At 41.1% G+C, this 141,329-nt stretch overlaps 8 protein-coding genes, 1 long non-coding RNA gene and 3 other non-coding genes across 22 annotated transcripts; 3 read left to right on the forward strand and 9 right to left on the reverse strand.

The window, feature by feature from the left end:
• Nucleotides 1-15,473: 15,473 nt before the first annotated feature.
• Nucleotides 15,474-39,245, reverse strand: LOC122887719 (hexokinase-2-like). 4 transcript variants are annotated; one of them, XM_044221181.1, is made up of 12 exons: nt 38,883-39,245; nt 38,309-38,371; nt 33,143-33,259; nt 26,301-26,463; nt 25,221-25,369; nt 23,965-24,084; nt 22,881-22,976; nt 21,079-21,178; nt 19,580-19,763; nt 18,441-18,596; nt 17,124-17,363; nt 15,474-15,864 (listed from the first exon to the last, which is right to left on the reverse strand). In XM_044221181.1, exons 3-12 carry the CDS (start codon nt 33,257-33,259, stop codon nt 15,666-15,668), a joined length of 1,524 nt encoding a protein of 507 aa, XP_044077116.1. In that variant the 5' UTR covers nt 38,309-38,371; nt 38,883-39,245; the 3' UTR covers nt 15,474-15,665. The 4 variants fall into 4 exon arrangements, with proteins under 4 accessions (XP_044077116.1, XP_044077117.1, XP_044077115.1 ...); XM_044221182.1 differs by having other exon boundaries at nt 17,124-17,357; nt 38,883-39,242; XM_044221180.1 differs by lacking the exon at nt 38,309-38,371.
• A 2,562-nt stretch (nt 39,246-41,807) lies between these two features.
• On the reverse strand, nt 41,808-70,768 carry uimc1 (ubiquitin interaction motif containing 1). Of its 8 annotated transcripts, XM_044221187.1 has the most exons (25): nt 70,625-70,670; nt 70,238-70,324; nt 69,964-70,141; nt 69,679-69,809; nt 69,136-69,220; nt 68,586-68,704; nt 66,598-66,778; nt 66,244-66,395; nt 64,132-64,860; nt 63,350-63,404; nt 63,152-63,258; nt 62,071-62,192; nt 60,324-60,519; nt 59,699-59,803; nt 57,848-57,906; nt 53,973-54,145; nt 53,067-53,134; nt 52,662-52,767; nt 49,845-50,162; nt 48,431-48,512; nt 48,249-48,351; nt 48,011-48,062; nt 47,193-47,226; nt 45,671-45,709; nt 41,808-45,409 (listed from the first exon to the last, which is right to left on the reverse strand). In XM_044221187.1, exons 4-25 carry the CDS (start codon nt 69,787-69,789, stop codon nt 45,226-45,228), a joined length of 3,180 nt encoding a protein of 1,059 aa, XP_044077122.1. In that variant the 5' UTR covers nt 69,790-69,809; nt 69,964-70,141; nt 70,238-70,324; nt 70,625-70,670; the 3' UTR covers nt 41,808-45,225. The 8 variants fall into 8 exon arrangements, 7 of the variants coding, with proteins under 7 accessions (XP_044077122.1, XP_044077120.1, XP_044077119.1 ...); XM_044221185.1 differs by lacking the exon at nt 69,964-70,141 and having other exon boundaries at nt 70,247-70,324; nt 70,625-70,766; XM_044221184.1 differs by lacking the exon at nt 69,964-70,141 and having other exon boundaries at nt 70,625-70,766.
• A 212-nt stretch (nt 70,769-70,980) lies between these two features.
• On the reverse strand, nt 70,981-71,052 carry trnad-guc. The gene has a single exon. It is a non-coding gene; the product is annotated as a tRNA-Asp (tRNA).
• Nucleotides 71,053-71,531: 479 nt separating this feature from the next.
• LOC122887722 (histone H3-like) lies at nt 71,532-73,412 on the forward strand. The gene is made up of 2 exons (XM_044221191.1): nt 71,532-71,926; nt 73,045-73,412. Exons 1-2 carry the CDS (start codon nt 71,583-71,585, stop codon nt 73,355-73,357), a joined length of 657 nt encoding a protein of 218 aa, XP_044077126.1. The 5' UTR covers nt 71,532-71,582; the 3' UTR covers nt 73,358-73,412.
• Nucleotides 73,413-77,543: 4,131 nt separating this feature from the next.
• Nucleotides 77,544-77,991, forward strand: LOC122887723 (histone H2B 3-like). Its single transcript, XM_044221192.1, has one exon. It carries the CDS (start codon nt 77,583-77,585, stop codon nt 77,949-77,951), a length of 369 nt encoding a protein of 122 aa, XP_044077127.1. The 5' UTR covers nt 77,544-77,582; the 3' UTR covers nt 77,952-77,991.
• A 653-nt stretch (nt 77,992-78,644) lies between these two features.
• trnad-guc lies at nt 78,645-78,716 on the reverse strand. The gene has a single exon. It is a non-coding gene; the product is annotated as a tRNA-Asp (tRNA).
• A 1,865-nt stretch (nt 78,717-80,581) lies between these two features.
• trnad-guc lies at nt 80,582-80,653 on the reverse strand. The gene has a single exon. It is a non-coding gene; the product is annotated as a tRNA-Asp (tRNA).
• Nucleotides 80,654-81,139: 486 nt separating this feature from the next.
• On the reverse strand, nt 81,140-82,135 carry LOC122887724 (histone H2B 1/2-like). Its single transcript, XM_044221193.1, has one exon. The coding sequence runs from the start codon at nt 82,084-82,086 to the stop codon at nt 81,715-81,717; it is 372 nt and encodes a 123-aa protein (XP_044077128.1). The 5' UTR covers nt 82,087-82,135; the 3' UTR covers nt 81,140-81,714.
• Nucleotides 82,136-83,106: 971 nt separating this feature from the next.
• LOC122887725 (histone H4) lies at nt 83,107-85,678 on the reverse strand. Its single transcript, XM_044221194.1, has one exon. The coding sequence runs from the start codon at nt 85,638-85,640 to the stop codon at nt 85,329-85,331; it is 312 nt and encodes a 103-aa protein (XP_044077129.1). The 5' UTR covers nt 85,641-85,678; the 3' UTR covers nt 83,107-85,328.
• Nucleotides 85,679-91,547: 5,869 nt separating this feature from the next.
• Nucleotides 91,548-92,962, reverse strand: LOC122887727. Its single transcript, XR_006380601.1, has 3 exons — nt 92,825-92,962; nt 92,437-92,645; nt 91,548-92,356 (listed from the first exon to the last, which is right to left on the reverse strand). It is a non-coding gene; the product is annotated as an uncharacterized LOC122887727 (long non-coding RNA).
• Nucleotides 92,963-112,838: 19,876 nt separating this feature from the next.
• On the reverse strand, nt 112,839-123,376 carry cdx1b (caudal type homeobox 1 b). The gene is made up of 3 exons (XM_044221195.1): nt 122,543-123,376; nt 114,334-114,482; nt 112,839-113,885 (listed from the first exon to the last, which is right to left on the reverse strand). Exons 1-3 carry the CDS (start codon nt 123,027-123,029, stop codon nt 113,628-113,630), a joined length of 894 nt encoding a protein of 297 aa, XP_044077130.1. The 5' UTR covers nt 123,030-123,376; the 3' UTR covers nt 112,839-113,627.
• Nucleotides 123,377-130,832: 7,456 nt separating this feature from the next.
• taf9 (TAF9 RNA polymerase II, TATA box binding protein (TBP)-associated factor) lies at nt 130,833-140,298 on the forward strand. Its single transcript, XM_044221200.1, has 7 exons — nt 130,833-130,976; nt 133,622-133,703; nt 135,913-136,049; nt 137,215-137,349; nt 137,446-137,527; nt 139,445-139,558; nt 139,982-140,298. The coding sequence occupies exons 1-7, from the start codon at nt 130,941-130,943 to the stop codon at nt 140,137-140,139; spliced, it is 744 nt and encodes a 247-aa protein (XP_044077135.1). The 5' UTR covers nt 130,833-130,940; the 3' UTR covers nt 140,140-140,298.
• The last annotated feature ends 1,031 nt before the right edge of the window (nt 140,299-141,329 follow it).

Genomic DNA, 141,329 nt, shown 5'->3' on the forward strand with positions numbered 1-141,329 from the left:
CCTTTCAAAAATACTCAGTTTAGACTGACATAACCAGCAAATACTCACATGTGAGAAGCTGTAACCAGAGGATTTTTGCCATTTTTGCTTTAAAAAAAATGATTAATTGATTGTCAAAACTGTTCTGTCCACCAACTGATCGATTAATAGTTTGAGCTCCGGCTATTTGTAGGAAAAACAACACAAAAAAGTAAGATAGATTCACTATTTAGCTCACATTTGACAGCTGGAACTAGTGAATTTGGGGGCAGTTTTGCTTGAAAAAATGATTAGCTGATTATCAAAACTGTAGAAGATTTATTGTCTGTTCATCTACTAATTGATTAATCCATGGAGCTCTAGTAAAAGGCTGTTGTGAAGAGATGTGGGGTTGTCAATTTGCCCTTTTGAGAGAATTTTTGGAAAAACAGCCCCATTGATGAAAATTTTACATTATTTTGGAAGCAAGTACTGTTTGGCATGCTAGGACTCGTCTCAACTGTACATCACTAATCTTTTAATTTAGGCCTAATTGGTTAAATTTCATATTCATAAATGCGAATTTACAGGTAAAAGAAACAAACTTCTTGGTTTTCACAATGGAGTTCAAACAGCACACTGGCTTGATCCCACTTTTCTATAAACAGAAAGGCTATAAAACTATTGATACTTGTTGTTTGTTTCAAATTTTATTTGAATAGAGTTGCGAAGTGGGAGGAGCTGCTGCTTCCACAAGTGGAAGACGGCCCTAAATACTACGATACCCATGAGCCTCAGCCACTGTTGCTATGGAGAAGAATCCAGTCCGTTCAAAACACTTAGTTGCAGCTAAAGTTGACCCCAAAATTAAAAGTGAATTGATTTAAAGGTCGAGTGTGGAACATTTAGGAGCAGCTGTCGGAAGAAATGGAATATAATATTCATAAGTGTGTTTTCGTCAGTGTTTAATCACCTGAAAATAAGAATCGCTGTGTTTTCATTACCTTTAGAATAAGCCGTTTATATCTACAGAGGGAGCGGGTCCCCTTCCACGGAGGCCGCCATGTTGCACCGCCATCTTTCTACAGTAGCCCAGAACGGACAAACCAAACACTGGCTCTAGAGAGGGCCGTTTGCGTTTTTCTCGAGTTTCGTGGCCACCGTAGTTTCTCCTACACGTTTGGAAGGGGAGGGCGAGGCGAGCGGTTGCAAACTACAGTTTCACCGCTAGAGGCCACTAAATCCTCAAAGCTGGACCTTTAAGCTGCAGATTGTAAAATTTTCTCAACAGCGTAATCTGTAGCTTCCACCCACCGGTAGCTGCACATGTGACAGAATTTTAAGCTCGGTGATTGGACGTTTCTTGCTGAAATGCACCTTGGGAGTCGTAGTTAACTTCTCCCCCCAAAATTTTATGTATACAAGAGTGTGCCTTCTACTTTTTTAAATCAAAGAACGCAGTTGATTTGACCGGGAGAGTTGGGTTTCCATCCACCTGTTTTTATGTGCATTTTAAATTTTTGCCTAAAAAAACCCAGAAACACCGAAAATTCGAACAAATCTCGAAATGTCGCTTTAACGCTTGGCTGAGGTGGAAGTTGACAAAATGCGACAAAGTGCAACAGAAACAGACTTAGTGAATAAATGATGACGTACATGAAGCAGGTGACTTAAAGCGAAGAGCTTTAACGATGAGGAGGCTGTAACCTTCCTCACATGAACACATGAAACCAACAGAAACGTCATGTTTCCCACGTGGTTTCCCATCGTCTGAGCTTCCACTGCAGCTCTTTTAATGACGTCATCTCGCCGCGTCCTCTTCTTCTGCGACGGTTTAATGGCAGCAGTAGTGGACGGAAATGTGCATTTATTCACATTTTCTTTTGCCAATTTTCTCGAAGTTCAGTTAAAATTTGCGTTACATTTGGATGGAAACCGAGCTACTGTCTATTGTAGAGGGAGTTGGATATAAAAATACAAAAAAATAAATAAATAAATGGAGATATATTTAGCATGCAACAAGAGACAGATAAACAACTGACGCAGGGATTAGAACTCGGAAAATGTATTTATTTTTCATTTCACTGTAATTACTGAATGATTGAAGCGAATGAAAAACATGCAATTTCCTTTTTAGTATTAACTACGACAAAAATGATTACTTACGAAACTGTAGGAAATCACGCAGAATCATATGGCAAAAAGCCGGCGGCAAACAAAGAAAATGGCTTTTTATAATTTACATTGAGAAATCAAAATAGTTCCTCAAAGCAAAGTCTGGAGGAGACAGACAGGGCTGAATATTTGGAAGCATATTGACGACGAAAGATTTGAGAGAGCACAAAAACAAATTCCAGCGCTGCTCAGTCTGCAAGTCAACCTTTGAGACCTCGCAGACACCAGATGGCGACAAAGGGCAGCACTTGGTTATCTTAAAAATCAAAATGCGTTGACTCTACATGACTAAAATCATGTTCAATTATAAGAGTCAAATTAATTATTATAGTGGCCATGTTAGCTTTGTGTTAACTTCTGTTTCTAGTGTGATTTTCTGAACCAGATGTAGGGTTTTATTATTTCTTCATCTTTCCTCTTTTATGAATGATTTGAATAGAGAAAATTATTAGAACCATTATAAGAAAAAGACGAGATAGAGCTTTATTTATCCAGAGGGAAATCGTTGTGCGGCAGTTGCAGTACGAAGTAGGAAAGAATGCAAATGTAAAATATCAATATAGTAGATATCCAAAATCTAAAATAGGTTACGGATCATAAGTTGCTCGTACCTCAAGTTGCTTCTTGCTGAGTTGCATGTAGATATGTATAAACATTTACTGTCACTTCTGAGCCTGATTTGGGGTGGTTGGGTTTACTGTGATCTGATCCGACTCCATGTGGGATTCAAAAAACTAATGGTTCAAACAAATACCACTACTAATAATAATACAATTATTATGGGCTGTGGCTACATTTAGGCTGTGACGGCATTTTCAGAATTGGCGTGGCGCAAATCTGACATACCGGTATTAGTAAACGAGGTGACGGTAAGTGGGTCGCCAGAATTTGCCTGAACTTCAACCTACAGTGCAGATCCACACTCCCATTATAATTTAAATTGAAGGCTAAAAGCTAAGGCATTTAGGCATAAAATATGTAAATCACATGTTCTAAATAGTTATATGGTCGCCAATTGCTCCTTAAAGAGGAGCAATATATTCAAAAGTGAAGCAAAATCTGACTGCAATATAATTGACCAGTCTGCCATCTGCTGCATAATCTATTATTATTATTATTATTATTATCATTATTATCATTATCATTATCTGAATGTTCAGGAAGAGGCTTGTGTGTCCAAAGGAAGCACATTTAGTCTGCACAGCTTGGGTTAAAAATACTGTAGACACACATATCAGCCTGTAATGGTAGCATCCAAACACTAGGTCTAAAAATATGCAGACTCTTTTTTAGCTGCCATATATATATATATATATATATATATATATATATATATATATATACACAGTGGTGTGAAAAAGTGTTCGCTCGCTTCCTGATTTCTTATTTTTTAGCATGTTTGTCACACTTAAATGTTTCAGATCATCAAACTAATTTAATTAGTCAAAGATAACACAAATAAACACAAAATGCAGTTTTTAAATGAAGGTTGTTATTATTAAGGGAAAACCAGATCCAAACCTACATGGCCCTGTGTGAAAAAGTGATTGCCCCCTAAACCTAATAACTGGTTGCTCCACCCTTAGCAGCAACAACTGCAATCAAGCGTTTGCGATAACTTGCAGTGAGTCTTTTACAGCGCTGTGGAGGAGTTTTGGCCCACTCATCTTTGCAGAATTGTTGTAATTCAGCCACATTGGAGGGTTTTCGAGCATGAACTGCCTTTTTAAGGTCATGCCACAGCATCTCAATAGGATTCAGGTCAGGACTTTGACTAGGCCGCTCCAAAGTCTTCATTTTGTTCTTCTTCAGCCATTCAGAGGTGGACTTGCTGGTGTGTTTTGGATCATTGTCCTGCTGCAGAACCCAAGTTCGCTTCAGCTTGAGGTCACGAACAGACGGCCGGACGTTCTCCTTCAGGAGTTTTTGGTAGACAGCAGAAGTCATGGTTCCATTAATCACAGCAAGTCTTCCAGGTCCTGAAGCAGCAAAACAGACCCAGACCATCACACTACCACCACCATATTTTACTGTCGGTATGATGTTCTTTTTCTGAAATGCGGCGTTACTTTTACGCCAGATGTAACGGGACACACACCTTCCAAAAAGTTCAACTTTTGTCTCGTCAGTCCACAGAGTGTTTTCCCAAAAGTCTTGGGGATCATCAAGATGTTTTCTGGCAAAGATGAGACGAGCCTTGATGTTCTTTTTGCTCAGCAGTGGTTTTCGTCTTGGAGCTCTGCCATGCAGGCCATTTTTGTCCAGTCTCTTTCTTATGGTGGAGTCCTGAACACTGACCTTAACTGAGGCAAGTGAGGCCTGCAGTTCTTTGGATGTTGTTGTGGGGTCTTTTGTGACCTCTTGGATGAGTCGGCGCTGCGCTCTTGGGGTAATTTTGGACGGCCGGCCACTCCTGGGAAGGTTCACCACTGTTCCATGTTTTCAGCATTTGTGGATAATGGCTCTCACTGTGGTTCGCTGGAGTCCCAAAGCTTTAAAAATGGCTTTATAACCTTTTCCAGACTGATAGATCTCAATTACTTTCTTTTCCATTTGTTCCTGAATTTCTTTGGATCTCGGCATGATGTCCAGCTTTTGAAGATCTCTTGGTCTACTTCACTTTGTCAGGCAGGTCCTATTTAAGTGAGAACAGGTGTGGCTGAAATCAGACCTGGGTGTGGCTAGAGAAATTGAACTCAGGTGTGATAAACCACAGTTAAGTTATGTTTCAACAGGTGGGGCAATCACTTTTTCACACAGGGCCATGTAGGTTTGGATTTCGTTTTCCCTTAATAATAACAACCTTAATTTAAAAACTGCATTTTGTGTTTACTTGTGTTATCTTTGACTAATATTTAAATGAGTTTGATGATCTGAAACATTTAAGAGTGACAAACATGCAAAAAAATAAGAAATCAGGAAGCGGGCAAACACTTTCACACCACTGTATATATATATTTACTTTATTTGATCCAATATGTTGTGTATTGTTGCTAACCATTACATTACGTCCAATACAGCCAATATTAATAGCTACTGACCAGCTAAAGTATCACTGGGCTATTATTGTTAAAAAACATTTTACACATCAGTGGATTGAACATAAAGCAAAAACAACACATTTATATTTTTGAAAATGTCATGCTAACGTTGCTAAGGTTAGCATGATTTAGTTTACTAAATACTTAAACAACAACATTTTACCAATTCAGGTGGACCATATTATATCTAACATATTACATTATATACATGGTTATATAACAATTATAATTTTGTCTTGTATGAGACTTACCGTTCTTTCCAAGTCACCAGAAAAAGAAAAAATGGCGGCTCAACTGTAGGTGCAAAAATCTGGAAAAGACTTGGATGTCATCACGTCAGACGCATGATACTAAGAAAAAACAAATTGATGCGCTTTCACTGCAATAAGGAGAACAGGTTTAGGGAACAAAGTGTAATTCCAAGTTGATATAATCCACAAAAGTTGACTGCCAGCACTTGAGCAGAAAGCTGAATGAGACTTTACTTTAACTACTACTTAAATACGGGTTTTACAGCGCACCCATTCTGGCTCTTTTAAATGTATATTATTATATATGAAATTATTGGATAGTTAAACTGATGCATCAATGTTAGAGCAGCATTTATAGCTGCTCGAGGTGGAGCTAGTTTTAACTACTTTATATACAGTTAGCTAGTTTTAACTGCTTTATATACAGTTAGCTAGTTTTAACTACTTTATATACAGTTAGCTAGTTTTAACTACTTTATATACAGTTAGCTAGTTTTAACTGCTTTATATACAGTTAGCTAGTTTTAACTACTTTATATACAGTTAGCTAGTTTTAACTGCTTTATATACAGTTAGCTAGTTTTAACTGCTTTATACACAGTTAGCTAGTTTTAATTATATACAGTTAGCTAGTTTTAACTACTTTATATACAGTTAGCTAGTTTTAACTGCTTTATATACATTTAGCTAGTTTTAACTACTTTATATACAGTTAGCTAGTTTTAACTACCTCATATACAGTTAGCTAGTTTTAACTGCTTTATATACAGTTAGCTAGTTTTAATTATATACAGTTAGCTAGTTTTAACTGCTTTATATACAGTTAGCTAGTTTTAACTACTTTATATACAGTTAGCTAGTTTTAACTGCTTTATATACAGTTAGCTAGTTTTAACTACTTTATATACAGTTAGCTAGTTTTAACTACCTCATATACAGTTAGCTAGTTTTAACTGCTTTATACACAGTTAGCTAGTTTTAATTATATACAGTTAGCTAGTTTTAACTGCTTTATATACAGTTAGCTAGTTTTAACTATATACAGTTGGCTGGTTTTAACTGCTTTATATACAGTTAGCTGGTTTTAACTACTTTATATACACAGTTAGCTAGTTTTAACTACTTTATATACAGTTAGCTAGTTTTAACTGCTTTATATACAGTTAGCTAGTTTTAACTACTTTATATACAGTTAGCTAGTTTTAACTGCTTTATATACAGTTAGCTAGTTTTAACTGCTTTATACACAGTTAGCTAGTTTTAATTATATACAGTTAGCTAGTTTTAACTACTTTATATACAGTTAGCTAGTTTTAACTGCTTTATATACATTTAGCTAGTTTTAACTACTTTATATACAGTTAGCTAGTTTTAACTACCTCATATACAGTTAGCTAGTTTTAACTGCTTTATATACAGTTAGCTAGTTTTAATTATATACAGTTAGCTAGTTTTAACTGCTTTATATACAGTTAGCTAGTTTTAACTACTTTATATACAGTTAGCTAGTTTTAACTACCTCATATACAGTTAGCTAGTTTTAACTGCTTTATACACAGTTAGCTAGTTTTAATTATATACAGTTAGCTAGTTTTAACTGCTTTATATACAGTTAGCTAGTTTTAACTATATACAGTTGGCTGGTTTTAACTGCTTTATATACAGTTAGCTGGTTTTAACTACTTTATATACACAGTTAGCTAGTTTTAACTACTTTATAAACAGTTAGGTAGTTTTAACTGCTTTATATACAGTTAGCTAGTTTTAACTACTTTATAAACAGTTAGCTAGTTTTAACTGCTTTATATACAGTTAGCTAGTTTTAACTACTTTATAGACAGCTAGTTTTAACTATATACAGTTAGCTAGTTTTAACTACTTTATAGACAGTTAGCTAGTTTTAACTATATACAGTTAGCTAGTTTTAACTACTTTATAAACAGTTAGCTAGTTTTAACTGCTTTATATACAGTTAGCTAGTTTTAACTACTTTATATACAGTTAGCTAGTTTTAACTATATACAGTTAGCTAGTTTTAACTGCTTAATATACAGTTAGCTAGTTTTAACTACTTTATATACAGTTAGCTAGTTTTAACTGCTTTATATACAGTTAGCTAGTTTTAACTACTTTATATACAGTTAGCTAGTTTTAACTGCTTTATATACAGTTAGCTAGTTTTAACTGCTTTATACACAGTTAGCTAGTTTTAATTATATACAGTTAGCTAGTTTTAACTACTTTATATACAGTTAGCTAGTTTTAACTGCTTTATATACATTTAGCTAGTTTTAACTACTTTATATACAGTTAGCTAGTTTTAACTACCTCATATACAGTTAGCTAGTTTTAACTGCTTTATATACAGTTAGCTAGTTTTAACTACTTTATATACAGTTAGCTAGTTTTAACTGCTTTATATACATTTAGCTAGTTTTAACTACTTTATATACAGTTAGCTAGTTTTAACTACCTCATATACAGTTAGCTAGTTTTAACTGCTTTATACACAGTTAGCTAGTTTTAATTATATACAGTTAGCTAGTTTTAACTACTTTATATACAGTTAGCTAGTTTTAACTACTTTATATACAGTTAGCTAGTTTTAACTGCTTTATATACAGTTAGCTAGTTTTAACTGCTTTATATACATTTAGCTAGTTTTAACTACTTTATATACAGTTAGCTAGTTTTAACTACCTCATATACAGTTAGCTAGTTTTAACTGCTTTATACACAGTTAGCTAGTTTTAATTATATACAGTTAGCTAGTTTTAACTGCTTTATATACAGTTAGCTAGTTTTAACTATATACAGTTGGCTGGTTTTAACTGCTTTATATACAGTTAGCTGGTTTTAACTACTTTATATACACAGTTAGCTAGTTTTAACTACTTTATAAACAGTTAGGTAGTTTTAACTGCTTTATATACAGTTAGCTAGTTTTAACTACTTTATAAACAGTTAGCTAGTTTTAACTGCTTTATATACAGTTAGCTAGTTTTAACTACTTTATAGACAGCTAGTTTTAACTATATACAGTTAGCTAGTTTTAACTACTTTATAGACAGTTAGCTAGTTTTAACTATATACAGTTAGCTAGTTTTAACTACTTTATAAACAGTTAGCTAGTTTTAACTGCTTTATATACAGTTAGCTAGTTTTAACTACTTTATATACAGTTAGTTTTAACTGCTTTATATACAATTAGCTAGTTTAACTACTTTATTCACCCAACCTAGGGGTCGGACCCCTCCGAAGGGTCACCAGATAAATCTGAGGGGTCGTGAGATGATTAATGTGAGAGGAGAGAAGAAAAAACTAAGTTCTGATACACAAATCTGGTTTCAGCTTTTTTCTTAAGTACTGTATAAGTAGAGATACCGCTCTGTAAATATACTCTGTTACAAGTAATAGTCCTATTCAAGATTTCACTTAAGTAAAAGTACAAAAGTATTAACAGCAAAATGTACTCAAAGTATTAATGTAAAAGTACTTGTTGGGCAGAACGGTCCCTTTCAGAGAGTTATATTATTATATATCAAATTATTGGAATATTATTGCTGATGCTTTAACACATAAGCAGCATTTTAATGTTACAGCTGGTGGAGGTGGGGCTCATTTGAACTACTCCATTATACTGCTGTTCAATTAATAGCACAGTATCATATTTTATAAATTGATCACATGATTTGTTCGTAACATTGTAATCTGTAAAGTAACTAGTAACCAAAGCTGTCAGATAAATGTGGTGAAGTAAAAAGTACAATATTTCCCTCTGAAATGTTTACTCAAATAAAGTAAAAGTACCTCAAAATTGTACTTAAGTACAGTACTTGAGTTAATGTACTTTCCATGTGTTTCCTCCCTAAAGTCTGTCTTGTTTTGAGACAGACTTTAATAAACATTTAAATATATATATATTTATATGTATATGATCAGTGTACACACACAAACTGTTAAACCAAGGCTTCATGATGCAAATATTGAGATGAAATGTGAGTACAGCCTCTCAGGGCGGGTCGCTGACGTCATTAACAGCTCTGTTGGCTGATTTTGTAGAGAAACGTGATCACACACATAGCCTGGAGCACATACAAGCTGCTGTTACCAGCTGTGTCCAGTAGGAGGGGGAAGCACGTGTCTGTTTAAACTTCCACAAAGCTAAATTGAACCTCCTCCTCCTCCCCCCCATGAGGCTCAAGCATGACATTCATGTAGAGGCAGGCCTCAACTAAAACCCTCTCTGATCAGGCTTTGTGCGGATCCAGTCTCACGTACTCTCTGCTCATCTTTGTTTCACAGATCGAGCTTTGTTTTGATTTTGTGAAATCAGCGGAGAGAGAGGTGGAAGAAGTACTCAAGTAAAAGTAGAAATACCATAGCCTAAAAATACTATGTTACAAGTAAAATTCCTGAATTAGAAATGTCACAGAAGTATTATCAGCAAACTGTCCTTAAAGCATCAAAAGTAAGAGTCCTCGTTATGCAGAACGGCCCCTTTCAGAGCGTTTATCACCAACAAATACAAGTAAGAGCACGTTAATGTTGTAGTTTGTCGAAGTGGAGCCGATCGTAGATACTTGGTGTACATCTGGGGAGGTTAGTAGTTCAGTACTGCATCATATGTGTTGTTTTTTTAATGTAAAAAGTAACTTTAAGTGTTTAAATAAATGTAGTGGAGTAAAAAGTCCAATATCTCCCTCTGAAATCTAGTGGAGTGGAAGTATAAAGCAGCACAGAATGGAAATATTTAAAGTACAAGTTTGTCAGAATTGTACTTAAGTATAATACTTGATGAGTAGTAGAAGTATTCAGATCCTTTACTTGTGAGTATTATCAGCAACATGTACTTAGAAAAGTAAAATGCTTCCTGTCAGTGTTTTATTATATCTGATGTTTCTGGATTCATATTCCTGCTGCATTCATGTGTGTGCATTTTACTGCATTTTACTGCTGCAGATGTTTCAGGCTGAGCTCATTTTAACTGCTTTATATACTGTTGGGTAGTTTAACCTGCAGCAATGCATCATGGTCTATAAGATCATCACGTGTCTGCAGCGTCGCCGTCCTGCGAGAACCACGTATCAGAGAAACAGCCTGTTTTCAGCTCTGTGACGATGCGTTCTCCAGCTGATCCGAGGGGGGGTTAAAGAGTTTATTCAGCTTCAGGAGGATGAAGAGTTTCCTCAGCACGTGAAGGAAACTCTTCATCCTTCAGCTCGTCACAAACACCTGGAGATACGGGGTTTCCACTGGACAGGAAGGGGATGAAAAATTATAATCTGCAAAGTAAACTGTAATTAAAGCGGATTACGGTAAATTTGTACTTAAGCACAGTACTTGAGTAAATGTACTTATTACATTCCACCACTGTTGATTTTCCTACTAAAATCTCTGTAAACTGTCCTCTGACTGTCCAGATTGTATTTATACCCCGCTCCCCTCCTTTTTTATCTTTAATAAACAGAATTAAATTCATTACATTCAACAAACAATGCAATTAAATAGTTAAAAAATACTTCATAAACCTGATCCCCACCGCTAACCAGTTCTACCTGCCACATCTTGTGTACACAGCTGCTGTCATAAGACGGCGGTGGAAGAAATACTTAGATCTTTTACTTGTGCAACAGCGGGAATATCACACTGGAAAAACACTGGTACAAGGAAAAGTCCTGCATTCAAAATTATACTTGAGTAAAAGTACAGAAGTATCACCAGCAACATGTACTTAAAGTATCAAAGGTAAAAGTACTCACTGTGCAAAAGGGTTAAATTATGGAGCCCCAAAGGTCCCAAAAGATAAGTTATATATTAAGAGATAGAAAATATGTTTTCTGGACTTGCAGGGAAATTTACACTTAATCATTATATATATTAGTACGTGATGACCTCACATAAATCCCTGCACAACTGCAACTTGAACTCACCTGTTTGGGCATGCCAGGCCTTTTTTATTCATAATAATACATCATATTTAATAAGTTAATGTATTCATTTGCAGCAAACACAAACATCTCACACGTCGTCAGCACCTTCATCATTCATTCTTTTAAACGCCGCATCACATGGTTTGTGTGCCGAGAAGTGACGCGTTAACAAATACTACGCTGCAGCTCTGACCGCAGCGCTTCAGTTTGGAGGTGAACAGCTGGAGTGGCTCTTGACTTTCAAGCCCAAATCACCACCGTGTGGCAGGAGCAGGCTGCAGCAGCACAGGCTTCACTGCTGGCTGGGTGGCTGTCAAACAAAGGAGCACCTTCAGCGGAAGACTCATCCCCCCACAATGCACCACAGAGCGCCACAGGAAGTCACTCCTGCCTGTGGCCATCAGACTCTTTAACTCCTCCCTCTAAGTGTCAGTCTGTATGACCCGAAGTCACTAAACTGGACATTGATCATTAATATCTCTGCAATGCTTGAATAATTGTGCAATATCCGTGTAATACTCATGTGCAATATTTAGTTTTTCCTATTTATTGATATTGATATTATATACCTCTATTACTGCTGTGCAATATCTTAATAATCTCAATAAGCTACACTTAACTCGACAGTACATGCACCACTGCTTATTACTTATTTTATTACATTGTATTATTATACTGTATTATCATCATCATCAGCAGGTAAACCCACTTGGTACTTCACACTTATTTTATTTTATACTTATACCCACCTGGTACTTAATTCATTTTCTGACCTGTTTTATAGTTTTATAGTGTTTTATAGTGTTTGCTAGTACTTTCTCCTGTGTGCACTGACGTAAAGGCGAGCTGCTGTAACAAAGAGTTTCCCTTCGGGGATCAATAAAGTATTTCTGATTCTGATGATATTTTCACCCAGAAATAAAATAAATAAGCACCAATAGGAATAATCAGGCGCTGTTAAACACTTGTAAAATGTCAGCGTGTGATTAAAAAGGTGCTTTTCATTTTTCAAGTCAAGTCAGACGTTATTAACACGAAGAGCCGAAGCAAGCTGCTGTTCCACTGTAATGTCTTCTTATCAGAATCAGAAACACTTTATTGATCCCCGAGGGGAAACTCTTTTCTACAGCTGCTCACTGTCACGTCAGCACACAGGAAGAGAAGCACTGAGCAAATCAGAATATAATACACTATAGAGGGTATCTCGGTACCCTTTACTGCAGTAAAAGTACTAACACACACTGTAAAAACGTCCTGCATTGAAAATGTAACTGCAGTGAAAGTGTGCGAGTGTGATCAGGAAAAAGCCCTTAAAGTATTAAAGCAGTGCAGCGTCCCTGTGGCTGCTGTGCTGTTATATATTCTATCATCAGGTTATTATTCCTCGTGCATTAATGTAAAGCAGGATGTTGCTGCTGCAGCTGGTGGAGCTGGAGCTCATGTTGAACCGGTTTGTATCGGACTGCAGCTGATGATGCTTTTCATTCTGGATCCATCTGCCGATTCTTTTCTCCGTCGATCGATCCGTCGATCGGTTTGGAAAACTGGTGAAAACGGTGAGAAACGCCGTCACGACGACCCAGAGCCCAAAGCGACGCCTTCACCGTGTCGTCGCGTCCGACCGACAATCCGAAGCTCGACGTTATTAACAAACATCACAGTTATTACAGTCGTTCAGAGGAAAAGCAGCAGATCTGCACATCTGAGGAGCTGCAGCCAGGAAGGGATTTACAGGAGAAACGATGAAAACAGTTGCAAAATTCATTTTCAGTCAATCGATTAACTGATTATTCGACTAATCGTTTCAGCCCTACTTGTATAAACTGTTGGGGAGTTTAATTTATGACAAAACATATTTTATAAGTTTGTTTGTTTTGGGTGCAAAAATCTTAATTTGTAAAGTAAAGCTAGAAGAAATCTAGTAATGTGTACTACAGCACAGTACTTGAGTAAATGTACTTCGTTACTTTCCACCGCTGGTTTCTGAAAAGCTGAAACATGTCCCCGAGGGGTTCATATTCGAAGAGTACACCAGCCCTTTGTCATTTTAACAACCTCTACAGCGCCCACAAGGCTTTTACGTCTTAAAACGATGAGATATTGATATTTTACAGGCAGAAAATCCTCATTTATCTGAAAACACGAAGCAAAACCCTCAGTAAGTGATGGAAGAGGGGCTCTGAGCCTGAGAACGCTGCCTGCACGTGCATTGCAGAAGGAGAAACGTCACGAAAATTAATTTTCTTAACTTTGGTTACTTTTTGTTCTGACTGACAAATCATTTGTTGGTCACGCCTTCAGCTAAAAGCTCGACTGCACGGAGCAAATGCAGCCGACAGAAAAAGCTGCTTCCTCTTCCCTCGAAAGAGAAGACGATTGCAGCAATAAAGCCAAGCTCTGATTGGCCTGTTCGGAAGGCACCTTTCTTTCTTTAAAAAAAAGGTGCATATTCATCCAAAGAGTGCACAAATTAAGTTTCCAGTTACCCTCAAATCCATAATTATGTAAATAGAATATTTACTTCCTGTATAAAACTGTATTTTCCGTGTTTTTAATGCCTCTATTAAACTATTTGTTTAACTCTGAGTGTGAAAATGTGCGTTTTGGTTTGTCTTAACGAATCGGTTGGCAAAAGTTTTACGACGTATGATATCTATCTGATGTCTGTGCTTTCCAAAAGCACGTAAACTTATTTTATTCCCGCTTCATGTTGTGAAATCTGCTCGTTCTGGTTCTTGAACTCAGCCGCATTATCGCTCTGCGTGAGTGTCAGAGGAAACTAAAACCGGTGACAGCATTTCTGTGATAGCTCGTCAGATCTATTTAAAAAATGTAATAAGAGGGAATCGTAGAAAAGGTTTCAGTCGCAGTCGTCTGGACGCTGTTTTCAGAATCAAGACGTTTCGGCTCCCATCCGGAAGTCATTCTCAATTGTGAAAATGGTCTGAGAACTCAGAAATTTAAGCTACTCTGTGTTACATAAGCCCCGCCCTCAGGGAGGAGTCTACCTGAGTATCTGTTGATTAGCTAGTTTCACCTGAAACTGAGCTAATAGTTTCCATGATGGCCCAGTAATCAGTAATCAGGCCTATTGTTTTCTGGCTGCACCTCCCTCATCACTGTTAAGTGCCTGATTAGCATGTGATTGGCTTGACCAAGGTGATAATACACTCTGATAGACTTTGGGCAGATTGAATCTCAGACCACCATTTCTGTTCAAAGAGGGGTTTTCTTTTTTCACAAAAATGTCTTCTTTGACTCCTCTTTCAAACCAACTCTTCTCTCTACTTCTCTCAACTATTAGCTCAGTTTCAGGTGAAACTAGCTATCAAGAGATACTCAGGTAGACTCCTCCCTGAGGGCGGGGCTTATGTAACACAGAGTAGCTTAAATTTCCCGTCCCATTTTTTCACAATTGAGAATGACTTCCGGATGGGAGCCGAAACGTCTTGATTCTGAAAACAGCGTCCAGACGACTACGACTGAAACCTTTTCTATGATAGATCACTCCTGGACGAATGAGGGACGACACCGTCTTAATAAGAGGGAATCGCATAAACAACGAGGACACCGGACGGCGTTCGCCCTCAGTGATAAATGGGAAATATGGATAATTCATGAATGATACAGATATGATAATAAAAATGTAATTTAAGAAAAATCTAATTACCTCAATTTTAATGTTTGTAATTATTTGACAATTTCTCTCTTAGTTTTTCAGGAGAATTGATCATTTTTCTTTTCTAGCAAATCATTTCGTCGAACCTTTACTCATGTGAGGAGACTCCGTGCTGCGTTTCCCCCGTGGTCGGCCATTTTCATTGGCTTGAAGGCGCCCTGGAGAGTTTTCTTGTAAACAAACAAAAGTTACGTTGACGTTCTAACAAACGTGTCCATTTTCTTGCACATAAAACATTTACAAAGCTGATTTTTTTAAGTATTTTAAATCCTGCTTTGTTTACATCCATGTTTGCTGGCTTACAGTCTTCTTCTTCTCTGCCTTTGCTGGCACATCGCTGCGTTTCCTGGCGTGTCGCTGCCACCTGTGGATCAGTGGAACAGCGCGAGCACGAGATAAACAAGACGGGGAAAGAAAAACTGCTCCACAGCGCTGCTAGAGGTCAGAAACTCCACAGGGAAGCTTTAATGTTTGTAAATGCAAGAACATGACGGAGCTTGTAACAGAAAGCAACAGAAGTGCGGCTCACTGTTCTGCAGGAGCAAAATTCACATCAAATTTAACTGAATAACAAAAATACAGCACGCTTTAAAAACAGTGCAGTCTCGTGTGTCAGTGTGCATCCTCTCTACTCTTGTTTATCTTCCTCCTCCTCTTCGTCGCCCTCACCGTCGCTGTCCTCTAACAGGCGGGACTGAAGAGCCAGCCGCTGCGCCACAGCCGTTACCATGGCAGCGCCCTTCCCGCTGCCGTCCTCCGAGACGAGGAAGGTGACGTCACACTCGGGAGCGAGGAGGCGCACCGTCTCCTGGAGCTCCTTGCTGAAACTATGGAGGGGAGGGGGGGGGGACGAGGAGGGGGAAGAGATGAGAGACAAGAGATGAAGAAAAACGAAAATAATCTCTTCCCTCTCATTATCATGAGAAAATTGTTTTAGATTAGATTAAACTTATTGCTAAATTAATTAAACTGTAATTAATCATCTCAGAGCAGTACTGAGGCATATAGTGGCAACGCACTGTAAATAAACAGTTTACAGTGTGAACATGTGCAGCAGTTACAGTTACAAATGCAACATCTGTCGTTTAACACATGAAAAGGAAATAACACTGGGGGACAGGGACGCGACGGGACCTTTAAACAGTAATTCACGGTATTTTCTCAACGCGCCGTTCTTCTCACAAAGGCAGGAAGTGCGGTAATGTGTCAACACCCAAATGCGTCGCCTCCCGCCTGTTCACACAGACGGATAAATCTAATTTCACATCTCCCTAAAACAAACACGAAACAGCTGTTTCAGGACTCGACGATAGTTTGGGCTTTGTAGCAAAATGTCTTTTTATAGTTTCTCTGCCTGCGTCACTGACTACAGGAGAGTTTGCCAACCAAACTCAATGCAGTTTTCAGTAGATATTAGATAACTGTCTCTATTTTAAGATTAAAATGTCTTTTTTTTTTACTGTCTATTGTGTTAAAGAATGTTGGCGTTTAGCGGTCAGCTGTCCAATATCAGAAGATGGTTTAAAAGCAGCTCCAAACTGTATCGCCAGAACGACGCCGCTCCACTTCTCAAATCAAATCGAACTTTTGAACGAATGATGGGAAAATTACATCAAAGGGTCGAGACGTAGAGCAAAAACTGCATTTAAATATCTTGGTGTGACGGTTTGTCGTTGTTCAGAGTTCACATCTTAAACTTGCAACACTTTATTTTAATTGACATTTAATTAATGGCTTATAACACAGTATAATGTAGGTGTAAGCAGATATAAAGTGTTTATTGAAGCCGTTGGCATCAACTTTATCCCCTGTGAAGCAGCCACAACTGGATGCTGGTGTATAAACAGATGATGAATGACAATATAGCACAGCAGTAATTACATAAAATACGACTTCTGAGAAGATGTTAGAATTGCTGAAGATACTGTACGTTAATAAACACTTAAAATGTCCTTATAAATGCTTATAAGGACATTTTAATGTGTTTTAAACACTTTAAAACTCGTATAAACTGGCTTTTACATTTTTCTTGACAGCGTTTCATTCTCATGGCTTTCCTTTCGTCTCCACTCATACTCCTCCTTACTTGGGGTGTTTTCTGTAGACCGTCCCGTCCACCCCCACGGTGGTCTTCAGATGGTCCAGCCCGCGGTTGACACGGATACGGTTGGCGATGGTTGCCAGGGCAGCGGCGCAGAGACGGGCGGAGCGTGAGGAGACGGCGCTGCAGACCAGACGCACCACACGAGAGTCGACTTCGTCCCATTTCAAACCCAACAGCGTCAGAATATTCTGGGCGTTTTCCAGACCGCTGTCCTGCCTGAGACTCAGAAAACATGGAGGAACGAACAAACAAAATGGTCAAATGATAGAAAGCAAATAAGTTAAATAAACAAGTGCTCATCTTACTGTGATAATCGTCATGGCGACTGATATAACTGATATAACGATGTGATGTCAGAGCGCAAGTTGTCCGAGCGGCCAAAACGTGTATTAAAACAACGTGGAGTGGGGACTCACCTGGTTAGTTACGCAGTCCGTTTATAATACTTCCCCGCAGAGTAACGCGACCCGCAGCAGGTCGGAGCTTTTCTGTTGTTTCGTGAACACGTCGAGGTGTTTTGCAGGAGTTTTTCAAGCGAATCAAAGTAACCAAAAGACGTCAGGGCACCGATCACGTGGGTTAACTGTGACAGGACGCGTGATTTGGTTGCAGCTCCTGATTACACGGCAAAATAGCTCGGGTTTATCAGTGAAGTGTATGAGCTACGCGCACGAGGCGTATGCGCTCGCCTCCCGTGTGAAATGGCCGCGTCCTTGCTGCTCTGCATTATTAGAAACTACTGTATGACGAACTGGTCGCGAGGCGCCTCCTTGCAGTTTTCATGCATGACTTCAGCGTTGTTGCCTGCGGAGTTGCTGTGGCTGCTCTGACAAACAGCATGATGGTGCTCAAGTGTTGTAGCGTAAATGCTGTTAATAACTTTTAGATATAAATGATCCTGGCCATTCAAATTAACGCAAACCCCCACGGATGTCGCGTAGCTCTTAGTATGACGTCATTTTATAGACCGACTTCCTCTCAGCAGCCCCCCGGCTCTGACGGACCTCCAGCGATCCCTGACTCGGAGACTTATAATGTGACAGTGTTGAGTTTGCACTGACAGCGACAAATTAACACGACAAACAAACTGAACAAAAATAAAAGGCCCGGTTCTTTCTTCAAGTGAGGTAAAGAAAGGCTTAAAAAATGTTTTTAGAACCAAGATAAATGTTTTAAAACAGCTCAGTTTCCCTTTAAAGAAAGCGTCGGATTGGAGAGTTCACGACTCCAAACCGCAGTATCGATGCCTCCCGACGAAAGGTGGACGATTGATTTAAGAAGCCTCCATCGGACACTCACTCCTCAATCTCAGAGATGAACTTGGTCTCGAATTTGCCCGGAGTCAGCAGCGCCTCCGAGGCCTGTCCCTTAAACAGCAGCTCGTCCTCCGTCAGCCTCACCAGCAGCAGCCGAACGATTTCTCCCAAATACATGCCGCTGATCATCTTCTCAAAGCTACAGGAGGAAACGGGACAGAGAAGAGACAAAAAATATCCATCATCTAAAAGATGGGTGAGGACCACGTGAAAACAGATCTAATAAAAAAAAAGGATAAATCAGTCTGTTTTGCATATAAAAAGCAGCTCTTTTGCGTTTTCTCTTGATTTTCCGTGACTGGAAGCGTTTTCTGAGCTGTCCTCATCACAAGACGCCACAGATTGTGTTGAAACATACAATCTGGGAGACATTTTGTATAAATCAATCTGCTCTTTGTATCCACGCTAGCGCCATGTCTCCAGGGACAGTCCGCTCACCACTTTGGTCCAGACTGAAATATCTCAACAACTATTAAATAGTTTGCACATGAAACGTGCTTCATCGTTCGTGCTCCCCTCAGGACGAACTGTAATAACTCTGCTGATCGCTTTGTTCCCACATTTCCATCAGCCTCAGCTGTACTTTCTCTTTAGCGCTAATTAGCTAGCATGCTAATATAACCCACCCAAAATTTGGTGTTTGTATTGTGTGATCAAGTGTTTGTCATCATAACAGGACATTTAATATATCCATCCAATGCTAACATCAGGATAACAAAGTCTTGAGTTTCCTGTTTCACCTCAGAATCAGACACAAATGTTAGCATTTAGCTCAAAGCGCCGCTGTGTCTAAGCACAGACTCACAGAGCTGCTAGCACGGCTGCAGACTCTTAGCCTAAAAAAAAATAAAATAAAAAAATGCTTGGTGTCTTTCCGAGAAAATCTGTAAAAAGTGAAACTGATAAGCATTAGTCATATTATTTCCAAAGGCACAACAACCACTGAAATTTGTATTCTGGTGTTTACGTTTCATGTCTGAAATCCTCACATTTGAGAAGCTGAGAACATTTGGCATCTGCTCATCTACAGATGACTTAAATGGTCGATGTATTATTAAAACCGTTGGGTGGACTAATCGTTTCAGCACTAAAAACATTGTCTAAAATGATCCTCATACTTACGTGTGGACGCCGGGGTTGATGGACGTCTTGTCCACCACCACGTCGAACTCCGTCAGGATGTCTTTCAGGGAGCCGTCGTCCCCGAAGCCGCCCCACTCGGTGTTGATGCACATCCGCCCCTCTCTGCCCTCCACGCGCTTCACGTTCGTCATCTCCTCCATGTAGCAGGCGTTGGTTCCCGTACCTACAGAGGAAGAGAAGCACGATGATTGTTTGTTTTGTTTTGGTACCATCTAGGCCCGGGGTCCGATTTGAACACAAAGAAGGTTATCTGAGCACGTGGCAGCTCCTGATATTTCTGCTTGTAATAACACTGGAATGCTGCGTTCATGTAAAAACTAAATCTTGCAGTTTAGTCAAAGAAAGAACAGATTAAAAAAAACAATCTGCTCTTTTTAGCAACGCGGTGTGACTCTAGCGATGGCCAGTCGTGGAAGAAAATGTACAAATAACACTGAAAATACTCCACTGCAAGTAAAAGTCCTGCATTCAAAAGCTTAATAAGTAAAAGTATGTGAGTATTATCAGCAAACTGTCCTTAAAGCATCAAAAGTAAGAGTCCTCATTATGCAGAACGGCCCCTTTCAGAGCGTTTATCACCAACAAATACAAGTAAGAGCACTTTAATGTTGTAGTTTGTCGAAGTGGAGCCGATCGTAGATACTTGGTGTACATCTGGGGAGGTTAGTAGTTCAGTACTGCATCATATGTGTTGTTTTTTTAATGTAAAAAGTAACTTTAAGTGTTTAAATAAATGTAGTGGAGTAAAAAGTCCAATATCTCCCTCTGAAATCTAGTGGAGTGGAAGTATAAAGCAGCACAGAATGGAAATATTTAAAGTACAAGTATGTCAGAATTGTACTTAAGTATAATACTTGATGAGTAGTAGAAGTATTCAGATCCTTTACTTGTGAGTATTATCAGCAACATGTACTTAGAAAAGTAAAATGCTTCCTGTCAGTGTTTTATTATATCTGATGTTTCTGGATTCATATTCCTGCTGCATTCATGTGTGTGTTGCATTTTACTGCTGCAGATGTTTCAGGCTGAGCTCATTTTAACTGCTTTATATACTGCTGGGTAGTTTAACCTGCAGCAATGCATCATGGTCTATGAGATCATCACGTGTCTGCAGCGTCGCCGTCCTGCGAGAACCACGTATCTCTAAAAAGTCGACTTTTCATGAGACAAACAGCCTGTTTTCCAGTTAGCTCCTCCTTTACAACATTAAAGTGATGAATAACGCATCACGTGATCCTGAAACGGGCCATTCTACATAACGAGCGCTTTAACTTCAGGTACTTTAAGTATATTTTGAAGCTGACTCTGAATGTTTGTAAGAGAGTATTTTTACACTGGGGTAAAAGATCTGAGTACTTCTTCCATGTGCACGTAAAATAAAATCACAGATCTTTTCCTTAAATCCAGAGAAACCCTAATGGGCAGAGGCCGCTCCGTGTCCTGAAGTTGTTTATTTATTTATTAAAACGCGTGGTTACCGATGATCATGCCGATCTCACAGCTCTGGTCCTTGTAGCCGCAGCTCATCATCGTGCCCACCGTGTCGTTCACCATGGCAACTGAGCCTATATCATAGTCCTGCAGAGAGAGGGAGTGATAGAGAGGTGTGTTTACGTCCTTCCTATTTATAATCTGTATACCAAACAACCTGCCTACACTCACACACACACACACACACACACATTGTCTGAGTCTGAGCTGCTTCTGACAGACAGCAAAGAAACAAGAGACGCGGAAAAACCTGCACAAACAGCATCTAATCAGCTTCATGTGCATCCAGAAATACCAAAACCGTCCCAAAACGTATGAAAAAGATAAATAACCACTGAGATCTTTACAGCACGCACGAATACTCGGGTTATTTCGTCTTCTTTCTTCGTGTATTATATGAATGTATTTCATACTGAGGTTCATCAGGCACACGGGGACAAATCCAGCAGAGAACGGCAGTGGTGGAAGAAGTTTAAGTAGCAATACTACAATGTAAAAATACTCCATTATAAGTAAAAGCATTCAAAGTGTTACTTAAAACAGCTATTTTTAACACTGTATTAAATGAAAACATGAACAATGTGACGGTGTGTCTCTGCTGCTGAACCTGCAGCTTCACGGAGCTTCACAGTGACTTTCAGCTCGCTGTTCGTCTGCTGCTGTTCTGGTTTCCTCTCAGCTCTCAGAACGTTGTTTCCAGAGAAGAAGAAGCTGTAAAAAGCGGCTGAACGCTACCTGCTCGGCAGCAGCCAGACGCAGTCAGAGTCCAGCTGCTGAACGTAGCGGAGCATCTAGCAGCTAAAGAGCCAGATGTTTCCCTCAGCAGCTGCTGGAGACCAAACACAGAGATGACGGAGAGAAGACCGGACCGACGTCCATCAGGAGACAAAGACACGCCTCCTGACGAAGCGTCATGTGACTCTGACACGCCTCCTGACGAAGCGTCACGTGACTCTGACACGCCTCCTGACGAAGCGTCACGTGACTCTGACACGCCTCCTGACGGAGCGTCACGTCGCTGCTGGAGGCGGAAATAAGCTGCTGCTTGTTCACAAGTATCGACTTAAAAAGGTGATGATATGTCAGTGTTGTGTTCACAACTTCTTTTCCGCCAAGCGGCCAAAAAGAAACCCCAGGTATTGCAGGTTTAAGTAAAAGTATTGTCAGCAAAGTCGTACTTGCTGCAAACTTTACTGATCGTGTGAACTCATAAGCTATCTTATTGGATTGTTATCACAGCGTAGGCAGCGTTTTAATGTTGTGGCTTGGTCAAGGTTGAGCTGATTTTAACTGCTTTATATACTGTTTTATATTTGGTATCAGTGTCTCTGCCTGGACGTGTACAATCCACACCCGGACCCTGATTTAGAGGTGCATTCTGGGAAACAAAAGCAGGTTGGACTGCAATGTTTGGGTTTATTGCATTCTCCTCACAATGCCAAATGACCACTGGATGGATCCCCACAAACAAACTCCCAAGATTTTAATCTGTTTCTTACAAAGAACGTGACTAGAGCTGCAGCGAATTTTCACAAATCGACTAATCTACTGATTATTTTCTTGATTAATGGAAGAAAAATACCCGTTAAGAGACCAAAACCCGAAGACATTCGGTTTTAAAACGATATAAAAACAGAGAAAAGCATCAAATCCTCACTTTTGAGAAGCTAGAACCAGGCGGTGTTTGGCGTATGTTCAGTAAATGTTCAAATCAATCGAATCATGACATTTCATTCCATCATATTGCTTAACATCAATCCCCATATGAGCCTCGGCGTTTCAGACTGACCCCTCTCCGGTGAATGGCCTCTTTCAGTAACTTCACCACGTCTTTTCCCTCCACCCCGGAGCAGTTGAAGCCTTTGGTCCAGCGGATCAGGATGCTCTGTGTGGAGAGAAAATTCAATAAATCGAATCCTAAATCTTTCTGCGAGGTTTGCTCGTACGAGCGTTTCAAGTCATCAAACTCTCTCGTTGCAAATCGTTGGTTTCAGTCCGATGAATGCCGCGTGTTCGCGAGGAGGCGAGCGTTTGTGACCCTTAAAAAAAAACAAAAAACGGCCACGTACGTACGGCTTCCTGTTCTGCTCCGTTTGTGGGAAAGTTTCGTTCACAAAAAAACAGTTACCGGAGTTTAAAAAGAAGAATTTCACAAGTCCTGCTGTCAGAAATCAGCAGACAGAAGGGTAACAAGTTCAGCGATGTTAATAGTCGTATTAAAAGACCGGAAATATGATTTAATACAGCTGCCAGTGACGTGACGTCGGAGCAGAGCTGCACTGTGACTGAAATAAAAGAGGTGGCCTAACAGTTTGGCACGAAGCTAGACGCTAACAAACGTCTTTCTGCAGCAAACGAGAGAGGCAGCTCCGGTGAATATGATGAAATACGCCAAAGAAAATCATTAGATGTTAAAAAAAAATAACTCTCAGTAAACTGGCTGCCACGATGACGATGATTCATTTTGCATTACGTCTGTTTTGTCACGCTTAAGCTCCAAATTCATTTAGATGAAGGCATTGTAAGTACAAGCGCGCGTCCCCCCTGTGTATCTGTCCTCGACTCGTACGACGGGTCCGCACCAGTCGGACATTTCGTTCGTACCTAAACCGGCGAATACAACAAATTCTCTTAGATCTCTCGTACGTGCCGCTTAACAACGAATCGGTTCTTGCACGAGGAACATCAGGTGTGCATTTTAAGGGCTGGGTGTCCTGACACGAGCTGCAGACAGGCGCCGATTCACAAAGATCCCGAGAGGACGTACTCTGTCCCATCACGGACACATTTCTTGTGCGACAAAGACAAACAGTTTTAAATCTGGACTGAAATATTTGAATGTGTGTGTGTGTGTGTGTGTGTGTGTGTGAGACCTTGTCGATTTCTTTCTGTTCGCAGGGGAAGGAGAAGGTGAAGCCCAGAGGAAGAGTTTGTCCCTTCAGATCCTGAGAGACGAGGAAATCACTGAGACAGGCCGCGATGTGGTCGAACAGCTGGACACAGGGAAAGACTTTTTAACTATCGTGTCATTTTGAACATCTCAAAAGATATATAGATAGTAAGACGGCGTCGTCCCTCGTTCGTCCAGGAGTGATCTATCGTAGAAAAGGTTTCAGTCGTAGTCATCTGGACACTGTTTTCAGAATCGAGACGTTTCGGCTCCCATCCGGAAGTCATTCTCAATTGTTAAATAATGGGACGGGAACTGGAAATTTAAGCTACTCTGTGTTGCTTAAGCCCCGCCCTCAGGAAGGAGTCTACCTGAGTGTCTGTTGATTAGCTAGTTTCACCTGAAACTGACCTAATAGTTTCCATGATGGCCCAGTAATCAGGCCTGTTGTTTTCTGGCTGCACCTCCCTCATCACTGTTAAGTACCTGATTAGCATGTGATTGGCTTGACCACGGTGTTAACACACTGTGGTAAACTTTGGGCAGATTGAATCTCAGACCACCATTTCTGTTCAAAGAGGGGTTTTCTTTTTCCACAAAAATGGCCTCTTTGACTCCTCTTTCAAACCAACTCTTCTCTCTACTGAGAATCTCCACCTCGCTGTCATCAAATGTGCGGCTTGTAGCTTTTAGACGCAAACGCACGGCGCTCTGCAATCCCGAGTTAGCGTGTCGTCTGTGCTGATAAAGTCTTTTGTGAAGCGGCTGTTTAGTCTCACCTGTGTACCGTTCTTTGCGGTTTTCCTCACTGCACTGAATGGAGTAAACTACATTACTCTGTTTCTGTGTGGGCATCTTGTCCTTAGGGTGAACGAGTTTCTGTCTTAAAGTGTTGCCTGGTTTAAAGAAAACAGGAACATCGTGCTGTCTAAAGATACTTGGTAGTTTTTCAGACAGTCCAGATACATAAGGGATGGAGACACCGTTCCTTCTTGGTTCAGTTACACTTTTGTCCTGTTTTATAGATAGTAAGGATGTCCTGAAAACTTTTTTAAAAAATCAGCTTTGCGAATGTTTTATGAAGGAAGGAAATACCAAAAACATTTGACGGAGCTCAGCGATACATTCGGTGGGTTTTGTTGAGTAACGCTGAGTTTTGTCTGTTTGCTCCGCGGGGCACCTTTCAGTTACGCATTTAATAAAACAGTGCAGACTATCATCAGTTTAATTTTGCGTCACCTGCTCTCCAGTCCCCAGCATCATCTCCTTTGGGATGGCACAGATCTGACTGTCCATCTTCAGCACTTTCTGCTCCTCCTCCACCACGCGGACGTGAAGCACGCGGAAGTTCGTTCCACCGAGATCCAACGCCAGGAAGTCGCCTTTCTCTGCCGGGAGGAACAGGTTGATCAGCGGCGTCAAAAGTTAAGTATCTGCTTTTCTCTGCACTAATGCATCGATAAACAGTTGAATCAATCTAGCAAATTGTGATAAAACTGGTTATTGTGGCGGTTAAAAGATAGAAATATTGTGTAAAACTCTGCTTAAAATGATTTTTAGTCTCCTTTGAAGGTGCCTGATCATTTCAAATTGATAATGTTGTTTTAGTCTTTGTGCTTTACTCTCTAATCTTTGACTGACGTTCAATTCGAGCGTCTTTTTTAGGAGAATATTACTGTAAATAAAAACATGGATTACAATTTTTTTTTTTAACGCCCCCCCAAAAAACAACGTTGGCTGGATCTTTTACAGCCCTGAGTAGTGTCTGCAGGCATTCCTCTCAGGCTGCATGCAGCCCCAACAACCTTCATCACTGTGGGCTGTATGTAGCCTGAGAGGGGAAACCCAGGGCAAAACTAGTCTGATCCTACTCCCCACCCCCCCACCCCCCAACATTTCACTTTTTGTGTGTCTTTCTGGGATTTTTATTTCACTTATAGCAGATTTGTTCCAAAGAAGATACCGTTAGCCTCTCATTCTGAGAGAAAAGGAGTTAAAAAGTAGTAGCCTGCTTGATTTTATACTTTTAAGGCAGAAATGAAAGTGATGCAGCTCACGTATGGGGACTCTAATCCCTTCCAGTTGGCTCGGCGGTCGGACCCTCTTGGAATAAACAACTTTGCTTGATTTATATTAAAGACAAACAGCAAGTTTGTACTATGAATGTTTTCTTCAAACAACAACAAAAAAAGAGGTGTCTCTAAGCCCCAAGCATGCTGGGAAGTCTCCCATCTTTAAAAACTTAATTTAAAGAGTTTAGTGAACTCAAAAGAACTTCAAGGGGAACTCATGTTGCCCATCTGGCTAACTGAAACATACCCGTCCCGTCCGGTGTGGCCCTGACGAAGGTGGGCAGCATCTTGACGGGCGCCTTGTGATGAGTGTGTTTCCCCAAACCTCGAACCAGATCCTTCCTCAGCCGAGCAGAAACCACCTGCAGCTTCTCCAGAGACAGATGGAAACACTTCAGGTACTCCTGCACCTGCAGACAGACATACGCAAAAAAACAATACATGTGTAATAATAATAATAATAATAATAATAATGATACAAAATGTACTTAAAATTAACCATTTGTTTCTGTATGTTTCGGCAACACGTTTATGTACTTAGGTTTCACGATGGCAATAAAACAAAGTGAACTTAAACCAAATCAAAAATCAAATAGAGACAGTTTAAAGCAGCCTTATTATTTCTAAAATGTTAAAGTTTGCTTCGTTTGTCTGTTTAAAAACTTTTTGTTTTATGTGATTTGATTAGTTTATTTCTAACTTATTTTCTTTAAACACCACACTGTGCTGTACATACACAGTATACACTACATTTAAATACACACTGATAAAAAGGTACAGTCGGCAGATAAATAATAATACTGTTGTGTTTTTGTTGCCTATTAACCACATAAATGACTTGATCCATGAGAAAAAAACAAAAAGTGAATAATAATAGTGATAAATAATAAGCTTTGTTCATGCGGCACAAAGTTACACATGGTTGAACCAGGATTAAAACATTTCAGGAGGCAACGAGGCGAATGAAATCAGACGGTTAAAAATAATACAAATATAAAAAGTGAACAGATTTCACATCATTTATCCACAAGATGGCAGCGTTTCCTCAAAATCTGCAGCATCAATCTGCAGGTGGGAGTTCAGGGGGAACAGACTTCAGCATAACACATAATCATGAAACTATGCTGCACGTCAGGTCACACCCGCCCCGTGCAAAAGAGGTTTCCAATAAACCTGAACGAACTGTTACGGGACGTCGTACTTACACAATACAGCTCATGGCCTTCTAGGAATCTGTGGCCACTTACACAACAAACCTGATCTCATCTCAGCACGAGGAGTCCTGCTAAACGGTGCTGAGAGTTTCCTCTTAACGTCTGTTAAGAGTCACTCTTAATAAAAAAAAAAGAAAGAAAGACACCTCTTGATTGATAGATTGCGTGCTTGGCAGGACTGTGTCAGCGAATGTGAAATAAAATAAACACACAGGAGCGCGAGGAACAGAATTACTAACTAGACGCTGAAGAAAACTTAAAAACAGGACGATTCTCGGGGAAGTTCTGAAGCGTCTCTTTTCTGTGATTTCTAAGAGGATTTGTGGAGGTTTATTCGCGACGGACATCAGAGATACTGATATCCTCGGGAAGTGTAAGTCGCACTGAATGATATCAGTATGTGTTTCGTGTCTGTGAGTTCAGATTTGACTGACTGACTGACTGAATGGGGCTTTTCAGCAAAAACATTCAGGCAAATCCTGCTGCTGTACATTCAGCCCTCCTCTGACATTGCCAGTCTGGCTAAATTAGACAAAATATAAATAGATATTAAGGAGTTTTATTCACAGATTCTACAAATGATGCGTCTGGTTTTATATTTTTGATATATTAATCCCTGTAACTCAGTTTTAAATTCACCTGGTGGTCTGTCGAAGATGCCAACCACTCAGTTTTACATTTCACTGCGGTCTATGGCCAACAGAAATACTAATAAGAAGACGTGTGTGTGTCTTAAGACCTGTAGCGTTTACGCTTCTGTGTTTCTGCTAAAGGAAATGTTTCAGAGGCGTATTCTGCAGGAAGAGGCCTGGCTGCTACAACATGTTACGATCCTCTGGAGATGGCAACAACAATTCACATTTCTCCTTCTGTTTCCCGCTTCCTTAAAAAGCTGGGAAAAAAAAGCTGCACTGGGCAGCTGTAACGTACCAAACTGCATCTATATTTCTACATTTACACGTAGTCCTCTACACAGGTGTGACCACACCTACATTGCAAAGCACTTTCTGTAGCCAAAACTGTTTATGTTCCTGTTTATGTACAAATGAAAACTGAGGTTCAGAGAGAGTTTTAACTTTCCGGAAATTACTGGAAGTGAACACAGACATCAGTCAGCAAAACATTACAAAAACACTCATTTTAAATAAAGTGTACTGCGTCCTAAATGACCGCACTCATCCCCAACATCCAGGAACACGAGCTGCTGTTTTAAAACAAAAACCCTGTAAAAGCATCTTGTACACGACGCCTATAATGCTAACAGACTGAGGCTAAAGCTAACGGGTCCCAGCTGAAAAGTCAGCATCCTCACCAGTTTACAAGACACGTAGAAGAAATAAAGCATGCATTGTTCTTGTATTGCAGGGTATAGCTGGTTAGTCCTATTGTTATCGTACAGTATTATTAAAATAATAATGGAATTAAAATGTTAATTTTCAACCCTTTTTGGATGCTAACTACAGAGATACACACTCGCACAACTCGCAACTCGGAGGTTAGAGTTATGCTTTAATGTTTGCATTTTCAAAGACTTTGTTTCAATTTCGTAACGGAAAAGGCTTTGAGGACGAGCACGAGCCGACGCGTTCGGCAAACTTAAACTCGGGTAACGAGTTTGGCTTCGAAGATGCTGGAGCGTAACTTCCCCGAGCTAAATGAGTCGCTAACGTTAGCCTAAACTCTGATAGCATCAGACTCTGCACACCGAAGGTCAAACCTGCACACTTGGCATGAAGTGTGGATACAAAACCAAGCGGCAACCTCCTGCCAAATAAACACGTTTACATCCTGGTACAAAAAAACGGTGTTGGTCTCTATAATTTCCGCGTCCATGACAGCTGTTTTATACAGGTGGGTGCCGTCACAGGTGGCTGGTTTCATCCACCAGGCTTCATTCGTTCTTCAGAAACCTATGGGTGACGTCACGAAGACTACATCATTTTATAGTCTGTGACACAAACGCACACCACTCCTCTCTTCTTCTTCTTCTGCAGTAATTTTCCAGAGGCGTGTTTGTTCAGGCCTCGTCTCGCTCTTTCTGTCATTTAATGTCCTCTTTTTCTTTCTGTCTTTTGTCTCTACACGCTCGTTCCTGCTTTTACTTCAGCGGAGGCGTTGCAGACTTCATTCCTCCATCGTGACTCTGATGGTCCGGGACTGTTAAAGGCGTTATATTGGCTTGAGCCAGCCTGCAGACACAGTAACTCACTGTGCAAATGTGGACAGTAACAGTACAACATATTTCACAACAAAGATTATAGAAAAGTCCAAACTATATATACAGACCCCTTTTGTTGGGAACCACTGGACTAAACTAGCTAACTGTATATGTCGTTCAAAACTTCAAATTGCATGCAACGCATACGGCAAAGTCCAATTTTGCAGGCTGGACTAACATTGAGCAGCGACGGCGTGTCACTTTACGTGCGAATGTCGTAGAGAAAGAAACGTCAGGCGATGTAGTTTAAACAGCGACCAAGTCTGCGTAGGGGGGCAAACAAACACGGGACTTTCACCCAGGAGACCATCGCGTCCCGTGAGAAAGCAAAAGTCAACGTTGAATTATTTAAACTTTTAACGTTACAACGTTACGTTTTGTTGCCTAAGCCTAACCAAACCTGACGCCTCGCTGGTGACGTCATGACCGTTCGAGGTGATGTGTGGCATTTGGATGCATCTCCCCATCAGGCTAACCTCTTCACCATCTACACCATGCTGTTGCATGCTGACCTAACCACCCCGCTGTTATTATCGTCAGACCCCAGGATGTTTTATGAGTCTGCGGTGGCCGGTGCTGTCCTGTATGCTGTTGCATGCTGGGGCAGCAGGCTGAGGGTAGCAGGCTGAGGGCAGCAGGCTGAGGGTAGCGGACGCCAGCAGACTCAACAAACTGATCCGTAAGGCCGGTGACATTGTGGGGGTGGAGCTGGACTCTCTGGCGGTGGTGTCAAAGAGGAGGATGCTGGGTAAACTACACGCCATCTTGGACAGCGTCTCCCACCCGCTCCATGACGTGCTGGTCAAGCAAAGGAGCACCTTCAGCGGAAGACTCATCCCCCCACAATGCACCACAGAGCGCCACAGGAAGTCCTTCCTGCCTGTGGCCATCAGACTCTTTAACTCCTCCCTCTAAGTGTCAGTCTGTATGACCCGAAGTCACTAAACTGGACATTGATCATTAACATCTCTGCCATACTTGAATAATTGTGCAATATTCTGTGTTTAATACTCCTGGGCAATATTTAGTTTTCCCATGTTAGTTTTTCCTATTTATTGATATTGATATTATATACCTCCATTATTACTGTGCAATATCTTAATAATCTCAATAAGCTACACTTAACTCGACAGTACATGCACCACTGCTTATTACTTATTTTATTACATTGTATTATTATACTGTATTATCATCATCATCAACCGGTAAACCCACTTGGTGCTTCACACTTATTTTATTTTATACTTATACCCACCTGGTACTTGGACCTGTTTTCTGACCTGTTTTATAGTGTTTAATAGTGCATCATATTGTTTGCTAGTACTTTCTCCTGTGTGCACTGACGTAAAGGCGAGCTGCTGTAACAAAGAGTTTCCTTACGGGGATCAATAAAGTATTTCTGATTCTGATTCTGATCTGATCTGCTCTCCACAGAAGTTAAAGGGAAGGATTGGCGTATGCACTGCACGCAGTTTGAAAGTCGTGATATTTGTACGCAGATTGAAGAGAACGGGCTGAGCAGCTACAACAGTAAAATGCTACTCTAACATTGATTAGCATTAACGATCTATTACATAACATATAATAATTTGCCAGTCAAGGCCACTTTTACTGCATGAGTACTTTTACTTTTGATACTTTAAGACACCTTGCTGATAATACTTTTGTTTAGGATTTAAAATGCAGAGTATGTTTGCATTGTTGCAGTGGTACTTTTGCTTAAGTAAAGATCTGAATACTTCTTCCACCGCTGCTCGCGTGGCTGCGAACCTTCGGTCTCGGTGTAGGTGATAACAGTGATTAAGTGGGTGACCAACAGAAGGAACTTCAGCCGAAATGGTCGATCGTGACGTAAGAACTGGTGTCATCGTGGGTGTCTTATCAGAGTCTCACCCAAAAATTCAAAACATTTTTGAATTTCAGAGAAATGAACAAGACTTCTTGAAAATGTCGCAGCATCACGGCCGACTAAGAAACATTTGCAGGAGGTTTTCTGGGAATAAAGAGGAGTGTCGGGTGTGACCTTTCCTGCATCTGTCCCTGAAAACTTCTACTATTGTAAAATTAAGGAAATAAAGTCATGTCACTTAACGTCACCTAATACAAATGAAAATGAATGTATGAATCCTCCCAGCAACAGGCTGTTTCCTCCCACAGTGTGTGACACGACTTAAATCACACAGACGGAAAGTAATGACTGTTTTTACACCGTCACGGTGATACAGTCAGTTCTCCACATGGTGACAAAAAGTTGCTGTGCTCTTTTGTCGGCAACAAATCCTAATTTTTGCGTTTCCTTCCACTCAGTTTGAGCGAAATCATGTCTTTATATGTGGTTGTGTATAAAGACTGTATGCCATTTGTACTGTACTTGTAACCGTTGGTCAGAGGTATTCAGATCTTTTACTTAAGTAAAAGTTGCAGTACCTGAGGGTAAAATTACTCCACTACGAGTACAAGTCTTGCATTCAAAATGTTACTTAAGTAAAAACACAGAAGTGCTAGCAGCAAAATGTATTTAAAGTATCAAGTAAAAGTACTAATTAGGCAGCAGAATGACCCGTCAGTGTGACTTTATTTTATTGTATTATTATGTATGCAGCATTTTATGTTGTATCTGATCAAATTAAGCTAATTTTAACTACTTTTTAGGCTGTTTGGTAGTTTAATCTATGACAATTAATCTATGATTAAACGCGGGGCATGCGATTCTAATCCAACACGCGTCTTTTTGACAGATTCAGCGAATATCTCCTCTCGGTCCGCTAGCTGTGCGTTCAGTGCGAGCGCTGAAACAGCCTCCGGTGTTTGTACGCAGCCCCGGCTCTGTAAACGGGAAACACACAAAGATGCTCGGACCGAGCCACGCAGCGCTATTCCAGCCATGATTTATGTGTCCGGTGACGTTAAAACGACTTTCTAGTTTGCCAAGATGTGCTGCTGCTGTTGTGATGTTAGCTACAGCAGCAGGAGAGTTGTGAGCGTCGCTGTCTGGAGCTGCTGTGCTCGCTCTGGGAAACCGCCTCGTCCTCTCTGGCTGTTAGCTTCGCAGCAGCAACTGTAGCGACAGTCTGCTAACCCACAACCTAGCTAAGCAAACCTACAACCAAGCTAAGATAACCTACAATCTAGCTAAGCTAACCCACAACCTAGCTAAGATAACCCACAACCAAGCTAAGCTAACCCACAACCAAGCTAAGCTAACCCACAACCAAGCTAAGCTAACCCACAACCTAGCTAACGTTAGTTACATTACTTGCTGTGTCGTTGTTCACTCTGTATAATCGTATTTGTCGTGGTGTTGGACTTCTCCACCTTTGATCTATAATGCATCAAACTGAGAATATTTTTGGCGCATGTCCAGTTTAAAAACTCACATATCAAAGTGCAAAATGTGTGATTCTGACCGACTTTCTTCAGAGCTAACATCTTTCTTTAATGAAGTATTTACACGTTTAGCATTCTGGGATAAAAAGGCGCCCTGTCTCGTATGACACATGTCCTGCACCAGCTGAGGAAGGAACCATCAAACCCAGACCAGCACATGGTCACGGCGAGTTTCCTGCGGCTCGGTCAATACTGACTGTGGCTCGTCTGCACTGGTGGTTGGCAGACAACAACGACAGTAAATGTATTTCCTGCTAAGGTGACACGTACCTTACTGAGCGTGTCCGGAGGGATGCCGTCCACGTCCAGGGTCGAGGCGTCTCCGCTCATTTTGGCCATCTTGGAAATCTGTGTGCCGTTCTCGCCTTTCGCCTCTGCGCTGCTCATCTGCACAGAGAAGGTCAAAGGGTCACAAAACATATTGTCTGATCTCTACAGGTATAGAGCCACGCAGATAGTTTCAGATCTCCTGCCACCACCCTAATACTGCAGGTGAAGTAATCCTGTTTGTGGTGCTTGCAGGGTTAAATAATTACATTTGGACGAGACTAAGGCTTTGTTCAGACTGCAGGCAAATCAGATCTTTAAGACAGACTGTCTGCGCTGTTTTTTGCAAGTGATCAGATCCGATTTGTGTGTCCAGACATCACCAAGCTATCTGCATGGGTTGCTGTGGTAACGACGTAGGGGTCAGTACCTCACGTGCGCTAGCGACGCAGCTTTGCAGCATGAAAAATGTACAGAAGCCGCCCCAAACTGCCAGCAGACAACTTATTTCAGCGTCTGTCCACGGGCCGTTGTTCTCTGTGTTGTTTGAAATCCGATTTGAGCGTCCAGAGAGCTAAATGCTAATGTCGGCATGCTAACATGCTCACAATGACAATGCTAACATGCTGATGTTTAGCAGGTATAATGTTTACCATGTTAGGTTAGCTTATTAGCTTGCTAACATTTGCTAATTAGCACTAAATGCAAAGTAAATTAGAGGCTGATGGGAATTAGTTTTTTAGTATCAGCATTTGGTTATAAACCGAAGAATTGGGCAAAAAAAAAAAACTTTTGACCCTGATGGTGGCGCCAGAAGAAAAGTCAGAGGATCACAAATGTTATCATGATTCGTCTTATTTTTCATTAAACCACCCAGTAGTTTTTGAGAAATGTCATTAAAAACCACAAATGTCAACCTCATGGTGATGCTAGATAAAAAAGGGAGGATCACCAAAGTCAGTAGGATTCATCGACCATGAATGTCTGAACCAAATGTGTGGTGAGCTGCTAATGCTGAGCTGCTAATGCTGAGCTGCTAATGTCGAGCTGCTAATGCTGAGCTGCTAATGCTGAGCTGCTAATGCTGAGCTGCTAATGTCGAGCTGCTAATGTCGAGCTGCTAATGCTGAGCTGCTAATGCTGAGCTGCTAATGTCGAGCTGCTAATGCTGAGCTGCTAATGCTGAGCTGCTAACGTCGAGCTGCTAATGTCGAGCGTATAAACAGATGAGAGTTAAAAGTTTCACTTTAAAAATTGGAACTTGATATTGGGGTTTTCTGTTTATCTTCTAAAATTATCTGGTATCCGCTTCTGCGCTTAACTGCTTGCAAAAGTTGTCTTTTTAACAAATATATTATGTTAGCATTCAACAGTTAGCCAACAGTCTGAGCACGGACATGCTATCAAAACCTCACGGGGAGGTGTAACTTAGCTGCTAAATGTTAGCCAACTGACTTGAGAGAAAGAAGGAACCAGTATTAAATAAAATAAACAGCTACATGCTAATTAAGTCATAACAGAGGCATTCAGAAGGTCAATTAGTAGCTAACTAGCTAAGATAGCTGTAAGCTAGTATGGCTAATTTGAACTTTGAAGCTCTAGGCTCAGTCGCTATCCTTGATATAACTTTCTAGACATTAGAGAAATAAGTTTCTCTATCTGTAATTTGCTGAGGTTAAGCTAAATATGTTCTATTTTTATCTGCCAAAACACTAAAATGTCATTAAAAAACTGAATGCTGTTATTCCACAGACCTTTGTGTGTGTTTTTTTTTTTTTTTGTCCCCAAAAAGATATTAAGCATTCAGATGGACTTTCCTCCTTAAAAAAAGTCCTTCTGGCAATCCAACACACTAAACCTATAAAACGCTATAATGACGAGATATTCACAGCAATAAAGTGCTCAAGTTCCTGAGGAAGTACAATCTGATGACTCTTTATAGATGCTGTAGTTGTGGTTTAAAACGATGCTCAAATATTTGTTATGCTTCGCCAGCTGTGTTTGGACTCACCTTTACTCAACATTGGTTTTGGAGCCTGAACCCTCGTTGAGCTTTAACAGACTAACAAACATTATGTCACCTGTAATTGAGCCACAATGGTGGTCGGTTCACCGCTCTGGTCCAGACTGAAATATCTCAAGAAATATTTGATGGGTTGCCATGAAATTTGGTGCAGATATTCATTTTCCACAGAGGAGGAATCCTGATGACTTTGGTGATTGTGTGACTTTTCCTCTAGCGCCATCTGCAGGTCAAAATGTTAACTATCCAGTGAAATAGCTCAGCACCTACCGGATGGATCGGCTCAAAATTTGGTACAAACATTGATGGTTCAAAGGCGACGTATCCTACCGACTTAGGTGATCCTCTGGCTTTTCGTCTAGCGCCACCAGCAGGTTGGTTACAAATTTAAATGTCTCTGCAACTATTGGATGGTTTGCCACGAACTTTGGTTCAGACATTCATGTTCGAGACAAGATGAATTATAATAACTTTCACTTTCATCTCAGAGCTTCTCACATCTGGATTTTGGCGGTTGGACAGTACGAGGACACTGTTTAGTGGTCTTTGACAGAATGAATCAAACTGAAACTGTTAAAAGTGAGGAGGACAAAAATAGGACTTTGAAAAGTCTCCAGTGGAAAGTACACCCTTGAGACCACCTGACTAGATTTCTTTGTATTTGTAAATTCAAGCCTTCCTTTCGGATGTTTTTAGATGCATCGAAAATGCAGTTTAAAATGTGGATTGTTTGAAAACTCAGCTGAGATGGTGCATTCCTGTGCAATCATATTTCCTAATCAGTTCACTTTGAATGCACTGTTATGCAGATAAATGTCAAGGTTTAAAAAGTAAAGAAATCGACAAGGAACCTTCTTGTCCGAGATCATGTGGTTTTACAGTAAGACGTGCGGATTTACCGTCCACAAACAGGAAGGCCCAGTGACACACAAAAAGGGAACAAGCCCTTATTTCACTTCCACGTACTGTCCATCATCACACTGGTCCAAAGACTCCGCAATATATCTGACAAATACAAACCAAAGTAAACTTTACTGGTTAGTACATCCAACCAGTGTGCCGGCAAAACCCACCAGTGAGGCTTGAAAGGAGGAGGGAGCTGTAAGCAGAGCACATCGTCATGTGAGGTTGTCTTTTAAAGGAAGTTTCTACGTTGTCGTTCGTAAGTGTCGTTCCATTTGTCTGAAAAACTGAAGTGAACTTGAACTCGGTGAGATCGACCTTCGGAGGGCTGAGGGAGCGGGTCAGCGACCATGGGGAAGTGACCCCCAACGCACTGCCGTTACGCATTTGCTGCAAGAATACATCCATGGTTAAGCGGCAGTAATGTACATATAACTCCTGTTGCCTATTAGCAGGTAGTTTATTAAGAAAATCTCATTGACAGCTTGATATTTTACTGAAAAATGTCTGCAGTTAATATTTACTTGGATCTGTAAACGCATGGAAAAATGGCTGTTTTGCAAGACATCATAAACCCGTAACAATAACAGTTATAATCGTGACACTGATCACAAAGAGAAATGTATAAATCAGAAACAGATGCAGCTGATTACAAAGCCGCCTACATACTGCGTACACATCCCGGTGGTTTGTTTATGCAGTAAAGCGCTAAGCCAACAACTGGCGGTCGATCCGTGATAGTTTGGGCTGAAAGTGTAGAAGGGAGGTGCGCTCCATTTAAATCCCCCGCCCGCTGTCCCAGACGTCTGCTGTCACGCGATACCGAGGGCCGAGGGGGGAATGAACCGCCATTGAACTCCTGAACTCGACCCGATCGGTGCAGGATTAGTTGAGTAAAGTGTCTGAATACAGCAAGTGTAAGCGGAGACACAGGTTGGCTCATTTCTAATTTATCGTTTCGAACAGAAACACAATTCATCCCAATTATTTCTGCCCACACAACTATTATTATCGTGTTGGATAATATATCTAAATTCTGGCCAGTAGAAAACTTCCTCTAACTTTAAAGCTCCGCTAATTCATTTGTGGATCAAATGACTTTGAGGTTTTGCCCGTCGCCAGCTCCGCAGCTCAGCTTCACGCGGCGTTTTCGCTTCTTTCAGCCAGTTGTTTTGGTTTTACCAAAACGTTTACGAGCTCCGACGTGAACGTAGCGGAGCATCTAGCAGCTAAAGAGCCAGACGTTTCCCTCGGCAGCTGCTGGAGACCAAATTTCAGGAGTTGCATTCTCCGCAGTTGATCTTTCATTCGGATCAGATCAATAATCGAAGCTTATAAACGTAAAGTTTTCGGACCAGGACCTTCGGTGTTTGGACCAAGTGACTGATGAAGAACAACGCGTGTCAGATTTAGTAGCTACAGCTGTTATTTCAGTGTGTCAGATAAATATTTAAATCGACATTTAGGTAAATACAAGCGTCGGATCGGAGCAGATATAAACTGAATCCTTGAGTTTAAGTTATTTGTAACTTTAGTCACTTGCAAATGTTAAAAGCTGAAACGAATCAGGTGCATTTACTCAAGTGCTGTCATTTTGAGGTACTTTAGACTTTCTGCTTGCTCTCTGCTTCGACTTTAGTTACTTTACAGATTTTACACACCGCGTGCGATCGGTTCATAAAACATGATGCATCGTTATAGATTAAAGTAACCAACAGTGTATGAAATATTTAGAGTTAGTTCCACCTCGTCCTCGTGCAACTACAACGTTAAAGAACCGCTTAATACATCAATAATAATGATCAGTTTAATAACATCGACAGTCTGTTGAAAATACTTGAATACTTAAGTGAGTAAAATTGTGAATGCAGGACTTTAACTTGGAGCATTTTTCTAGAATGGGGTTTCACCGAAATACATAATTTACATACTTCTTCCACCGTCGCTCAGGTGATTAAAACAGGTTGTGACACCTGTGAGCTCAGGGGAAGATCCAGGTGATGGCAACACGCCCATCAAGACTTTGTTGTGTTTTTTGGGTGGAGTGCCTCTTTAAGATCATATTACAGGAAAAACCTGTAGGCTCTTTAACTCCACCTGTCGAAGCTGAATCCAGCCAATGGGGCGATTCCTGCCTCAGAGTTGATATGATATACAAAAGTGCACTCATCACACAGGTATCGGTCTACGTCAGGAGGACGAGGCCGCCCCTGTCAGCATGAATGAAAACCTGTAACACTCACTTTCCTTCCAGCTGGAAACAGGTTTATTTACAGGAGGTTGTATCTGAGCGCCGTCAGTCACACCTGAGCAGGGACACAAGGTAAAACACGTTTAGCTTTGGCTCATTTCAGCTGCTGTCCAGGTCTAAGTTTAAAGTTTATCCACAGTCTTCAACCCGGAGCCGAGCTTTCCTCTGGGCTCCCACAGGAGGCGTTTCTCACAAACTGGGCCCGTTTTTTAAAAAAGGTTGAAGAGAAATGACCCCGGTTCATGAGCTGACAGAATACAGCAACAACATTACTGGCTGAAGCCACAACCATAACACAGCTCAAGGTTTCAAATCTGAGGTCCAGGGGCCCCCTCTGGGGTCCCTTTTAAAAAAGCAAGCAGGAGGTCTGTGGGTGAAATAAAGGAGCTGCTGTTCCACAAGAAACTTTAGTTCTCTTTAAAACCTAAATCCTCTCAGGACAGGACACACACACACAATCGTCCACAGTGGCTTTATGAGCTTTCATGGAAAATACTGGGACCCACTTCATGAGCCGGATCACACAGCTGGTCTACACATATAACAAGTGAAGTAAAGTAACTCACCTTCGCGTCCTGCCGCTCTGACTGACAGGAGACAACTTCCTCAATGAAGAGGGAAGGATGTGCGAGCTCAGTTTATACTCTGTTTACACCCACCACATCTGAAGACAGCAGGGTTAATGTCACATCATGAGGGGGACGCGCTGTGCGTGCGTTTTTCAAGGCGCGGAGGATGTCGGGTGCGGAGTTTACGCGCGGCAGCCGCACCCGACGTCCTCGAAACAGCTGTTTCCACGGAACAAACCGACACCAACGACCACAGCCGAGCTTCGACCGAGAGGACACCGTGCTGTGGTGGTGATTAAGCCCGAAGGAAGCCGGAGGAGAGCTCGCTTAGCTTGCAGCGGCAGGTGCCTCCCTGCGCCTCCCTGCGCGTAATGGCGCCCGAGGAGCGCGGAGTTCTGTTCTGGGATCAGTTCACCCCAAAATACCCCCCCCCCCTTAAATTAGTGCTCTTTAAAATCCATTCATATGGCGTACAAGTACTGTACTACACATTTTCTACTTCTACTGCACAGCTCAGAGGGAAATATTGGACTTTTTACTTCACTGCAAATATCTGACAGCTTCAGTTACTTTACAAATTAAAGTTTTTGCACACACAAAACAAACAAACATATGAAGAGTTTAGAAAATGTTTTGTTATAAATTAAACTACCCAACAGTTTACACAAGTACAGCTGAAACTATTAGTCGATTAATCAAATAAACAGAAAATTAATTGGCAAATATTTTGATAATGTTTCATGTTCACGTAAAACCATTTCCAGCTTCTCAGATGTGCAGATTTTGCTTTGAATGACTTTAATAACTGTTAACCTTTTGTCGAGCTGGATCCAGGATGAGGTGACATACAACGTGACTTAGGTTAACTCAGGTGTGCACACGCAGTTGTTTAGGAACCAATAGCCAATATTATCTTCACACACACACACACACACACACACACACACACACACACACACACACACAGGTGTAGCTGGGTGAAGAATAGCCTTATTTGGAGAGACAGTGAATCTCGTAGGTCTAGGACAGGATTAAATACTCCCTGCCAGGAAGTATCGTTGAGACGTGGTTTTCCACTGTGATCTACTCTTGTCTCCTGGTAGCTTCATTAAAACAGACATCCTGTGAGACATCCTGACTTTCCTGAATCCTCCTTCATCAACAGAGTCGGCCAGCTCACAAGGATTTCCTTCACACTGACTTTTACTTTTAATGCTTTAAGTACATTCTCCTGATTATGCTTACATACTTTTACTGAAGTAACATTTAACTCGTATTTTCCCTGTGTGGTATTAGTACTTTTACTCAAAGGTCGAGTGTGGAACATTTAGGAGCAGCTGTCGGCAGAAATGGAATATAATATTTATAAGTGTGTTTTCGTCAGTGTTTAATCACCTGAAAATAAGAGTCGTTGTGTTTTCGTTACCTTAGAATAAGCCGTTTATATCTACAGAGGGAGCGGGTCCCCTTCCACGGAGGCCGCCATGTTGCACCGCCATGTTTCTACAGTAGCCCAGAACGGACAAACCAAACACCGGCTCTAGATAGGGCCGTTTTTCTTGAGTTTCGCGGCCACCGTAGCTTCTCCTACACGCTTGGAAGGGGAGGGCGAGGCGAGCGGTTGCAAACTGCAGATGCCACTAAATCCTCAACGCTGGACCTTTAAGTAAAGGATCTGAATACTTCCACCACCGCTGTCTGTTAGAGCATCACACTACCACCACCATAAAGTCTCGATGATCCCCAAGACTTTTGGGAAAACACTCTGTGGACTGACGAGACAAAAGTTGAACTTTTTGGAAGGTGTGTGTCCCGTTACATCTGGCGTAAAAGTAACGCCGCATTTCAGAAAAAGAACATCATACCGACAGTAAAATATGGTGGTGGTAGTGTGATGGTCTGGGTCTGTTTTGCTGCTTCAGGACCTGGAAGACTTGCTGTGATAAATGGAAACATGAACTCTGCTGTCTACCAAAAACTCCTGAAGGACAATGTCCGGCCGTCTGTTCGTGACCTCGAGCTGAAGCGAACTTGGGTTCTGCAGCAGGACAATGATCCAAAACACACCAGCAAGTCCACCTCTGAATGGCTGAAGAAGAACAAAATGAAGACTTTGGAGTGGCCTAGTCAAAGTCCTGACCTGAATCCTATTGAGATGCTGTGGCATGACCTTAAAAAGGCAGTTCATGCTCGAAAACCCTCCAATGTGGCTGAATTACAACAATTCTGCAAAGATGAGTGGGCCAAAACTCCTCCACAGCGCTGTGAAAGACTCACTGCAAGTTATCGCAAACGCTTGATTGCAGTTGTTGCTGCTAAGGGTGGAGCAACCAGTTATTAGGTTTAGGGGGCGATCACTTCTTCACACAGGGCCATGTAGGTTTGGATCTGGTTTTCCCTTAATAATAACAACCTTCATTTAAAAACTGCATTTTGTGTTTACTTGTGTTATCTTGTTTGATGATCTGAAACATTTAAGTGCGACAAACATGCAAAAAAATAAGAAATCAGGAAGCAGGAACACTTTTTCACACCGCTGTATGTGTGGGTGTCCACATACTTTTGGCCACATGGTGTAGGAAGCTCATCCCTTCATTTGAACTTGACTTTAACAGTGTTTTCTCCTAAACTTTGGCTCGGTTGATGCAACTGAACATTGTGACAGTTGAGTCTTACAACAGTGTGCGTGTTGCTGCATAGCTTCAAAGCCTCACAGGAAACACAAACCTCAGGCCGGCCGTTTGAAAGTGAAATGTAACCACGGCGGCTTGTCGCGCTGATAAGAAGGACTGGACAAACACTGTATCTGTCCATCGCTGAGACACTGTGAGAAAAAAAGATCTTCAAGGACAAAATAAGATAAAACTGAAGCACAAAAGTAGCACCTCCTGTATCTCTTTCATCAATGAACCGACATGTGTGTTCAGTGCATTACACGGTGAGTTTACTTCGGACAACTTGCAAAATTAAATCTCAAGTGCTGATACAGTAGTCGAGGCCGATGCTCCGAGCATATACAGTCAAAGACAAAAAGAAATAAAATGGGGGAAATAAAGAACAAATATATTGCATCTTCATCAACTCTGCACCTCCCACAGTTAAAATGGTCCACAGTGAAGAGAGAGCACGAAAACAAACGGACAAAATGATTTTACAGGACAGCGACGGGCATTTTTTTAGCTTGCATTAGTGTAAATTTCATCGTCGCGCATTGAGACTGATTCCCAAAAAACACGTTAAGGTTACGCTGACTTTCAGTGGGACGAAACTGAACAATGACGCCCAAACCGGGCAGTTTATGATCTTAAAGGGGGAAATTTCAGGCTTTAAACGCATTGCACTTCCTTCCACGTACTGTATGAACAAGTCGTAGTAAGAAGACGCGACGCGGTGCCCAAGAGGTACTGAGGGATCTTTAGGAAACGGGTTTGATTCCCATTTAAGTGCCGACAAACCAGGAAACATGACGAAAAGGATGAAAACTGAGGCTGTATCCATTTTAAGCATTTTGAACTTTCTCTGATCCAATACTAATACTGCCATGTTAGCATGCTAACAAGGCTACAGTTAACATGTTAAGGTGTGCTAAGATCTGACATGTTAGCATGCTAACAAGGCTACAGTTAACATGTTAAGGTGTGTTAAGATCTGACACGTTGCATGTTAGCATGCTAACAAGGCTACAGCTAACATGTTAAGGTGTGTTAAGATCTGACGTGTTGCATGTTAGCATGCTAACAAGGCTACAGCTAACATGTTAAGGTGTGTTAAGATCTGACACGTTGCATGTTAGCATGCTAACAAGGCTACAGTTAACATGTTAAGGTGTGTTAAGATCTGACGTGTTGCATGTTAGCATGCTAACAAGGCTACAGCTAACATGTTAAGGTGTGTTAAGATCTGACGTGTTGCATGTTAGCATGCTAACAAGGCTACAGTTAACATGTTAAGGTGTATTAAGATCTGATGCATTGCATGTTAGCATGCTAACAAGGCTACAGCTAACATGTTAAAGTGTGTTAAGATCTGACGTGTTGCATGTTAGCATGCTAACAAGGCTACAGTTAACATGTTAAGGTGTATTAAGATCTGATGCGTTGCATGTTAGCATGCTAACAAGGCTACAGCTAACATGTTAAGGTGTGTTAAGATCTGACGTGTTGCATGTTAGCATGCTAACAAGGCTACAGCTAACATGTTAAGGTGTGTTAAGATCTGACACGTTGCATGTTAGCATGCTAACAAGGCTACAGCTAACATGTTAAGGTGTGTTAAGATCTGACACGTTGCATGTTAGCATGCTAACAAGGCTACAGTTAACATGTTAAGGTGTGTTAAGATCTGACACGTTGCATGTTAGCATGCTAACAAGGCTACAGCTAACATGTTAAGGTGTGTTAAGATCTGACACGTTGCATGTTAGCATGCTAACAAGGCTACAGTTAACATGTTAAGGTGTGTTAAGATCTGACGTGTTGCATGTTAGCATGCTAACAAGGCTACAGCTAACATGTTAAGGTGTGTTAAGATCTGACGTGTTGCATGTTAGCATGCTAACAAGGCTACAGTTAACATGTTAAGGTGTATTAAGATCTGATGCATTGCATGTTAGCATGCTAACAAGGCTACAGCTAACATGTTAAGGTGTGTTAAGATCTGACGTGTTGCATGTTAGCATGCTAACAAGGCTACAGCTAACATGTTAAGGTGTGTTAAGATCTGACGTGTTGCATGTTAGCATGCTAACAAGGCTACAGCTAACATGTTAAGGTGTGTTAAGATCTGACACGTTGCATGTTAGCATGCTAACAAGGCTACAGTTAACATGTTAAGGTTTGTTAAGATCTGACATGTTGCATGTTAGCATGCTAACATTTAGCTAGCCTGATAATTAGATCAGCCATTTTTTGTTCACTTAATTATTCAGTCTGATTATTTCTATAAACTGACTTTCAACCTGTACAGCTTCATCCATCTCATCCACACTGAGCTGAAACGATTAGTCGATCAGTCGATTAGTCAATTGACAGAACATTAGCTGACAATCAATTAATCATTTATCACTTCCACAGGTTCCAGCTTCTCAAATGTGAGAATTTTCCACTTCTTCTTCTTCGTGATACACGACTGTTAAATGAACATCTTTGGGTTAAAGTCACTTACGGCTCTAGGAAGTTATAACTTTCACTGTTTTCTGACATTTTAGAGACATATCAATTAATTGATTAATCGAGAAAAGCAGGTAAATAATGAAAATAATCGTCAGTTGAAGCAAAGGAAGATGACATCAGCATTCTTAATCAATCTACGAAGCTCTAATTGGCTGTTTTCCCATCAATTAACACAACACTGGACCTATTTGAATCACGGTAACACTTAGCTTGTAGTATCTGCATTAGCTTAGCGTTAGCTAAAATGCTAACATCAGCAAAAGTTGGCATGCGAACATGTGTACAGTTAGCATGGTACATTTCCAATTTTGTGTTGTTTGTACAGCGTTTCAGCGTAGCTTGTTGATGTTTAACATTTAACAGTTTAGCACATTTACATGCTAGCGTGAGCATGCTTCGTGTTAGCAATTCTCACATGCTCACAGTTAGCAAGTCAGCGTGCTAATATTTGGCATGTCAGCAATGTTGTGTTAGCATTAATTACTTAATTAAAGTACAGATGAGGCTGAATTCAGTCATTAGCTTTAGCGGTTTCCTGTTATAAACGTAGGTTTTTTGACCTGCTGGTGGCGCTAGAGGACAAATCAGAGGATCACCAAAGTCAGCAGGATTCCTCTTGTGGAGAACATGAATGTCTGCACAAGATTTCATGGCAATCCATCTGACAGTTGTTGTTCAGACCAATGTGGTGGAGCGACTGACGGTTAGCCTCACAGTTAGCACGGCTACAAACAATAACTTCTCACGTTTCAAGCTAAAGGGCCAGATTTCGTTTGTACGAACGTTGACGTCCACTCAGAGGGTTGCGACACGGTGCTGTATATTAACAGTTAGAGGGGGAATTAAACCGAAGCTGCGGTGACACAAAGGAAACGTTTCAATACGCGAAGAGGTAGTGAGGAAGACCTTCAACATAAACAAAACGCAAATACAGAAAACATTTAGTGGCACAAAATGAGTCAGAGTCAGGTTTCCTTTGCACTTCGAATACATGCGAGATGTTCAATTTGTATTCGTTTACCTGCATAAATATCCAATATAAATATCCAAAGTTCAAGTCTTTTCTAATCGTAATGTCCCGTCCGACCTGATAACTCTTCAGGTCTTTAGTTAAGGCTCTGGTTTCCAGTATGTTCAGTCAGCACCACCAGGACTTCGGGAGGTCGTCCTCATCTTCGTCTCTGGCTCAGCTTCTTGGCTCGCTGCTGCTTTTTGAAGTCGATAAGGCAGCCGGTGGCCTCCGAGATCGGAGTGAAGGCTCTGATGGGAGAGTTACTGATCCGGAGCGCCGAAACGCCGCCCTTCTGCTCGTCCTCCTCGTCGTCGTCGTCGTCCCGCAGATCAATGACGTCTCTGATGCAACAACACAGATCCAGGCCCGTTAAAACAGAACACACTGATAACTCACTAAACTATTTGTTTCCTCCTTAAATGATTTCATGTGATTACACACGTGATGTTTAATGCTGCAGCTATGATTACTTTCATTGTTGTTTAATCAATAAAGCGCTGAAACAATTTTCAGACATGGAATGTAAAACACTGCTTGCTTAATTTATCTGTTAAAATGGCTTTTTGCTATTCAGATGTGAAGGAAAAAGCCAAAATGCTCACACAGTATTTGTCAGCTGGTCCGCAGAGGAAGTCCCGTCGCTGTTGGTAAACAGCAGTGAGTTGAAAAGTTTAATGACATGAAGGAGGAAGCGTGTTTTCTGCTCTCTCACAGGCTGTTTGCACTGATGCGTTTTAAAAACTCGCTTCGCTTTTGAAGCCTTAAAAACCATCATGAGCGCGAGGGGGCGCTCACCTCGTTTCTCACACGTCGGTTTAACCACATGTTAGTTTATTAGCGATGCCGTTTTCTTTTGCAGCGATGAGCTAACGTGCAGAGAGCTGCTGCTGACACTTCAGAATCAGAAATACTTTATTGATCCCCGAAGGGAAACTCTTTGTTACAGCAGCTCGCCTTTACGTCAGTGCACACAGGAGAAAGTACTAGCAAACAATACGATACACTATAAAACACTATAAAACAGGTCAGAAAATACCAGGTGGGTATAAGTATAAGATAAAATAAGTGTGAAGCGCCAAGTGGGTTTACCGGCTGATGATGATGATAATACAGTATAATAATACAATGTAATAAAATAAGTAATAAGTAGTGGTGCATGTACTGTCGACATGTGTACACACACTTCCTGCGTGTATTTCACAATAAATGCATTTTAATGTGACGGCAGCGGCAGGCTTTTACTGCTGAACCGGATTTGGACATTATGTGCTTTCTGACAGGAAGTCATTTTTAAACTTCAAGCAATATATCAAATATCTTAATAATCTCAATAAGCTACACTTAACTCGACAGTACATGCACCACTGCTTATTACTTATATTATTACATTGTATTATTATACTGTATTATCATCATCAGCCGGTAAACCCACCTGGTACTTCACACTTATTTTATCTTATACTTATACCCACCTGGTACTTAATTCATTTTCTGACCTGTTTTTATAGTGTTTTATATCGTTTGCTAGTACTTTCTCCTGTGTGCACTGACGTAAAGGCGAGCTGCTGTAACAAAGAGTTTCCCTTCGGGGATCAATAAAGTATTTCTGATTCTGATTACATGTTTAATAAAAACGGCTCAGAAAACGAGGACTGACGTTAACCTAGCTGCATCTTATTAACAACAAAAGTTTAGCAGCCGGATTAAAAGACTAGAGAGAGAGAGGAGCTAAATTGTTTAGCAAGGAAAAACAGGCTGCAACTAATAATAATAATTCAAAGTATATAAAAAGTCAAAAATAAATAAACGCTCATCACAAGCTCCCGAAACTTTGATCTGATCAGCAGACAGGAAACCAGAATTATTTTACAATTACGTGAAACGTCTTTAGACCCTTTCTGCCGTAAACCTCGAAGAAGTCAGTGAAGTTTGGACTCGAACATAAAAACGCACGCACGTAAAGAAAACTACATTTTTAGACAGCTAATAGTCTGACAGAGGTGTGATTGACCTCTGCTACAGCAAGGCGTTACGACTGTCACTGTGAGGGATCCTGGATCAGATGTCCACAAAGATAAATGAGTATTGAAATCGTAATGTAACAGCGTTTCTAAGGTGTCTTACCCTGGCTGGAGTTTGGATCCAGACGGCCCGGCCTCTGTGAACAACAACATGTCAGTAAAATATGAAGTTTGACTGATTTGAAACCTGATTGTACCGCTGACTTCTGCAAAAACAAGTCAAGGACGTTGACGGTGTGTCTGGAAGAAGTTCGTGAGGTGAAAGTCTCACCTGTAAAGCAGATAATTAACGATCTGGATTCTCTCTAATTATCTTTGGGCCAAATGAAGGAGCATTACAGTTATCTTGTGATGTGAGCCCTCCCTTGGTGTGAGGGAAGTCTCAGTTTATTTCTCAGCTACGACACAATTCAAACTGGCACAGACACGGGGCTGCAACAAATGATTAATATCATTATCAATCAATCCAACGATTATTTTCTTATAATTCTTAATTACTCTATTAATCATTTTGTCTATAAAATAACAGAAAACAGTGAAAAATGCCTGTTAGACCCAAAGCTGTCGTCTTCAAACTGCTTGTTTTGTCCCACCAACCGTCCAAAACCTAAAGTTAATACTTTTTATTTTGTCTACACTGAAAGCAGACTTTGTAAAGACATATTTTGGACAAATACCTGCAGAACTAATGACGTTCCCATCAGCCTCAGCTGTACTTTGTGTTTAGTGCTAATTAGCAAATGTTAGCATGCTAACAAGCTAAACTAATATGGTGAACAATACACCTTCTAAACATCAGCATTGTCATTATGAGCATGTTAGCTTTGCTGACGTTAGCATTTAGCATTAAATCACCACTGTGTGCAGCCTCGCAGAGCTGCTAGCATGGCTGTAGACTCTTTAACAGACTCTTGGACTCACCTGAGTCCTCCTTGCTCTCTGTTTGCTCCAGAGCTGACAGCAGATTTCCTTTCTGGAAGGTCAGAATATAAAAATAAAAAAAATAAAAGTTAAAATAAACGTGAAATGGGTTTAGTTACATGTGATTTTGTGTTTCAGCCGAACAATAACTTATTTCCAACCCCGTGTCAGCTGTCGTTTTGCATGAAGGGGGGCGTCACCGTTACTGGTGTTATATTCAGGGTGTGGCGAGGCTTACCGCTGCAGTCTTTGAAGCCTGCCGCTGGATGCAGAGCTCCGTGTGTCTGCTGTAGTCTCCCAGAGCCACGGCTTTCTGACAGATGTAACATTTCTCTTGGTTCCTGTGGAAAACAAGACAGGAAGCGATGTGTGAAAACACCGAGCTGCTCCCGATGAACACGACGGGTCGTACCCACTTACTTGCCCGCGTGAGAGGGGTTGTCGGTCTCTTCGGCAGTCGCTGCTGCTCTCCTCGCTCTCTTCCTCCGTGGCTTCAGCGACACTTTAAACGGGGAGAGGAAGGTGTCATTTCAAACCATCAACGCAACAACACAAAGACGGCAATTTCTGCCATTCAAAGACATTTTCCTCTTCATCCAAAACCGTTTACTTTGACGTCACAAATGCTCGTTTCTCAGCATCAGTGGTGGAACGTAACTAAGCACATTCACCCAAGTACTGTACTGAAATACAGTTTTGAGGTACTTAACTTGAGTATTTCCGTTTTCTGCTACTTTCTGCTTCTACTCGACTACATTTATTTGACAGCATAAGTTACCAGTCACTTTGCAGGTTCAGATGAATAATACAAAATATAATCCACAAATAAAGTATGATGCATTATTACAGATTAAGATAAGGGGGGAAATTCACAAGCTAGCAGTGTGTAAAGTAATTAAAATGAGCTCCACCTTCAGCAGCTGCATTAAAGTGATGATAATTATAATCCAATAATATAATATATATTATTCTGAAATGTGCCATTCTGCATAATGAGTACTTTTGGTACTTTGAGTATATTTTGATGCTAATACTTCTGTACTTGCAGGACTTTTACTTGTAACAGAGTATTTCTACACTGTGGTTTTACTACTTTTACTGATGCTCAGCATCACAGAGACAGACGGGGTTGAAAGAGAAGAAGCAGCAAGAAACAGAAGCGCGGGGACGCTGTCTCATGATTATTGTTGTCACGACGCTGCTACGACTGTTTGTTCTGGATATCAACTGCAATACTTTACGATAAAGACGAGAAAAAACTAAATCACGAGACTCTTCCTGCTTCAGCATATCACCTTAAAAAGCTCAATGCTGTTTCCCCAAGTGGCCAAAAAAAAAAAGAAGCAGTTATTGCAGGTTTAATGTATCTTTACGGTTCAAGTTAGCTTGAATAAAGTCCATAGCTTATAACCTTTACTCCCTACAAATGGTGTTCTTAATCCACAGTTGCTGAGTGAAAGGCAACACGTCGCAATGTTGCGGGAAAAAAGAAAACATCTAAGATTTTTATCAATTTCAGGAGGGGAAACCCTGCGCTCCGTGTGATAGGAGAGATATTCTTATTTTTCCTTAAAAACAAGAACAAATCCATTCGATACAAGTCCTTTTTTGGGTTAAGTTATATGAGCAAATACGTGCTGAATAAAGCAGAAGCATCTCTGTATGTGTGTGCGTGTACGTGCATGCGTGAGTACGACACAGAAAAAGAAAGAGAGGGGGGCAAATGCACACAAATGTACATATTGGTCGTTCGACAATAACCGAAACTTACAGTTTGCAAGTGTCTTCTAATGTATCACAGGCGTTATGCGAAATAAAAAAAAGTTTCTGTCACCGTGGAAGTAGTCGGCTTCGGGCCTCCGCTCGTCCACGACGGCCACCTCTCCGTCGCAGTACGCAGCGTGCATCTCGATCTCCGTCGCAGGGAAGGATCCCTGACAGATGGGACAGTCCACGTTGGTCCCGGGGCTCCGAGGGACGGCGGCTGGGTCCAGTTCAGGAGACGTCGACCCCTGAAGCCCTCGATCCTTTATCTCCTTCACGTCTGGATCCCCCCCGTCCTCCTCTACCTGCTCCTTTCTCATACTCTGTCCTCCGACGTCACTGCTGCCGACGGCGATGTTCGTTCCCTTCGTCTTTCTGTCCACTGGGCCTGAAAACAGTCACATACACTCATTTTTCGGATTATTTCCTGATGACACGCTCCTTCATTTCCTGTGAAAAAAGGGTTTTAAAGTTTCCAGGCTCTACTGACTTCATTAATGCCTTCTGAAGCTGATTATTTTGCCCCAAACGCCATCCATACAACATCCATAATACTCAAAGAGTACAGGAGACTTCATTGGACCATAAAGAACATGCAGTATCTACCAACAAAATGTGCTTTCTCAGCTTTCTTGTCCATTTTAACTAGTTTTAAGAAAAGAAACTTAATTTTGATTATTTAGACTCCATAGTTTATAGCAATTTGATGACGCTATGTGTCTGCTTGTGCATCTGTAATTGCTATTTATACTGAAATCAATACAATAATCACCTTATGTATGTATGCAGATGATTTGGTAATCTTCTGTCCGTACAGCGCTGGCAATAACAAAAGTTATTGAAGGTTTGCTCACAGCATGGCATTGATTTGGACATCAGATATAATGCTAATAAGAGTAATATTAGGACTGTTACAAGTAAAGAAGACAGAAAATTAGCATTCACTTATCTGGTATTGCTCTTAAAGTGTGTAATGACATTAAATGTCTCGGCCATCATACTGTCAATGACTTATCGGATGATAAAGACATCCACGGATGATATGGCTTGCTCGTAAATTCAGCATGTGCTCTGTGGTTACTGTGACGATAGCTTTATTTAGAGCATTGTGTACCCCGCTATATACTGCCCTTACTGTACTTAACGTGGCCTGTAACGCTGGCATTAGACTGTGTAGTGCTAGCCAAATGTTCATAAATGTCGGCGTGCCTACCTGCTCTGCCATAATACAGGATGTATTTATGTACAGATATATGTGCAGGCTGTCTGTCTCAGATAATGGCATTATTCTGGCCTTGGTCGACCCCGAGTTGAGCTCGGTCAGGTTTTCATCCAGACTGCGGAAGCCGCTGGAGCTCCAGTTTGTATGCGAGTGCAGTTTGCTGATTTCTGTCCTTTTGTTATGAAGTTGCATATGTATCGCTATGTATTTATTGTTTTTAGTGTATTTTGTATATGTTGCCTGCGCTATGGACCCTTTTTGTGTCCTTAATAAAGCCATTATTATTATTATTATTATTATTAACACAATTACATTTAAACTTGAATAGATTCACTGTAGATTTCAAGGTAGTTTACCCACACCACGCTGCGATGGCAATTACTGCTACTCTGCTAAGCTAGTTAGCTTTAGCAGGAGTTTAGGTTGTGATTGCATTTACCTACTGCCTCATTTATTTAACTGAATTACTAAGATGTCAGTTTATCAAAATGGATATTTAGGGAAAAGGAATTTAACACATTTGGTTTTAGTGTTAGCTAAGGCTAGCCGGGAGGCTCTCGACGGACCGGTACGACCTGCAGGGCGTGGGTCACCGGACCGACGGAGAGAGCCCAGAGTGACAGTAGGCTAGCTATCAGTAGCCTTGCTAGCTTGTCTACTTGTGTGCTTGTGCAGAGGAAAGGCAATCAGTACAGAAAAACACAACGCAAGTGTACTTTAAAATTAGTAAAACTCTCAAAAGACAGTAAACTTTATCAATCAATCAATCAATCAATCTGCCATCTTTCTATATTTTTTCACCTCTATTTAAATAAATCATTTTCTAAGCTTATTTTTTGGGGGCTTTGCAACAGCTGAAGAGAGACAGGAAATGTGGGAGAAAGAGGGGATGACATGCAGCAAAGGGCCGCGGGCCGGACCCGGACCCGAACCCGGGCCACTGCGTCAGGGACCCAGCCCCGTACGTGGGGAGCACTCTACCAGGTGAGCCACCGGGGCACGCCTACCTCTATTTAATTTTGACAAATTGTGATTTGAACAATTTGTTGAAATATAAACATGGTGATCAAGAGAGAAACATACTAAAGACCTGTAGCCAACCTCGCTCCACAATATGACTTTATATCCAGTATGAATATCCATGCAAACATATTCTAATTAACCGTATTCTGAAAACCACATTTGACGATCCTTCAAAATAAGTTACTTTTAAGTTTCTGTGTTATAGTTGTATTACCACAGATTTTAAAGACTGTTCTGTTCAGAGCTACAGAAATATCACACAGTGAAGATAAATACACAACAAACATCATTCAATTATCGGTTCCTACTGAAATGTGTCCATTGTACAACAGAACATCGTCAAAAACACAGTTGGCAGGGTTAATGGCGGTCAGCAGATTAGCTTGCTGCTAGCAGTAATGCTAGCTCGTTGGTCACATGAGAGCCTTACTGTGGTGCAACTTTAACATGCTATTTATATCACAGAAATTATACATTTCCATAGCGTGCTATTTTTTAATAAAAGTCAGATTTCAGTCTTAAAACTGCGTTTTGGCCTTATAGGGCAGATTTGGAGGGCAAATAAATAAATAAATAAATTAAATTAATCTATTTCCTGGCTGGTGGAGTGTGCGTCAGTGCAGACAAAACTACAAAACTCACCGTCCACCTCCACCTCCATCCCCTCCTCCTCCTCCTCCACCCGCGGCTCGCGCCCGGCCGGAGAATCGCCTCGGAGAATCATTTCGACCTCAGACAGCGTTGTGAGCTGTGGAGAAATCAAAGCAAGGTGACGGGTTAATTAAAGTAATAGTCCTGCATTCAAAAACAGTAAAAGTATGTAAGTATTATCAGCAAAATGTACTTAAAGAATCCAAAGTACTCATTCTGCAGTCAAATGGTCCATGTCAGTATAAAGTGCACACTATATAATAATATATATATATAAAGTTATGTTGTTTTAGTAAAAGTCCCACATACCAAACTGAATTTAATATCCTCTGACTTTTTGTTACACAAACTGATAATTTGATGATGTACTGGAGCACTGGCTGTATTTAAACTCACCTCTGCTCCGGCGTCAGTGGCCATCATCAGATCTTGCGTCCCGTCGTCGTCGTCACTCAGTTGCGTCTCTGTTGTTACAAACCAGAGAGACGCGCTGACCGTCAGCAGTTTATATCACGTCTAAATGTCACGAAAAATGCTAAATGTTGCGCAGACAAAAGGCATATAAGAGGCCAGCTTCTGATCTAACAGCGGCCACGTCTGGTGAGAATTTAATACAACCATCATCAGCTGATCTGCCGTCGGTCGCTCAGAAAACACAAAACTCTCTTTGCTTTCTCGAGTTTCAAGCTGAAGAACCAGTTTCAGAAAGCCGAAGTTGTTGATTTAAACGAGCCCGATTGAGAAAGCATAAATACATTTCACCACAGCGACAACTTCACACAAACTTCCTCCTACAGTTCAAGCACCTTAAAAAGGCGCGGTGTGCGGTTCTAATCCAACACGCGTCTTTTTGTTAAATTCAGCGAATATCTCCTCTCGGTCCGCTAGCTGTGCGTTCGGTGCGAGCGCTGAAAAAACTCTGTAAACGGGAAACAAACAAACTGGCTCGGACCGAGCCGCACAGCACTACTGCAGCCATGATCTGTGTGTCAGGTGACGTTAAACGACTTTCTAGTTTGCCAAGATCTGCTGCTGCTGTTGTGATGTTAGCTATAGCAGCAGGAGAGTTGTGAGCGTCGCTGTCTGGAGCTGCTGTGCTCACTCTGGGAAACCGCCTCGTCCTCTCTGGCTGTTAGCTTCGCAGCAGCAACTGTAGCGACAGTTTGCTAACCCACAACCTAGCTAACGTTAGATATATTACTTGCTGTGTCGTTGTTCAATCTGTATCATGGTATTGGATTTCTCCAGAATCACATTCTCCACCTTTAATAACAGTCCAAAGAAAAGGCGGAGCTTCAGTACCTGGACAAACCTCACAGTCGTCAGTATCGACCCGTCCTTCTCCCTCATTCTTCTTCTCTTCTTTGTTCTCTCTTTCCTCCTCTTCATCCTTCTTGTCTCCTTCCTCTTCTGCCTCAGCTGGAGAGGCATCGGCTGGTTCACGCGTTTTTTTGCCTCCCAGTCTGAGGCCACGCCTGAAAAAAATAAATACAGTCTAAGTTTAAATGCGACATAAAATACAAAATCTCATTTAATGGCACCCGTGTACAGATCTCAGGACACCACAACATTGTACTTACACTCATTTGTGTTAAAGAGCGACTCGCAGGTTGGCGACCCCCGTGAATCTGTGTGTATTATCGAAAACAAACCTCAAAAGAGACAAACTGGATGTGAGGGCGAGAGCGGCCAAGCTAAGGTCAGGTTCAACAATAGTAAATATGGATCCCAGTGCTAGTTTTGACACTGAAGAGGTTGTAAAAGTGTATTTATAAACGTGACAGCCTCATAATTATGAGCCTGTAGGCGTCCAAGAGACCGGGATTACAAGAAATAACAGCCATCGCCGACTTTTTCCTCCAAATTTCTGCTCTTATGTCTCGGAAAACATATTAAATCCTGCACTGACTTTTCAAATAATCATTTCCAGGAAACGTTAAGTATAAATTTAGTAAAAAAAATTCAACTTGCAAGTTGCTCTCGTGAGAATTTTCAACATGACTCGAGCTGTTTGTGTGTTTCTACGGGCAAAATGAGACCTAAAGGTCTGCAGTTCAGAGCTGATTAATCGATCGACAGAAAATGAATCTGCAAATTTGTTTTTTAATCGATTAATGGTTTTATTCATTTACATTAATCTCCCCGATAGTGAGAATGTGTCTTTGTCATGTATGAAAGTAAACTAAATATCTGGGGGTTTTGGACTGTTGGTTGAATAAAACAAGCAATGTGTAAACGTTAACTTGGGCTGAGGGAAATTACAACAATTTGTTTACATTTTATAGACCAAACAATTAATCAAGAAAATAATCGTCAGATTAATCAATAATGAAACTAATTGTTAGTTGCAGCCCCTACTGCAGTTGATCAACGGCTTCAGATGATTGGTTACATTTTATATCTACATCCTTTCTGTTTTGAGTTGTTTTGATTGGTTTCAGGTTCTTGGGAGCTCCTCATTTGTCACGTCTAATTGCTGCTCAGCTGATCCTAGAATCGATCAGGTCTGTAATCATTAAGGACGTCTCAGTCCCATTATTTCTTCTCAGAGGAATGAGGGGTTTGACCTGAAGGGGCCTGAGCGAGGAAACGCCGAACCATCCTAAGTCGAAGCCTTTATTGGAAATCTGTTTGTGATTGGACGCTTTCAAAGCAAAGTTTGATCTCAGCGTGGACAGACTGATAACAGGAGCGACTCGGTGTTACATTCCCAAAGTTTAGATTTGATCAATGATTCCTTTTAACCTTCATCTTGGCTCATAGTAGAAGAGTCTTTAGACTTTATATGAGTCAGGTTGAGCTATAATTTACTTTTCCATTTACCCGAAAACGTTTTGGCCACAGAATTATTATTTTACACGTCATTACCCGAATTATTAAATGATTCATTTAATAATAATTTAGGCACAGATGCAAACGATTACTACATAAAAACACGTAGCTGCCAGTAGAAATGGCTCGTGGTCGTTCACGGTGTCCGAGCAGAAAAGTAACTTACAAACTGGTTTACTGTTACCGACATGTCAACGTTACCGAGACGGGAGCGAGACGCTTCAGAGTGCGAAGTTATTAATTTGTAACTAGTTTATCTTTCATAGGTAACGTTTTAACTGAGCTCTGTCTCTACGTCACAGTAACAGCTTTATGCCCACTGGCTGCCTGGAGGGCGTCTAACGTTATTTTTAATTTCGTATTTAGGTGGACTTGTGGAAACTGCTCAGTTCGTGCATCACGACGCGTGTTACACAGCGATGTAGACGCGTTACGGAAGTAAAGGCTGGACTGCAGTCGGGCTGTTTTCAGGCAGATCAGGAGCTTCCTGTGAGAGAGGGTGGCGCCCTTTGGGGTGGACGTTGGGTTTTTTCACTCTGCAAACCTCTTAAATGCACAAAAAAGATAAATAACACAATAAAGAAAAGGGGGGGAAAAGCCAAAAAGCATAATGTGACCACTTTAATACGTCTACTCACTACTGAGTGAAACGAGGAGACATTTAAGATCAAAGAGAAGCGCCGTCTGTGCCGACGAACACGTGGATCGCGTCTGTTTCCCTGCTGCCGTGGACGCCGCTAATCGAACAGATCTACGTCTGTCACAGGGAGCACGCTGGCGTTTGTTCACGAAACACATCAAATAGTTTAAAATAAATTTAGCCTGGTCCCAGACCTCTGAAACGCCGCCCACAGCCCTGATTCGTTTGTTGCAGATGAGTGTATGAAGTGAAACAAAATCCCAAAATTCAGTCTGAGTATCAGGCGAGTGAATTGTCATTATTCTGTTAATCTCAAGTGTCATAAACTTTGTTCAATATTCACTTATAAAAAGGCAATAAAAGCCATTTCCCCCTCAAATTTCTGAATGATAAACCGCTGCTTCAAATCTAACCGATTCCTCAGCGGTCACGTTTGTAGTTCAGTCACATTCGTTGATTTTTATAATCAAATCAACGAGTGACATCTAGTGGCAAGAAGGCATTACTGTTACTGTACAGTGTGTTTACTGAGTCTGTAGTGAGCTAAAACTAGTGGAAAAAGACACTAAAAGCAATTAAAATGCAAAATAAAATCACTCAGTTTGTCAGCAAGGTTTTGATGGTCAGTATTATTACAGCATATCATACTACAGTCATGCTATCTTCTATGCTTTATTCGCTGTACTATACAATCTATTATGTTACACTATATTACTACATTTCACCTTACTTTATATTTTATATCCCATTCTATATTATATTATATTATTATTTTATTACATTATATTTCTATATTAATACAGACAAACACTAAGTATCATTACTTAATCATATCATATATTATTCTGGTGTTTGCTGTTAGCTAGACAGTGCTGCAGTATTAGTTTAAGTACAACACTGGTTTTTGGTACTGCTTGCCTTGTAATTTCGAGCTTAATTGCTCTTGTACAGTTTCTATTTTCATTTATTTTCTCATTTTTATTTCACATACTTCTAATCATACATTTTTTACTTTTCTCTATTTATTTGTACATATTTCCGTCCCTGCTGAATTTCCCCTCTGAGGATCAATAAAGGCTCATCTTATGCCATCTCTTAACCCCCAGAATGCAACACACAGCAGAAATAAAGCAGCTTCTCACAGCTGATAAAAAATTAAATTATTGTGGACAGTAAAGCTGAGATGACAGAAACATTTATCTTAATATTTATCTTTCGTCCTTTTAAATGTTTGTTTTTAAAGTGGACAGCCCATCTCGTACCTAAGTGTGTGTTTTTGTTTTTTTGTCTTTTATTAAAATTGCATCTTTCCTCTTGATTTGGGAAATGGGAGAATAAAATACATAAAAAAGAATTACTGCTACTTCTCAAGTTTTCAATTTGATGACATCCATCAACACAGACCCTGCATCGGTTTCTGTTTCCGCAAAACAGAAAGTACATTAATTTCTACCAAAACAGTGCATCAGCACATGCTGTGTAATTATTAGTTAGTTTATAGTAAATATTGACACAGTCTTTGTAATCTTGATTATCTGAGAATTTCACTACAGATTGTTCGATTTGTCTTTTATGCACAAACGTCTTATTATACCACACTTTGTATTTCTGTTTGATCCCGTGTGACCACGGAGGCTAACAGGATGCTAACAGCATGCTAACAACGAATTTTTCCACTGCAGAAGAAGAGCTGGTAAAGGTTTACCTTCGAGGGACGGGCTGTTGAGGTGATTCAGCAGGAGACTCAGGTGACGCAGGAGATTTCTAGGAAAAAAATGCACAATGCTTGTTGAATTAGTCGCAATGAATTTAACTGATTCTAAACAGGTAGCAGCAGCTTCGTTTTTGTTCATTTTATGCCCGTTGGTGTCTTCAGCTCACAGCGGGGAGGAACAGCGTACATGTTCGAGATCAATAACTTAATCTCATCGGCTTAAAGTTACAAAACAGACACGGCGAGTCAAACCGAGAAGGTGCGCAAATATTTGAGCACGATCCTTTTGTGAAGATGTGTGGGATTTATGGTTCACTGGTGGTGGAAAGCAACTAAGTACATTTACGCAACTACAACACTGGCTATTTCCATTTTCTGCTACTTTATACTTTTTTCTCCACTACATTTGTCTGACAGCTAGTTACTAGTTATAAAATACAACGTATTGTTAAATATTAAACCAGTGGCTCCCAGACTTTACGGGGGTCGGAGGGCAGATTTGAGGGGTTGAGAGATGATTTACAGGATAAGACAGAAGAAAAGTGCAGTTCTCAACTCGTTTTCTTCTCGTTAAATACTGAATATGGCTTTAAAAGTCAAGTCCAAAAAAAAGAAAACAGATTTGTATATCGGAACTTTGTTTTTTCTTCTTTCCGATTATCTATTTATTAATCTATCGACTGTTTTACCGATTAATCTAATCGATTAATTTTCCTCCAAAGAAATCAAACTGAGCATTTAATCTGAGCTGATTTCATTTTGACAAACTGTATGTCGTTGTATAATGCAGCCCAAAACAAAATGCAAACACAGGTTTACATAGTAAAGTGCAAAACTGCAGGTTTAAACTCCAACGTGGTAAAAATAAACACACGCACCGTCAGTCATCGTAAAAGATTTTAACCATAAAATGTTCTTAAACACTTATTCATTCATTCATCAGCAAGCAGACGACTTAATTTCCTGTATATTAACAAGCTCTCCTTACGAACGATATGACAACACTATGGTTTCAGAAACGCAACCCGACGCCACGCTGCGGTGGCCAGACCGGCGATCAGACCGGTCAAACGGCGCCACGGTCAGTAAACCAGTTCATGAACCAGACTACGATGCTCTCCCAGTCGTGTCCTCGCTCGGTTTATTTCGTGACGTCTGTGTCTGGCTTACCGTCTGCGCTGAAAAACAGCGACAGCAAGAAGCTTAGTTTGGTTTGTGTTTGTTTGTTTGTTTGAGAGAGAGAGACAGCGGTGGTCGAGCGACATAGAGAGCGAATGGGGAGAGGGAGCGGCGGTAGCGAGAAAGCCGGTGAATCGGAGAATTAAAACCTTATTTTCTGATCGTTTCACAGCGGTTACGTTCTAAAGTGCAAATAGCGTCAAATATGTCGTCCTGACGCAGCAGCTGCGCGTCGGTTTAAAATACTGGTGTGGACACATTTTCATAGTCGACGTCATTGATTACGCTGACTAATTATCAGCGCACGACCCCTCAGATTTATCATGTGACCCTTTGGAGGGGCCCGACCCCTAGGTTGGGAACCACTGGACTAAAGTAGCTACATTTCCTTGACAGATAAAGTTACTAGTTACTTTACAGATTAAGATTTTACATAAACATATGCTCCGTTTAGAGAATATAGCACAGTCTTAAAAGATTACACCAGGTGTTTCCGACCTTTTAAAGTTAATTTTTTTGTGTTAAAACACAAATATCTAATAATGTCCTATATAATAATATATCAGGATCACTGCGCGATTCTTCTGAATCAAGATCCAGTCCAGCAGATAAACAATAAAGTACATAAAAACACCAGCGTCCATGTTATAAGCATCGTCGTACCTCCGGCTCTGGCAGGACGGCCTCGCCCCACTTCGCCTTCCTCAGCAGACACCTCTGGGCCCGCTTCAGACTCTTCTCATACACCTCCATCTGGGCCAGGATCACCTGACCGCAGGGACACGGACGGACAGACAGGTGAAAAATCGAGAAATTAGATATCAAATTTCTCGCCTTTTTATCGTTTGTATTGTTCGAGTTATCAATATGCTCGATGGAAGAAGAGAGGAAGAGAGACAAGCCAGGTTTTCATCCAAACGCAGCATGAATTTCAGCTGACTTTCGATGAAATCGGCAAAAGAAAATGCAAATCAATGCGCCTTTCCATCCACTACTATTATGCGAATATTAAGAGCTGGTTCGTCGAGATAAACAGCTGGTGGAGCTTCAATGTCTTGTTTTATGTTTGTTTGTTTTTTTACAATTATGTAAAACAGAAAAAAGCAGTAAATCCTCAAATCGGAGAAACTGCAAACAGGTTTGACTAACTAGAGATCTTTTTTTTTTTTTTTTTTTAAAATGACTTAATCATCAAAACTGTTCGATCGACTAATCAATTAATGAGTGGAGCGAGCCTGCAGAACACTTTGTAACTGAATTCATTGTTTATAACGAAACAAATCCTCACCTGTGTGTAGCTGTCTGGGTCCAGGCCTCGTGGACAGAAGGGAACCCCCCAGTAGTAGTGCACCGACGGCCCGCCTGCAGGCTCCCCAGGCGGGGCCGACCCCCCGCCGGCCGCTCCCTGGCTGCTGACCGGCCGTGGTTCTCGCTCTGTGGTGGAAAGCTGCTGTTTGCTGGTCGACGTGGAAGAGGACGAAGGTCTGAGAGAGATGTGTGGAAACATACAGAGGGAGCCTCTTAATTAAACTGTGCAGTGGTGGAATGTAACTAAGGACGTTTACTAAGTGCAGCACTTAAAGGTCCGGCGTGGAGGATTTAGTGACATCTGGCGGTGAAACTGCTGTTTGCAACCGCTCGCCTCGCCCTCCCCTTCCAAGCGTGTAGGAGAAACTACGGTGGCCACGAAACTCAATAAAAACGGCCCTATCTAGAGCCGGTGTTTGGTTTGTCCGTTCTGTAGAAACATGGCGGTGCAACATGGCGGCCTCCGTGGAAGGGGACCCGCTCCCTCTGTAGATATAAACGGCTTATTCTAAAGGTAACGAAAACATGACGACTCTTATTTTCAGGTGATTAAACACTGACGAAAACACACTTATGAATATTATATTCAATTTCTGCTGACAGCTGCTCCTAAATGTTCCACACTCGACCTTTAAATGTTTTTTGAATGTTTCTTACTTGTAACTTGTACGTTTACTTGCTTACTCTGCCTGGTACAAACTTACTGTGTTGTGTTTAATACCATGCAGAACACGATACAGTTCAAGAGTTAAATTTAACTTGCAATTGAATGTTGCACACTGGACGTTTAAGAACAAATCTGAGGTACTTGTACTTGTTTTTACTCCACTACGTTTATCTGACAGCGTTAGTTACTTTACAAATTAAGATTTTTGTACAAAAAACATATGAAGAGCTTATAAAATATAAAATGTTTTGTTATAAATTTAACTACCCAACAGTTTATAAGTACGGCTGAAACTATTAGTCGATTAATCAAATAAACAGAAAATTAATTAATATTCATGTAAAACCATTTCCAGCTGCTCAGATGTGCAGATCTGCTGCTTTTCCTCTGAACGACTGTAATAACTGTGATGTTTGTTAATAACGTCGAGCTTCGGACTGTCGGTCGGACACGACGACACGGTGAAGGCGTCGCTTTGGGCTCTGGGTCGTCGTGACGGCGTTTCTCACCGTTTTCACCAGTTTTCCAAACCGATCGACGGAGAAAAGAATCGGCAGATGGATCCAGAATGAAAAGCATCATCAGCTGCAGTCCGATACAAACCGGTTCAACATGAGCTCCGGCTCCACCAGCTGCAGCAGCAACATCCTGCTTTACATTAATGCACGAGGAATAATAACCTGATGATAGAATATATAACAGCACAGCAGCCACAGGGACGCTGCACTGCTTTAATGCTTTAAGGGCTTTTTCCTGATCACACTCTCACACTTTCACTGCAGCAGAGGGTTTCACAGAGTGTGTGTTAGTACTTTAACTGAAGTAAAGGGTCTGAATACTTCCTCCACCTCTGGGAAACAGTGAGGCTTAACTAAAGAGTTTAGTTATTTTTGTAACCAATTAAAAACAACAGCCTCTCAGTGAGACCCTAATCATGGTACTCACAACTCGTCGGGTACGATCACTCAAACTCACTACGACTGACTGAGGAAAAGACTCCCTTAGCCTAATACGTGATACAGAAACTCTGATCGTACGAGGTCGTTGGCGTTTTCTCTACCTGCAGTTCGAGCCGTTCGTTCCCGGAGAAGCTGCAGTCACGTGGTTCAGGGAGGCAGCCTGGCCGTCTGCCCGATGGACAGGTCTCTCCTCTGGGAAGACCGGGCTGGGCGAGCCCACTGGCTGCAACGGATGGAGAGAGACAAAAATGCTGATTTTCCTAAAAACAGCACTTTCACCATACTTCTATTTAAACGTAGTGAATTAACTCGATATGTAACTGATGATACTAAAATACTGGAAAAGCTGGAAGCAAAGATTCATTTAGAAATTACTGCTAAAGTGTGTTTAGTCTTTAACAGTTTTAACTGTAAATAAAATGAGAACTACGGCTGGATTGGACAAAATATAAAATCACGATATTCTCAACGTACTAGCGCTGCAGTTTTTAAACAAACGTTACTCAAACAAGGAGGAAATGGTGAGTAAAAAAGTACTTAAGTCCTTAAAAAGATACGGCTGATGTTATTTTGTTATTGTCAAAAAAACAAATCCCATGTTCGGACTCAAAACAACAACGTGTCGGTCCGTCTCTCAATACTGTCTCACTTCCTGTCTGCGGCTCTCAGCTGCGAGTCCATTGGTTCCTGCTGAAGACGTAAATCTTTAAAAACACAAATATATAGTTTCCTGTTTAAAAAGGCTCAGTAATTTCCTCAAACAGCTGCTCGCTGTAGTTTTTATCAGACTAACAGGAGGAAACAGTGCATCTGTTGTTGGGGACTATTTCCAGCGGCGGATGAATCCACATGTGGTGCTGTAGTGAGTGTTTGGGGCAGCAGGATATTACATATAGATATATATATATATATATATATATATATATATATATATATATATATATATATATATATATATATATATATATATATATATATGTATATATATATATATATATATGTATATATATATAATACTTGCTGTTTTCATGGGATTTGTTGACAATAAAAAAAATATATATATTGAATACCAGTATTATTCCTTAAAATAAATAAAACTAAATGTGTTGCAGTCCAAATTCAGGATTTAAATTCTTGCTTTGAACGTATTCTGGTCTTCCAGCAGTGAGAAAGCCTCTGTACCGTGGCGTCCTCGTCCTCCTCAGACCAGACTAGCGTCATATCGCTGGTCAGCTCCGTCTCGGCTGAGTTCTGGTCTTTGGATATTTCATTCAGCCCCTCTGCGTCATCTAAAACCAGAAGACACCACCGGTAAACACGACAGCACGTGATGACCCCTGACCTCAAAGTGAACTCAGAGTGTGTGACGTTTCACTGTACCTGACGTAGATGACTTGTTAAACCTGACGTCTTGATTGCGATCGGTCTTGCTGTCCTACATTCAAAAGCAGGAAGAACGGAGAAATTACAAAAAGGGTCTGGACGCTTTGACTGAAATTTTAATGTCCGACAATCACGTTAAAAGTGCGAAAGGTCGGCCATTAAAAAGCAGACGCGAATGTCCTCACTGGAGCCACTTTGAGAAGAATTTGAAAATGAACGATGATTTAAATTAGCTTTAAATAAAATTCTATAAAGTAAAAATACTTTTAAAGGACACATAACAAAAATAAAATAAAAAAAAGACTTTAATTGTTTATTTTATAGCAGCATCAGACTGCTTGCTCGTGACAACAAGCTGAAAATGGGGCAAGAAGACTTTCATCCTCGAGGGTTGAATAAAATATTATATAAGAAGTATGTTGCAGAACAGCTTGCTGCTTCCTTAAGTACTAAATACAAGATAAGAGCTACAGCGACACATTAACTGGCAGCCAAATATTCGCTTATTGGAGTTATACTGGTGTCGCCTAATACGTCCGCTGATAAATAACGAACTGCAGAACAGAAATGTCAAAAGATACGAAACAGCGTCTCCGTTACATAATAAAATGTCGCACTCAGTATGTATCTTGGTCACAATCTTTTAAAAAGCTCATCTAAAGGATGCTTTTCGACAACGTTTGTTTTTGCATTGCGTTAAAGTAAAATACATCAGACGTCCAGTAGTTTCAGACGCCGCTCGACGATCCGACAAGCATCCGACTGACAGCTGAACTCACCTGCCTCAGACTCTGGGAAGGACCCCTGGCAGCGGATGAACTCCCTTCACTGCCTGAACCGCCGAGCTCTGCAGCCGAAGGGCTCGCAGAGTGTTTCTGCAGATCCTGGTGAATCTTTTGTCGTCCTGTCCTGCCGAACACCGGGCCGCGATTCTGCTGGGTCTGTACTCGGTCAGTCTCCGAGAAAACTGGACTTGTGCAGACCGCGGATCTTTCTGGGGAAGGGAGGCTCTTGGGAAGGCCGGGGCTTCTTGGGAACACCGGGCTCTCGGGCCGACAGGACGTGGACCTCGCAGAGAAGGTTAAACTCTCCTGAGACGAAAACGTGAACCCTGAGTTACAGACGCTGACTTGGGGTCTGCAGGCACTTGGAGACCTCTCCTGCTGAGTATTCCTGCCAAACACGGGGCTTTTAAAATACTCAGGACTCGGCTCTGTCTCTCCACCGTCTCCCTGATCGGTCTCTGAGAAGACTGGACTCTTGGACAAAGTGAGGTCACTGGAGCGTTCGGGGCTTTGGGGAAACGTTGGGCTCTCGGGTTGATCGGACGGAGACTTTTGAGGCGAGGTCCAACTGTCCTGAGAGCACAGCACAAACCCTGAGGTTCTGCAGGTCTGCAGCAGGTCCTGGCTCAGCCGGGGGACGTGAACCTCGGCTCGGCAGCCAGTCGAGGGGAAGACGGGGGATTTACGGGGCCGACAGTCGTCGATCTGGGTCGAGTCAGAGCTCTAATTTATCGTTGAGAGAAGACAAATACAGACATGATCGTTAATTTTGAGGCGTGTCTGTGTCTCCTGATGGACGTCGGTCCGACGCTATGACGCTCTGAGCGCCGAGAGCGAACCGGCAGCAGACGAACAGAGAGCTGAAACTGCGAAGCTCCGTGAAGCCGAGCGGAGCTGCGGGTTCAGCTGATGGTTCACTGGAGCTTCATCACTACCGGAGACACCAACACACTGTCACATCGTTCTCACGTTATTATTGAATACATTGTTATTATGAAAATATTGATTACAGCTGCTTTACATTGATCATTACGTCTCTGCCATACTTGAAATAACTGTGCAATATTCTGTGTTAATACTCCTGTGCAATATTTAGTTTTTCCTATTTATTGATATTGATATTATTCAGACCTCCATTACTGCTGTGCAATATCTTAATAATCTCAATAAGCTACACTTAACTCGACATTACATGCACTATTACTTATTACTTATGTTATTACATTGTATTATTATACAGTATTAGTACTTAATTTATTTTCTGACCTGTTTTTATAGTGTTTTATAGTGTATTATATTTTTTTTTTGCTAGTACTTTCTCCTGTGTGCGCTGACGTAAAGGCGAGCTGCTGTAACAAAGAGTTTCCCTTCAGGATCAATAAAGGAATTCTGATTCTGCTTTAAGAATGACAGTTACAGAAAACAATGGGTAGTTACATTAATTATCAGTTACTAAAGGTGTCTTTTGAATTTTAACATGCTGTCTGTTTGCTGCTCCTTAATGAGCTTTTATCATGGCAGATAAAATGTTATCACTGAAACTGAACATTTTTATAAATCAATTAATTATTTAAAGACATTTATCAAGCAGAAAGGCCAACAACTGTCTGGTTACACCTTTTCAAATGTTTGGATTTGCTGCTTCTCTCTATCTTATACAAATGCAAATTGCATTAAGGCTGAAAACATTTGTCGAATAATAAATTAGTCGACTGAAAGAAAATTAATCGCCAACTATTTTGATAATCAATTAAGCCCAATTAAGAAAAATGCCAAACATTTGCTGGTTCCAGCTTCTCCAATGTGAGGACTGTCTGGTGTTCTCTGGTAAATCACTGTAAACTGAATATCTCTGGGTTTTGGGCTGTTGGTTGGGCATCACCTCGGACTCGGATGAATCGATGATGGAAACGATCATTACTTGCAGCCGTAAACTGGATATCTTCGGGATTTGAAGACATCAGCTCGGGCTCTCTTGGAAACTGCGACCAGCAACGTTTTCTGACATTTTACGAACCGAACAATTAACTGAACCACCAAAAAATAAAAAAAAATCAACAGATTAATCAAGTCAGTTGTAGCCCTGTGAAATTTAAAAAGACGAACCTGCGGCGAGTCCAGAGCCACCGAGAGAGACTCGGAGCTGCAGGGCGAAGCCTGAGTCTGCGACAAGTCTGGCATCTCCAGCAGAGGACTTCCTTCTTTCCTTTTACGCTTTTTATTCCTGTTGTTACTTTCATCTCCGCTTCCTTTTGCTCCTGGGAATACAATACAGCAGCTTTTCTAATTCAAGGGAATTTCAGCAGTTTGATTAAATATTTTCCTTTTGATGTATTTCTCCTCTCCTGCTGTGGTACTTCAGCAGAATCTGATTTTACTCGTCAGCGTTGGTGCAGAGGGAAAATAAGCGTCGCGGGATATTTAACAACACAGCTGACTCGGCGGTCTTCAGTGACTCACCTGGGTTCGGGTCCGTCTCCGGCGTGCAGCCGTCCTCTGACGCTCCCTGAGCGATGGCAGACGCCATCTTCCTGTTTGAGTACAAGAGTTTCCGTCGAGAGCAAAGCCTGAGTGACGCTCCGGCGTCGGCGAGCAGGCTCTGACTTTGGGAAGGCGGGCACGGTTGTGTCTGGCCGACCATCTGTCAGAGAAAAACCACAAAAGGCTACTGTATTAACGCCCTCCTTCGACCAGACGGACGCAATTTGCGTCAGAAATCGCATCCCGTTTTCTCAGAGTCATAACTCAGCGTAAAATAAAATAATCCACAGTTACACTGCAAACAGGAGCCGCTAAAAGCTATCCGAGCATGACTTTTCTTGCTCCAAATTCACCAAAATGTAAAGAAATGTAGGATAAAAACTAACTCAGTCCATGGCAACATTATTCTTCCTGCTAGCATCCCCCAAAGCATTATGGGAACTGTAATTCCAAACCTTAGAACGTGTTTATCTCAGACAGAAGAAAGGGAAAAACAATAGAAGTGACAGTATTAGCTTTTTTCGCTTTCCGTCAATATCAATATATATTTGTTCACATCACTGAGGCTCAGAAATGTCCCATCAACCCGGTTCTTATATCCCCGAACTCTCCTCGATTCACTCATATACAGACATTCGCCCCGAAACTCCAAAAACTCAAACCATTTCAGAGTAAATCCACTTTTTTGACATAGTAAATTACACGTACAGCCACTTTATTACACTTTGTAGTGATCCTCGTCCCATTTTATAGCGTTCAGTACGTCTGTCATCCACATCCACTAGAAATCTGTGACGAAGCTATGGCGCTCCCCCGAGACACTTACAGGAACGCTTCACTTGTATATAATGATCATTGTTGCCGTTTATATATATTTATCTATTATTTCATCAACATGTATGCACATGATAGTTTTATGTTTAGCTCGTTCAGCTTTGTTGTTCTTGTGTTTAGCTGTTTGGATATTTCTGTGTACATGTTGTTCACGTACCTGACCAATAAAGCCGATTCTGATTCTAACAAACCCAAACGGTGGCGGTTCTGAGTAGCATCATTTATCCCGACAATAACAATGTAAGTCACGCCTGGCTATGACACGCAGTGCTCCCAAGCGTCTAAATAAAGGGGGCAGAAGAAGAGGATCGGGAGCGTGAAGGATACAGAACTGACCCTAGCTGTTGTTTTGCAGGATGGAGTTTGTGCTGCTCGTTACATCGTACAGAGAGGTGTTTCTGTTCTTTTGCCTCATTGAATTAAAAAAGAGGGGGTGAACTGACGCCAACAGACTCAACAAACTGATCCGTAAGGCCGGTGACATTGTGGGGGTGGAGCTGGACTCTCTGGCGGTGGTGTCAGAGAGGAGGATGCTGGGTAAACTACACGCCATCTTGGACAGCGTCTCCCACCCGCTCCATGACGTGCTGGTCAAACAAAGGAGCGCCTTCAGCGGAAGACTCATCCCCCCACAATGCACCACAGAGCGCCACAGGAAGTCGTTCCTGCCTGTGGCCATCAGACTCTTTAACTCCTCCCTCTAAGTGTCAGTCTGTATGACCCTATAAACCCCTGTTTAATACTAATATACTCTGTTTTCAGTTTAATATTCCCTGTTTATTGATATTTATTCATACTTCTATTACTGCTGTGCAATATCCTCCGTCTCATAATCATCTTAATAAGCCACACTTAACTTGACAGTACTCATTATTGCACTATTACTTATTACTTATATTATTACATTGTATTATACCGTACATACTTATTTAGCTTTTATACTTATATCCACTTTGTACTTAATCTATCTGACCTGTATTATAGTGTATTATATTTGTTTGCTCAGTGCTTCTCTTCCTGTGTGCAGTAATGTGATAATGAGCTGCTGTAACGAAAAGAGTTTCCCCTCGGGCATCAATAAAGTGTTTCTGATTCTGAACAGTGGATTTAAAAAACAACAGCTCTGTGCTCACGCTCTCTTGGATGGCTTTCATCACGGCCTCCTCCTCCTTCTGCAGCTTGAGCGCAGTGATGCTGGCTTCCTGTTCACTCAGACGCAGGGCCAGGTCCATCATCTCCTCCTCCGTCATCTCTGAACGCAGCACACACAGAGTTACTACGTCAAACGTCGGCGTTGGATCGATTCACAGAAATCCCGCCTGTTACATTTGACTAATACAGTGACTTAATTAGTACAGATCTATGGCTTTTATTTTTATTAAGTTTTAGACTCTACTTTTGTCAATGCGCTTGACATTTTTGACGGTATCAATAACTCGGCATCTCAAACAGAGCTTCAGTAAAGTTCTGGTGTCATATGTCACAGTTACAACGGACAGTTTAATGTGTAGTGATGGCGTGACACATAAAACTAGCGTAGACATCAATACACACTAACGACATTTGTATTTAAATCTTTCTGTTGTATTCGACCATGTTTAACCTGCACAAAGTAAAAACTAAAAAACATTAAAAGTCAGTGTTTTGGAATGACTCTGCTGCCCTGCACGTCATGTTACGTACCTTTGGGTTTGGATTTGTTTCCCCGCTCTCTCCTGCGCTTTTCTCTGGACGACGACGGCGACAGAAGTGACGACGAGAGCTCGTCCTGGAAGATCCAACAAAAGGTTAAAGTTATAGTTCTGTCATTTCCCGGATGCTCATGGGAGTTTCCCGGATCTGAGGAGTGACTGTTTGTCCCGTTTTTTAGCTGAAGAATTCAACAAACTATGTTCAAAAGATCACACACTTATCACTCATGATTTACTATCCAGCCGCAGGTGACTCGTCAAATCTGCTCAGTTAAAAATATGTTAACAAGAATGTCGACAGGCACCTGCAGAGGCACGTTTCAAGCTTCATCCAGCGACCAATTTGAGTCTGGGGGAGAAAACTGTGGTTGGAAAGTAAATGAAACATGAAAACCCCGACTAATCCCCGAGCTACACCTGCTGAAGCGCCTCAGAACGAGACGCGGCTTTCATTTACTGAACCAGAGCGCTGGTTTGGGTTCTGAACCCGAAACCGTATCTCAGCCGGTTCTGGCTAACGTTCCCGTTTCTTTACGTTGTCGTCTCTGTCGTCGAGAGCTTCGTCCTCCTGTGTGTCTTCGTCGGTCCGCTGGCTTCCGGGGGGGGCGTCACCGGCATCCTTGATGATTTGCTTCCTCAGAGGCATCCTGTTCTGCTCCTGAGAAACTGCGACCGACAGAGACACAGAGAAAGATCCGAGCGTTACATTTCAAAACCAAACAATCCAGCAGTTTTGGACCCAGCGTCTCCACACTCGAGTCCCTGCTGGTTTTCCACCTTGCCAGCATTAAGGTGACTGAGAAATTCACATGTAGCTCACCTTCCTACTTTTGTTTACGTTCTGGAAATGCTGGATTTTTGTGGTGTATGGGCCAATTCACATTCCCCCTTTAAATAGCTGTTAAACCATGTGTGCAGCAACACACACCTGTGCAGCAGGTTTGTCTCACACTGAGCTCTTATGGCGTTTAGGTGATTTCTACAAGACCGACCCGCAGCTGAGCATTAAACCGAGAGAAATCACAATTACATCACAGCTTCGATTACACGGTTTCAGACTAAACGTATTACATTTAAACCCTGCAGTTAGTTACCTGATTTACCTGGTGACGAAGAGCGTCCTCTTCTTCCTCTCATCTGTGTGACGGGATGGCGCGAGCGTGGACCCCAAACTGACTGACCTGTGTGTTAAAAGTAAAAAAACAAACAAACTGACTGAAAGCAGATTAATCCATATATTGATCAGGGTCAGTCACAGCAGATATCTTCTGTTATCTTTCACAGCGCGAGAACATCGGTTGATATGGAAACCAACTGATCGCACGAGACACTAAAAACTGCAAATAAAGTTCGTATTTTCGACTTTCTGTTTAATTAAGAGTTTAATTAAAGAGCACATCGGCTGTTTGTGTGTGTATGTGTTGAACGGCTGCATAAAACAACAATAAACCAAACAATATATTCAGTTTACAAGCACTCACAGCAGTTTTCCTCACTTTCGCGGCGCCATGTTTGTTTCTGTTCACGTAATCACGTGACAACAACGTAAGGCGCGTCTTTCATGCTGCCTTCACGGACTGTCGGTTAATGTCGGTCTATTGCTGCCTTCGCGGACTGTGAATAAGCCAGCGATAGTTAGATAGATAGATAACTTTAGTCTTAACTAGATATACTTTGATTATGTTTTAGAAAGTCATAAACTCCTTCATTCATAAGAACATAAAACAATCATTTAAAGCAGAAATGTTCTGTCGCTCCTATATAAAAAGGGGAAACAGCGCCACGGAAAACCTGAATGTGGCCAAAATTATATTGCAAGTGTGAAAGAAAATTTGGCCTCCCCGTCGGGGAATCGAACCCCGGTCTTCCGCGTGACAGGCGGAGATACTGTCCACTATACTAACGAGGACACGCCGATGGAAAATCGTACTTATATATATAAAAACATGCATATATATGATATTTTATACTTCCTTTATACAACATTTCTGAGGCAAATTATACGATTATGCATATAGCTTCATTAGGCTAGGCAATAATGTAAAGGCTCCTGCAGATCTGTGGTGGACTGCAGTGTTTCATTTACTAAATATATCATTTATTTATTTACTTTTCTCTACTTATTTCTTTCTACCATATCTTAAAATATTAGACAGACTATATTAATGTAATATACACTTTAGATGTAACATTTCTAACAAGTTTTTTCCCAGTAAACTTGATTTCTTTGTTTGTTTGTTTGCTTCAGAGGCCGTCAGCCAGCTGCTGTGAATTCGAATTTTCTTTTCTCCAATAGTTGATGAGCTACAGCGCGCGCGCTTCCCGGCCTGGACCAATCAGCGCTGCCGCCGCTCCGGCAGCTCCTTTATAAAGCCGCCGTTCGCAGACAGACAGCATTCCTTCTGTAACTGCGGAGGCAGAGAAGATAGAGAGCTTATAATGGCACGAACCAAGCAGACCGCCCGTAAATCCACCGGAGGCAAGGCTCCCAGGAAGCAGCTGGCCACCAAAGCGGCCCGCAAGAGCGCCCCGGCCACCGGCGGCGTGAAGAAGCCCCACCGTTACAGGCCCGGCACCGTGGCTCTCCGGGAGATCCGCCGCTACCAGAAGTCCACCGAGCTGCTGATCCGCAAGCTGCCCTTCCAGCGCCTGGTCCGCGAGATCGCTCAGGACTTCAAGACCGACCTGCGCTTCCAGAGCTCCGCCGTCATGGCGCTGCAGGAGGCCAGCGAGGCCTACCTGGTCGGCCTCTTCGAGGACACCAACCTGTGCGCCATCCACGCCAAGAGGGTCACCATCATGCCCAAAGACATCCAGCTGGCCCGCCGCATCCGCGGAGAGAGGGCTTAAAGACACACCTGTCCCCCGCACCCACAACGGCTCTTTTAAGAGCCATCTACATAAACTAAGAGCCACATGTCCTTAACTTTGTTACATGAAACACTTACAAATATATACACAGATTATAAAACATGTATATAAGAAATCATGTTTCATATACAGATCAGAGAAATACAACATACTTTTGGAGAACAGTTTTATATTTTTTTTTAATCTGTTTTGACTATTAATGATTAAAAGTCTTGTCTTAGACTGGCTGTATCTGCAAAGCTGCAATACTAGGACAAACATCTTAACACCAGAGTTTAAACATGAACATAAGCGTGAGGGAGAACATTGACAGTCAGGTGTGTATTTTAACTTTTCACAGGCCAATTACTTAGTAGCATCTGGGGCTAAAGCACTTGGTTTTTTCAGAGAAAACATTTTTCGACCAGATACCAGCTGTGTCATGCAAAACATGACATTACCTTTGTATGCTGTTGCTTTTTATATATATTTATATACATCTATTTTTTTTACCTCTTTGTCTGGCTGTATTTCTGTTAATATGTTTTATTATATTGGTCTCAGTTTATGCATATTTCAGCAACGTTGCTGCTATTATTGGTCATCTGTTGTTATTTTAGTCTACATTTAGTAATGTTAGAATTTATTGTTTCACGTGTAAAAAAGGGCTTAAAAACCCATATTTTCATCAAACTACCTAAATAAAATATGTATGCACTAAAAAATAATAACAGTTGTGTTTATTGTAGGTAATTGTGGATTATTAATGGCAGTAGATTAAACATAAGCAATAAAAAAATACATCAGATAATCTGTACAATAAAAAAATAAGATTTAGTCTTTATTTTTGTTGTTAAATATGAAAAAGAGACAATCAAAAGTAAGAATTTTCACTTTAAGATGACGTTAATAATGTGGGAGGAGCTGCTGAGTTTGGCCCCGCCCACCGAAGGGCGCACCAACTGTCCTCTCTTACGTCCGCAGAGAAGCTGTAAATACGGACGGTCTGGCGACGCTCAGCTCATTCTCCATCCAACCGTTATCAAGCAAACATGAGTGGGCGGGGCAAAGGAGGTAAAGGGCTCGGGAAAGGCGGCGCCAAGCGCCACCGGAAAGTGCTCCGTGACAACATCCAGGGCATCACCAAGCCCGCCATCCGCCGCCTGGCTCGCCGCGGCGGAGTGAAGCGCATCTCCGGGCTGATCTACGAGGAGACCCGCGGGGTGCTCAAGGTCTTCCTGGAGAACGTCATCCGCGACGCCGTCACCTACACCGAGCACGCCAAGAGGAAGACCGTCACCGCCATGGACGTGGTGTACGCGCTCAAGAGGCAGGGCCGCACTCTGTACGGCTTCGGAGGCTGAACCCGATCCGGACCCGCTGACACACGAACACAAAGGCTCTTTTAAGAGCCAAACACTTCCTCGAAGAGTTCTTCCTGTTCGCTTTATATTATATTCACTTCAAACAGCGTCAAATGCACTTACAAGGTTTTAGGTTGGACTCTAATGTGACATCAAGTGTAGAGAAAACAGCAGTTTATAACTAATGCATTAATAGATTACACTAAATTGATCAGTAGTTCAGTGAATTATATTAGCTTACAATAGCCAGCTCATGTAGCATCATAAACATGTGTCATGATTCATGTCATGACTGTGTTAATAGGCCACTTCTGAATATAAAATTACCACCAAATCATCTATCAAACAGGATAATTATCTTTTTATTCTGTAAATCTAACTAATCACATGTATGTTTACACAAGACAGTATTTTTGGTGAAACTTGTTTCAGAGTTGAGTTCATGTTAGTTACACATTTAAACCTTTTTATTTTTTTATTTTAACGTGAGTTTGAGTCACCGATGAAAATAAAACGTGGTGATTCTGCAGCTTGCAGATCTGTTGTCACGGACCCCTCAGACCTGCATATTCCTCTAAACTTCACCAACTACGGCCAACACACGCACTACCACGTGATTATGTGGTACAAGGAGTGTTCAGTCCACCTGGATCAGAATCACGAATACTTTATTGATCCCAGAGGGGAAACTCTTTGTGCCAACAGTGTCTCCACAACAGCTGGTTACGTATCGTAACCAATACAGAAATTTTGCAGACCGAGCAGGCCGGTCTACAAGACAAAATGCCTCCGAAACTAAAAGATCTGTTCCAGCTCATCATCAGCATTGTGTGTGATCTCATAATACCTTATTACCCGACTAGGACACTGCGCTCCCAGGATGCAGTGTTCCTTGAGGTTCCTAGAGTCTCCAAAAGTAGACTGGGAGCCAGAGCCTTCAGTCATCAAGCTCCTCTTCTGTGGAATCAGATCCCAGTTTGGGTTCGGGAGGCAGACACCATCTCCACATTTAAGAGCAGGACGGTGTAGTCCCTCGTTCGTCCAGGAGTGTTCTATCGTAGAAAAAGTTTCAGTCGCAGTCATCTGGACACTGTTTTCAGAATCAAGACGTTTCGGCTCCCATCCGGAAGTCATTCTCAATTGTGAAAAAAAAAATTTCGGTTTCGGTTTCTTGATTCTGAAAACAGTGTCCAGATGACTATGACTGAAACCTTTTCTACGATATTTAAGAGCAGGCTTAAGACTTTCGTCTTTGATAAAGCTTATAGTTAGGGCTGGCTCAGGTGAGCCCTGAACCATCCCTTAGTTATGCTGCTGTAGGCCTAGACTGCTGGGAGACTTCCCACGATGCACCTCTTTCCTCTCTCCTTCTCTCCCTCTCCGTCTGTATGCATTTTTATCCCATTACTGCATGTTATTAACTCGACATCTTCTCTCTCCCGTAGTTCTGTACTTTCTCGTTTCTCTCCTCTCTCCTTCTGTCGCTTTCAGCAAGTATTTCTGCCTCCAGAGCTGCAGAGTCTGGATTTGTGGTTGTGGGCCACCTGCTGCCCCCGTGTTCCTGCAGAGTCTGGATCTGTGGTTGTGGGCCACCTGCTGCCCCCGTGTTCCTGCAGAGTCTGGATCTGTGGTTGTGGGCCACCTGCTGCCCCCGTGTTCCTGCTCGACAACTGCTACTACAGTTGTTGTTATTGGCTCTGTTACTAATACTGACATTATTATTCCTACAGCTGTCATTCCTATTATTATTAATTTATTAATATTAATGTTACCACTACCATTATATTTCTTAAGAATTCTAAGTGGCATTGTGCCTCCTTCTCCCCCAAAACATCTCCCTCTCGCAATAAACCGAACACGGCAGCGGTGGATGGCCGCCCCCCCTGAGTCTGGTTCTGTCCAAGGTTTCTGCCTCTTAAAGGAAGTTTTTCCTTGCCGCTGTCGCCAAGTGCTTGCTCATGGTGGGATTTGTTGGGTCTCTGTAAATAATATTATAAAGAGTTCGGTCCAGACCTGATCTGTAGGAAAAGTGAAATGAGATAACTTCTGTTATGAATTGGTGCTATATAAATATAACTGAATTGGGTAAAGCTTTGGAAAACCAGATGCGCCATGGTTTTACATCAGACTGTCATGGACAGCGACATGGTGGTGAAACAGGTACTGGCTGACCTCCGGAGGAAGAGAACTATTGATAAAAGACCGTCTCGTACCTGGGACATACTGGACTTTTAATGTGAAGATCTGATTTCTCTGTGCACTTTATTGCTTTGCTCCTCGTGTTGTTAGCAAGCACTTTTATCACTTTGTGTGATGTGGACTATCCATGTATAAATATGTATTGAAGTATCTATGTTGTGCTTTTTTGTATTGAACTTGTTGAAACTTAATAAAGATTTATAAACCTGGGCCACAGAGTCTGCCAGGCTGAGAGCGAGGGAAAAGAAAGGCCACACCTCCAACAAGACGAACAACCCAACATCCAGTCAGGCTGCTCCCGAATAGTTTACTATTACTACGTATAACGTATATTAATTTCTTCTCAGAGAAATATTGCTTTCCTTGACTTTCATAATCCATAAATGTGAACAGGTAACATGTATCATTACGTCACGGCACTTTTCTACTGACAGCAGGTGGCAGCGAAGCTCCAAAACAAAATTATGGGTGACAATCATATAATTTCATCCAACAGGAAGCCCCAAACACACGTTGTACAAGTGTAGACTGGCCAACGCTAGCAGAACTGTACGTTGACGCATTCATTTTATTTTTCCCCCTCACAAGACTTTCAGGACAGTATTTGGCCAGTTGGCTGCTTTACACACTGACGATACACTCGTCAATGTAAGAATCAGGTAATTAACTTTGCACATTATGTTGTTTTTACACAGTTGGTACAGACATAGGGTAAATGCATCCCCATTATTCAGTTATGGAGAGCAAAGTTATGGTTTTACTTCCCCACTTTTTGTCTTTTTAAAAACAAGATTATCATCATGCAGGTGATTATATTTAAGCAGCCTATATCAGTGATCGTTTTGCTATTTCCAGCAACCGACAAAAAACAAATAATAAAAAAGAAAACGCACATTTTTGGACCACAGGTCCAGCGAATGTTGAATGAACCACTGACTCCAGCCAAACTCTGAATTAGCTAAAAGCAGGATCGCTCGCAAAGAGTCGGCTCTTTAAAGTGTAACGTGGTTACACCTGCTGGGCCCCGTTGGTTTTATTATTTGGGATGTAGTGGAGGGTAAACTTGCAATCCCAGTTCACCCACCTTTTTCAAATGCAACATAGGGTTTACTCACCTTTTTATGAGTTTACCGTTACCTGTTTAACTGTTTAACCAGAGGACATTTATAGTTTCCCCACCTTTTTATTTAACCATTACATCCCCCTGCCAAGTATGCATCTATTCCAAGTTCGCTCCAAAACATAACCAGGAGAAATGGGTTAATATTCCCTATTTATTGATATTTATTCATACTTCTATTACTGCTGTGCAATATCCACCGTCTCATAATCATCTTGATAAGCTACACTTAACTTGACAGTACTCATTACTGGGGTATTACTTATTACTTATATTATTACATTGTATTACACTGTACATACTTATTTTAGCATTTATACTTATATCCACTTTGTACTTAATGTATCTGACCTGTATTATAGTGTATTATATTTGTTTGCTTAGTACTTCTCTTCCTGTACTTCCTAGTACTTCTCTTCCTCTGACAGTGAGCTGCTGTAACGAAAGAGTTTCCCCTCGAGGATCAATAAAGTATTTCTGATTCTGATATTCAAATTATTTGGAAATATTGTGTACATACAGACACCGATGTGTACACATGACATCTATTTCCTGTCTGTCCTTGATCCCTTCCTGAGCTTTCTTCTATTTCCCCCTGCTAAATTGTTATTGGGTAAAGTGTTTCCTTATCGAGGCTCTGTATAAATGAAATTTAATTGATCTGTCTGAACCAATCAATACATGATCAATAATTTCCTCACAGTTTCACGTCTGACATTTGAAGCATCTTGTCAGACCACACTGTCAAGTAAAGGACAGATGCTTTGTGTCGGCGCATGCTCAGTGTCGAGCACAAGAACTCAGCCAATCCTGTGCGAGCAACAGCACATTCGAATCTGCATGCGGCGCATATAAACAGAGCGTCCGGCGCGCGGAGGGCTCAGCAGTTTCAGGGAAGACGCAAACATGCCTGAAACCGTGAAAGCGCCCAAGAAGGGCTCAAAGAAAGCCGTGTCCAAGGCCACCAAGACCGGCAAGAAGAAGAGGAAGACCAGGAAGGAGAGCTACGCCATCTACGTGTACAAGGTGCTGAAGCAGGTGCACCCCGACACCGGCATCTCCTCCAAGGCCATGGGCATCATGAACTCCTTCGTCAGCGACATCTTCGAGCGCATCGCCGGCGAAGCCTCCCGCCTGGCTCACTACAACAAGCGCTCCACCATCACCTCCAGGGAGATCCAGACCGCCGTCCGCCTGCTGCTGCCCGGGGAGCTGGCCAAGCACGCCGTGTCCGAGGGCACCAAGGCCGTCACCAAGTACACCAGCTCCAAGTAGACCCGCTCCGACTACACCACCGCAACACAAAGGCTCTTTTCAGGGCCGCCCACTCACTCACCTGAGAGCCGCTTTCCTGCTGATTGACTTAGTTATTAAACTGGATAATGTCTCTGTCCTTCATAACTTATATAACTTATTTCATAATAAAACTTTTAATTTAAAAAGCACTTAAAATAAAATGCTTCACAACAAGAGAAATAAAATAAACAGCCAGTCCAGGTAAGATCAGGATGCTTCCAGATCAAGTGTTTTGAGACGAGACAACCTCGGGCAGGTTGTTCCAGAGGCTGTGCCCCCCTTAGTTTGCATCCTGGACTCAGGAACAGACAGGAGACCCCTGCCCGAAGATCTCAGACAACGTGAAGGTTCATAAGGGATTACAAGGTCTAAAATATAGTCTAGAGCCATGAAGAGCATTAAAAGTAATCAATAAGATCTTAAAATCGATCCTGAAACAAACAGGGAGCCTATGTAAAGAGGCTGAACCAGGTGGTCGCACCTCTTGGTCCTGGTTTACAGCAGTTCTGTACAGTCTGCAGTCGTGTCAGTTTTTTGGTGATTGTTTCATAAAAGACTGAAAACTCAGGTATAAATATTAAAGATCAAACCAATACATTACTGCTGATGTACAGTAATACTCGTAGTTGTAAGAGACGATGTAAACTCAGGTCTTCCATCTTAAAAATGTTTCTCCCCGTCGGGGAATCGAACCCCGGTCTTCCGCGTGACAGGCGGAGATACTGTCCACTATACTAACGAGGAGACATACGTCACTATGTGACGTCCCGTGTATACATATATACTTATATACTCAAATATACTTGCACACAGTCACTATTGTAAAAATATAAATATAAATAAAGCCAGCTGGGGTAGATTTGTTTTATTGTCAATAAATCTGAAGGTATATTTTGAACCTGATCATTAATTAATACTACGACTGATTTGAGACTAAGCTACTCTGTGTGAGTTTATTTTCAACAAGAAAAAACAGCAGTTTGACATATTGAGAGCTGAAAGAGGCCCTCAACTTTCTGCCTTGTTTGAGGACGTGTTAAAGACACAGGCGGACTCATTCTTCTTCTTTCGTGGCAGCTGATAATTAACGCTTTGGACAACATCCTCCAATTATCAGAAACGTCAAAAAGAAATAACCCTGGCAAATATTCTTTGACACTGAAAAAGCATTTGACAAGGTCAAATACAGGCTACTGGGCAACAAACTCCCCAAATCCAACCCAATCCATCATCTCAAGCTTCCTCAATAACCGACAAATCAAAGTGCCCAAGCAGGAGTTCCCCAGGGTGCAGTCTCGGGGCCACTTCTCTTTCTTTTACACATTGTTGACATCTACTACCCCGCCAAGACACAAAGCACTCAAACTGGCACACCATAGCAGGCATCCAAACTGTCAGACAAAGACATCGAGCAATAGCACTGAAATACCTGCGGACGGCAACAAACAACCATGCCCTCGAAGCACAACTCACAGCGGACACTTCAGCTGGCCAAAGTCCCCCAATAACCGCCCATAACCGATTAATCGAACCTACATACACAGAACAGTACCAAATTTGGCTAGTAGTCATTTATATGACTACTAGAGCTGGCCCGCCGGTATTATACAGCGCATTCACCGCTAATACCACAAATCCCACAATGCTCTGCTGTTGTTTTGGCGCGTCAATCATGACAGGACCCAGAAACGCCCCCTCCTCTGTGACAGCAGTCATAGCGACCTCGTGCTACAGCTGTCACCGTGCTACCCCTAACCAAAAATGGCGGAAAGAAAGGAAACAGGAGCTTTTTGGACAGGTGGGAGCTGTGTTTCTGTAAAACTTTGTATGTAACCTGTTGAAACTTAATAAAAAACTTAATATTGTGTGGTAATAAGCGTTGCTTGTTCCATATTCAATGTTTAAGCAAAACTTGTTTGGGTCCATTTGTTCAATGTTGGCCAATATATAATCCAGGCTCATGATCGTCTAGTCCTAGCGCCACCAACTGGCATGAATCAGGGAACTGGCATGAAATTGTACAGAAACACAGCATGAATAATTCAAATTAATTCAAAAACAGGAAAATTACACAAAATACCAAGTGGAAAAAGTGATAAGTGCACAGTGAGGTGAGAAATTAAAAGTCCAGTGTGTTCCAGGGGAGTAATTGTCTTTTATCTAAAGTCCTCCTCCTCCTGAGGTCAGTCAGCACATGCTTTACGACCATTTTGCTGTCAATGACAGTCTGCTGTAAGACCATGGAGCATCTAGTCTTCCAGATCTTCAGACAGACGATGCTGATGACCAGCTTCCTCACGGCGCCATGTTTGTTTCTGTTCACGCAATCACGTGACAACAACGTAAGGCGCGTCTTTCATGCTGCCTTCACGGACTGTCGTTTTAATGTCGGTCTATTGCTGCCTTCGCGGACTGTGAATAAGCCAGCGATAGTTAGATAGATAGATAACCTTAGTCTTAACTAGATATACTTTGAATATGTTTTAGAAAGTCATAAACTCCTTCATTCATAAGAACATAAAACAATCATTTAAAGCAGAAATGTTCTGACGCTCCTATATAAAAACGGAAAACTTAAATGTGGCCAAAATTGTGAAAGAAAATTTGGCCTCCCCGTCGGGGAATCGAACCCCGGTCTTCCGCGTGACAGGCGGAGATACTGTCCACTATACTAACGAGGACACGCCGATGGAAAATCGTACTTATATATATAAAAACATGCATATATATGATATTTTATAATATAGGCAATATAGGCAAATTATCCGATTATGCATATAGCTTCATTAGGCTAGGCAATATTTATATAAGTAGCTCAGTATTTGTACAAAATCTACATTTGTGTATCTTTCAACCATTTGCTCCTTCATACCTTGATACTGATGTAACAGTAGATGGGGTCATGATAACTTTAAAATAACACTGACAACATAAAACAATCCTATAAAGCAGAAATGTTTTGTGGTCTTATTATTATATATTCACTCCACAGCATTTATCTGAAAGCAGGCTACTAGTTAATTTAGATTTAGCACCACCGAAAACCCAAATGTGTATTATTTTCCGTGGTAGCAGGCTACTTATGAACCATACTTGGTCAAATTAAAGATGTGGGTTTGCATACTTTCTTTTTTAATAGCAATAGTTCTATAATATAACATTTAAGATGAAGTATGGGCTTTATTTATTTTCTTACTGCATTTGTAAAAAAGCTGTCATGATCCTCACTACAGACTTTAATATGTGTATTGTTCGATCATCACACAGTAATGGATAGAAAAGATTATAGTCATTTAATTAAGACTATATAAAAGGGGCCTGCAGTATTAGTACATTCCACCTTATTATACTGTATTATGTATACATTATGTTCATGATTTTATATACACACACTTCAATATTTCCCTTTTAAATAGTGCAAGGATACATCATGTTTTCTGTTCACCTACTTTTAATTAACAGTACACATGGTGTTTCTGTGGATGTTCTTAAGTCTGAACAGCAGGTGGCGCTGTTAGCTTTAATATAAATAATAGGTATTGTACATAAAAGGGTGCGCAGATGGCATCTTTACCCAGCTACAGTCTCAGCTGTTTCCGGTGCATTATAGCTGTGCAGCTTGTAAATGTCAGTGAGAAGCTGAAACAGATAAAAACATGGCGGCAGGAAAGCGGCTCTCAGGTGAGTGAGTGGGCGGCCCTGAAAAGAGCCTTTGTGTTGCGGTGGTGTAGTCGGAGCGGGTCTACTTGGAGCTGGTGTACTTGGTGACGGCCTTGGTGCCCTCGGACACGGCGTGCTTGGCCAGCTCCCCGGGCAGCAGCAGGCGGACGGCGGTCTGGATCTCCCTGGAGGTGATGGTGGAGCGCTTGTTGTAGTGAGCCAGGCGGGAGGCTTCGCCGGCGATGCGCTCGAAGATGTCGCTGACGAAGGAGTTCATGATGCCCATGGCCTTGGAGGAGATGCCGGTGTCGGGGTGCACCTGCTTCAGCACCTTGTACACGTAGATGGCGTAGCTCTCCTTCCTGGTCTTCCTCTTCTTCTTGCCGGTCTTGGTGACGCTCTTAGAGACGGCTTTCTTTGAGCCCTTCTTCGGCGCTTTCACGGGATCAGGCATCGTTAGCTTCGTCAGTCCTCACATCAACGAGTGATCCCCGCAGCGCCGAGAAGGTTAATTTATATGCGCCGCGTGCAAATTCGAATGTGCTGTTGCTCGCACAGGATTGGCTGATTGTTTTTTAAACGCGACTGAGCATGCGCCGAAACAAAGCAACCGTTAAACATTGAGAGGTGAATGGAGATGTGAAGGTCAAACGGTAAAACATAGATTTAAGTGTATTAATACTTAAATCTGTACAGTAAAAGTACTAACACACACTCTGTAAAAATACTTACAAGGGTCATTATAAGAAAACGTGCCATTTCCCACTTTTAATGTTTGATTTTCAAAGTACTGTTTTGAAAATCTTTAAGCCCCTTTTTGGATGAAGTAGATCCTTACCTCTCAGGGAAATGTGCCGTGCCATCTCAGGCTATCTTATTTTTTATAATTTTTTCATATAACCAACATAAATGTGTGTGTTTGGTCAACCCTGTTACCGACATATTAATTACTTTTTGAAAAGGTTTTAAATACATATATAGAACACATCTGATATACTGTGAAAGACAATCCCCCCATTGTTACATTAAGAGTGTTTGTGAATTGAGAATATTGAAAGTTTTATCTTTTTTTAGTGGATGAATATATTCATTTACAAATGACACTCTCCCAGCATCTTCTGTTTTAAGAAAAATGTATGGAAACAAAAATAAAACACCTCAATTCAATTTTGAGTGGATTATTAGTCTCCCTTACTAAACATTTACAATTAGTTGGTTACATTTTTATTTTCATTTTTTAAATGATATTAGAATATTATACAAGTAACAGGGTTGACACATCAGTAACAGGGTTGACAACAGTTACTGTATTGGTTATACCGCTTGTTTGAGTTACAGTTATGGTTGTAATGGAGTCTTAATTGGACATTCATAAACCTTTAATTCAACATGACTAATTAGCATATTTTGTAGAATGCTCTATTGAGATATTTTAGCATAAAAATTATGAAAAATTATGATGATTCTGCGGATGTAAATGTAAATCAATTGTTTTATTAAAACATTAACATTACATTGCAATTAAATGACCAATTGAACATGTTTGGCCTTAACAGAATAAGCAAAAACCACTAACGATCACTTACTAAAGGCCACTATAAAAAAGTATAAAAAACAAAATGCAGATCATAGATCAAGTGTGTTGTAACATGGAGGAAGTAAACTGGTGAAAAATCTTATGTCTAGAGAAATTGGGTTTCAAGATTAGACACATATCGACATTTCAGAGTGGCCATTTCCTGATTCTATCCTGAAGGTGAATGGTGATGCAGTGATTTCTTTTGTTAACCATTCCCGCCCAGCAGACAGTCGTTAGTCCTCAACTACGTCCACAACAACGTTTTAAGTACTGGCGCTCAGGACCGGAGCAAAAGGAAAAGCTAACTGTTGAACATGTTTGGCCTTAACAGAATAAACAAAAGTCAATGATCACTAATGATCACTTAATGTAACATTCCTGTCTGCCTACCCAACAAGTTTTGACCAGATGTCTTTCCGTATTTCTACGTGCCGTGCTTTCTGTGAAGGTTTAACAGTGTATCAACAAGAAATCTCTTCTGTTTTTTTACTTTGTTTCGCGTTATTGTCTGTTTTCTCCCAGTGGTGACCCGACTGACATCATCCCGGTCATAGAATGCTCTGATACTTGATTTTATATGTGTTGGAATGCGGAGCTTTTCTTTCTGAGAGAAAGAAAGTGTATTTCCATCTAAAGTCTTCCACCTTCTTCTTGGAAGACCAATGGCACTCTGTCCATATTTCTGCATGCATGTACTTTTTTCAGTCATTTAGAACTAAAGAAAACCCTTGGATGAGAGGCAATATCTTCAAATATGGAAGTACCAAGTCCAGTTGCCCTTGATTTAATCCTTCTTGGGTATACAACATGGGTAAGACACACAAAAGCATACTTGCGTCAACCCTGTTACCCTGGAATGGTAACAGGGTTGACGAAAAAGGTTATTGGCGGCCATTACTAGCCATGAGGTATAGGTAATGACACCACATTATGTGCCTTAATGAGAGGCTTAAATGTTGTTATATATGTAAATTTTTTAAATATGTACAAATAACTTTTTAACGTATGCTTTTCTGGTAACAGGGCTGACACAATGAGCGTGTCCCTGTCTTTCAGACCTTACATAAACTCAAAGAAAATTCATTAAAAAGAAGAGAACACTTCCTTGTCTTCTACCATCAACTTCATGAAAGGCAGATGATGTCACTTCCTGGAACTGATGCAACTTTTGGAACAGTCCATTATCTTTAAAGAGGGGTTTTCATAAAAAGTAACAGGGTTGACGAGAACCTAGGGACCCGACTAAATTGTATTTTTTTTTATTTTTACACATGTTAAGAATAAAATCCATTCATGACTAATGAACTGACACTTAAGGCTTTATAGAAGTATATGTTTTTTTATGATAGTTTGACTTTTTGGCCTCGATAGCAAGTAGAAGTAGAAAAATCCTACAGAGGGACAGGCCATTTTCAACATTTCTGCAAGATGCTTTGCACAAAAATGTGATTAAAATCCTTTAAAAACAAAAGAAACAGAAATTAATTTATTCTTATATTTTGAGACATATTATGGAAACTAAATTATAAAATATTTTATTTGTTTCATGGTTTATTAAGATTTACAGAGCTTTTTTTTTCCTGAGGGACACAAAATGGCACGTTTTCGTATAATGACCCACAAGTGTGTGAGTGTAATCAGGAAAAAGTCCTTAAAGTCCCTGTGGCTGTTGTGCTGTTCAGTAAACACACGTGATTAGTTAGAATAATAATTTAGAGAATAAATAAAATTAACAATAAAGAGGTTTATCCTGTTTGACAGATTTGGCGGTAACTGTATATTCAGGGTTAGGGTGTTTTAATTTATCTTTTGAATCACGAGTTCGGCTTATCCTACGATGCTACATGAGCTGGTTAAGTACAAAAGTACTACTATTGTAAGCTAATATAATTCACTGAACTACTGATCAATTTAGTGTAATCTATTAATGCATTAGTTATAAACTGCTGTTTTCTCTACACTTGATGTCACATTAGAGTCCAACCTAAAACCTTGTAAGTGCATTTGACGCTGTTGGAAGTGAATATAATATAAAGCGAACAGGAAGAACTCTTCGAGGAAGTGTTTGGCTCTTAAAAGAGCCTTTGTGTTCGTGTGTCAGCGGGTCCGGATCGGGTTCAGCCTCCGAAGCCGTACAGAGTGCGGCCCTGCCTCTTGAGCGCGTACACCACGTCCATGGCGGTGACGGTCTTCCTCTTGGCGTGCTCGGTGTAGGTGACGGCGTCGCGGATGACGTTCTCCAGGAAGACCTTGAGCACCCCGCGGGTCTCCTCGTAGATCAGCCCGGAGATACGCTTCACTCCGCCGCGGCGAGCCAGACGGCGGATGGCGGGCTTGGTGATGCCCTGGATGTTGTCACGAAGCACTTTCCGGTGGCGCTTGGCGCCGCCTTTCCCGAGCCCTTTACCTCCTTTGCCCCGCCCACTCATGTTTGCTTGATAACGGTTGGATGGAGAATGAGCTGAACGTCGCCAGACCGTCCGTATTTACAGCTTCTCTGCGGACGTAAGAGAGGACAGCTGGCGCGCCCTTCGGTGGGCGGGGCCAAACTCAGCAGCTCCTCCCACAGTATTAACGTCATCTTAAAGTGAAAATTCTTACTTTTGATTGTCTCTTTTTCATATTTAATAACAAAAATAAAAACTAAATCTTATTTTTTTTATTGTACAGATTATCTGATGTATTTTTTTATTGCTTATGTTTAATCTACTGCCATTAATAATCCACAATTACCTACAATAAACACAACTGTTATTATTTTTAGTGCATACATTTTTTATTTAGGTAGTTTACCTTGATGAAAATATGGGTTTTTAAGCCGTGAAGCAATAAATTCTAACATTACAGATAAAAGTACATCTTAAAAAACTTGTGAGAGTTGAGGATTTTTTATTAGTCAGTTTCTAATTCCTTAATTTAAATTTACACACCACAACATTCACAGTCAAACCGTATTTGCTCCAAATACAGACTAAAATAACAACAGATGACCAGTATCACCACAGAACAAAATGTACAATAACAGCAGCAACGTTGCTGAAATATGCATGAACTGAAACCAATATAATAAAAGATATTAACAGAAATACAGCCAGACAAAGAGGTAAAAATAAACAAACTATTATAAACAAGTGGGATTAAAAATATGTGTATATCAGAATCAGAAATACTTTATTGATCCCCGAGGGGAAACCCTTTAGTTACAGCAGCTCACTGTCACATCAGTGCACACAGGAAGAGAAGCACTGAGCAAAAAATATAATACAGGTCAGATAAATTACGTACAAGTGGATATAAGTAGTTTAAGTATAAGTGTAAATTACGGAACCGTAAGGAACCGTTTACATGCTGCTCAGATGTCTTACTGTGGATTACACGCTGTCGTTCTTTACGTTGCCGTGGAATACAATCAGTTTGATCGATATTATCCAGCTGTTTCCTGACAATCAGAAAGTTCATAGTTGCTGTTTTGTAGTAACTTCTCTCACATATTGCTGAACACGAGGTGGCAGCAGCAGGTAACACCACGGAGAGCTTCAGGTGTGAGGAGGCCTCTGCATTTGGCTGTTTATTTGTGTCAGGTAAAGTATTACCGACTGTTTAATCAATTTAATATTTCCTGTTTAAATATATTTGAATAATAAAGTTTTGTGTTTCATCCACAGGAAGCCGACAGTCACGCTTGCGAGCGATTGAACAAATAAGTCTTTGGAAAAATCAGAGGACGGCACTCTCACTTTACGTTTGACTTTTTCATGTTTTAAACCCCAAAACTAAACTCTCACATGCCAAGATTTAAACCTATATTTAACTGGTTTTAATCACCAGTGGAAAACCTTGTGAATTCTTTAATTTGTTTAGAAAAGTTTGTAAAATCAGACTTTTCTGTGGGACACAAAGCCTCTTATTCTGTCTTTGCTTAAAGAGCCATATTCTAGTTTTGTTGGTCTGCTTGTTTAATATTTTAAATATACAAACATGATACATATATATATATATATATATATATATATATATATATATACATATATATATATACTGTACAGCTGCGGTCAGACGTTTAGCTCAATGCAATTTGTAATATGTGCGTCTTTGTCCTCAGGTTTTGTTGTTTTCAGAAGACACGCAAACATTTTAGAAAAGATACCAATCTTATTTATTTATCTGTGACAAAAGATAAACTGCCCTTCACACGTTAACCTTTGGCTGCAACTGTATATTTTTCCTTTACTGATCATACACTGATGTATTTTTATAGTTTTATCCTGCTGCCATTAATATTACATGAGTCCTTTTTGAAATGCAACAAACAAACAAACTAAATTGAAAACACACCATTAGCGCCTGTGTTTTGTGAAGTTTAGTTTTTTCTAAAATGCTGGTTTGTTTTCCGTTAATGTCGTTGTGTTTTCTTGTTGTCGTGCTTCTCGGGGGCCAACTTTATTTTCAGCCATCAGTGGCCACAACAATAGATCTATCTGAGTCCGTGAAAAACAGGCAACCATTTCAGAGGAGCGGCTAGTAAGAATTAGCTTTCCTGAGAAAATGCTAAAGTACATCTCCACTCACTTGCTAACTTAGATAAGCTAATAAGTGGGTTTTATTCAGAAAACAACTGTACGTCTATAACTTTTACGTAAAGCTTTGATTTCAGTACTTGTATTAATGAAAACGCACCAAATCCTCACAATTAACATTTCCAAACTTTCACTGAAAATAAAAAAGAAAACAGCAAATTTACCAGCTATCAAGAGCAGCTAATGCTACATGCTAACACGTTCTGTAAACACATTTGTAGCTTGTGTGTGTTTGATTAACTCCAGCTTTAAAAGCATTTTCATTTCTAAATTCTTGCGTTAAAGTGTCAAAGCCTGCTGCGTTGCATCTCAGCTAGCTAGCTACATTTATGCTAAGCTAGCAGAAGAGGAGCTAGCAGCAGTTTATGTTTTGAGTTTGTGGGGTTAAACTCGACCCCCGTCAGCATTTTTTTTCTTGTCAGGATGAGCGGCAACAGCCAGCGAGGCCATAAAAGGCTTCAGCGTTTACGACCATCATCAAACTTTCCATAAAGTGGAGTTTTATGGCCATTAGCTGGTTAATGGTTCACCTGAAGACAGGTGACAGGGGGAAACAGAAACAAGATGGACGCCCAGTTCACACACACAATCCTCCTTATCTCTTCTTTTGAAATGTTCTTTTTCCTTCTTCTCTTATTCTTTGCTCCGTCCATCTTTATCGAAGCTCTTGGACGCCACTGGCACGATATATATAACTAATTAAGTTTAATTATATTAATTCAGATTGTATGTGAAATGCATGTGAGCTGATTCAAATGGAGCTAATTTTAAAGTGTTAAAAAAATATATATCTTTTTTTCTCTCTGATTACTTTATTTGGATTATTTATTACAAGTGTTCACGCAGTTCGGATCGTATTTATCGTCGCGACACTGGTTCACGCTGCCATCTTGGCCGGTCCCTGTTGAAAAAGAGACGTTTCGTCGGGTTAAATAAAGGAAAAGAAAGAAAGATGGCCTGATTATCTGGTTCTGCTGATTCTGTGAGCGATCATTAACCACAGATCGGACCTGCTGGACTTTTTACGGCTGTAAAGTAAAATAATAATTATAAACAGGATGTGATGTTGTGAATATCAACACATCACCAGCCAGTGTTTGTTAGTTTATTAATGCTTTAATAAAGTTTGCACTCTGTTTATTATAAATTATTCTATGGATCGTAACACAAACAGTTTTACTGATTATTGATGGTGTAATTCTAGTTATTCAAATTTAGAATAAATAAATATAACATATATAATCTCTATTATTAATTATGAAATTATATATGAAATGGATCTTTTTTTTATTAACATTTTTGTAATTCTTTTCCTCAGGGTGTTTTTGTCCGTTTGTGTTTTGTATTTTATTTAATATTGTTGTTATTATTATAACGGTCAGTGTTGCTGTTATGTGTTTTAATGTTTTAATGAGCTACCAGATGAAAACACTCCACTTATTTAATAAGTCCATATATGTTCTATAAAATATATATACAGTGCAAATTTTAAAAAATTATTATTAAAATTATCTTACATTGTTATTTTAAAGTACATTTAAATTTATATTACATTTTAATTGATAAATATGAACTATTGTTAAAAAAAAAGGCACTAAATAATCAACATTATTCAGACTTTAAGTTATGAGTCAATTAATGATTAATTAATTAATTTCCATCTGTTTATATCTTCAATTCACAAACAGCCACAGGAAGGTCAAAGCTCAGCGTTATTGGATCTATTAATCTAATTAATACATTGATCTTTCTGATTATTTCTTCGTACTAATACATGTACTGAATTTCACCTTACGCTTGCCACATACTGCAGCATTAAATCTTATCACACTTTTATTATGTAAGATTATGCAGCTGTTTAAATGTGTTTCACTTCACGTTGAATATTTATTTGATTTACGAGCTTTCTGGGGAATAAACGTGACGCTGAGTTGAAGTTAATCTGAATTTAATAATTGAATGTTGAACAAATAAATTAATAAAACTCAATATTGTGTCACAAAAACATGAATTTTCTGAATGAAAGGTAAAATCTGTGACAGGTAACACATTAAATTAATTTTTTTTTTTTTTACTTTTCCATCCTGGATTCATTAAAGTGTGTCAGGCTTAGAAAGAAAATGTGTTAGGTTTCATTTGAAGTTTGGAAAACAATGGTTTTATAACTTTAATTTATAGATGCAAATAAAACAAAATGCTAAAAAAAAAAAAAAAGTGTTACCCTTTTATAGACGCCATCATCACTGTAATAAAAAACAATTGAAACACTTCATGAAGGTAAAACTGCTTTAAAAGTTACCCTTTTATTTTAAGTTAAACATGGAAACAGGAATGAAAAGGTTTAATTTCAGAAAACAGAACATATATGACTCTATAGAAAGTTTGTTATTGATTAAAAACAGAAGCAGGTGAACCAGTAGCCGCTCACATTATGCGACATCAATATAACATCTATCAAACACTTGAAAACACAAATACTCATGTGTGTAATGAGAATTATTGTGGCTTTTATGTGATTTTACTGCAGCAGACTAAACTAAATACTCATCAGTGTAAAACAATAAATCTCCCATAAATCCATAAAGACGCAGATAATTCCTCTTCAGGAGGGCAGGAGAGGGGGGACCAGAGGACGGGCAGGAGGGCAGCGGAGGGGTACCAGAGGACGGGCAGGAGGGCAGCGGAGGGGGACCAGAGGACGGGCAGGAGGGCAGCGGAGGGGGGACCAGAGGACGGGCAGGATGTGGGACCAGAGGACGGGCAGGAGGGCAGCAGAGGGGGGACCAGAGGATGGGCAGGAGAGGGGGACTAGAGGACGGGCAGGAGGGCAGCAGAGGGGGGACCAGAGGATGGGCAGGAGAGGGGGACTAGAGGACGGGCAGGAGGGCAGCAGAGGGGGGACCAGAGGATGGGCAGGAGAGGGGGGACCAGCGGATGGGCAGGAGAGGGGGACTAGAGGACGGGCAGGAGGGCAGCAGAGGGGGACCAGAGGATGGGCAGGAGAGGGGGACTAGAGGACGGGCAGGAGAGCAGAGGGGGGACCAGAGGATGGGCAGGAGAGGGGGGACCAGCGGACGGGCAGGATGTGGGACCAGAGGACGGGCAGGAGGGGGGACCAGAGGACGGGCAGGAGAGGGGGGACCAGAGGACGGGCAGGAGAGGGGGGACCAGCGGACGGGCAGGAGGGGGGACCAGAGGACGGGCAGGAGAGGGAACCAGAGGACGGGCAGCAGAGGGGGGACCTGAGGACGGGCAGGACGGCAGGAGAGTGCCGAACCTCCCGAACACGTTAGTGAAACAGACAGAACGTTAATAAAACAACGGATGATAGTGTTTATTTGTTTAAAAACAACTTTGTGGAATAAAACCCAAAGTTATATCTAATGCACCACAAGCGTTTGAATGTAAGCTGGCAGGTTTGACCAGAGGCGGAATATAACTACATTTACTCAAGAACTGCCCTTAAAGCAGCTATAACACATGGTTTTATAATAACAACAGCCAGCGGTAGAAAACCTGACTTGCTGCTTGTTTCTACCCGCTGCTGCTGTGAGAACACGAGCTCATTAGCTTAATGGAGGTAAACAGCTGGTGGAGCTGATCCTCCAGCCGCTGCCGTTAAAGCATCGCAGAAGAAGAGGACGCGGCGAGATGACGTCATTAAAAGAGCTCCAGTGGAAGCTCAGACGATGGGAAACCACGTGTTAACGTGAGGAAGGTCACAGCCTCCTCATCGCTCCACACACATCTGATGCTTTCAGCTCTCATTTTTTGTGATAAAATTTTTATTGAGATTCAAGTTATGGATTGATAACTAATAACAAAAAATTACACAACATTAAATAAACCAAACAGAGCTAATGGCGACTCCCAGCCAGATCTCCAGGTCAAAACGTCATCATGTAGTTATAATATAATAAAGTTACTCAAACTCTTGGATTTTACTTAAAGTCCGTGTAAAGCAATAATAAATATGTGTTGTGGGAAATTTAAATAAGGAGACCGAGCATCCAGGGAATACGCATTGGCGGGACGAAGGCATAGCTAGCTAGCACTGATGCTAATGCGCTCTAGTTATTACATAGTAAGATTACGAATTAAGAAATACATTTCTAACGTTTATAATGTGTTTTAATTTCTGAATTTCCTTTCTTGTCCAGGAAATAATCGTTTCCTCTATATAAATATATACCGATCCACTGAGATTTTGAGTACGCGGAGGCCTCCAGCGCAATGCTAGCTTCTTCCCTTTTTGTTGCCGTTAGGCCGGCTAATAAGATACGTTTTTGATATTGTGATATATTTAGCAAAGACAAGTCATTCAGGAGCAATAACAGTGGGGTTGCATGGCACTTCCCAATCCAAAATCGTTGTCAATAAGGAGCAAACGACTTTCCAAAAGAGAGAAACATCATTACCAAAGTGGGTAGTGAGCATAACGGTGAGTAATTTTCATTAAAAATCTTTATGGGAGTGAGGTAGGTTCGATGATGAGGTTTCAGCGACACAGCTCCAGGTACGATCCCAGTTCGGTGGCTGATTCTCCATCAGGTGTTTTTGGTCCGTACCTGTTATAATACGCACTATTAAAATATTCTGTACGATGTTTTCAGCTCTTCGTGCTTCATGTACGTCATCGTTTACTCACTCAGTCTGTTTCTGTTTTTATCCGCGCACCGACTCTTTACACCTCACACAACAGGAACCACTTTTTTTTTTTACAGATATTTCCGGTGTTTCCATTCAGGTTTGGAAACACACTGACTGGATGAAGTGACGGTGTGTCGGCGTCTCTGCTGGCGAACCATCAGCCGAACCTGCGGCTACAGACTCTCAGCTCGTTGTTCATCTGTTTATCTGAGAAAAAAAAGTAAAGCACAAGTATCTCAAAATTGTTTGAGTAAATGTATTCGGTCACATTTCACAACTGGATATATCGATATGTGTTTGATATGAATTAACTATAAACTAAATAGCTTTAAAATATGTGGTTTCTACACGAATGACAACATTAAAATGAATAAAACTTTACTTACTTGTACCTCACTCAGGTATTTCTGGTAAATCCTTGTTGTGCTACTTTATACTTCTAATTCACCGCATTTAAAACAGCTCTGCCCCCCCGCAGGTGTTTTCACTTACTCTGATCAGACGTCTAGTCAGTGAGGACATTTTGCTGATAAAGTAACATCTTCAATGCAGGACTTTTATTGTAATTGAGTATTTTTACGGTGTGGTGTTAGTACTTTCACTTTAGTAAAAGACCTGAATGCTTCCTCCACCTCTGCTGTAGCACTACTGATGCAGGAAGTGAAGCTGACGTGTCTGCAGCTCGAGGTTAAAATGTCGCTTATGGTGACAGTGAGAAGAGACGGTGTGTTGTTTTTCCCACCGCTGACCTCTTCGCCAAACATATCTTTAAAAGAAATGATTCATCAGCTCGTCACCGATGGCGTCCTGGTGTTTACCTGCAGCGTTTATGGACACTTTCACACACATCCACGCCATAAAGCCATGAGAACCACGACACCTCACCAACTGTACGCTGCTACGTGTGTGTGTGTTTAAAATGATTAACCTTTACAGCCCGTTAGCCTCATTTAGCTCTCAGGGCCGTAAACGAGGAGAGTGTTTCTGTCACTCATATCTTCAAAAAACATCGACTGCTCCGGCGGCGACACAGATATCGCTGCCGATTAATAGCTGTCTCCTTCTGATTGCAAAGCGAGGAATCAGTTTATAGTTACAAATCAACATTTTTGATTGTCTGACCTACAAAACTCTCTGCTGGTTGTGTTCGTGACACTATCGGTGTCACAAATCACCTTATTCTTCTAGCTCTTACACTGAAGATGTAAATTTTACATTTAAAACATATAATGATTTCATAACATATGATACATCATATTCATGGTGCCTCCAGCACTTTAGTTTAGCATGCTAACATGCTAACATGTTAAAACCACCTGCTAAAACATCAGCATGTTAGCGTTTTCATTGTGCGCATGTTAGCATGCTGACGTTAGCAGTCAGTCCTGTTATAACCACGCTTTGTGTGAAGCACTTGGTTTCTGAGACGTCTTCCTTAAATGAATTATAATATAATATAATTATTTTTATTATTATCTTCACTCACGTTCTCATCCTCTAACGTTAGCGTTACTTGACGGCATTACTGCCCGCGCTAGCTTCTCCAAAATGGAAAACAACGAGAATAGTGCGAAAATAAAAAGAAAGACAAACTTTCTAAACTGGACAGATGATGAGAATTTATGGGAAGCGCAAACGCAGAATACAAAGCACATTTGATCCAGCGATAGCAAACACGGACTGACAGCCGGTGTGGCAAGAGGTAACGGACAAAATCAACGCGAGAAAAATCTTGCTGTTAAACAGAACGTGGATGAAGTTATTAAAAAATATGAAAATATTACTGCGACAGCAATTAAGGAGATATCCAAGCAAGTTTCAGTAAAACAAGACAGAGTTATGCTAACGTCGGCTAACGTCGGCTAACGTCGGCTAACGTCGGCGCTGCAGGAGTTCCTGAAGGTTGCCTGATGTCAAATCTACGCTCTCTAACAAGCCGTGCGTCGCAAGTGTCGAGCGGGTTTTCCCTGTCCCGAAAAATCAATCTGGGTATCTCCTCCTCTTCTTCAATCACAATAAAATCATTGTCTTATCGTCCTAGAAGCTGAGGGCTTTTATGCAACTCGTTTAGTTAGATCGGTTCCTCCTCTGATCTGTTAAGTTAGTCACAATAATCACTTTCGGTCAATATCTTCACGACGTATTGTTTTCTTCTGCACAGGTTTGTTGGGAATAATTGTCTCTTTTCTGATTGTGTAATTATTTATGGACCAAAATAAACTTGAATCTAAACTTCATGGTCATTTTGGAGGCCGTAGTTTGCGCTGCTGTTGAACTGTGCTGTGTTTTACTGAGAGGTGTTCCTAATGTTTTGTCCACCTTCGCTGACTGGGGTGGACAAAATATTAGGAACACCTCTAGTAAATGTAACAGTGACGTTTAGCATCTTTTGTCTTTTTTTTGTTTTGTTTGATCAGTTTGTTTATCTTCTTCCTCTCTGTTGTTGCTCTCACGTTCTTCCTCTGTCTCCTTCAAACCGCTCTGGTGTCACAATTCACAGGTGCAGTCTGGGTAAACAATGGCAGGAAGCGGGAGCCAGGAAGAGCCGGGCCAGCCCCCCCCCCCATCATTAGCATGCTTTAGGAGAATTAGCATTTTTAGCATGCGGCGGCTCAGAGGTGCGAGTCTTCCTCGGCCGTCTCGGGGTTGTGACCTTTGACCTCCGGTGAACACAGGAGTGAAGTAAGACACAGGTTAATGGGGTTGTTAAAATGTCACCGATCTTCACACACACACACACACAGATTACAGCAGGCTGACTGTTTCTGTTCAAACAGAGTTACAAACCTCTGGAGCCTCGCTGACTGAAACACAGCAGGCAGCGGCCGCTTTGATGTGTGTGTGTGTGTGTGTGTGTGTGTGTTTCTTGAACTTCAGTCGCCACATCGCCGTCACACGTTGACAGGTCGTCATTCGATCAGGGTCCGGACTAATCGCTGATGCGTTTCACGCTCTGGTCCAATCGGAAAAACGTGTCTGACGAACTGAAATTAACCGATCAAAGATTAGCTGATCGATCGACAGAAAATCCCAAAAAATCTAAAATGGCTTCAGCTTCCTAAATGTGAAGATGCGACGATCGTCTTCGTCGTACTTTGAATGTCTTTGGGGTTTTGGACCGTTGGTCAGACAAAACGAGACATCTGAAGACGTCACTTTGGCCTTTTTTTGCAGTTTTTCGACATTGTCCACACTGTAATTTTACAACGTCGGCCTATTCTGTAAAAGCCCGTTCTCGCTCCCAGGGCGTCAGATACCGCCGTTTTGTCCCGCCCCCTCGGCGTTGTGTGTGACTTTCTACAGAACAAAAGTTTATTTGAGGATTTTCAGTCAGGATTTAGCTTACAGTTAAGGCTGGTCAACGTAGGACGCACCCTTTTTCGTGCATAATCCTACGAATGTCCAGCAAACCAGCAACGGGCGTACTTGGACCTTCATCGTCATGGTAACTAAACACGTGGTTAACGTTGTAAAGCGGCCGTAGTTTGGTCAGGTTTAGGAAAAGCTCACGGTTTACGGTTAAAATAAGCAAGTTATGTGACGTAAACCCGTAACGTTACGCGGGTTACGTAACTTAAAATAAGTCGTTAACGTTGACTTTTGGTTTCACGCGGGACGCGAACCTGCATGGACTCTGATGCTCTTCATGCTCCCTCATCTGACTTGAGTAGCCGTAAACGACGCAAATCATATTTCGAGAGTTTATGAAAGTCGAAAATCACTTCATCTGCAGTTCGCACCACAGCAACACAGTGGCATGACGTCACGCACGCAAGCTATTGATACTGCTCATGCTGGATTTTTACGAATGTCCAGGGTAGAGGAGGGTCTTCAGCCAAAACTTTGGGGTTCAGTTACTCTTCAACTAACATTTTCAATGCAGTCAGAGTATTTGTGCTTTCCCTGAACTAAAAGCACTTCTTCCACCACGGCGGTTGGATCGCAACCTGGAAGTGTAAAACAGTAAGCGTGTGGAGCTACAGAGGCTACATGCTAAGCTGGAAATCAAACCTTACTGAGAAGTGTTTCGCCAAAAAGTGTTTTGTTCTCGTCTGCTCGTCCTTCTGTGATGTGAGCTTAAAGATCGTAGTATGAAGTCTGGAAATCGTGAGCGCGCTGACGCAAAAAACACAGAAATGATTCTTTATTTCTGCATTTCAAACTGATTTTCTGCTCCTGTGTTTGCAGCCCTCAGATATAAATCTATAACTTGATTGGGGTCACAATGAGGACGCGAGCATCACATAAAACTCTTCACGGAGGTGATGGCGCTCCGTGACTTCCTTTTCCTTTTTCATTGGTTAACTATTGACTGTGTTTAACAGCCTGCAGACCAAAGAGGAACGCACAGAGCTGAAACAAACAGAAGGGCGTAGGTTTCAGAATAAAGTCAAACATTTCTACACATTTAAATCCATCGACTTCCTCTTCCTCTGCATGTTTTCGGGAAAAAAATCAAATATTACATTTATGTAACTAAACTATAAACTATAAGCTATATTTTTAGTTACATTTAAATAAATCTAGCAAATGAAAAGTTATGGTGAAACTGGCTGCAGCGCTTTCCAAAATAACGGTGATAAACAAATGTGAACTTCTGCTGTGTTTTAAACGCCCTTAAAATCATGTTTAGCTTTACTTGACAGAGATGATATATGATGGATAACGCTGTGTTTGCATCTTTATCTTCAATTCTTGTGTCTTTTTAGAAGAATATTAACTTACATGCAAGGAACATGCAAAACTGGTGAGGAACCACGAAACGTTTTTACCTGAAAAATGACTTAAACGATCAAAATAGTCGCCACTCAATTCTCTGTCGACTAATCGTTTCAGCTGTACTTGTATAAACTGTCGGGAAGATTAATTTATAAGAAAACATCATCTTTTATAACCTTGTGTCATGTGTTTTGTGTGTAAAAATCTGATTTTGTAAAGAAACTGAAGCTGTCAGATAAATGTAGTGAAGTAAAAAGTCCAATATCTCCCTCTGAGACGTGGAAGCAGAAAGTAGCGTGAGAAGAAAATACTCGAGTAAAGTACAAGTTCCTCTTTTGTACTTTACTAAAGTAAATGTACTCAGTTACTTTCCACCGCTGCTTAGTACACGTCACGTTTGAGCTCGCATTCTTGGGAGTTCGAACTCCAGATCTTCAGCTTCACCTTTGTTTTTTAAAAGTCGGCCTCGTTTTACTGAAACAAACGTCGCTGTAACAGTTAGCATGTTAGCTTAGTGTTAGCGATGGTCGTCGCCGCGTGGGGATGAAGTCAGAACTGCGGGATAATGTTGGTTAGCTTGTTGCATGTCTCTGATTAGCCGTTTACTTCCTGTCGGACTCCTGCAGACCTGCGCAGATTTTGTTATTTGTGAATTTGATTTCTTGGCACTATAATCTCTGCTAACCTTAGATGGGAAAGCAATGTTAACAGGCTACTGTCCCTGAACGGGGGCCTGTAAGTAGGTTAAGTAGGAGTGGCTAATAAAAGGACTCTGTTGGCACTTTAAGTTACTTTTTCTTTTATATTCATGGTTTTGCGTTCTTTAATATGTTTGAGTTAAGTATGGATGCTGCTGTCCGTCCTGCTGCACTATGAGCTAACAACTTCTGTCGTAATGGCGGGTATGCACGCTCCACAGTAATCACAAATACAGTTGCTTAAAGGAATAATTCAACATTTTGGCAAATATGTATACCTGTATGCTAAATATAAGGCTATCACCAGCAGCCGGCTAACTTAGCTTAGCATAAAGACTGGAAACAGAGGGAACCAGTAATTACAAATACAGTTGCTTAAAGGAATAATTCAACATTTTGGCAAATATGTAGACCTGTATGCTAAACATAAGGCTATCACCAGCAGCCGGCTGACTTAGCTTAGCATAAAGACTGGAAACAGAGGGAACCAGTAATCACAAATACAGTTGCTTAAAGGAATAATTCAACATTTTGGCAAATATGTATACCTGTATGCTAAATATAAGGCTATCACCAGCAGCCGGCTAACTTAGCTTAGCATAAAGACTGGAAACAGAGGGAAACAGTAATTACAAATACAGTTGCTTAAAGGAATAATTCAACATTTTGGCAAATATGTAGACCTGTATGCTAAACATAAGGCTATCACCAGCAGCCGGCTGACTTAGCTTAGCATAAAGACTGGAAACAGAGGGAACCAGTAATCACAAATACAGTTGCTTAAAGGAATAATTCAACATTTTGGCAAATATGTATACCTGTATGCTAAATATAAGGCTATCACCAGCAGCCGGCTAACTTAGCTTAGCATAAAGACTGGAAACAGAGGAAACAGTAATTACAAATACAGTTGCTTAAAGGAATAATTCAACATTTTGGCAAATATGTAGACCTGTATGCTAAACATAAGGCTATCACCAGCAGCCGGCTGACTTAGCTTAGCATAAAGACTGGAAACAGAGGGAACCAGTAATCACAAATACAGTTGCTTAAAGGAATAATTCAACATTTTGGCAAATATGTATACCTGTATGCTAAATATAAGGCTATCACCAGCAGCCGGCTAACTTAGCTTAGCATAAAGACTGGAAACAGAGGAACCAGTAATCACAAATACAGTTGCTTAAAGGAATAATTCAACATTTTGGCAAATATGTATACCTGTATGCTAAACATAAGGCTATCACCAGCAGCCGGCTGACTTAGCTTAGCATAAAGACTGGAAACAGAGGGAACCAGTAATCACAAATACAGTTGCTTAAAGGAATAATTCAACATTTTGGCAAATATGTATACCTGTATGCTAAATATAAGGCTATCACCAGCAGCCGGCTAACTTAGCTTAGCATAAAGACTGGAAACAGAGGGAAACAGTAATTACAAATACAGTTGCTTAAAGGAATAATTCAACATTTTGGCAAATATGTAGACCTGTATGCTAAACATAAGGCTATCACCAGCAGCCGGCTGACTTAGCTTAGCATAAAGACTGGAAACAGAGGGAACCAGTAATCACAAATACAGTTGCTTAAAGGAATAATTCAACATTTTGGCAAATATGTATACCTGTATGCTAAATATAAGGCTATCACCAGCAGCCGGCTAACTTAGCTTAGCATAAAGACTGGAAACAGAGGGAACCAGTAATTACAAATACAGTTGCTTAAAGGAATAATTCAACATTTTGGCAAATATGTAGACCTGTATGCTAAACATAAGGCTATCACCAGCAGCCGGCTGACTTAGCTTAGCATAAAGACTGGAAACAGAGGGAACCAGTAATCACAAATACAGTTGCTTAAAGGAATAATTCAACATTTTGGCAAATATGTATACCTGTATGCTAAATATAAGGCTATCACCAGCAGCCGGCTAACTTAGCTTAGCATAAAGACTGGAAACAGAGGGAAACAGTAATTACAAATACAGTTGCTTAAAGGAATAATTCAACATTTTGGCAAATATGTAGACCTGTATGCTAAACATAAGGCTATCACCAGCAGCCGGCTGACTTAGCTTAGCATAAAGACTGGAAACAGAGGGAACCAGTAATCACAAATACAGTTGCTTAAAGGAATAATTCAACATTTTGGCAAATATGTATACCTGTATGCTAAATATAAGGCTATCACCAGCAGCCGGCTAACTTAGCTTAGCATAAAGACTGGAAACAGAGGGAACCAGTAATCACAAATACAGTTGCTTAAAGGAATAATTCAACATTTTGGCAAATATGTATACCTGTATGCTAAATATAAGGCTATCACCAGCAGCCGGCTAACTTAGCTTAGCATAAAGACTGGAAACAGAGGGAAACAGTAATTACAAATACAGTTGCTTAAAGGAATAATTCAACATTTTGGCAAATATGTAGACCTGTATGCTAAACATAAGGCTATCACCAGCAGCCGGCTGACTTAGCTTAGCATAAAGACTGGAAACAGAGGGAACCAGTAATCACAAATACAGTTGCTTAAAGGAATAATTCAACATTTTGGCAAATATGTATACCTGTATGCTAAATATAAGGCTATCACCAGCAGCCGGCTAACTTAGCTTAGCATAAAGACTGGAAACAGAGGAACCAGTAATCACAAATACAGTTGCTTAAAGGAATAATTCAACATTTTGGCAAATATGTATACCTGTATGCTAAATATAAGGCTATCACCAGCAGCCGGCTAACTTAGCTTAGCATAAAGACTGGAAACAGAGGGAACCAGTAATCACAAATACAGTTGCTTAAAGGAATAATTCAACATTTTGGCAAATATGTATACCTGTATGCTAAACATAAGGCTATCACCAGCAGCCGGCTAACTTAGCTTAGCATAAAGACTGGAAACAGAGGGAAACAGCTAGCCAGCTTGGCTCAGAGACTCCAGGAAGTTACTGGTCCCAGGCAAGAAATAGTCCGGCACATAAAACCCACCGTAAAACAGCAAGTTGTCATTTTTAGACTTCGGGGTTTTGGGGTTTTTTGGCATTTTGCCTTTATTGACAGTTGTGTTTGCTTTCCACCACATGCTGTAAGTTACCACGTCGATTTCTGGCAAGAATTAGCCGGGTCAGTGTGCGTTGGTAGGTTTCAGCCGGAGCCTTTCTCACCGACCTGACTGTGCAGTGATTACCACGCTGTTCCCGTGGTAGGCTTTGCTACCAAAACAAAAAAAAAAGGCGCTGATGTTTACATGTTGAAAAGAAACACACAAACAAACTACATTCGGCTGGAGCACGCAGAGTCTCCTCACGGCGTGACCAAAGTCGGCGCCGATGGAGACAGGTGCAACCGATTTGTTCTGTTTTCCCCCCAAAATCCGGTGTTTCATCTGAGTTTATTAATTCATACGCACTGTGTCGTGTTATGAAGGGAATCATGCGACATCACCCATTTTTTTTAAACAGCAAATTTAAATCCTCCACCGCTCTGGAGGCATTAAACAACTTCTCTTTGATCTTCTCTCTGGTTCTGATCACATTTATCAGCCACTCAAAGTGTCTCATTAGCTTCAAATATTGGTGTTTTATTTTTCAGAATAACCCGGACTGTTTGAAAATGAAGAAAATTTTGACGTGAAGAGTTGCGTTCAAGGTGTATGATGGATTATAAAAACATGATGAATTTAGGTTCGCTTGGGAAAAAGTGTTACAAAATGCATTTTATCAGAAGGCGTCAGACGTGCGAGCTGATTACAGAACAGAAACACAACTGACCAGCGACGTCTGGGAGGTTTCTGGTGAATGTGAATTACTTACTAACGCATCATAACCAATAAACAACAGGGTATTATTACTATTCAGACACAACTGGATCGTCATATTAACACAGGGAGGCGTTACAAGCATCATAGCTCGTTGTGTTCATAAGGATCGGGGCTAATGATATGCTGATTGACAGCGAGACCAATCGGGTCGTGTGCAAGCCTCACGACCCGAGTGAGCGGACTGATAACGTTAAACATGTGAACCTTCAGTATGACTGTCAAACTAAACTAAAATGATTACCACATGATCATCATAATAATAATAAAGTTTATTTATATAGCACTTATCAAAGACCAGAGATCACAAAGTGCTTTACAAGGAAAAAGATAAACATTCGTGTTAACAAATGTATTTTATACATATTTAAATGACGACGAAGAAGAGCGTTCGAGAGCACCTGGAAAGATAAATGACTGTAAATGTGCTCTGACTGTTAAACAACAATGAGTTTAAAGATGTGTGCAGCTCTGTGTGTTGTGATTCTACAGCCGGCTGCAGAAGAAGAAGAAGAAGCCTATCTGTGTTTCTTCTGCTGTTGCCAAACATGAACTTGGAGAGGAATCTTGGTTCTGCAATGTCGTGTCGAAACCCCCGACATTATCACCAGGACGAAGGTTAATGAGGGGGAAAGGTAAGGACACGCACACGCACACACACACACACACACACCTGCAGTTAAACCAGCTTTTTTTTTTAACTGCAGGTAAAAGCAGGTCAGAGAGTATTCAGAGTGACTGACTTCAACTAATGACACAGTTATTACTGAATCAATGTGAGCTTTATTTCTAAAATACGTGTAGAGGTTTCATATATTATTATTATTATTATTATTATTATTCTCTTTGTGTGATTCTTAGGTGCTTTTAAATCTCCTGAGCCTTCGATTGGTTCGTCGCTCTGCTGCACTCCTGTAGAGTCGCGAAGAGGGAGGCGTTAAGCTCTGAACCGCTCCTCGTTGAACCATCGCCGCTAAAGACGAACGGCTGTGTTAGAAAATGTCTGGTTCTTTTCTTTGTCGAAAGCTTCGACGAGCCTGAACCACGACTCCCAGGGTGCATTTCGGCACGAAACATCCAACCACGGAGCTAAAGAGTCTTGCGGTTTATATTAACTCACGTTCAGACTTCAGAGCAGTTCTGGATTAATTCGGTAACCGTGGCGACGTGTTCTGTTTACAGATTCAACGACGTTGATTTTGAATTCACCGCGCCGCCGACTGACTTCTTCTCCATGGCAACGGCGCCCGATAGATAACCACGAGCAACGCCATAGCAACCGCCCTGAAGCCCTTAGCAACCACCGCAAAGATTCTAGAATCCTGAAAGCAGCTGATTCCAAAATCACTAAAGGGCGCCTGCAGTTAGTTCACGTGTCTGTAATCAGAATCAGAAATACTTTATTGATCCCCGAGGGGAAACTCTTTCGTTACAGCTCATCACTGTCACGTAATTTAAACTGAAAACAGAGAATATTGCACAATTATCTCAAGTATTGCAGAGATGTTAATGATCAATGTCCAGTTTAGTGACTTCGGGTCATACAGACTGACACTTAGAGGGAGGAGTTAAAGAGTCTGACGGCCACAGGCAGGAATGACTTCCTGTGGCGCTCTGTGGTGCATTGTGGGGGGATGAGTCTTTGGCTGAAGGTGCTCCTTTGTTTGACCAGCACGTCATGGAGCGGGTGGGAGACGCTGTCCAAGATGGCGTGTAGTTTGGCCAGCATCCTCCTCTCTGACACCACCACCAGAGAGTCCAGCTCCACCCCCACAATGTCGCCGGCCTTACGGATCAGTTTGTTGAGCCTCTTAGCGTCCGCTACCCTCAGCCTGCTGCCCTCAACCTGCTGCCCTCAGCCTGCTGCCCTCAGCCTGCTGCCCTCAACCTGCTGCCCTCAGCCTGCTGCCCTCAACCTGCTGCCCTCAGCCTGCTGCCCTCAACCTGCTGCCCTCAACCAGCTGCCCTCAACCAGCTGCCCTCAGCCTGCTGCCCTCAACCTGCTGCCCTCAACCTGCTGCCCCAGCATGCAGGATAGCACTGGCCACCACAGACTCATAAAACATCCTTGGGTCTGACGATAATAACAGCGGGGTGGTTAGGTCACGTGTCTGTAATGACAGCGGGACAGAGGGCTGAACGCTGTAGAGGTTTTTACACAGCAGAGATTACAGATTACAAAAACTGGACAAAATGACTTTAGAAGAGACGAAACAAAGTTACGATGACGTAACTGCAGCGCTGGTAAATGTTCATGGGAGCTGTAGTTTTTTTTATCTCTGTTTAAACTTTGCTAAAATCACTACGGTTTAAATTTCTAACGGCAGCAGCTGTGGTGGAGCTGATTTGTCCGAGAATATAAAAAGTAAACTCCAGGAACACGCTTCATTTGTTCAGAAAGGCGGATGAAAGAAATTCCCTAACTACACGACCTTCACCTCCGCCCACACAGGACGGTCAGCAGCACCGCCTCCATCGCACACTTCTGCCACAACATCATAGACATCCGGGCAGAGTCTCTCTCAGTGGGATCAGGCTTCACTGCGGCTGCAGAAATCCTCCCTACACCGGTAATAAAACTGCCCTTTTATCAAACAGGTCCGCCGTTGTCATTAGCAGCTGTCACGTGACGTCCGTTCCGCACAACTTCATTGGTTGATGCCTTTATTGTTCGCCCCCCCCCGGCATGCAAAGGCCTTTAGGATGCACACTACTCTTTTCCAAAAAGCTCTTTTCACAGAAACCTTTTCTGTTAAAGCTCCATTTCGTTAGTCAGCACTTTACGTCCATACAGCATTTATGACTTCTGGTCCTGGATGTTTCTGAGAAGGCAGAGTATGGTACATCGGCATATCTGACAGAAACTTCCTCGTTCCCACAGCACCTGACGATTAAGCAAATAAAGAAGAACTGCATTGTGGGAATTATCATCAGCCTAAAGTCGCAAAATATAATTTTCTGACATTTGAGTTTGTTTGTTAAAACTGCAGTTTTGGAAGGAAAATAAGTGACTTTTTTTTTTTTTTAGAAATGTTACGATTTTAAGTAGTTTTTTTCTGTACATATTATCTGAATGTGATGCCAAAACAGCGCTTATTAAGTGTTATTTTTTTCGTTTGTTTAAATATGAATGTGTTTTTATGAGGAAGTGGTGTCAGCAGTGCTTGTAGGGACATTTTATTTACAGTATCGATGTGATTTATTAGATTGTAATCTTTGGGAAATTCCACAAACATAAATCGTTCAAACTGTCCCCCGAAGTCCTTGAAGCGTTCGCTGAAAGCAGGAACCACAAAATCACAACGGCAGATGTAATAAAAAGCCCGTGTAGCAATTTGTTTGTACAGTTTTATTTATTTACTTTTATTTATGCTGTAAGACTTCAGAAATAATACGATGTAAACAATCAGAAGTTTGTGGCGTTTTTGCAATAAAGTATCAAAACAAACAGACACAGGATTGACATGCTGCTCTCATATTAAAGGCAGTAAAACAATAATAAATAACACCGTGACATGTAGTCACTACAATAATATAAACTCCACTTAATTGAAATTGTGCAGCTGATAAGGTGTGTGTTTATCTGATGTAGGTTAATGGGGCTGATGAGCAACGATCTGTCTGGCTGTAATCACTCCGTTCATAAAACTCCTCGTTTCACCCGAATACACTGCTGCTGGAAAACAACTTAAGAATTAAGCTGATTTTTATATTAATATTTATTAGATTGTTTTCATGTCTTTGTTTTGTATTTAAAACTTTTTAACATTTTTTAATTAAGGCAAAATCTTGTATAGAATTGTATAGAAAATATTATTTAATGTGCACTTTACCTGAAAGAAGAAGAAGAGGATAAGAGTGCTTTTATATTTGTATTGATATTATATTTTATATTTGCATTGTTTAATCAGGTGTCATTTTAAAGAATTCCTATACATTTAGTTTGCATTTATTTTATTTATTTTTTAGTGATACAGACCAAACCTCATTAAGAATCTGCTGTTTTTTCATTATTTTCTTTCTCTTTACAATTATAAGTAATTTTTTAAATCTATTTTTTGTTCATTTTCTAATTTTATTTTTTATATCCTCACTGTGAGTTTTTGTGTATTCATTCAGCCCCTTCTGACGAGCTGTAATTCAGAAAAGCTGTGTGAACACATGCGCTCAGTGCCGCAGACCAAACCTCATTAAGAATGTGCTGCGTTTTACAGAGAGCTGTTTCGGGGGAATACCGGTAGTCCCCGTCATGTCTTCAGTATTATCTGCCCTTTACAGCGCACTACCGTTCCAGCACTGCTCCTTTACAACTTCACTGTTTATCCACAATCAATGTGGCCAATACAGGGGCGTATTAGGGGCAGTAAGTATATTGTAAATGAAAGTTTATGGTAAAATGGCCCATAAACAGGCGGCTGTATAAGTGTGGACGAGCTGCTGCGAGAGACGATTCCCCGAGAGTTTATGGACGCCCGCAAGAGATATTTGCTCACTTTGTTGTCGTTTCCTTTTATTTGCTCTAATTATTGGCTCTGTTGACAGATGATGTAAACATCTTTGATTGGCTACAAAAACACGTTTTAATGCAACGGAGGCGAGGCGTGTGACCAAACTACTTACTTACTGTTTAGCCTGCACACCAATATATATATATGTATATGTATATATATGTGTGTGTGTTTATATATACATATATATATATATATATATATATATATATATATAAACACATGCGTCCAGCCTGAGGCCTGACGGATTTGTTCGGGGTCGTCACTGTGGTGTCGTGCTGTCAACCATTTTGTTTTGGAGATGAAATGTGTCCTGAAATGGCCGCCGCCCGTGACAGATCGTCAAGCTGTCGTTGGTGTTTGGAGGAGTTTCTTCGCACACATACACTGACTGTTTGACTGTGTGTGTGTGTGTGTGTGTGTGTGTGTGTGTTTCACGGTCTTGTATCCCAGTGGGGACTGTAACCTGAATGCACACTAACCCGTGGGGACACAAACTGAGGTCCCCACAGGTGGAGACGGCTTGGTTTTAGGGTCCAGGTTATTAGGTTAAGGTTCGGGTGAGGGGCTATTGAAGGCATTATGTCAATGACTGTTCCCCACGGGGATAGTGAAACAAACATGTGTGTGTGTCTTGTTTCCAGGAAGGACAGACTGATAAAAAAAGCAGATATTGATACTGTCAGTATTGATAACGACTTTTCATTTCTCAGTGACTAATAACTGTTGATGTCCGTGAGGAAAAAAAGATGAAATATTAGAGGCGATAATTATTACTCATAATAATCACGAGATACTCTGACTTCATAGGTTACATAAGTTCAGTGGGAGTGAGATGATCCCTATTTTCCAGGTTTGCAGCGACGTCCTTGACATCCTGCTCTTTACTGGCCTCTGATTGGCTGCCAGCTGAACATTTGACCTCAGTGATAACAGCCGAGGAAGTTGTTCCTCATTAACACAGAGCAGAGCCACCAGACCTCAGTCATAAAAACACTCACTTTATGTTTCCCACTGAGCAGTTTTACACTCGTTTTCCCTTTTTAAGTGTCAAAAGACGTCAAACTTTTTCTCACCGTGGATCGACTCACCTCTGTATTTTGTAGTATTATTAAAAAGATCCCGTTTTGTATAATTTACGGGCTTTGCGCTAATGAAATTATATCTCGTGGAAATGAAGCAGGAAGCGGAAACGGCACGTAACAGCAGATATCCGCGAAAGTAAAACTGTACTTCAGGTGGTCTTATTTACTGACGCGGTCCTGGTCAGCCTCATCTGTTGCAACAAGAAGGCGGATAAGAATTACTAAATAGTGATTTGTCAACACATTTTTGCATAAAAAAAAGAAATTGCATAAAAAATTGTGAAGTTAGCATTTTAAAAAAGTAACGTTAGCATAAAATTCCTGCTGTTTGACTGCTGCACAGACTCATTCTGGTTATTATATTAGTAACATTTGCATGTATCAAAATCCTGACGTTTCCTCAGAATAAGCCAGACACTGTGTATATAGTCGTAGCAGATGACTGCAGTGTAAACAGGCAAAGCTCAAAGATTTAATAAGTGTTATTGATCAGCAACGCAGGGTCGTAAAGAGCTGATCAGCTGTTGGACTTGACTCTGAAAATTCAGCGTAACAACATGAAGCATTTTTCATCCAGAGCCATCATTCTGCAGCTCTGTCAGCGAGTCCCACACCGAAACTCAGAGCACACGTCAAACCGATCACCAAAGTATTGATCACCTGACAAGCGTTTGCACTCTTCATTAAACAGCCGTAATCACACTGTCAGACCTTAAAACGAGCGTTTCTTCCTGCAGCTTTAGTGCAATCGCTGGAGCTAACAGCTAATTCTGCACTCCGAGCCAACCGGGAATTATCCTAATAAACATTTTCCTACTTTTGTGATTCGTGCAGTTGATCTTTTCCTAAACCGTCAGTCGCTGTGAAACTCCTCGACAACGTAACGTTGGCTTCTGCATAGTGTTTCCTAGCTTTTTATTTGATGTGATTTTCTTAATGCGTAGAAGGTGATGACTGAGATAATACAGAATATTACAGCGAGCTTAAAAGACAGAACAAGACGCATTAAGTCTTTCTCTGCGCACCTTGTGCTGCTGTGGTCTTTACATTAATCTGACAAGTTCAGTTCAGACAGAAATGTTTCAGGTCCGACCTCGTAAGATTGCCATCGTGATTTATGTAAAGCGACTCGGACGTTTATTCGGACATGAGATCGACATGTCATCAGGTTAAAGAGGAGTCTGAAAGGGGCTTTATCATTTCGCTTTTACGTTTGCTTTTACTCAACCTTTGTTTTGTGGAGGCAGATTTTAGTGTCAAGCTCAGTTTTTCTTACTTGCATAACAAACCTAATAAAACATCTCTGTGGCACGACAGCCTAATGTCTGTATCTCCGCGTGTCCAAACTCCGGCGGTGAATCCTCTGGCTGTCGTCCATCACTGCTATCAGAGCTCATCACGCCTCCTCAACAAACATATCTGCGTCTCTGTGGTGAAACCATTTTTACTGCATCCACCCCCCAATAAACTTTATGGTGGTGAAGAGGCAGCGACCGAGCTGCTCCGCTCTCATTACGCTCTGTTTACCCAAAAATGAGACACAAGCACAGCCGTTGCTACTCACAACGTGGATCCACACTCTCTGTGTCCTTATTTTGTTTGATGTGTAAATGTATATTTCCTCTTTAAGAAGACAAGTTTTTACTTTTCTAATCTTTGTAAGCTCTATAGATCTGGAGACTTATGAGACGTACTGATTAAAACCTTAAGGTTGGCATATAGCAACTCATTTAATTGAGTTGGAGCTGTTTACTGTACATTGCCAAACAACATAAATCTGTTTTTCAGAATCCTTTAAATATTAACATTTTGTTTGAATGCACACAAAATTGATGAGAAAAATGCACTCAGTCTGGTTGAAAATGTTTAAACTTCAGTGAAACATTTACAGTGTAAGACTTGTGACTAATGAGACACAGTCGAGCCAGAAAGTCGTACAGCGAAATTCATCTAAATATCTGATTATTATTATTATCTGAACTCTAAATATTTGATTGACCACTCACCAGTTGGTGAACAACCGCATCTAGTGAGCTAATGGCTAACATGCTATTGCTCGTCAGTCACTCTCTGAGTTCCTTTGTATTTTCTCTGTATTTACTCCCCCCTGACATTTTGTTCATCATTTAATTTAATGAAGAGGTACCGACGAGCGGGAAAAAGCTCTCTGAACTAGCTAACCTACCGCCTGCCACTTAGCAAGCTCGTTAGCTTTACAACATTCAGAATTCGGGCCACCGCGTTGAAAAGTGGAAGCTACCAAAGCTTTGCTAACGTTAGAAGTGATTCCCACTGTAAGTTACTTTTTGTTCATGTTTTTTAATATATATATTCACACAACTTAACATTTCTCCTTTTGGTATTTACAATATTGACAGGAAGTGCAACAGTCAAAGCAAAAACAGAATATAATGATTTCTTAGAAAAACTGAATTTTAATTTCAGTTTGACAGTGGAGGGTCTAATGATCACATTTGTGATTTGTGACATTGGGCTGTATGAATAAAATTGACTTTATGAACCTCTGACACAGTTTGTGTCCTAGTTTTGTTAGATTTGTTTATGATTATGGGCACATTGCCATCGTTCCTGTTTATCTAACATATCACAGCTTATCAAGAGTGAATCAGGTGCAGTTGGGAGTGTCTGCTAGCTCTACTGAACTATATAAGTGAAGATGGTTGTTGACTTCTCCTCTTGTAAACTCTACTTTATCCTTCTTAAAACTGTACCTCAGCTGAACTCCTGTTGCCATTGTTGCACTCAGACTTTAGTCGGACTGCTGTGACCAAAACAAAAGAAAGAAATCAAACCATAAAGTTTACATTTGGCTGCTTTGCACAAGGGAATATGTTTGGTTTCAGAACCAAACCTCTTAAAATCATATTTACTTTCCTTTATGATAAATAATGTTTTGCATCTTTACCACAAACAGGCAAATTTACAGATTTGACTGACGCTTCAGTCTAGCGTCTTTTTTAGGAGATTATTAACTGCTAATAAAAATATTAATCTATATATTTTTCTTTACCCAAAATAATGCAGAGAAGCTTGAAGTCCTTTTTTCAGTCCTGATTAGTGCCTGCATTCTTCCTCTCGAGTTGGATTCCTCAACAAGCTCCAGCAAGAAGATAGGGCAAACTATCGATAGCCTGAGAGGCAAAACCCAGGGCACTTGCTGCACCACTCACTGCTGCCCTTTACGCCTAATTCTCCCAGCGGGGATTCAGACCGAAAACAGCGCAGGGGGCTGCATTGGTGGTGGCGTGTTGTTTAAGATATAAAAAATAAATTTAAAACATTACGCCCTCGACTAAACACACCCAAAGGAACCCCACACGACATGTGGAGTTCCTCAAGGCTCAATCCTTGGGCCTCTTTTTATTTAACATTTACGTTTATTTTTCCATTAGGCCAAATTATGCAAAACCTTAATATTAACTATCGACACCCAAACTGAAACAGACATACTGTTGGTTGTTTTCTTTAAGTTTTACGTTCTTTTAATGGAGGTTTTGACGGCTGGCGCTGTGTTACAGGTTTAAAACAGCATCTGCTTAAGGCCTCAAGTTCAAGATGGCGGTCTGAACAACTCACACACACACACACACACACACACACTGCTGATAGTCACTATCAGTGTTAAGATAGAGACTGTTGTTGGAGGCAAAATGGACCCAGGACAAAGGTAAGAGTGAGGACACATGAACACACACCCACACTGTAGCAGATAGCAGGATCCTGTGGTCTGTTTGCCCAGTGTTCCTCTTCGCCCTTTGGACGCCACGCCTCAACTGCTGCATCACATGTGCGTGTGTGTGCGTGGAGGCGTCTTGTCTTTCATTCGCTGTTTCTTTCAGCCCATCTTTCTGCTTTTCTCTCAGCGACTTGTTGCTGCTTTGTTTGTCTCTTTGTGATATCTTCACTTGTTTAAAAAGCCCCTTGCAAAGTGTGTTACAGCGATTTTACCTGTTGGTCTCATGTCTGAGCAAGAGCCCGAGTCAACAGAGGTGGAGGAAGTATTCAGATCCTTTACTTCAGTAAAAGTACTAACACACACTGTAAAAACGTCCTGCATTGAAAATGTAACTGCAGTGAAAGTGTGAGAGTGTGATCAGGAAAAAGCCCTTAAAGCATTAAAGCAGTGCAGCGTCCCTGTGGCTGCTGTGCTGTTATATATTCTATCATCAGGTTATTATTCCTCGTGCATTAATGTAAAGCAGGATGTTGCTGCTGCAGCTGGTGGAGCTGGAGCTCATGTTGAACCGGTTTGTATCGGACTGCAGCTGATGATGCTTTTCATTCTGGATCCATCTGCCGATTCTTTTCTCCGTCGATCCGTCGATCCGTCGATCGGTTTGGAAAACTGGTGAAAACGGTGAGAAACGCCGTCACGACGACCCAGAGCCCAAAGCGACGCCTTCACCGTGTCGTCGTGTCCGACCGACAGTCCGAAGCTCGACGTTATTAACAAACATCACAGTTATTACAGTCGTTCAGAGGAAAAGCAGCAGATCTGCACATCTGAGGAGCTGCAGCCAGGAAGGGATTTACAGGAAAAACTATGAAAATAGTTGCAAAATTAATTTTCTGTCACTCGACTAATTGATTAATCTAGAAATCGTTTAGCAGCTGTCAGATAATTGTAATGCAGTAAAAAGTTCCAGTACTCTGAAATGTAGTGAACTAGAAGCTGAAAGTATAAAATGGAAATACTCAAGTAAAGTACAAGAACCTTCAGTTTGTACTTAAGTACAACTCTGCCTGTTGGTCTGACAGATAAAAACTACCCGTTGAACCTCCGTCTTACAATAAAGCCTTTTGGTTTTAATAAACTGTAAAACATCATACAGGAATTTAGTGGAATCAACTCATCTTTTATCATTAACTTAATGCAAATACATACGTTTTATTCATTTCAAGTTCATCCAACTTAAAATGTTTTCATTTTCAGACCATTTCAGAACTTAAACTACAAGAAGCCTGTGGACATAAAAACTTCCTGGGAGACGTTAACTACAACTCCCAAGGTGCATTTCGGCAAGAAGCATCCAATCGCAGACCTTCAAATTCTGCTGCGTGCACCGCTAACAGAAGCTAAAGATTACAGTGTTGCTAAAAACTGATTTTACAGTCCGCAGCTTAAATCAGTTCACTCTTAGATTCTTGGTTAATTTTAGATTAATTCAGTAACTACGGCGACGTGTTTTGTTCATAAATTCAACAGCGAATTTTGAATTCACTCCCGCTCTGATTCACACCTCTGAATGGCTTCTTTTCCATGGGAACGGCAGCTGAGGCTCATGGGTATTGTAGTATTTAGAGCCGTCCACCAAGCTGAGGGACAAAACCTGATTTCTTAGAAACAAATTTGAATAATTAAAACTGGAGGTGAGAACATAAACCTGTGTGATCGTTACAGAGAGTCCTGAGTTTCTATGTTCAGTAACATTCGTTTAAAGAAATATCTGAAAGGGGAAAAACACTTTGTTATTCGCAGGTTTGTCCTCAGGAGTTTCGGGTTAGTGTTGTTTAATGTTCTGCAGCCACAGAGGATCGTATACATAAGCATGCTGGGATTCTGTCACTGGATTTTATTGTCCTCTATGGGTCGAGAAAACATTTCTTAATAAAGCAGGATCTATGTTTTCTTAAATGCATCATCATCAAGCAAAAAAAAACAAACATCTGAAAACAGGATTTACCCTGAAAATCCCAATCCCAATTTTTAAGTAGCTTTAGAGTTAAAAAACAAAACAAAACACGTTATCCACACTGTCTGACAGTATCTTATACAAGTATATTCTGCGTCTGCTTGCTGCAGCTCTTCGTTGAAATATTCAAACCCAAGACATATTTTTATGGCTGCATCATTCCATCAAATGGAAATATTCAACATGTCTTGTGCATCGTTTTGGTATCTTTTGGCACTTTGGGATCTCTGCTAGTATTTCGAATAAAGTTCTGTGAGTTTGAAGAAAGTTTGGACAAACAACATGACTCTGCGGTGATGTACCCGGCGGTGGATCTGGCAGGAGCGAAGAGCCGAACCGGGGTTCGGGAGAGTGATAAAAGTCCTGCGGTTTCGTTTCGCCTGTCGACATCCCAGCAAGCAAACATCTAATCACAATCTGTTATTATCTGCAACAACAGTCTGACGGGAGAAGAAGTACTGTTGCTGGTGAGATCACCCATCTGCATTTTCTCAAATTTTTCAACGAGCTTTGGCTTGAAGAGGGCAGGCAGGACGGCGGCAAGCGGCAGGATGTGACGCCAAAAGTTTTTCAGTTCGTAGGGGAGAATCTTTTAGTCCGTATCCCCGACATCAGCGTCCAACGAAGCACCTTCCTCCTCCTCCTCAGTACTCCTCTTTGATGTTCAAAGGCATGGAGGAAGGGGACACCAGCCCGTTGCTGCCGCTGCTGCTCGTCACCATGGCGACGCTGCTCCCGCCATTTCCGTGGAGGCCGCCGCCTCCTCCTCCTCCTCCTCCTCCTCCGCTGCCGTTGGTGCCGGCGGGAGGGGTGGGTGTGGTGGTGGAGGAGGCCGGCTGCTGGAGCTTCTTCTTGTTGATCTTGCGCTCCTTTGCCCGGCGGTTCTGGAACCAGATCTTCACCTGCAGCAGAAGAAGAGGTGTTTTTATTTCTATTCATACAAAATTATGTGAATACCGACATCGTGCTTTTACAGGAACCAGATATCTGCATGATTCAGGAAAACAAGTCAAACTTTTTAACATCTTTTTAAAGGACCGTATTAGTGTTTTTACATACAATTACATTTACTGTAAACAAAGTTAGTTTCTCCTCAATCAGAGGCTTGTTGGAGGAGCATGCTAACATTAGCTAATTAGCAGTAAACACAAAAATACATAAGTAAATTTTCTGCTGCATAAAAAAGAACATGAAAGCAGCGTCAAAGGTTAAATTCAATAATAATAACATCCGGTTTGACTACATTTAAGTTATGCGTCATCATATGAAATCCGATAAAAGTGCAGTAAAATCGTTCCAACGGTCTGATCAACACGAGATTTTATATCAGCTTTGTTTGTGTCGGTGTACCTGTCTCTCCGACAGGCCGAGTGCTGTGGCGAGCTCCGCCTTCCTCCTGATGGTGATGTATTTGCTGTAGTGAAACTCTTTCTCCAGCTCCAGCCGCTGGTGGTCGGTGTACACCACCCGGTACTTGTCTTTAGTCCGCGTCTTTCCGTCTGTAAAACACAGAAACACAACCGGGTTAACAAAAAACTGTCACGCTTAAAGCTGAAATCTGAATTTTATTCGCAGGTTGCTGCCCCCTGCAGGTGACTGACATGTTCACTGTAAAATTAAAGAGTCAAAGATCAAAGATTTTGTACAAGAAGATCAGTTTTCTCAGTTTTGTCCAGTCTGAGAAAATAATCCCGATGATGTCATAGTGATGTCAGATCAGAGTAATCTCAGTTTGGATAACTTGTAGATGAAGAAAACGAAGAAAATGTATAAATGAAAGTCTGAGTTACGAACTGGAGGTGTGGAGTTTGAAAGACGTGGTTGTTTAACAGGCAGGGAGGCTTTAATTAAAGACACTGTCAAGTTGCATTGTGGGAAATGTAGGATCCAGTCAGGGTATCTCTCACAAGTCCAACAGCTTCATAGAAGCGACATAGCCTACTAAATCTTTCTGCCAAGAGCTCGACATTTTGAAAATGCAGAGAATTAGATGTTCAGATTAACTCTCATGTCTGTACGTTTAAAATGAAACTACAGCCAGTAGCTGGTTAGCCTAGCTTAGCACAAAGACTGGAAACATGGGGAAACAGCTAGCCTGGCTCTGTCCAAAGGTGACAGAATCCACCTACCAGCACCTCTTAAAACAAACTTTTGTGCCAGAGCCAGGCTAGCTGTTTCCCCCTGTTTCCAGTCTTTGTGCTAAGCTAAGCTAACCAGCTACTGGCTGTAGTTTCATTTTAAACTGACAGACATGACAGTGGTATCAATCTCCTCATCGAAGCAAGAAAGCGAGTAAGAGTTTTTCCCAAAATATCCAACAATTCCTTTAACACATTATATCTCGTTTGTTTAATCTGTATAAAAACTGAAATGTAAAACGAACTATTTTTGGTCTGGAACTATTTCTTTGCTTGGCCAGCGACTTCTCTGAGATGAGGATACACCCGTGAGTTTGGCAAAGTGATATTGGGTACATTTTCCCAAATTTAATAAAGTGCAAGACAAAGCCGCTAACGTTAGCCTAAACTCTGATATAGCATTTAGTAGCATCCAATGGGACTAATCCATTCTCTATTTTGTTCTTTTGGTTTTGGAAAGGCTAAAAAAAAAAAAAAAAAGACACAATCCTCCAAAATCTGAGTAGCCTATCACTCTTACTGGAGTCCCATGATTAAAGACAAAGGCGCTAATGTTAGCCTAAACTCTGATATAGCATTTTGTAGTATTAAGAATCAGCTCCCTGGAACAAAGTGGGAGTTCCAGTGTCGAACTGTGGCCTGAAACCCCACAAAATAATGGAGTTAGCTAATGATACGCTAACTCTTTGCCTTGGAAGTAATGCTAGGTTGCTACTGTGGGCAGTAAGCTAGTTAGCCAGGCCTGCTAACATTAGCAGCGTATGTTACAGCAGACAAACAAACTGTTGAATCCATTATTTACAATTTTGGTTTTGGAAAGACTAAGAAAAATCCTCCAAACTCTTTATAAACGGAATAGTTTATCACTATCTTTCAATGGCTCACAATGAAAACACAGTTTAGTAACTACAGTGATATCTGATATTATTTTGCTAATCATTGTGACTTTGCTTCATGCCCCACCTTTAAAATCACACCTGTCACATCATTTTTTTAGTATTGATAAGTTTTTCTTTACTGAGAGGTGTCAGGAGATCCAGTGCGATTTTTATTTTTTCATTCAGTCTGTTAATTTTGAAGCTTCGGGAAGCCTAACACTTCCTTGTTTAGTGATTCCACTTCAACAGCACAAAATCACACCAACCGTTAGTATGTAAAAACGTGAATGAAGCGTATTAAAGTCGTAGTATTTTATATTATGTGTTATAAACTGCTCGCATAAAGTGACGTCAGTGCCGGACAGACTGATGGAGCTGTGTGTTCTCACCCGGGTCCTGTATTCAAATGGACAACCTGCCTCGGCTGGATTTGCATAAACTGAACCATATCTGCTTTTATTCATTTATGGACTCAGTGTTCATGAGTTACTGTTAAACCTGTCAGAGGGTCAGCTGTTAAAACTGAATGAACGAGCTGTACAAATGACCATCAAGCCATTCAGCTTTATTTAACTTACAGGAACCTCGCTGTCTTTCAAACATACCGAATGTCACGCGGGTGAATTTTTGGGGAAGCGTGTCCAAAATCGCGCGCAAAGACATCTGGGATATTTCCATTTGATGAAATGGTAGTCTTTGGTTTTAATATTTTGAGTTGACGGAGAATATTTATGATGCTGTCAGACAGCGAGGAATAAGAAGGTTTTAAAGCTACTTAAAGGGAAACAAAAGGGGGGAACTTAAAGAGAAACTAAACCACTTTTTCCAGCTGAAAACCAATGTATGTGGGTATTTAGTAGTGTTGTTGACATTTCAGTCCAAAGTCTATGTATAAATATGCATAGCGACTGGTTGAAACTCGGCTGTTGCAATTGAATTTTGCTATTGGCTGATCTGGAGGCAGCTTTCGTTACCAACCAAGGTTTAGTTTCTCTTTAATGTTAAGGTTTTAATACATCAGCAGCCCAAAAGCTTGTACATGAATTATTCTGTTTGAAGTATCAAACATGTGTCGAATCTGAAGGATAATCATGTATCTGGTTTTCTACCTCTGTGTCCTGATGTGACGTCACTTCGGCTAAAAGTTCAGAGGAGCCGCTGAACACAGCTGACCGTAACGAATTAACGCCGCGGGGAAAATGTCGCTTTAAATATTCCAAAACCAACTAAAAAGCTGTCTCTATGAAAACGCAGGGACGCGGCGTTCGGTAGTGAGAACGAGGCTGCAGGTTATCTGAACATCCAGGTGCGTTTAGACAGAATTTACATTTACACAGGTGTTTCCGCTCCCTCGCGGCTTTGTTTTCAGCAAGAAAACTAACATTAGGACAACACTACGCTAGCACTAACGCTAACTGCAGCTGTGGAGCGCTGTAGGTTTTAATAGCGTCCCTACACTGTACTGTACTCTTTGATTGGATTCAAATGTCATTTTAACATATATATATATATATATGTCGCTTCATGCACCTGCAGCGTTGCGACACTTGTTCTCGTACGCTTCTCCTTGATGTTCTGTGGCTGGATTGGAGCTCACTTATATTTCGCTTTGGACAAAAGCCAAGTGAATAAATGTAAATGTAAACAACAACCTGTGCAGCTGCAAACGTCTCAGCCACCCTTGGAGGCATTTTTCTGTCGCTACGCTTCGCCGGGGAACTAAGCCGCCGCTTAGCAAAGCACAGATTGTCTGTAACCAGACTATAAACCCTGTCTATCCCAAGAATATTAGAAGATTCTGCGTTTCTCAGTGATTTCTTCCCACAACATCTGTGCATGGCTACCACTGTATGGTTCCGGTTAGACATTGTGGTTGTGGACTACGGTTAGGGTGAAGTTAGTGTTGGTTGAGGTTATAAAAGTTACAGTTGAAACATTAACCATCGGACGGTGACGGTGACACAGAGTTGGACGTGCCACTCGTCCGTCCACCAGCCCGACCTTCACTCCATATAAAAGGCACACTACGTCAAACGTTGGCACTGAGCTTTAATCAAGAGCTACAGATTTGTCCGGTACGAACGCAGAGTTACCAGCAGCCAAAACTGGGTAAAAAAAAAACTGCCTTGAAACAGAAACCGAAAGAAAAATCTGACTATAATATAATAGAAGAAGTCACGACGAACTGATCTGACGGGAAACTTGTTCTTATTTAACTATAAAAACATTTCACAGTGTATGATTTACACCAGAAAGGTACATTTTACACACAGAGACGGTTGAGTTAAAGTTAATTAAAAGGCCTTCAGCTCTCTTTAACACGCTCTGATTCAATATTAACACTAAACACACAACGGTTAAATAAGTGATGTGCCTCCTCTTTAAACACACACGCCGTCTGTCCTCTAATCGGTCACCGGGGCGAATTACAACTCAAACATTTTAGTTTCGGGGGGGGGGACGGACATCTGTCTGAACTGTCGAGTTTCTGCTCCATTTGTCAGAAAGTAAAAACCAACAGTTTGATTCTCTGCAGATACGGAGCTGAGAGAGACGAGACGCTAATGAAGGAACGTGAATCAAAAAGCTCTTCAGTCTGTCTGAGAGAGGGAGGGGTTTACTCTGCACATGCACTGTAACAACAGCACACACGCTGAAGCACAGTGTTTCACTTGCTACAAGCTAATTCAAACCTTTTTTTGTATTTTTTAATCTTTGGACAGAGCCACGCTAGCAGTCCCCCCCCCCGTTTCCAGTCTTTACGCTAAGCTAAGCTAACCCTGTCCCGATTCAAACTGCCGTCGCTCATCTCTAACTCTTTTCAGACATGAAATCTGTAACGTTGCTGCTTCGGCTGTCTGTTAAAATGGCGTTAACGTTCCTCGCGGCTTCATTCAGACATTTACGGAAAGAGCTGCGCAAAGGCGACATTTGACAGATTGAGTTGAAAAGTGATGGAGAGACGGAAACCGACGCATGTGTGAGAGGAAATAAAACACAGTTCCCAAAACTGTTGAACTTTTCCTCTGAAACGAAGCAACTCACTGCTTGTGAGCTGCTGTCTACGAGCAGGGCTGTAGCCAGGATTTTAAAAATACTGAGGTCCGCGTACCGATAGCCACCCAAAAATGTTTTCTTTGTATTAATTTAACTGTTAAATATATTGTTTTCTGTAAATTCTCTATGCACGATTGCCTAAATGCTGTCTCAAAGCATTCCCTGTGGAAAAAAACTACAAAATCCCTTAATTTTACTGTCTGCTGTTGTCCTAAAACTGTCAAGATTAACAATTTATACCCTAAAAACATCAGAATCAGCCTTTAAAAACCCACAATGTTCCCTGAAAAGTCCCTGAAACTACACTGAGGACTCACAGTATGAGCTGGGAAACCAAAGAGTGACTTTTAGAGGCCTGAAGAGGTAAAACTACAGTAATTCAAGAGGAAAAAAAACTAATATTATGGGAATATTTAAAAGAATAAATATAATTTTCACTCATGAATGTTTTTTATAGCTTTTCTTTCCTGTTAACTGGAGGTTGCTGTGATTAACGAGAAGTCAATAATTATGACGGGGAAACTGATCTTCCTGAAAGATATCGGATTTGGCAAACAAACGTGTCAGTCAAAGTCTGTATTCGAGGTAACGCTAATCGCTCTGGTGCTATATTGGAATAGTATTTTTAACCCTCACATGACCAACTCTGCAGCCATAAAACCATCTTGTTCCCTCATATCTCTAAAGTCCATCTCATGTGATGTAAACGCGGCAATAGTTTGCAGCAGAGAAGAAGTTTACTTATTAATTTAACTTAAGTTACTTAAGTTTGATTATCGAGTGAATTGTTGCTGTTCCACCGAGGGATCAGAGGAGCTGGAAAACATTACAGTAAATTACATTTGGCTACTTACAGAAATAAATCGGTAAATACACGATTTAAAATTTTACCACCAGAATTTTCTCTGTGGCGTCGTGGAGATATCCGTCTACAGTACTCACACACTTTACTTAAAGTACCAATGCCACAATGTACAAAACACTCTGCTGCAAGTAAAATCCCGCATTTACAAGGTGAAGGAAGTATCGTCCGCTTCACGAAGTTAAAGCGGCTAACGGGGATCTTTCGTGATGTGTTGACTCTGGCGCCCCCCTGTGGACAAACGCAGCAGTGTTTCCACTTCCTCTTCCTGTCGTAAAGATGTGAAAGAAAGATTTTTAAACAGAGCTGTTTGCAGGATGCACAGCGATGACGTGATGTATCAGTTTGTGTCAGATTAATAACTGTAATATGACGACGGTGAAACAAAGTAAACTTACGGTACTAAAACTTTATAAGTAATAGTAATTTTGTTGAGAAAGCTCCCTTCGTAATGTTACGTCTTTATAATAATAAGCCAACAAGATACAGCTCGGTAGCAAGGCCAGTAAAAAATGTTAGAAGCCATTTGTGTTACAGTGATGTCCGCCATGACAGCCTGGTAAAACAGACATATTACATACCTGTCTATCTGAATGAGCGACTCGTGTTTTTGCCCCCTTTTTGCTGGTATATCGCTAATATAACGTCAAAAAATCAAATTCTCTGAAGGAAAAAAAACTCCTCCTGCTTCCTTTTCACTGGTTTAACGTACGACTCGCCGCGAAAAATGCTAACAGGCTCTTCCGGTCCGCGTGCCGCGAATCGTTTCGCCTGATGTCGCGGGGAAAGAATAAGAATAAGAATAAGAATAAGAATAACTCTCCGGAAACAGCCGATGTTCTCGCTGACGGTGTCGTTTGCATATGTAGACCACGCAGAGGCATCGGTATTAAACTGAGACTGTTTCATAACCAGTAAAAAAAATTAAAAATAAAAACTCCTTGTAGCTGCTTTAAAGTATCAGCAGTAAAAGTACACGAGTATTATCGTCCTCATGCAGTAAAAGTGCTGGTTGTGCAGTAAAACGTCTCCTGCGACTGATGTTGTTAATACTGATGCATCAGTGTTGGAGCTGACTACATCCGTCAGGTAAACGTGGTGGAGTAGAAGTAAAAAGCATCTGAAAATGTGAAGTACAAGTATCTCAAAATTGTACTTAAGTAAATGTATGTAGTTACTTTCCACCTCTGTCTATCGAAATAATTGCTTTTTTAATTGATTAATCGATTTGTCGTTACAGCTGTAAGATAAGACGGATGTGCGGCCCTGCATGGCTGCACCCAGCGGCGGAAAGTAACTGAGTACAGTTTGAGGTACTTGTACTTCACGTGAGTATTTCCATTTTCTGCTGCTTTCTGCTTTTCTCGGAGAGAAATATCGCACTTTTCCCTCCACTGTATTTAACTTAAGTAAAACTCCAGCTACTTTGCAGATTCACATTAACGATACAAAATATTATCAAGGAATAGATGATGATGTATTGTTGTAGATTAAAATAAAACTTTATTGATCCCTCCCTGACCCAGCAGAATATAAAGTCATTAAAAAAAAAGAGCTCACAGCATTAAAGCAACGAACACATCAATACTTATACTCCAGTAATATAACATGTATTAATCTGAAATTAGTATATTTTAATACTAATAATAAATACTTTTACTTAAGTGAGTATTTCTACACTGAAGTTTTTGGGGTTTTTTATTTTTTATTTTTACTGAAGTGCTTCTCTGGCTGCACCTTGTGGGATCAAATCCAGGTGACGCAAATTCAAGTGTCACACACGCGCACGCGCGCGCGCACACACACACACACACACACTCAGGTCACACTTCACACTTCAAAGTGGGAACTGTCTTGTAAACTCTTGTCTTCTCCGCCCAGAGACAAGCAGGAGGACAAAGGCCGAGCTCAGCCGCCCGGAGTCACATCCAGCGGGGGGCATTTACATCACAACGGCTTCAAACCGGCTTCAAACCGGATTCACACGTCTGATCCGCCACAGGCCGGTGGGAATATTTCACCTCCAGGGAAAGGCATATATATATATATATATATATATATATATATATATATATATATATATATATATTTGTATTGATCGGCAGGTTTGAAGATAAATAACGATTGATGAAGCTCACAGTTGCACGCGCAGGATGAAGCAAGTGGCGTCAAAAAAAACACACACACATTTGCATCAAAGAGCTTTTAAAATCTGCACAACACAATAAAAACCTCTGACATCAGACCAGATGAAGAAAACTCAATATAAAATAAAATAAAACAGCTGTTTTTATTATTATTATTATTATTATTGTTATTAGTGTTATTTCCGGATCAGATGTAGAAGATGTCACAAGTGAACTTCAGCTGCAGACACGTGCGGGACATTTGAGTATCAGTCTGCTATCGGCCTCATATTAAAATGTGAAACTGTCCGTTTGGGACGCGCAGAGACGCGCGCGCTGCCTGAAAAGCCTTTGATGTTAAACGTCGGAGCGCGTTCCGGGTGATTTTTAAAGTGATTTGAAGCGCGAGCTGTGTGATGTTGTTAAATATCTCAGAGTTAAATGTGAATGAGGGACGTGTGTGTGTGTGTGTGTGTGCGTGTGTGACCCGGGTCTTACTGGGGTTGGTGGGCTGCGCGGAGCTGCGGCGGATCCAGTCGTACGGGTTCCTCCTCTGCGGGGATCCGGGGGACAGCTGCCCCGCAGACGCGTTTAGGGACGCGGGCATCAGCGCAGGCGGCTGTCCGGGGAACTCCAGGGGGCTGAACCCCAGGCTGGGACCCACCGTGCCGGACGCCGCTGGAGGCCCCCCGGCTGCAGCGGCGTAGTGGTGGGGCGACCAGTCGTCCCGTGTGGGCGGAGGTGGAGGCGGGTAGGCCGGGCTCCAGCCGCCGGCGCCCGGCCCGGCCTGCTGGACCGGGTGCACCTCGTTGTTGATGCCGTGGTGGTGGTGGTGGTGGTGGTAGCTGGCGAAGTCCGAGTACTGCGGCGGGGCGGGCACCGCGAAGTTCTGCGGGCTGAGGCTGAGCCCCGGGTGGCGGGACACCGGGGTCTGGTGCGGGTACATTGCCGGGTCCTTATCCAGCTGCAGGTAACTCACGTACATCTTTCCAGGTGAGGGGACGCCCTCAGCATACTGCGGATCCAGCCTGCCTCTCTGCCCCCCTCTCTCTCACCTGAGCTGGGCCTGCAGGTAAAGTGAGCTTCGCTGAGTGTGCTCTCTCTCTCTCTCTCTCTCTCTCTCTCTCTCTTTCTCCACCTCTCTACCTGCCCGCACCTCCACCTGTTCTCCGTCTGCGTGCGGTTTCTCCATCAGCTGCCTGTTAAAAGCTGCTGCAGTCACATGGGTGCTTTTATTGCCCCCCCTCAGTTTTTTCAGCTCTATTCAAAGACTTTATTGGCATGAACCTCTCTCTCTCTCTCTTGTTCCTCCTTACTTCATCCTCCTCATCCTCAGCCATCACAAAACATAACCCACCGCTGAATTAAAGTAAAGGTTAAAGCAGGTCACCCCCTCCACCCTCCACCCCCACCCCCACCCCCCCTCTATCGGCCTCCATTTGCATCACAGTCCGCTGCTGCATTTCAAAGGAAAAGACACAAACTTACACATGACGGTAAAGAGACGGTCTGCAGCCAGAGAGACGGCAGGTCAGCTGCTGCTGTTTACTTATTTATTTATTTACTTCCGTCCTCTGTCGGGTCTGTGTGTAATAACAACAATAATAATAATAATAATTATTATTATTATAATAATAATGATAAAGACCAAAGGCTGCAGTAAAACCTTTCACTTCAGTGTCACACAAAACATTTAAACATGTTTTAAAGCAGCAGGTTTACACAATAATTTACATAATAATAATAATTATTATATTATTATCATTTATTTCACGTATTGAGCATCAAGCGCGTGGTAAGAAATCGATCCTTAACTTTTCATGTTGAGGAGAAATGTTTTCTGCAATAACAAACTTTTAAAACAAAAATCATTTAAAACCATAACTCTTGTTTATTTCGTTTATGTCCTTATATCTGCTCTCTTTTTAATTTGGATGAAATAATCTGACATTTTATCACTTAATTCAGGCTGCAATTCAATGCCAATTAAAACATTTAAACGTGTAAATACTAATAGTATATAAATACAGTTTATATAATAATAATAATAATAATAAAATAAAAGCATCTATCAAACGACAGGAAATTAATCCCAGTAGCTTAAAACTTTTAATAAACTGTAAATGTTTCTGCAATAACAAACGTTTGAGGGATAAAACATAATAATTGAATTAAAAGTCCTAATATGTATTATCATTTTATCATCATCATCTCCTCTGAAGGAAAATAAAACTGAGAAAAGTGTATATTTTATTTTATTAATGACATATTTCCTTTTTGAATTTAGTTAGCACATTCACTTTAGTTTAGAGGTGCTTTACTTTTTATTTATTTCCATTTTCTGCTTTTGTTTTACTTCACTACATTTCAGGGAGAAATTTAATGTCCTTAAAAATAAAGGAATGAAATGTCCTTTTCGCTGCACGGCTGTGAGTGCAGGGCGTTTGCTTGTAGTGTGTTATTTTTTATTTTTTACAGCTGCTTTCACTTAAATAAAAGGCTGCAATTCGCTGTCAGTTAAAACGTGAAAATATGTTTTAAATGAAACTTCAGCTCCAGTCAGAGTTTGCATCACAGTTTCCATAATAAGAGTCTGTTTTATATCTTAGACGAGTCATTAAGAACCGCTGCCGCAGATTTGATGTGTTTTGTAAAATATCTTTATTGTGTTCGAGTCTGTTTCTCTACATTTATTGCTTTTTCTATTTTATATTAAATTAACTTTTTTTTTTGTTCCAGTTTTCAGAGTCTGACTGATGAAAATAAGCAATTCTTATAAATGAGTTTGGATACGTTATTTTATCTTTATATATATATATATATATATATATATATATATATATATATATATATATATATATATATATATATATATATATATATATATATATATATATATATATATATATATATATATAACAGGGGAAAAAATCAATTCAAATAGAATAAAATTAGATAAAATACACACCGAGAGCAAATGAACAGACCATAAATAGTTTTACTGCACATAACTTCTGCTCCATTATTTTTGCATTTTATTTTTCTAATTTGATCCTATTTTATTGTTTTTTTAAATGTTGTTCTAATGCATTTCTTCTCCTTATGAATATATATAATATTATGTGAAACACTTGGACGCTTCTTTACGTCTCAAAGTGCAGGAACATTTAAAAAAACTTTATGTCTTAGGGAAATGGGTCCCACGATCTACACTCCTGTTGCTTACTTACAATTAGACAGATAATAATAATAATAATGATAATAATGATAATAATAATCAGTCTGTTGTGATCCTCGTGCCTGTAAAAACATTTATAATTTAAAAAAGATGAGTTATTAAGGGGTCGTTTGTTCCATGTTTCATTTAGGGACTTTTTTAATGTAAAAAACAAAATGAAACAGAAATAAAATGAGTGTTTTAGGTTTTTTGGTGCTGGTAAAAAAAAAAAAAAAAACCCTCTCATGTCTGCTTTAATAAAATAAATAAAAAATAAGATAAAGTAAAAAAATAAATAAATAAATCTTTCAAATCTTGCAACACAGTTTGTCAAACTAAAATCCAAAAACATGTGAACCATTAGCAGCAAAGGAGGATTAAAGTTCGGTCTGTCTGTGGTTACAACACACACACACACACACACACACACACACACACACACACAAGCGGGGAGGTCACCTGAAGGTCGGCTTTCTGAACTGAAAGTAAAAAGACACAGAAGTACTTCAGTAAAAGTAGAAATACTCTGTTCTGCATTCGAAACTTTAGTACAAAAGTGTTAGCATCAAAATACACACTGAAAGTAAAAGTACTCATCCTGCAGAATGACCCATTTCAGAATCATATATATATATATATATATATATATATATATATATTATTGAGTAAAATTATGTGTTCGTGGGTGACTGGTTAATGTATAATAATGCATCGTCATTTATTAGTTGTTTATATTTTAAATTAATAATCTGTTTCTGCGCGAGGACTCACAGGTGGAGTTTCAAAAAGGAGGTTTTATTCACCTGAAACGAAACAGAACTACACAAAGAAACAAACTGTAGCAGTTGGTGGAAATGAACGATTAAACAAAAAAATATATAACAAACAACATATATTCTGAAGAAATGAGCAAAATCTCTGAAGTAGAAATCCAAACCAAACTAACTTCATGTTTTATCTGTTCTATTTGCTCATTTCATGCTTTTTTATCTTATGTTACATTATTTTATTCTGTTTCATTCTCTGTCCTGATTTTATTTCGTCGAAGTTATTCTGCTGAATTGTTTTATCTTGATTTTTTGGATTTAAAGAGAAGCGCTTTATAAATATATATTTTTAGATGTATTGATTTGTTTGTTCTTATTCCCATTTCAAACGTTTCTGTAAACTCTCCTGGACGATCGTACGTGTTTATGTTCTGACCGCCACTTTGAATTATTTACACTTTGTTTGTGAGAGATCAGGTTTGCGTGCACCGCGCTAAACACTACAATACCCATGAGCCCCAGCTGCGGTTTCCATGGAGAAGAAGAATCAGAGCTGTAGCGAGATAAAAACTCTTCATCGTTGAATTTCTGAACAAAACACGTTGCTGAATTCATCCAAAAGTGACTCCGAATCCAAACGGAGATGAATTACTCAGTCGCAGAATTTTAAGCTCTGCGATTGGATGTCTCTTGCCGAAATGCACCTTGGGAGTTGTAGTTGCTGCTTCTGTTTTTATGTCCACATGCTTCTTGTACCTTTGACTTATTGTTTTTTTATCAAAGAAGCAGATGTTTTCTAACGCAGTCGTTCGTCCTTTGTTGTGATGATTCAAACTCCCGAAATAAAACGTAAAAACTAAATATGAAAGTGTTTCCTGTTGCCTGAGGTGTGAAACGTTGGTGTGTGGATGAAACCAGAAGCAGACGGAGTGAATAACTGCTGACGGCCACGAAGCCTGAAGAGCTGAGAGCATCGGCTGTGTGTGGAGCGATGAGGAGGCTGGAGCCTTCCTCACGTGAACACATGAAACGTCACGTTTCCATCATGTTTCCCATCGTCTGAGCTCTTTTAATGGCGTCCTCTCGCTGCGTCCTCTTCTTCTGCGACGCTTTAACGGCAGCTGGCTGGAGGATCGGCTCCACCAGCTGTTATTGAACGTGTTGGACGGCAGACGTTTAGACAGAAACATTAAATAACATTAGAGACGGACGTGTAGCTCTCTACTGTCGTACTGTAGCTTCTGCTCCTCTACATGTTCATTTGCATGTAAAAGTACGCAGCAGCTGCAGTTTGACGTGTCGCGAGTCAACAGCTTTAAAAGAAGTCTTTCAGGAACTTTAGTCATCTGGAAACCTGCGGCGGCTCGTCTCCTGAGGGTTTCGTTTGCTGAGCGAGCGATACGGAGCGCCTTTTGACCTCTGGGAAGGTTTCTTATCAGCTCAGCTCGCAGCAGTTTTTATTTCATTTCACATGAATGCCTTCACCTGCTTTAACACGCTTGAACTCTTCCTGGATCATGTCCACATTTGTGACGTCTTTAAGGCCTGATCACTTGCAAAAGCACCAGAGACCACTTTTCAAGACCACAATTTGCAGCCATTTTTCTGCCGACAAAACCGGATGTCTTTTAGCGAGGCGTCGGGTATTTTAGCCCAAATCATGATCTTTTCCTAACCCTTACCAAACCGACCACGTAGTCCCTCTGCTTCCTGTGGAAACTTTGGAAAGAATATGTACGGTAGTCAATGGCGAGAAACAAAAAATGTTTGTATCCTGTTTGAACTGTGACACGAATTACACACGTTTTTCAATTTAAAAGATAATTTTGCACGTAAAGAAAGTCGCAGTTTGTAAGTATAAGACTCTGAAAATACGTAATTAGAAAGACTTCACACCCGAAAGTCTCGCCACGAGCCGCTGAAGCTACGACGCTTGTGTGTTTCGTACATGGATGTATAAAGTGCCGGATTTAGTCAAACGAGCAACGGGATAAAAGGACCAGGAGTCGCTGGATGAAACACATCAGGTGAGCTAACGTTACAAGGGACGGCCATGTTGGTGCTGGTGACGTATGTTGTGCGAGCGAGAGATGAAGTTCACTGAGCGGTTTCACATAAAACTAAATGGTACTAAGACAAACTGCGACTTTCTCGACTTGCAAAACTATCTTTTAAATCGACAAACATCATGTGTGTAATTCATGGCACAATTCAAACGGGATCAAAAAATGATTTGTCTCTCGCCGTTGACTACCGGAAGGGGAGGGACTCCGCCTCTCTGTTTGAAACGTACAGATGAAACGTTTGAAACGTACAGATGAAACGTTTGAAACGTACAGATGAAACGTTTGAAACGTAAAGATGAAACGTTTGAAACGTACAGATGAAACGTTTGAAATGTAAAGATGAAACGTTTGAAACGTAAAGATGAAACGTTTGAAACGTAAAGATGAAACGTTTGAAACGTACAGATGAAACGTTTGAAACGTACAGATGAAACGTTTGAAATGTAAAGATGAAACGTTTGAAACGTACAGATGAAACGTTTGAAACGTAAAGATGAAACGTTTGAAACGCGATACAGATGAAACGTTTGAAACGCGATAATGAAACGTTTGAAACGTAAAGATGAAACGTTTGAAACGTAAAGATGAAACGTTTGAAACGTACAGATGAAACGTTTGAAACGTACAGATGAAACGTTTGAAATGTAAAGATGAAACGCTTGAAACGTACAGATGAAACGTTTGAAACGTGATGAAACGTTTGAAACGTAAAGATGAAACGCTTGAAACGTAAAGATGAAACGCTTGAAACGCATACAGATGAAAACGCGTTTGAAACGTACAGATGAAACGTTTGAAATGTAAAGATGAAACGTTTGAAACGTACAGATGAAACGTTTGAAACGTAAAGATGAAACGTTTGAAACGTACAGATGAAACGTTTGAAACGTACAGATGAAACGTTTGAAACGTACAGATGAAACGTATCCGTGGTTTGCAGAAACGTACAATTGCTACATTATTCTGGCGATTTGGTCGCATAATCATGACGTTGTGTCCTTTACTGTCTTATCTTCGATGTTCAATACCAGAATCTTAAGAGAATATCGCGTAAATAATAATAATAATAATAATAATAATAATAATAATAATAATAATACAGATGAAAGACGTGCAGAGGAGAAGGTGCTTTTCAGCCCTGAGTACAGTCTGCAGGTCTTCCTCTCAGACTGCAGAATGAAAATGAAACTCAACAAACAGCATTTAATACTTTTTTTGTTTGTTTGTTTTCAGAGATATTTCTGGAGCTGCCTGATCACCACACAACATATTTTATTTTTTTTCCAGCTGTGAGCAGCTCCTCCAGTTTCGAACACACTACATACTAAAAACCAGTGGTGGAGACTAACTGAGTACATTTACCCAAGTACTGTAACTGTACTTGTATTAATTAAAATGAGCTCCACCTTCAGCAGCTGCAACATTAAAGTAATGAACACATTAATGCATCAATAATTATAATCCAATAATGTAATATATGTATAATGAAATGGGCCTACTTTTACTATTATGACACTTTAAGTATATTCTGATGCTAATACTTTTGCATTTTTACTTACCTATTATGCTTTCCCTTATTTTCTGTCATGTTACAATGTCGGATGTTCATATTAAACGTGGCCAAAGTTTCAAATAATGAGGTAAACAAATGTAAAAGTAAAAGTAATCCCTGTGAGCAGAAAGCTCAGGCTTCAGACTGCTAGCTTATAATTATGAATACTAGCTTTCCAACGTATTTTTCTACTTTCGTGTTGAGCTGACGTCAGCTGGGCACGGATGTCCTCATACGGTCATCTGCACGCCCACGGATCTGTCTCAGTTATTCGCCACTCTGCTCGAGGCGCTTTCTCCAGCGCTGCCGCGGCGCTAAAACAAAATGCGGAGAAGTGTCTGGCTTTGCGAAAACTACTCTGCTCGAGATCGCTCTTCAAGTTTTTGGAGTTTGATCAGCTTGTCTCGCAGAAAGTGCTTTTTCAGTTGTGAAGGAAAGTTAGTTAGGTTCTTGATGGACAGATGGCTTTACTTGTTGCTAAAGTAACCGCTAACTACTGCTAAGGTAGTTAGCAGTAATATAGCTCAGTTAGCCGTGCAGCTAGCAGGCCCATTAGATAACTTAGCTGACTGGGAGCTCGGAGCCCGGGCCTGAAAACCTCCAAAGCTCCTGAGCCAGTAGTATATATATATATATATATATATAGAGAGAGAGAGATTTACCTGTGGTGGAATGTAACTTTTACTCAAGTACTGTACTTAACTACACATTTGAGGTACTTCTACTTTACTTGAGTCTTTTCTTTTCATGCCACTTTCTACTTGTACTCCGCTACATCTCAGAGGGAAATATTTTTATTTTATTTTTATGGATTAAGCTACCCAGCAGTATATAAAATAATCAAAATAAGCTCCACCTTCAGCAGCTGCAACATTAAAGTGATGAACACATTAATGCATCAATAACTATAATCCAAAAATATAATGTTGTTCTGAAATGGGCCGTTCAAATGAGTACTTTTACTTAAGTAACATTTTCAGTTTCATTGCAGGACCTTTACTTATAACAGAGTATTTTCACAGTGTGGTATTAGTACATTTCATTATTTTTTTATTAGTTGTATATATTTTTATTATATATTTATAAGTAGCTAGTAACTAAAGCTGAAGTAAAAGATATGAATAGTGCTTCCTCCACCGCTGGTTTTTAGTGTTTTTATTATGGGTGTTGTGATCTCGGATCTGCTGATAATCTCGCGAGATGTTACGCGCTGACCAGCAGGCGTCGCGCTACAGTTGTTTCTGTGAGCTGAAACAGTAGAAGAAGAAGTGACGGCGCTGCGGGGAAAATCAAAATGTCCGCTCCGAAAACCATCCCGAAAGATGCTCAGGTAATGTCATTTAAAGCAGAGTTTTTAAGCGTGTATTTGTCATTAAGCTGCGATTTGAATTAACCCTCGTTGTGGTTTTGTTTAAATGCCACAGTTAACATCAACAACTGATGCATTTGTGCGCGTTTCTCTTAACCCGCAAACGTTAGCTAGCTTGTCAGCTAACGTTAGCGCCGGATTACCGTTCACTACAATAGCCACCAGCTAGCGCGTTAGCCTAGCCGGTAGCCGGTGGATAAGAGCCGTTGGGATGTAAACACGAGCGACTTGTTTTGCAGAGTTTCCTAATTATTGTGTCTTATATTGACTGACGCTGGATTTTTATTAACATTAACGGTCATTTTGAGCTCGCTTTGCCGGAGTGTTTAACGCCGAAACGCCGCGAATTGGCTGCAGAGAGGGAACGTTAAATAGTAGGTGTCACGGTAAAATTGGTAACCGAGTTTAAAACAAACCTGCAAACTTCTCGTTTACGTGTTTTTTTTCACGGTTTACAGCGAGTTGGTGTATAAACATGCTGCTGTTCGCAACACACACTAACTTTAAATGGCCAAAAGTAAGCGAAAACATCAGTTCTCACACACATTCAGGTCATTGATTATTTCATTGATTATAGATTTACAGTTATTTTTTTTTTTTTAGTCCATGAAATGTCAACAAATCCGAGGTTACCGTCCATTCAGTTTATCATATAAAACAGCAGAAAGAAAGTTTCAAGCAAAAATACTTTAAAAAAAAGTTTGATTATCAAAATAGTTATTTTTCTGTCAATCAATTAATAGATTAATTGACAAATCGTGACAGCTCTTGTACAAATAAACATGTAATAAACAGCAGCTCACTGTCACGTCAGCGCACACAGGAAGAGAAGTACTAAGCAAAAAAATATAATACACTATAATACAGGTCAGATTAAGTAAGTACAACGTGGGTATAAGTATAAAATTATAATAAGTGTGAAGTACAAAGTGGGTTTACTGGTTGATGATAGTACAGTATAATACAATGTAATAATATAAGTAATAAGCAGAGGTGCATGTACTGTCGAGAGTAATAGAGGTATATAATATCAATATCAATAAATAGGAAAAACTAACATTGGAAAACTAATATTGCACGGGAGTATTAAACACAGAATATTACACAATTATGTCAAGTATTGCAGTGATGTTAATGATCAATGTCCAGTTTAGTGACTTCGGGTCATACAGACTGACACTTAGAGGGAGGAGTTAAAGAGTCTGATGGCCACAGGCAGGAAGGACTTCCTGTGGCGCTCTGTGGTGCATTGTGGGGAGATGAGTCTTCCGCTGAAGGTGCTCCTTTGCTTGACCAGCACGTCATGGAGCGGGTGGGAGACGCTGTCCAAGATGGCGTGTAGTTTACCCAGCATCCTCCTCTCTGACACCACCGCCAGAGAGTCCAGCTCCACCCCCACAATGTCACCGGCCTTACGGATCAGTTTGTTGAGTCTGTTGGCGTCCGCTACCCTCAGCCTGCTGCCCTCAGCCTGCTGCCCTCAGCCTGCTGCCCCAGCATGCAACAGCATACAGGACAGCACCGGCCACCACAGACTCATAAAACATCCTCAGCATCGTCCGGCAGATGTTGGAGGACCTCAGCCTCCTCAGGAAACAGAGGCAAATAGAACAAAGCATAGAAAAGTAGCACTAAAGGAAGAAATAAAAAGAAAAACTAAAATATATTTACAAGATATACAGTTGCGTATATACACACAAAGAATATGTGCAATATCAGTGTAATATGCAAATTATAGTGCAAAGTCCAAAGCACCGACATAACAGGACAGCTCAATGTAAATGCAGTAAAATGTATCTGTGAAATGTAATATAGTCCTCAGGGTAGGAGAGGTGAGGTTAGGAGGTCGCTCACTAATGATGCAGTGTCATTAATGATTATTTTTGTTATTTATGTGTTGAGTGAATTTTTCGATTTAATTAATTAGTCTATAAAATACCTGAAAATTGTGAAAAGTGAACATTTCCACCAGTTTCCCAGAGCTGGTGTCCTCAGATTGCTTTTCTGTCCAAAACCCAAAACGTGTATATAATCTAAAAGATCCGTATTTTGTCAAAATATAAGGTTCATATTCTGTCGATAAATGGATCGACTCATTGTTTATGTTGTGTAATTGTTTTGCAAAAATCTGTAGTTCAAATTAATGATTCAGAGCCAACTGAGATTAAAAACAGGCTCATTGAAGTCATCGAGTGTTCGTTTGGTTTATAAAATAGTTTAAAAGTGCTCGTTACAAGTTTCGGATGAGTCCAAAACCCACAAAATATTGGATTTACAAAGTTACAAATCAGCAAATCCTCACATTTGAGAGACTGGGACCTGCGAGTGTTTGGCTGTTTTATTTGGTAAATGACCGAAACGAATGATTAAATATCAGAATTGTTGCCAATTAATTTTCAAATCAGCGAATCTTTTCAGCACGACGACGTGACGCAAAACAGTTTCCCCCGAACATCAGTTTTATTAGTTTCCATGTGATTTTTTGCAAACATCTACGTCAGAATATAAATCAGTATTAGAAGAAACAATCCCATTAAGATTATTATATTGATATATCTACCGTGCTGTCGTTATGCCGTCTGATGGGTCGTAACTGTGTCGTGCAGGTGATGATCCAGATCCTGAAGGACATGGGGATCACCGAGTACGAGCCCCGAGTCATCAACCAGATGTTGGAGTTCACCTACAGTAAGTCGACGGCACTGTGTTTACATGTTTGTCGCGTCTGAGCAGTACAGAAGCCTGCGATGGACACAAAGATGGATGGCTGCAAATTCAGACGCAACTCGGTTTAGTCTCTGTTGACCTCTAGTGGCGCCGCGTTATTCCACTGACCTGCAGGTGGCGGTAACAACGAAACAAGAAACGCAGCAACGCGCCAACAAAGGCAGAGAAGAAGAAGGTAGTAAACATGGATTTAAGATAAAGATCAGCCTTGCTGATGTTTTACGAGGAGGGAAACGTTTTGGCGCGTTAACGTCGGGTTCAGTCTGTTAAAATGGTCGCTGTGTCGGATTAGTCGTGAATTCGTTGGTCCCCGACCAATCACAGCTCTCTGTCTTTTCACGACCTGCGTGATGTCATCGGGAAAGAGGTGCTTCTTAACGTTTCGACCAGCATTAAGCGAGCCCGATGACGGGTCGTCCGCCATCGGCTCGGCTAGCGTACGCTGCAAGTGGTTTCCTCTTTTGTCGTGCGCGTCGAGAGCGTGTTTTCGATAATCGTCACTCCCTTTAAAAGAAAACGAACCCCCTGATTGGCCTTTGCAGGGAATCGCCGGCAGACTGTACAAAACATACAGTCGCCGTTTCCACCCAGGAGCTTTGTTGCTTCCACGAGAGCAGAAAGCCGCTCTTTTCTTTTCGTAGCCTCGTACGTTTCTTTTGCGGTAAGTACGACAACGTGCGGTAAATAGTGCCGCGCTCTTAGACAGATGTGGAGGCGGAGTAACGCAAGGTGTGCTTCGTCCGGTGCTGAGCGCACGCAGTTAAAGCCTCCGCTCATATGAAGTTATAACAGCATGTGCGACGGATCGGTGACAGGATGGAAGACCGCGTATGACTCCGATCGGCCTGCGTAAGCTTTTACTGGCCGCGGGCCGTCGGTTGTGTCGGACCCTGCGCTCGTGAGGCGTCGGCGGTCGTCCACGATGATACACTACACGCGATGAAACCGTCAGTTGTCAGGTCGGGCTGATATCGTGCAGTCTGAACCCTGCGTCGTGAACAAACAACGCCGGGTTCAGCTTTAAGTTCTGGCTGACGCTCAAAACTGGAGCAGGCTTTGCGCTAAATGAACATTTAGCATTATTGTACGTACGCGATTTTAGTGTTTATGTATTTATTGTCGTTTTTAATGGCTAATTTAACGTCTGGCCAAGGGACAACAGCTGAAAATTAGCCTTTTGGCTAACACGGGGACTTCGATCACTGTACGTGGGGAAAGAATACAATTGTCAGTTGAGCAAAGAGGAAAGATGCACCCCTCTGAACTGTGACTACACAAAGATCTGTTTTCACTTTGGCCAACGTGAAATTAAATCTGCTTTAATTAAGGGGGTGAATACTTTGTATAGGCACTGTGTGGTTTTAGCCAACAGCAATGATTTCTCACGTTGACAGTATTTTCATTCAACTTTAAAAACATTAGTGTTCAAGCCCTTGTGGTGGGGTAGGGTAGAGTTTCTATCTATTTACTCTATAAATGCAATGATGATGAACGTTTGAAGTTGGGACTTAGAAGCTGCAGAGAAGTTCCCGTTGGTGTCTTTTAGCAGCCATAAAAATCTTCCTGAATTTCAAGTAAGCAACCAGAGTCAAATTGATCAAAGTTACAGCAACAAAGTTACTATATGAACATAAATTTGTCAATGTTGGCGATGTACACTTAGTGCAGACTATTATCCCTAGCAAAGTGTTGATGTATTCATCTTTCCTTGCAGTAAGCCATTACTTCTGATTCTTTTTACTCCAGTATGAGTAAATATAGATAAAATACTGCAGCCCCGCTGCTGCCCAGCTCTTTCGAAACAAAACGTTGAATTAGCAAAAGAAAAAAAAAAACTCACAGGAAAATAAATATTTAGAACAAATCACGTGCAAAAAATAGACATTTTTCATTATTATAATCAATCAAAAAGTCCCGTTGAATCTTTGAATTCGATGAATCGTCACTCTGCTGGTTTGAGACGCTGTGGGATGAATGTGACGCTCTTATAGATAAAACTTATAAAACTGTTGCTGACGTGAGACTTTGTGAAATAATTGTCTTTGATCATAAAGTTGCAACATTTGACATTTGAGAACTTTGTCAAAAAACCCGTCTTTGTTAAATAAAAGAAGCGAAACATGATTTGTGTTTAGGGTCAACGTCACTCAGCTGCTGTTTCTGTTCACAGGATATGTGACGACCATCATCGAGGACGCCAAAATCTACGCCACGCACGCCAAGAAGTCCAGCGTGGACGCAGACGACATCAAACTGGCCATCCAGTGCCGCATGGACCAGTCGTTCACCTCGCCGCCGCCTCGAGACGTAAGCCTCCGCCGACCTCGCGTTACTGTCGTCCTCAGCGCCTTTACTGCGGCTCCGCTGCGTTTACGCTCGCTCTGCAGCACGAAGCGCACGTGTGGATGTGTATAAATGGCTGCAAGCAATCTGCTTTTTCTAAATAAGGAGAAAGGAACAAACGTCCGCCTCAGACTTGATCATTCTCTTTCGAACCAAGAAAGAAAACGCTAAAGCAGTGTTTGATTTTACACTGGAGTTTCTTTTAGAGTATTGGCGTTCTACATCACGACACGAGTTGAAGGGAACAAAGACCACAGGTGGAGCCAGATCGAAGAACTTAATAAAAACTAAACTAGCTAACGAGGCGCAGCACGAATCTACACTTAGAAAAGAAACACGTGCGGGGAAAGAAAACTCGCGTGAAACCTGGTCCTTCTCCCAATAACTGAGCGCTAACTGAAGATCTCTAGAGTTGACTCACAGAAGCTTTATTCTTATTTATTTTATGATCACAACGTTGTCAGACAAATAAATATAAATACAGACTAATGGCAGCAAAAGATCGCCATCTTGAAGAGCACGTAACTGTAGTAGCCGCTGTTACACAGGAATATGGAGCTAAAGTTCGCTAACATTTAGCTGCTGGTCACCAACCAGATAAGGCTGCGGCAGCTAAACGCGAGTGCGTCGAGTAGAGCAGTGGTGTGTTTTATTGCTCATGAATTCAGTTTTTCATTTGGGGAAAAAAGGAGGAAAGTGCCGCCGCAAAGCGTCTGCAACCACATCTGATGAGCTGCAAACGCGGTGCGGGGCCGCGACCAACGATTCGCTTCGTTATCGATTCGTTTGCAGGGGATTTTCTTGATTGACCGATAACCGTTCGGTCTGTAAAACTTAAGAAAGCGGTGAGAAATTCGTCTAGTTTGGCAACAAACCAAGAGATATTCAATCTATTATAACGTAAGACGAGGAAAAGCAGCCACTTCTCCAGTAGTTTCAGATTTTTCTGTCGATCGACTAATTGATGAATCAACAGACCGTCGCAGCTCGATGTGCTTGTAAAGCCCCAAACAACGTTCGTCAAACGCTTCGGAAACGTTTCCAGTTGACGTTGAAGCCGCGGCAGTCTGTGTTTGTGTCGTCTGTTTCGGTTTTTTAACCCGGGTCTCCGGCTCTGCCGTGTGTTCAGTTCCTGTTGGAGGTTGCGAGGCAGAAGAACCAGACTCCTCTCCCGCTGATCAAACCCTACACCGGACCCCGGCTTCCCCCGGACCGCTACTGCCTGACGGCGCCCAACTACAGACTCAAGTCTGTGCAGAAGAAGGTGCAAACTCTCCACCTTTTAACGTTCATCTCCAGCTTTTCCGTTTATTCCCCAAAACTTCTCTTTGATGTGTTTGTTTTGTTTTATCCCTTCCAGGTGTCGTCGTCTACCGGCAGGATATCGGTGCCGCGCCTCAGCGTCGGCGCCGTCTCCAGCAGACCGAGCACGCCGACCCTCGGTGAGTCTCGCGTAATGCAGCTGTGACGCCGTAGAGGGCGCCACAGGCGGGCCCGTCAGTCCCTCTGAGAGGCAAAAAGGCTTGTGTGTTACCCAGAATGCAGTGCAGCTACAGCTTGTATCCTGACCTCTTCCCCGCAGTGGATCTCTCTACTCGCATGTTAAACCTACATTACAATGCCACTGTAGTTTGTCAAAGGGCATTCTGGGAAATGTAGGAGCTCACTAACTGAAGTAAAAGCCGGTGGCATCAGAACAAAACCAAAACTGGATTTTCACACATTCAAAAGAGATCTTTCACGTTTCTTTTCGCCGTGGTGGAAACGGCGACGGGCTCTGATGCGCCTCCTTTCCTCGGCTCGGCACCGTGATTTTATTCCATTTTCAAAAAGTTGTGGATAGCACCTAGCAGAGCGGCGAGGGGCCCGAGAGAAGCGTCTGCGCTCTGATGCAGGAAGCTCTCCTGTTTTTATTCAGCAGTCTTTCGACTCGCCGCCTCCAGCTTCTTCCCCTCGCTGCGACAAACCGGTCACAGGCGCCGTCCCTTCGGTGTCCTCCCCGTGTTTGTGTCGCGCTGAAGGTGACGCCGCGGCAGTGGAAATCGAGAAAAGCGGGCCGAGCCGAGCCTGATTGGCGCTGAAACGAGTAGTCGATTAATCCGTTATCGATGGAGAATTCATCTGCAACTATTTTGATAATCGTTCGTTTCATATTTCAAGCAAACCCCCGAAAATATCTGGTTTCCGCTTCTCAGTCGTGAGGATTTGCTGATGTTCTTCCTCCTTATGTGAGTCAAATGAATATACAACACACACTCTTCATCATTTTCCGACAGTCCAAACGATCAATCGAGTAAATAATCGGCAGATTGATCCGTTCGATAAAATGCTATTAAACCCCATCGCCAGGTAAGAAACCGGATCACTGCGAGAAACCAGGCTGGAGATCTAAAGACATCTTTCTAGCTGTGATGTCATGAATCCTGCAGGTACGTCCAGGTGTTAACGTGAGATTTAAGCCCTGAGCTGCGCCTGGCAGAATCTGTAGAAAAGTGTTTGGGTGGAGGTGAACTTTACTCGCAGCCGGTGTCAGATTTCTCCGTTTCTCCGGCCACAGCGACGCTTTCCTGCCGCGAACACCCGAAGAAACTCTCGATGAGGCGTTTACACGCCGAAGAGACCGTTCGGACATTCTGGTTCCCACAGTGTCGCAGCTGCAGGTTCAGTTAAAAAATAAATAAATAATCATTACGAAAACGTGGAAATGTCACATTACGGAGCATTAAAATGATCTGACAACTTGAACTCAGGATCGCTGAATTTACCAGAACGGCGTACAGTGAAGCAGGGCGTAAATCTGGGCCCCTCCCCTTTTTAATACTCGACTGTATCAACAAGTAAACACCTGCGTCTGTAGTGCTTATTACCGGTAACGCCGCGTTTATAACGCGTCTCAGAAAGTCTGCGCAATCTGAAATCTGTCGAATTATCGCGAGAAGCTTCACGGCGTTATCTCTGTCACGGTTTCTAAGGTCTTCATCGTTCTCTGAGCACAACACAAGCGAGAAACATGTTGCATCTGAAGAATCGAGGTGAATTAGTTTCCAGTCTGCTGCAGCAAGAAAGTGACATAATAAAACTTAAATAGTGCAACTCTATATACACGAAGACTAATAATTAATACAGGGAGACGCTCTCATATTGCCTCACAGTCTGTCAAACTATATTAACGTAAAATGTAACTCGTGGGCTTCTTGAGGATCCTCCCCGTGCTGCATAAAACACTGTTTTGTGTAAAACCAGCGGCCCCATTATAAAGATGCTTCGGTGTGTTTGCTGCTTCGGTTAGACCAGAACAGATGTGGCTTTTGTTTAGTCCCAGTTGGACCGGTGTGCTGTGACCAGTGTTTTCTCCACAGGAACTCCGTCTGTCCAGTCCGTCGCCGCTAAAGTCGGCGCTCCGGTGTCTCTGACGGGTCAGAGGTTCACCGTGCAGATCCCACAGCCCTCTCAGACGGCCACCACCAAGACCAGTAAGAACCCGTTTTATTTAAATCTGACACCAGCAGGTCGACGACTTCTTCTAGTGTGTTTATATCTACATCATGCCATCTTTATTCAACCAGAAAACATGAAAAATCTCTATTTTCAAGAGTGTTTTGGACCAAATACGAGTTACGTAAGAAAAATGTCACCAAATCAGAACCAAGTGAAGATGTTATAATGTGCAGGTTTCCTTTATGTGGCATTTAGCTGTGAAATTAAAGTCACAGTGAATATTTAGAGCAGCTCCGTCCCTGTTGGTGTTTATTTATTTAATCAGGTCGTCTCGTCGAGATCTGAGAAAAAGAAACATTCATAAACCTCCAGAACTGGTAAAAACAAAGAGCTGAGATGTGAACGTGTAGAACGAAGCACAGGAAGTTTAACCCTCGCTGCTCTTCTCGTCCCGACAGCCACGCCGTCCACGCCCGTCGTCTCCAACGTCCTCATCAACCAGTCCCTGATCGGCTCCAAGAACATCCTCATCACCACCAACATGGTGTCGCAGAACTCCGGCGGAGAGTCGCTGAAGAGGAAGCACGAAGACGACGACGACTACGACGCTCTATGACGGCGTGACTGAAGACGGCTCTTTTTTTTTTTTAAACCTTTGTAATAACCCCTAAAAAAAATCTGTACATTAAAAAAAAAAGAAAAAGCGACACAGAGGAGCGGAGGGAAGCCGCTCTGATGGTCGACTGATTCACAATAAACTGCATTAACATACAAACTGAGCTGCGTCTGTTCTTACGCAGCTACGTGACGTCGGCATTTTAACACGGGCTTTGCTGATGTACAGATGTACTCCGGTGCACCGTGACATCACTGTTAGGTGTGGTTACGCCTGCTGGAGGAAGTATTCAGATACTGCAGTTAAAGTACTAACGCGCACTGTGAAAAATACTCTGAAGCCCTTAAAGCATTAAAGCAGTGCAGCGTCCCTGTGGCTGCTGTGCTGTTATATATTCTATCATCAGGTTATTATTCCTCGTGCATTAATGTAAAGCAGGATGTTGCTGCTGCAGCTGGTGGAGCTGGAGCTCATGTTGAACCGGTTTGTATCGGACTGCAGCTGATGATGCTTTTCATTCTGGATCCATCTGCCGATTCTTTTCTCCGTCGATCGATCGGTTTGGAAAACTGGTGAAAACGGTGAGAAACGCCGTCACGACGACCCAGAGCCCAAAGCGACGCCTTCACCGTGTCGTCGTGTCCGACCGACAGTCCAAAGCTCGACGTTATTAACAAACATCACAGTTATTACAGTCGTTCAGAGGAAAAGCAGCAGATCTGCACATCTGAGCAGCTGGAAGTGTTTTTATATGAAAAATAAAATGTTTGTTACTTTATTTGAATCGTCCACCTACTCATAGATTTTAAAGTATTTGCAACGATTCACAAATAAAACCGTTTTCTTGGTTTGATTTAGGCACGAAAACCATCTTCGACTTTGTTCACATAATCTGTTAAACATCTACAGACGAAGCCAAATATTCTATAAACTTTGGGCGGACTATTTAAAAAAAAAAAGCGTTTATGAAATACAATAAAAGTAGCTGCCAGTCGACTGATCGTTTCAGCTGTACTTGTAAAAACCGTTGGGTAGTTTAATTTATTACAAAACATTTTAATAAGCTCTTCATATGTTTTGTAAAGCTGTGAAATGTTCTGCAGTAAAAAGTACAATATATAAATATATATATACAGACAAACATTTACAAATACATTATCAGATATATATACACACATACAGTATGTTGA

This window comes from Siniperca chuatsi, linkage group LG14 (genome assembly GCF_020085105.1).
Source record: "Siniperca chuatsi isolate FFG_IHB_CAS linkage group LG14, ASM2008510v1, whole genome shotgun sequence".
NCBI lineage: Eukaryota > Metazoa > Chordata > Actinopteri > Centrarchiformes > Sinipercidae > Siniperca > Siniperca chuatsi.

Excerpts from the sequence above, each read along its gene's own strand:
- LOC122887719 (XM_044221180.1), bottom strand. The coding sequence starts at position 33,259 with ATGAGCAGCGCAGAGGCGAAAGGCGAGAACGGCACACAGATTTCCAAG. Across the intron at positions 26,464-33,142 it reads CTCCGGACACGCTCAGTAAG|GTGCAGGAGTACCTGAAGTG; the intron begins GTACGTGTCACC and ends GTCTGTCTGCAG. Across the intron at positions 25,370-26,300 it reads GGCCACACCGGACGGGACGG|AGAAAGGCGACTTCCTGGCG; the intron begins GTATGTTTCAGT and ends TCCTCCCGGCAG.
- uimc1 (XM_044221184.1), bottom strand. The coding sequence starts at position 70,280 with ATGAGAGGAAGAAGAGGACGCTCTTCGTCACCAGGTAAATCAG. Across the intron at positions 69,221-69,678 it reads TCGACGACAGAGACGACAAC|GACGAGCTCTCGTCGTCACT; the intron begins GTAAAGAAACGG and ends TGGATCTTCCAG. Across the intron at positions 64,861-66,243 it reads TGGCTCTGGACTCGCCGCAG|AGCTCTGACTCGACCCAGAT; the intron begins GTTCGTCTTTTT and ends ACGATAAATTAG.
- LOC122887722 (XM_044221191.1), top strand. The coding sequence starts at position 71,583 with ATGGCACGAACCAAGCAGACCGCCCGTAAATCCACCGGAGGCAAGGCT. Across the intron at positions 71,927-73,044 it reads AACCTGTGCGCCATCCACGC|CATGAGTGGGCGGGGCAAAG; the intron begins CAAGAGGGTCAC and ends TTATCAAGCAAA.
- LOC122887723 (XM_044221192.1), top strand. The coding sequence starts at position 77,583 with ATGCCTGAAACCGTGAAAGCGCCCAAGAAGGGCTCAAAGAAAGCCGTG.
- LOC122887724 (XM_044221193.1), bottom strand. The coding sequence starts at position 82,086 with ATGCCTGATCCCGTGAAAGCGCCGAAGAAGGGCTCAAAGAAAGCCGTC.
- LOC122887725 (XM_044221194.1), bottom strand. The coding sequence starts at position 85,640 with ATGAGTGGGCGGGGCAAAGGAGGTAAAGGGCTCGGGAAAGGCGGCGCC.
- cdx1b (XM_044221195.1), bottom strand. The coding sequence starts at position 123,029 with ATGTACGTGAGTTACCTGCAGCTGGATAAGGACCCGGCAATGTACCCG. Across the intron at positions 114,483-122,542 it reads CGCGCAGCCCACCAACCCCA|ACGGAAAGACGCGGACTAAA; the intron begins GTAAGACCCGGG and ends TGTGTTTTACAG. Across the intron at positions 113,886-114,333 it reads TCGGCCTGTCGGAGAGACAG|GTGAAGATCTGGTTCCAGAA; the intron begins GTACACCGACAC and ends CTTCTGCTGCAG.
- taf9 (XM_044221200.1), top strand. The coding sequence starts at position 130,941 with ATGTCCGCTCCGAAAACCATCCCGAAAGATGCTCAG. Across the intron at positions 130,977-133,621 it reads CCATCCCGAAAGATGCTCAG|GTGATGATCCAGATCCTGAA; the intron begins GTAATGTCATTT and ends TGTGTCGTGCAG. Across the intron at positions 133,704-135,912 it reads GATGTTGGAGTTCACCTACA|GATATGTGACGACCATCATC; the intron begins GTAAGTCGACGG and ends TTCTGTTCACAG.